The 144,179-nt window shown below is 38.0% G+C and overlaps 8 protein-coding genes and 1 long non-coding RNA gene across 21 annotated transcripts; 3 read left to right on the forward strand and 6 right to left on the reverse strand.

Annotated features, from left to right (window-relative positions):
* The first annotated feature begins 21,620 nt into the window (after window positions 1-21,620).
* LOC105055051 (triosephosphate isomerase, chloroplastic) lies at window positions 21,621-29,890 on the forward strand. The gene is made up of 9 exons (XM_010936751.4): window positions 21,621-21,874; window positions 23,214-23,240; window positions 24,453-24,522; window positions 25,121-25,244; window positions 26,270-26,354; window positions 26,506-26,638; window positions 26,857-27,030; window positions 28,366-28,448; window positions 29,571-29,890. The coding sequence occupies exons 1-9, from the start codon at window positions 21,704-21,706 to the stop codon at window positions 29,625-29,627; spliced, it is 924 nt and encodes a 307-aa protein (XP_010935053.1). The 5' UTR covers window positions 21,621-21,703; the 3' UTR covers window positions 29,628-29,890.
* Window positions 29,891-30,851: 961 nt separating this feature from the next.
* Window positions 30,852-38,017, reverse strand: LOC105055050 (uncharacterized). 3 transcript variants are annotated; one of them, XM_029267594.2, is made up of 15 exons: window positions 37,835-38,017; window positions 36,803-36,905; window positions 36,428-36,624; window positions 35,933-36,147; window positions 35,741-35,798; window positions 35,120-35,241; window positions 34,870-35,029; window positions 34,433-34,733; window positions 34,248-34,320; window positions 34,063-34,153; window positions 33,893-33,950; window positions 33,685-33,775; window positions 32,657-33,001; window positions 32,369-32,563; window positions 30,852-31,692 (listed from the first exon to the last, which is right to left on the reverse strand). In XM_029267594.2, the coding sequence occupies exons 3-15, from the start codon at window positions 36,531-36,533 to the stop codon at window positions 31,276-31,278; spliced, it is 2,232 nt and encodes a 743-aa protein (XP_029123427.1). In that variant the 5' UTR covers window positions 36,534-36,624; window positions 36,803-36,905; window positions 37,835-38,017; the 3' UTR covers window positions 30,852-31,275. The 3 variants fall into 3 exon arrangements, with proteins under 3 accessions (XP_029123427.1, XP_010935052.1, XP_029123426.1); XM_010936750.4 differs by having other exon boundaries at window positions 34,433-34,645; window positions 34,806-35,029; XM_029267593.2 differs by having other exon boundaries at window positions 36,803-36,929; window positions 37,835-38,010.
* An 11,577-nt stretch (window positions 38,018-49,594) lies between these two features.
* Window positions 49,595-55,862, reverse strand: LOC105055048 (transcription initiation factor IIB). The gene is made up of 7 exons (XM_010936746.4): window positions 55,350-55,862; window positions 52,313-52,337; window positions 50,977-51,106; window positions 50,760-50,890; window positions 50,488-50,576; window positions 49,913-49,989; window positions 49,595-49,844 (listed from the first exon to the last, which is right to left on the reverse strand). Exons 1-7 carry the CDS (start codon window positions 55,700-55,702, stop codon window positions 49,711-49,713), a joined length of 939 nt encoding a protein of 312 aa, XP_010935048.1. The 5' UTR covers window positions 55,703-55,862; the 3' UTR covers window positions 49,595-49,710.
* Window positions 55,863-57,894: 2,032 nt separating this feature from the next.
* LOC105055047 (uncharacterized) lies at window positions 57,895-65,937 on the reverse strand. The gene is made up of 6 exons (XM_010936744.4): window positions 65,536-65,937; window positions 63,671-63,870; window positions 59,895-60,035; window positions 59,733-59,813; window positions 58,298-58,422; window positions 57,895-58,212 (listed from the first exon to the last, which is right to left on the reverse strand). The coding sequence occupies exons 1-6, from the start codon at window positions 65,756-65,758 to the stop codon at window positions 58,164-58,166; spliced, it is 819 nt and encodes a 272-aa protein (XP_010935046.1). The 5' UTR covers window positions 65,759-65,937; the 3' UTR covers window positions 57,895-58,163.
* A 3,483-nt stretch (window positions 65,938-69,420) lies between these two features.
* On the forward strand, window positions 69,421-75,492 carry LOC105055046 (seipin-2). 9 transcript variants are annotated; one of them, XR_003802236.2, is made up of 4 exons: window positions 69,421-70,579; window positions 73,577-74,135; window positions 74,867-74,982; window positions 75,123-75,492. XR_003802236.2 is itself a non-coding variant. In XM_010936743.4 (2 exons), exons 1-2 carry the CDS (start codon window positions 69,536-69,538, stop codon window positions 74,030-74,032), a joined length of 1,500 nt encoding a protein of 499 aa, XP_010935045.1. In that variant the 5' UTR covers window positions 69,421-69,535; the 3' UTR covers window positions 74,033-75,492. The 9 variants fall into 9 exon arrangements, 1 of the variants encoding a protein (XP_010935045.1); XR_012135928.1 differs by having other exon boundaries at window positions 74,867-74,968; window positions 75,118-75,492; XR_002165783.2 differs by having other exon boundaries at window positions 74,867-74,968.
* An 11,420-nt stretch (window positions 75,493-86,912) lies between these two features.
* On the forward strand, window positions 86,913-90,765 carry LOC105055045 (cytokinin riboside 5'-monophosphate phosphoribohydrolase LOG1). The gene is made up of 7 exons (XM_010936742.3): window positions 86,913-87,226; window positions 87,437-87,534; window positions 87,655-87,685; window positions 87,848-87,947; window positions 89,007-89,077; window positions 89,244-89,387; window positions 90,558-90,765. Exons 1-7 carry the CDS (start codon window positions 87,083-87,085, stop codon window positions 90,648-90,650), a joined length of 681 nt encoding a protein of 226 aa, XP_010935044.1. The 5' UTR covers window positions 86,913-87,082; the 3' UTR covers window positions 90,651-90,765.
* A 56-nt stretch (window positions 90,766-90,821) lies between these two features.
* LOC140852929 (uncharacterized) lies at window positions 90,822-96,422 on the reverse strand. The gene is made up of 3 exons (XR_012135958.1): window positions 92,270-96,422; window positions 91,973-92,139; window positions 90,822-91,365 (listed from the first exon to the last, which is right to left on the reverse strand). It is a non-coding gene; the product is annotated as an uncharacterized lncRNA (long non-coding RNA).
* Window positions 96,423-99,805: 3,383 nt separating this feature from the next.
* LOC105055043 (uncharacterized) lies at window positions 99,806-103,250 on the reverse strand. Of its 2 annotated transcripts, none has more exons than XR_003802235.2 (4): window positions 103,099-103,250; window positions 101,253-102,146; window positions 100,523-100,768; window positions 99,806-100,190 (listed from the first exon to the last, which is right to left on the reverse strand). XR_003802235.2 is itself a non-coding variant. In XM_010936741.3 (4 exons), the coding sequence occupies exons 2-3, from the start codon at window positions 102,104-102,106 to the stop codon at window positions 100,594-100,596; spliced, it is 1,029 nt and encodes a 342-aa protein (XP_010935043.1). In that variant the 5' UTR covers window positions 102,107-102,146; window positions 103,099-103,250; the 3' UTR covers window positions 99,806-100,190; window positions 100,547-100,593. The 2 variants fall into 2 exon arrangements, 1 of the variants encoding a protein (XP_010935043.1); XM_010936741.3 differs by having other exon boundaries at window positions 100,547-100,768.
* Window positions 103,251-106,163: 2,913 nt separating this feature from the next.
* Window positions 106,164-116,655, reverse strand: LOC105055042 (uncharacterized). 2 transcript variants are annotated; one of them, XM_010936740.4, is made up of 7 exons: window positions 116,336-116,655; window positions 113,283-113,680; window positions 111,296-111,362; window positions 110,316-110,407; window positions 110,065-110,228; window positions 109,124-109,204; window positions 106,164-106,614 (listed from the first exon to the last, which is right to left on the reverse strand). In XM_010936740.4, exons 1-7 carry the CDS (start codon window positions 116,505-116,507, stop codon window positions 106,557-106,559), a joined length of 1,032 nt encoding a protein of 343 aa, XP_010935042.1. In that variant the 5' UTR covers window positions 116,508-116,655; the 3' UTR covers window positions 106,164-106,556. The 2 variants fall into 2 exon arrangements, with proteins under 2 accessions (XP_010935042.1, XP_010935041.1); XM_010936739.4 differs by having other exon boundaries at window positions 110,316-110,422.
* Between the last annotated feature and the right edge of the window lie 27,524 nt (window positions 116,656-144,179).

Below are 144,179 nucleotides of genomic sequence, written 5' to 3' on the forward strand. Positions count from 1 at the left end.
GATGCTGTCGGATCATCTATGGACTGAGCGATCCGCTCAACTCTCTCATCTGGATATATGGATAGGCCTGAAAAGAAAGTATTATACTCATGTGGCCAAATGGTACCCGATGATGTCATCTGGAGAATGTAGGAAGAAAAAGGCACTGCCATCTGTGGATCAAAAGGCAGTGGCATCTGTGAAATATCTAGTGATGACATCTGCGGAATATGCGGTGATGGCATATGTGGAACATATGATGACGGCGTATATTTCATATCTGGTGCATCGGCTGCTCCATATCAATGCGCACAGCTATATGGATCAACACCAATCACCACCAATATTCTGGAACTTGTTCTCTTTATCTTACGCAGTATTCAAATCCGTTCATCTTCATCAGTTGTAGATAAAGCACGACGAGCATCCAACACAAGACCCGACATAGAATTAGTCTACAAAATAAAAATAAAACAGTCAATATACTGTAAAATCTAAAACAAATTGCATAACACAAACAACATAAACTAATTTTCATAGTCTTACCAAAAGACGCACAGCAGAACTCTCGCCTTCGTATCCAGAAACTGCATACCGAGGCTGTCCAATGACTCGTACTGTAATACTAAAAAATCAAACCATGTAGTCCTCGATATATGAACGGCCTCTCAAAATAGGATCATCATGAACCATGTGATCTCGACATGCATCCCAAATATCGATGTACTCTGCATGTCTGATATGCCAGTCAATACGAGCTCTCCCTCATCGATCAATACGATGAAGTCCCTGGCTGGTATCAAACTGCTCTAGGATGCCCTGAATCTAACCAAACTGCCGCAGGACACGATCGAAAAAATGACACTCTATCACATCAAAATAAATAAGTGGCACCCTAGCAGTCCATATGTCATGTCCAACAATACACATCTGCGATAATATAGCCAATATCTCATCTGTATATGGCTCCCACAAAAACTGATAGAGTTAAAATAAAAAAAATTAGAAAGCTAAAATTTTAATAGATTATGAATATTGTAAAATAATATTTATAAAAAAATTAAATTTATCCGTCTATATGTATCAACTAATGTATCCAACTGGCACCTATAAACCCGTGCCACTCTTGTCGATAAGTGATGAACGTTGAATGCAACGTTCCATCTGTTTCACAATCTACTCATGTTAAATAAATTTTATCGAATTTAAAATAGTAAGTTTTAAGTAAAAAAAATAATATTTTTATATCTATATCCCAATGGTCCGTCTAATCTGAATGAAACATCAGGATCATGCTGCTCTGATGGCATCTCAAGCAACTGTCATCATAATAGACTGATAGTCGGCATATGCTCCCATACCCAAATCTGTAAATTTCAAAAAAATCATACATGATATACCTAATGTGAATTATAATTGAATATTAAAAATAAAGATTTTTAATTCACATACCTGTAATAATACAAGATAACCATCAATTTCGCTTTGATCAGTATGAGAACCCCGACACATAGCTCTGTACAGGCAAGCTAGTACTGCACTGCCCCAACTGAGTCTACGAGCGAAGTCTAAATCCTCTAATAATGGCAAAAACATCAATTTCATCTTATTCGATGAAGTATCGGATAACAAAATACCACCTAACAACCGTAGCACCTGACTCCTAACATACTGCCGTACCATCTCCTCTGGTGCATCATTCGCAATATAAAAATATCGATAACGATCATCCAAACACTCAATCCTAAATTATGAATAATCGAAAAATTGAGCATCAGGCTCAAACCCTAGCAATCGCAAGCACAAAGCCTGCCACTCCAAAATGGTAAGCGTGGGATCAACTCCGATAACTGGATCGCCATCAACTGGTAGTCCATTAAGGATGCTGACATCCTATAAACTGATAGTCGCCTCACTAAATGGAAGATGAAATATGTGTGTCTCTAAACGTCATCTCTCAAGCAAAGCAATAATAAGACCAACGTCCATCTGTATACGATCAATCCGATATACTCCATAAAATCTAAGATATCGTAAATAATCTAGCACTCTATGTGGAATATCCTCTGTCCTCCAGAAGTCAGCATCAGATCGTCATAGATGAAGGTGTCTGGGCTCCTGCAATAAGATATAATAATTAGATAATGTATATAATTTTTTTAAAAAAAATTAAATAGTAAGTAGGATTGGAATGCTTACGCCGCCATCTAAAATAGTCTGTGATCGATAGTGCTCCTGCAATATAAGAATACTGCTGTCTCGAAGATCAGGATGCCGCAGATCGTAAGCCATAATACGCTAATGAATCTAAAATAATGATATTATCACAAGTATATTAAAAAATAAGAAATATGATCCATTCATTTTATGAGAAATATATTTTAAACATAATATTATCACACAATACAACTTAAACACAAAATTCAGTTCATCTCTGGATATTAAACACGTATGTTGGTGCAAAAATCCACTTGCGTCGGAGAAGCTGGAGTCGAGGAAGTCGCGGTCGCCGTCGAGACCTGCAAGGAAAGTCTAAACCGGAGGTGGGGTTGCTCCGACAAGACCCTCCGACGCTCAAGTCAGTTCTCTGCCTTAACAAGAATGGAGTGTTCGAACAAAGAATTTAGCAGAGTTTTAGGTAAAAACTAGAGCTTATAGAATAACGTATCTGGGGCCCCCCCTTTTATAGGCGGAGGGGCAGTAGCCTGATAGCGATATCTGTAACCGTCTGGCAGTGGGCTGCCCAGGGTCAGACGGAGTTTGTTGCGCAGAGTAGTGGAGTGGACCCGTGGCTATCACCGGGGCATGCCACGTGGAGTCTGCCGCGGGGAGTGGAGCGACGTCCGTTTCGTGACTTGCCAGTGGATGGGAGAATCGCGCGGTATCCGTCGCAGGAAGTGGAGCAGGATCGTGGCCGTTATTGTGGCCTGCCAAGGAGTAGTGGAGCTGCATGGAATCCATCGTAGAAAGTGGAGCAAAGCTGCGACCGTTACTGCGGCCTGTCAGGGAGTGATGGAGCTGCACAGAATCCGCCGCAGGAAGTGGAGCAGGATCGTGGCCGTTATTGTGGCCCGCCAGGGGGCGCAGATCCATCGGCTGAAGTTCGGCAGCGGTCGGAGTCCAGCCCCCGTAGGGGTCCGGGCGGAGTCCTCCTTGAGGTTGGGGTCGTGGGTGGAGCCTGGCTCCCGTGGGAGTCCGGGCAGAGCCCTCTCGGAGCTGAAGTCGCGGACGGAGCCCGGCTCCCGTAAGAGTCCGGGTGGAATCCCCTGCAATCAAAATCAGATGCGAAGTCCGGCTCCCGTAGGAGTCCGGACAAGGCTTACCGGCAGCTGATGTTGAGAACGGAGCCCGGCTCCTGTAGGAGTCCGGGCGGAGTCTACTTGCGGTTGAAGTTATTGGCGGAGTCCGGCTCCCATAGGAGTCCGGACGAAGTCTGCTTGCGGTTGAAGTTGTTGGCGGAGTCCGGCTCTCGTAGGAGTCCAGACGGAGTCCGTCTGCAGCCGCTGGAGTCGAGGACGAAGCCCGGCTCCCGTAGGAGTTCGGGCGAAGTCTTCCTGCAATTAAAGTTAAAGGCGAGGTCCGGCTCCCGTAGGAGTCCGGACGGGGCTTACCAGCAGTTGATGTTGAGGACGGAGCCCGACTCCCGTGGGAGTCCGGGCGGAGTCTACTTGCGGTTGAAGTTGTTGGCGGAGTCCGGCTTCCGTAGGAGTCTGGACGAAGTCTGCTTGCGGTTGAAGTTGTTGGCGGAGTCCGGCTCCCGTAGGAGTCCGGACGGAGTCCGTCTGCAGCCGCTGGAGTCGAGGACGAAGCCCGGCTCCCGTAGGAGTTCGGGCGAAGTCTTCTTGCAATTAAAGTCAAAGGCGAAGTCCGGCTCCCATAGGAGACCGGATAAGGCTTACCGGCAGCTGATGTTGAGGACGGAGCCCGGCTCCTATAGGAGTCCGGGCGGAGTCTACTTGCGGTTGAAATTGTTGGCGGAGTCTGGCTCCCGTAGGAGTCCGTCTGCAGCCGCTGGAGTCGAGGACGAAGCCCAGCTCTCGTAGGAGTTCGGGCGAAGTCTTCCTGCAATTAAAGTCAAAGGCGAAGTCCGGCTCCCGTAGGAGACCGGACAAGGCTTACCGGCAGCTGATGTTGAGGACGGAGCCCGGCTCCTATAGGAGTCCGGGTGGAGTCTACTTGCAGTTGAAATTATTGGCGGAGTCCGGCTCCCGTAGGAGTCCGGACGAAGTCTGCTTGCGGTTGAAGTTGTTGGCGGAGTCCGGCTCCCGTAGGAGTTCGGACGAAGTCTGCTTGCGGTTGAAGTTGTTGGCGGAGTCCGACTCCCATAGGAGTTCGGACGGAGTCCGTCTGCAGCCGCTGGAGTCGAGGATGAAGCCCGGCTCCCGTAGGAGTTCGGGCGAAGTCTTCTTGCAATTAAAGTCAAAGGCGAAGTCCGGCTCCCGTAGGAGACCGGACAAGGCTTACCGACAGCTGATGTTGAGGACGGAGCTCGGCTCCTGTAGGAGTTCGGGCGGAGTCTACTTGCGGTTGAAATTGTTGGTGGAGTCCGGCTCCCGTAGGAGTCCGGACGGAGTCCGTCTGCAGCCGCTGGAGTCGAGGACGAAGCCCAGCTCCCGTAGGAGTTCGGGCGAAGTCTTCCTGCAATTAAAGTCAAAGGCGAAGTCCGACTCCCGTAGGAGACCGGACAAGGCTTACCGGCAGCTGATGTTGAGGACGGAGCCCGGCTCCTATAGGAGTCCGGGTGGAGTCTACTTGCGGTTGAAATTGTTGGCGGAGTCCGACTCCCGTAGGAGTCCGAACGAAGTCTGCTTGCGGTTGAAGTTGTTGGCGGAGTCCGGCTCCCGTAGGAGTCCGGACGAAGTCTGCTTGCGGTTGAAATTGTTGGCAGAGTCCGGCTCCCGTAGGAGTCCGGACGAAGTCTGTCTGCAGCCGCTGGAGTCGAGGATGAAGCCCGGCTCCCGTAGGAGTTCGGGCGAAGTCTTCCTGCAATTAAAGTCAAAGGCGAAGTCCGGCTCCCGTAGGAGACCGGACAAGGCTTACCGGCAGCTGATGTTGAGGACGGAGCCCGGCTCCTGTAGGAGTCCGGACGGAGTCTACTTGCGGTTGAAATTGTTGGCGGAGTCCGGCTCCCGTAGGAGTCCGGACGGAGTCCGTCTGCAGCCGCTGGAGTCGAGGACGAAGCCCGGCTCCCGTAGGAGTTCGGGCGAAGTCTTCCTGCAATTAAAGTCAAAGGCAAAGTCCAGCTCCCGTAGGAGTCCGGACGGACCTCCTGGAGCCGATTCTGCTGAGGACTTCGGCTGTGGATATTTTATACCCAACACCAGTCTCCCACTTTCGAGTTTGAATTTCGAACGAAGGAAGTACAGAGAGAGATGGGCACAGCCGAAGCCATCCCTTCGAATCCTGCGTACTGCCGCCCCCAGATATTTTGGGCATTAATTGCGCGCGTGCCGGAGTCTTTTCGAATTGGGGCGATACGAAGGGACTCTTCGAAATTCCCGCAGGTACACTGGCCCAGGTACGGCGCAATTATAGTCCTGCCAACCGTCAGCCGCTTTTAGCCGCCTGCCGGGGGGAGCGGGACACGTGTCGGATGCGGACTGGCTTGGGGGGATTCGCGATCATTATGGCGCCGGATCCCAGGGTCTATTTAAACCCGTCCTCCCACCTTTAGGTGCCCTATTCCATTCCAGAGTTTCGACCAGTGTTTGCCTTCTCTTCGAGAGTCCTATTTCAGTGGGCATCTTCTCGAGCCGTAGGTGTCTTCCAAATCGTCTCTGTCTTCGTCCCTCCGGTCCCTCAGAGCGATATAGGTTAGTTCCAGCACCTTCAACCTTCTTTCCACCGCCTAGGGACCTCTTCTTTGTCATTGTTTTTTTTTTTTGCGTCCCTCCGAGTTAGTTTCCTGTGGCCTCTCGTCCCCCTTTCTGTCCGCCTTCTTAGGGACCTTTAGAGCCCTCCTTCGAAACTACTCGAAATGTCTTCTGGCTCTTCTGCTCCCTGCAGTTCCGGGAGCTCTTCCGCCTCAAACCCCTAGGTCTCCGACTCTGTAGACGAACCTGCGTCTGGGGCTGGGCTCTGCCCGATTTTCGCGCCGAGCGCCATTCCATGTTCCCTGACCTCGGAGGAACTCCTTCTGATAAGGGTTCAGTACAGAGTTCCTCCGGAGTATGACCTGGAGCTGTCTGGCCCTTCTGACCGGGCCAGCACTCCCCCTTCCGGTCGTTTTTGTTTGTACCAGAAAGCATTCCGTGCCGGACTCCGGCTTCCACTTCCTTCCTTTGTAGTTGCCCTCTTCCGCTTCTTAGACATCTCCTTGGCTTCCGTGGCCCCGAATTCATTTAGGTTCTTGATAGGATTTCTCTCCCTCTGTCACGTAGTCGAGGTCCAACCGTCCCTCTCCTTGTTTAGGCACTTCTATACCTTCAAGTGCCATCCTTCGGTGAAGGACTGGTGGTACTTCTCCCCCCAGTTCGGCAAGAAGAGGTTGCTGAAAGGCGCCCCTTCTTCGATCCACAATTGGAAGGAGAAATACCTCTTCGTCCACTGCCCGACCCTGAGACTGGGCCTGCCCCTTTGGGGCTCTCTGAGAGATTCTGTCCGTCGGGCCCCCAGTCTGGGGGAGGATGACCTCCAGGCTGCCCGAAAGCTTTTAGCTTATTCCGCTCCTTCCCTTCCCAATCTTCTGAGGGAGCAGTTTCTTTTCAACATCGGCCTGAGTCCCCAGGATCCAGCGAGTATTCATCTTTTACCTTATCTTCTCTTTTCATGCATTTCTTCTCCTTTTTTCCTCTGTTTCTTTCTTTCTTTCCCTTTCTTCTTTTCTTCTCTCTCTCTCTTTTTCTTTTTTTTTCCGACCTTTGACTCTTGATTGATTGGTTTGCTTCTTTTTCCTCTTTCCCTTTCTCTTTTCTCTTTCTTTTCTTCTTTTTTTTTTTTTAGAAATGGACGCCAAAGCAGCGCGGATGCTTGCCAGGGGCCTTAGGGCCCACAAGAGAAAGGGTGCCGCGACCTCCGGATCGGCGAAGAGGGCCAGGGCGGAGGAGTCGAGCTTAGCTGCACCCGTCCAGGTGGCCCCGGCTATCGACATTCCCTCGGATGCCGAGCCAACGGCTCCCCGGGCCTCCTCGAGGAGTCCGCCGACTGGGGCCCCCGTTCTGGGGGTTCGCTCCACGGAGGCCCCCGCTGCGGGGAAAAGAAGGAAATCGGTGGCCCGTAGGGCGAGTAGCCGCCGAACTGCTGCGGACGAGTCCCTCTGCTCCGAAGAGGGATCGGAGAATCCCTTCAACGATAGGGACTTGATTAGGCAGCTGATCGACGGCTGCATTCTGTCCGACGTCGTTGAAAGGATCGACCGCGTCGATCCCGAGCAGCGGGCCTGGGACTCTTTGGGGTCCTTCCTTGAGGTAAGCAGATCTTCATTTACATGGCTACTCAGCCTTTGTTCTAATTCCCTAGCCACCCTTGCAGATTGGTTACCAGCTCCTCGCCTATATCGAGGTGGTGAGCCGCACGAGGAGGGACATCCTCCAGATGGAGGAACGCTATCAGGCGGAGATTGCTCGCCTCCAAGCAAAGACGGCCGAAGTAGCCGCCCTCCAGGAGGCCCTGGAAAGAGAGAAGCAAGCCCGGGAGGAGGAGAGGCAGATCTTGGAGGAATCGGCGAGGAAGACGGAGGCCGAGGTCGCCAACTTGGTCGAGCAAACTCCGGTCCTGGTCTCGGAGGCCCGAGCCCTTGCGGTAGAGAAATTCAAGGCCTCCGCGGAGATTAAGGACCTGAAGGTCCGATTCGGCCAGGAAGCATTCATTAAGGGGTTCGAGCTCTGCCAAGAGAAGGTGGCCAGAAAATTTCCAGAGCTCGACCTCAACTTCCTAGGTGAGGAGTCTGAAGATGAGGCCGGTCCCTCGTCAGCCGCCACTGCTGTCGCAGTCCCCGCGTCGGGGATGCCGAGTTCTCCACCCCCCGCCCCTGAGGTCTGAGACCTCGATCTTGTACCTTTATTGCGCCGTAATTTTTCTTTTTTGTTTGTCTTCAGAAATCATTCAATCAATAAAGTTGAATTTCTTATTGCGGACGGCTTCTCCTTCCCCCTCTCCTTCTCTCTGCTTTTTTTCCTGCAATGAGTCATGCTTTGACGCTTTTGCCTTCTGATGGCAGTGCCCTGCAGAAGTGCTCCCCCTGCCCCTGGGGGTCCCGCTGAAATCGACGATCCAGCGGCTGAAGAAGGAAGCCCTTCACCTGACAAAGAAGTTGAAGAAGACGGAAGGCGAGCTCCGCAAATCGAGAGAAGGTCACTCTGAAGCCACCGCTGAGGCCACCCACTTTTGGAGTCTCCATGTGAAGGGGATCATGGAGTATAGCCGGAGGAAGGCGAACTTCGCAAAGGAACTCGAGGAATGCAAGAAGAGCGCCAGTGACCGAATTTGGGCCCAAGCCGTCAGGATCAGCGCCCTCAAGGTGGAACTATCAGCTGCGAAGGGGAAGATCGGCCAGCTGGAAGGAAATTCATCCCGACTCTTGGCCCGGGTCGACGATGATCAGAGGTGGTCGCAGAAGATCTCCGACCTTCAGCAGCAGCTTCAAGACGTCGAGGTGAGCCACGACGTGCAACGGGCTAGCTGGCGCAGGCAGGTGGAAGAATATAAAGGGAGATTCAGGACGGGGGCCGACGAAGTCGTTCGTCTCCAGAGGCAGCTGGCTAACAGGGCACAGCTTACTTCCGTCCGAGATTCTGAAGAGCTCCAAGCCCTAAGAGGCACCGTTGAGGGGATTTCTGTCTCCCTCGGAGAAAAGACAGCTGAGCTGCAACAACTGAAGATCCAACTGGCACTCGAGCGGCGGGCCGTCGCGGACGCGGAGGCAGAATCTGAGGTCTTGAGGAAGAGGCGTCGAGAGGCGGAAGCCGAGAGCCAGCGACTTCGTCGGGTGCTCCAGGATGCGCTGCAGAAAAGGGGAGAGCTAGAAGAAGAAATTGAGAATCTGAGGCAGTCCTGGTTAAGGGACGGAGTAGATAATTCTAGGTCGGAGGGAGCAGGGCCTCCTTAGAGCTCTTTTCGTCTTTCTGTCTTTTCATGTATTTACTTCCTTTTTATCGTTTTGCCTTTCTTTCCTTGGCCTTCCGGGCTTTGTAGTGTGTATATCGGAAATGGAATGAAAAAGGCGTTTTGTGTTACCTCGTCCGCGCGTTGCACTAAATTACCGTCCGTCGAACTTTTCTTGTCGTTTGACTTGTCTGATGTAGACGTCGTTAGGGGGCGCCCGATCGTCGATGCATTAGCTCGCCTTTCTCGTCGTGCATGGCCGCAAGCCCGAGCTTGGCCATCCGAGCCCCACATTATTTCGGAGATGTCGTTGTCTTCCTAACCGGTGTCAAAAGTCTTTTTAGCAGCCGGAGGTGTTCGGTAGGAACTCTCTGTTTCAGTTGGGATGAAGTCCTTTAGGTCTTTTGGTGTGGTTCATCCTTCATCTGTTCCCGTCGTAGTTCGTCATCCTTTCTTTTTAATTTTCTTCCTCTTCTCAGAGTGAGGGCCTTCCCCCCGCTTTTCGCGGGGTTGCATAGGAGCGAGGAGGTGCCGATGAGGGGCTTTTTTCTTTCACCCGATCTTGTTGGGCGGCCGGGCTTCGCCACCATCAGCTCTTGCTGCAGAAGTCGTGGGTGGAACCCGACTCCCGTAGGAGTCCGGGTGGAGTCTTCCTTGGCGTCGTGGATGGATCCCGGCTCCCGTAGGAGTCTGGGTGGAGTCTTCCTTGGCATCGTGAACGGAGTCCGGCTCCCGTAGGAGTCCGGGCGGAGTCTTCCTTGACGTTGTGGACTGAGCCCGGCTCCCGTAGGAGTCCGGGTGGAGTCTTCCTTGGCGTCGTGAACGGAGCCCGACTCCCATAGGAGTCCGGGCCTTTCACTTTGCTCGAGCCAGGGCGAGGTTCTCCTCCCATTTTTGGCTTGGCTGTGGGGGCGCGTTAGGGCGCTGTAAGGCCTCTCCCCCCATCCGGTCTAAAAGAATCGGGTCTTTGGCTTTGCTCATGTCAGGACGAGGTTCTCCTCCTGTTCCTGACATGGCTGTGGGGGCACATCAGGGCGTTGTAAGGCCTCTCCCCCCATCCGGTCTAAAAGAACGGGGCCTTTGACTTTGCTCATGTCAGGACGAGGTTCTCCTCCTGTTCCTGACATGGCCGTGGGGGCACATTAGGGCATTGTAAGGCCTCTACCCCCATCCGGTCTAAAAGAACCAGGCCTTTGACTTTGCTCATGTCAGGACGAGGTTCTCCTCCTGTTCCTGACATGGCTGTGGGGGCACATCAGGGCGTTGTCAGGCCTCTCCCTCCATCTGGTCTAAAAGAATCGGGCCTTTGACTTTGCTCATGTCAGGACGAGGTTCTTTTCCTCCTGTTCCTGACATGGCTGTGGGGGCACATCAGGGCGTTGTAAGGCCTCTCCCCCCATCCGATTTTGAGATAGTCGGACTTTCATTTTAGGTATGCTTGGGCGGGGTTCTCCCCCGTTCCTAACAAAACTTTATTTTTGGAGGGGTCATATCCAGTCATAATAAATCCACGCCAGATGGGAAGAGTATGTCAAGTAGAAAGAAATTTAGATTCAAGGTGAAATCGTAAGTGATACATTTACAGGTTTTTCGAGTTCCACGGTCGCGGATGGTCCGCTCCTCCTTGAGGCCCTCCGGTGATGGAGTCGATGGTCCCGATGGGAGGTCGGTCTCCGAGTTGCTCCTCCCTTCTTGGCGGTTCAGACTGCGAAAGGGCCTTTAGCCGATCTCCTCTACCCTCGGGCCTGCGTCGGATGAACCTGTCGAGTCGACCTCGCCGAATGAGCTCCTCGATCTCGTCCTGAAGCTGGATGTATTCCTCTGTGTCGTGGCCGTGGTCACGGTGGTAGAGGCAGAATTTGTTGGGGTTGCGCTTCCCGGGGTGTGTGCGCATCCTCTCCGGCCTAGGGAGCTGCTCGACCTCCATCAATACCTGGGCCTTCGAGGCGTTGAGGGGGGCGTAGTTGCGGAATCTCCCTGGTGGGGAACCCCGCCGAATCCCGCGATCCAGGCTTCTCTACCTACATGCCCGGGGTGGAGTATGGGCGTGCTTATGCCCAGGAGGGGATCGAGAACGCAGCCGGGCTTCCTTTGGCCTTTTTTCAATTGCGGGCTTACTCGAGTCTCCCGCTTGCCGCTCCCTCGCCGTCTCTTCATCCTTCATTTTGAAGGTCTCTTCCACTCGGACGTATCCTTCGGCCCGGGCCAGCAAATCAGCAAAATTTCTGGGATATTTCTTCTCCAGGGAGAACAAAAGATCATTCTTCTGAAGGCCACCCTTCAGGGCGGCCATTGCGACTGATTGGTTCAAGTTCCGGACCTCCAGCGCCGCGATGTTGAAGCGGTTGATGTAGGCCCGAATGGACTCCCCTTCCCTTTGCCTGATGTTGATGAGGGACTCCGAACCCTTCCGGGGGCACCGGCTGCTGACAAAATGGGCCACAAATTGGTGGCTCATTTGATCGAAGGAAAAGATGGTACCCGGTTTCAAAGCCGAGTACCAGTTTCTCGCCGCTCCCTTCAAGGTAGACGGGAAAGCCCGGCATAAGATGGCATCAGGAGTACCGTGAAGCAGCATCATCGTCCGGAAGGCCTCCAGATGGTCAACCGGGTCCGAAGTCCCGTCGTAGCTTTCGAACTGGGGAAGCTTGAAGTTTGGCGAGATCGATTCCTGCATGATCATTTGGGAGAAGGGAGGGTCAGTACAAATATCCTCACCATAAGCGGGGGGCGCATGGCGGAGTTCTTCAATCCGCCAGTTCATCTCCTGGAGCCTCCGGTCCAGGAAATCCTCTCGACTTCGAGTCTCGAGGGTCCTCTGACAGAACGGGGGCAGGGATCTTCCAGGGGTGGAGTCATGGTCCGATTGAGGGCTCTCTACCCTCGGGTTTGTTTTCCCAGGAAGGACGGGGCGGCTGGCCCAGGTGGCCCGCCCCGCCGTCGGGTTCTGGCATTCCGGAGATGCCCTTTCCGGGTGCGCCGATGCCTGCGGCTGCTGCTGCTGCATTGCTTGCACAGCTTCGGCGAGGCCTCTGACCTGCTGTGCCAGCAAGTCAAACTGCTCCGCGCCGACTGCCGCCGCCGGAGGAGGAGGAGGTTGAGAAACAGGAGGGGAGGCCGGAGCCTGAGATCTGATCGCGGAGGCCGTGGATCGTCGCGTGGACGCCTTGCGTGGAGGCATCGAGTAGGGATCCCGCGGGGGGAAACAAGGAGTAGGTGTTGGAGAAGACGATCGGGGGCGGCTCCGTTGAACGCTCCTTTAAGAACAAGGGTACTGCGAAGACACAGCCCCTTCCTCTAGCGCCAATCCGCTACTGCCCCTCCGCCTATAAAAGGGGGGGCCCCAGATACGTTATTCTATAAGCTCTAGTTTTTACCTAAAACTCTGCTAAATTCTCCGTTCGAACACTCCATTCTTGTTGAGGCAGAGAACTGACTTGAGCGTCGGAGGGTCTTGCCGGAGCAACCCCACCTCCGGTTTAGACTTCCCTTGCAGGTCCCGGCGGCGACCGCGACTTCCTCGACTCCAGCTTCTCCGGCGCAAGCAGATTTTTGCACCAACAACGTATATTCAAATACAATCTCACAGAAATACATAAAACAATGACGAAAATATATCTTCGGAGCCTTTAATTTCTTCCACTGCTTGAAGTTGAAGTGTGTTGAAGTATTCTAGGACAGCAGCAGCGGTCATGACCCTATTCCTTACAAATGCCATAATGGTTCTTACTTCTTATTTGCCTATCATCCATCTCATTTCGTAGTCTTGTTGACTTTGGTCTATCTTTCTACTTGAATCTCAAACGATGATGATCAAGAATACATTTAAACATACGTGTATGCATCCAATAATCTTCATATGGTAATGGATTAAAGTCATCACTCCAAGCATTCATATATGTTGTAATTGTATATGCATCATCCACAAAACCACTAAAATGTACAGTAATTTTGTGACACAGCTAAAATATGAGAACATGGATATTTGTACATACTCCACTTTCTACAAGAATATTTTTTTTCAGCTAAAGTAACAGTATGAAAATTTTTTCCATCTCGTAATCTTGCGTTTGCTCTCCTCGCAAGCACTTCATATATACCTCTTTGAAGGTTGAATACTGTTACTCGGTGCTGGTTAGTTTTAACTTGATCTTCAACAATTTTAATTGCAACATGAGGAGTAAAAAGATTATTTGGATTCTTCTCTACATATCTCAAGATTTGGACATGCCTCGTATTGAAGTAGAAGACGATAAAATATCATTTGAACACAAGCTATAATTGGCACATTTCTAACTCCTCGTAAAATACTGTTAAAAATCTCTGATAAATTTGTAGTTAAGAGACCATAGCACAGGCCATCATCATGTTCCAACGTCCACTTCTTCTTTTCTATCTCGGATAACCAGCTCCAAGCCTCTTCATTCACTGTTCTGATGCTACCTATGATAAAATTGAACTTGCAAACTTGATGAGTGCTTCTTGCTTGCCATACTGCTTTTTTTAGCTGCACATTTTTAAAATGAGTGTTAAAATTACTGTAGATATGTCTTAAGCAGTATCGGTGATAGGCACGTGGTGGACTCCATCCAATAGACTCATCTGCGATGGTATTTAATATACCTGGATGCTTGTCAAAAATTAAGCATACTCCATTTCTATTTTTGACGATATGTGTTCTGAGCTGGAAAAGAAACCAACTCCAACTTGCAGTCGTCTCCTTATCCATAATTGTATATGCTAATAGAAATATCTCATTCTCTGCATTAATTCTTGTTGTAATTAACATCTTACCTTTAAACTTTCCATACAAGTGCGTGCTATCAATGCTGATTACAGGATGGCAGTGCGTAAAATCCTGGATGGATGGTTTGAAAGCTGAGAAAATATAATTTAAAACTCGAACATTGAAATTCACAGTTTGAAAAAAATTCCATAAAACAACTGTACAGGGATTTGCATGTTGAAGTGTAGCCATATAATAGGAGAATTTAGCGTTAGATGACTCCCATTCTTCATAAATATTAACCAATGCCTTCTGCTTTCTACACCATGCTTTTCTGTATGACACTATATATTGAAATTGATCATTAACGGTTGCCACAATAGCTTCAACTTTAACACCGAAATCTTTCTCAACAATATGTCGGACTAGTGTGCCAATCATCCTTCCACTGACATGTTTATGGTCTTGACTCAACCCCGTAAACAAACAAGTGTGAGGACCCTCATATTTTGTGATTTGAAAATATTCATATTTTTTTAACAATGCAGCACGAAACCTCCATTTACAACTTTGAATTAATCTGATGATGCGCATCGTACGGACCATAATTTCAAATGCGACTGAACTACATTGTATGTCCGATGCTTCATAATGTGATAAAGATCAACAACTCTCCTTATATAATCTTTACTCTCAAATATTAGACCTTTAGAAAATTCAGTTATCGAAGAGTCCCAAAACTGATAGTCAGAGTTCAATCTTCGACCAGCATTAACATAACCACCATCATCTAAATTTATATCGTTAAAAAATTATGGGGGTTCGTGCAAACGAGGTTGAGGTTCTCCCATATTAATATTAGGCTGAACATCTTCATCATCATTCTCATCTTCACTATCATCATCATTACTGCTACTGTTCTCATCCATCCAATAGTCTTCATCTCCATTTTCATCTGACTCAAAGTCAGATTATCAGAATTTATTCCACCGACTACCTAGTCATCATTCCCTATATGAGTATCGTCTCCCGCACTTACCACTACTTCTAGTAAAGGAGAAGTCATCGTAGCAGAAGACACAGGAGAAGTCATCATAGGACTCTGAATAATTAGACAACTAGGGCCGGCAGTAGTAGAATGTTGTTTTGCAAATATGGCCTCAACACTATTGGTTTGCACCATAGGAGTTACGAAAGGTGAGGAAGGCCCAACATTATTGTCCGCTTGAGTTAAAACCCGACTATAGTATCCAAAGCTCGGTACATCTTTCTTTTCAATATATAATTCTAAAAATCGACATTCTGAAAATTTTAAAAGAAATGTCAGTATTTCTTCGACATCTTTATCGTCATCAATTGAAACTAAGATATACTTACTCTGCATTAACTATCTCGACAGATTAGAAGATTTTTATTTCAATTTTATTTCATATTTTTCTTTGTCTACAGGAATACTGCTGTATAAATGGTCGGATAATTTTTTGACGTGATAATGATGAAGATACTCTAATCATCCGGTTTGCAGGGTGACTGTACTGCACACCAGTTTCGTCATTCTATATCATGCCATTATAATATAATAGTACATGAACTCGAGTATTGGCCATTTTCTCAGAGAAACTTATGACAAAATCAAAATCAAAAAATTTAGTATTACTAATTATTTTATCATTTCAAAAAATTTACATGATAATTGTATCATATCATTAATAAATAGGTACAGATAGATCCTATCCCATTCAAAAATTTCATTAATTCTATAGGTTAATTATATTAATCAAGCGATATGCAAAAGGGATCGAAAAAAATTTCGACAGTATTTTTTCTTAGTTCTCCCCACACGATTGAAAATGTGTGAGGAGAACTAAAGAAAAATACTGTCCGAAATTTTTCTCGAACCCTCCGTATATTATTCGAATAATGTAATTACTCGTAGAATTAAATATAATTTTCAAACTGTCCAAACTGGACAATCAATTGACTAATGTATATATTTTATAGTACCCGTACAAAAATATATAATCAAATATATATTTTATACGGATATCATAGAATATCCTACATTGGTCAACTAACAGATCTACGTTTTCATGAAATGCAATATATTTTAAAATTTTTAAATTAAGATCGAATCAAATTTTAAAATAAATCTAAATCTAATGAGCAAAAATAAAAAATAATGAGACAAAAATAAAAAATAAAAAGATCAAAATAGAAGGGCGCCGCGGGGCCGCACAGGCCCACCGTGGGGCCTGCCATCGGAGGGATGTTGCAGGACAGCCGTCGGGGCCCCGCCGCGGCTCGTCGTCGAGGGGCCACCACGAGGCCGCTGTCGGGGCCCACCGCGGGGCCACCGTCGGGGCCTGCCGCAGGGCCCGTCGTCGGGGCCCGTCGCTGTGGGGCCGCCGCCGAGGAGGGGCCGCTGCGGGTGGGGATGGGGCGGGGCGGCCGGCCAAGGGAAGGGAAGGGGCCCGCCACCGGCCAAGAGAAGGGGAGGGGCAGTCGCCGGCCAAGGGAAGGGGACCGCCGCCGGCCGACGATAGCTGGCCGGCTGTCGCCAGCGGGCTAAGGAACAAGAGGGAGAGAGAGAGGAAGAGAGAAGGAAGAGGGAGAGAGAGAGGAAGAGGAAAGAGAGAGGGGGCCGGCCAAGGGAAGGGGAGGGGCGGGGCGACCGTCGGCGGCCCACCGACGGACCAACCACAGGGGGGCGCGCGGGACCACCGCCGGCCGGCTATCATCGGCGGGCCAAGGAAAAAGAGGGAGAGAGAGAGGAAGAGGGAAGGAAGAGAGAGAGAGAGGAAGAGGAAAGAGAGAGGGGGCCGGCCAAGAGAATAGGAGGGGCGGGGCGGCCGCCGGTGGCCCACTGGTGGACCAATCGGGGGGGCGCGCGGTCTCGCCGTCAGTTGTCTGTCGCCGACAGGCCAAGGAAAAAGAGAGAGAGAGAGAGAGGAAGAGGGAGAGAAGAGGGAGAGAGAGAGGAAGAGGAAGGAGAGAGGAGGCCGGCCAAGGGAAGGGGAGGGGCAGGGCGGCCGTCGGTGGCCCACCGACGGACCAACCGGAGGGGCACGCGGGCCCGTCGTCGACCGTCTGTCGCCGACGGGCCAAGAAAAAAGAGGGAGAGAGAGAGAGGAAGAGGGAGAGAAGAGGAAGAGAGGGAGGAAGAGGAAAGAGAGAAGAGGGAGCTCACCACCGTCGGGAGCTCGCCGCCGTGCCGCCGGAGAGGAGAAAACATCGGAAAAGTCGTAGAAACACTGGAGAAGAGGGAGAAGAGAGTTTTTTTTTTTGGGTCTTATGGTTCAAAAACGCCAAAATGGATGGTGTTTTGTTTCAATTTTTTATTTATTTTATTTTTTTATGATATTTTTATTTTTTTTAAATTTTTTAAATTATTTTTATATGATTTTTTAATAAAAAAATTAATTTAAAATAGAGATAGTAATTTGAAATGATAATTTTTTATTTGAATTAAAGTTAATTTTTTTAATTTATAATTATAATTTTTATTTTTTTACCATTTTTCCCTTTTATTCACTTCTTTTATGGTATTTTTTTTATTTTTCAGAATTCAAATTAAAATTTTTATAATTTAAAATTATAATTTTAGTTTTCTCCCATTTTTACCCTTTTCGGCATTTTTAGGTATTTTTTCCTTTCTTTGGAATATTTCTAAAAAAATTAAATTTAAATTAATTTAGTAATTTGAAATGATGTTTTTTATTTGAATTATAATTATAATTTTTATTTTTTTAAATTCAAAATTATAATTTTTATTTTTGAATTAGAATTAGAATTTTTATTTTTTTGCAATTCAATTCTTTTCACTTTTTCCATTTTTTTATGGTGTTTTTTTATTTTTTACATGATTTTTTTTAGATATTTTAAAAATAAATAATTTGAAATGGGAAAGTAATTTGAAATGATATTTTTTATTTGAATTAAAGTTAAAATTTTTATTTTTATTAAATTTTAATTTATAATTTTTATTTTTTTCCATTTTTTCACTTTTTTTATGGCATTTTTTATTTCTTTTATTTTTTTGAATTCAAATTAAAATTTTAATTTTTTTTATAATCTAAAATTATAATTATAATTTTTTCTATTTTTATTATTTTTTTCTATTTTTTTAATATTTTTATAATTATTTTTTTCTTTTGTTTGGAATATTTTTTAAATAAATTAATTTAAAATGGAGAATGTAATTTGAAATAGTGTTTATTATTTGAATTAAAATTAAAATTTTATATTTTTAATTTAAAATTATAATTTTATTTTTTTCTTTTTTTTTCTTTTTTATGGCTCTTTTTATTTTTTTAATTTTTTAAGATTTTTTGGGATATTTTTTAAAAAATAAATTTTAAATGAAAAAAATAATTTGAAATGAATTTTTTTATTTGAATTAAAATTATAATTTTTATTTTTTAAAATTTATTCAAAATTATAATTTTTATTTTTTTCTCATTTCTTTCTCATTATTTTCTTCTTTTATGGTATTTTTTATTTTTTCAATTTTTTAAGATTTTTTTGAGATATTTTTTTAAAAAATTTAATTTTAAATGGAAAAAATAATTTGAAATGATATTTTTTATTTGAATTAAAATTAAAATTTTTATTTTTTAAAATTTAAAATTATAATTTTTTTTCTCATTTTTTTCTTCTTTTATGATGTTTTTTTAAAAAAATTAATTTGAAAAGTAGATTGTAATTTGAAATGATGATTTTTGTTTGAATTAAAATTAAAATTTTTATTTTCTTAAAATTTAGAATTATAATTTCTATTTTTTTAAATTTTTTTATGATATTTTTTATTTTTTTTACACCAATTTTTTTCAAATATTTTTTTTAAAAGATAATTTGAAATGAGGATACTAATTTGAAATGATAATTTTTATTTTAATCAAAATTATAATTTTTATTTTTTTATAAATTTAAAATTATAATTTTTATAATTTTTATTTTTTTTCTTTTTTTTGAAAAAAATTAAAATTACCAAATAAAATGGTATTTTTTTTTAAATGTCATTTGAAATGGCGTTTTAAAAAACGTCATTTCAAATGACGTTTTAAAAAACACCATTTGATTTGATGATTTTATTTTTATTTTTTTCGTCATCTACGTGAAAAATAGGAGAAAAAGGTGGGTGACGTGGCCATCATAAAACACTATTTTGAATGACGTTTTATCCTGTTTGCATCAATTTGATAAATAAGTTAGAAATTAAATTATTTTTATAAATATTTTTTTTAAAAAATTAATTAGGTAAAGCACTCCTAAAGACTGCCATGAGCTTTTGGTCAATTTTGATTCGCGAGATGGGAAATCATGAATAGGTGTAATAATATAAATATGCAAAATATTGATTCCAATAAATATTTGTTTTTTCATGATAATATATATAATGAATGAATAGAGATTTGACATTGCAATGCATAATATAGACTATAATATATAATATGTTGTTATACATTAATTTTATTGTAAGAAGATATACTGATATTATCATGCATAATAATATATATTTATATGGCACATTTATCATAGCATTGCAATATAATGTGACATACATAATTTATTGTATGTAAAAAATCCTATATTGTATTTTATTTGAACTTTACATTAGTAAGTTTTTACATTGTGATATAATATCTATTAAATAGATGCTTAATATATTAATCTGAACATAATGTTGATATGAAAATCGTTATCATATTATGATTGCTTGATAATTTGTCATTATTGTTAAACTAAACCTACATTGTAGTTTTATAGCGTACTATGATATGTTAATATGATGATACATTACCATAATTATATAACATCTTTACATGGCTAAAAAAGTATTGTATGATTATTATAAAAATATTATCAATGTACCAGCAATGGTGTATCATGTTGTATATTGCTAGTAATTTAATATTATATAATATTTATACATTAAAACTGAATATTTTTAAGAAATCATATTATATGATTACATTTATCTTGTGTGTACTTGCCTATTCCAAGTAAACTTGCTCATATGTTAGGCGGCCCTCCAAAGCTCAATACGTTTAAAAGGGGCTTGGGCTTTTTTTAGTCTGCTAGGTTGAACCAGGCCTAAAATATCGAGCCTATCTTTTTAATGGACTGGACCCGGGTTTATATCAATCTGATTTGAACCTGACTATATAAATTTTATATTAATAAATATATTATATATTATATAATTGTACTATCTTTAGCATCCTTAATAATTTCAACTATTACTTCCTATCCTTATCCCACCCATTGGATCCCTATTCCCTAATCCATCATATTTATAACCTCCTTTCATTACGATTAGAAGGACCTTAGGAAAGGAGGCTAAGGTATCTCTAAGACCGCTCTTCCCTGCCTCCTTACCATCTACTCGCATCCTTCTCGCCTCATTATCTCCTTTTCTGCATTCTATCTTCTCCTTCAACATTGCAATTGAAAAAAACAAATATTTTAAATTTTTTTTACATATATATCCTTCCAAACATTCAAATTTACATAGGTATCTTTTCAAAATTAATATTTATATATATATTTTTATAAAATATTTTTTTTATATATGTATCAATATCATCTAACACCGTTAAAAATTAACGGTTTAAAATTAAAATGACTAAAATATCATTATGAATAAAAAGAAAAAAATATTAAAAAATATATATAAATAATAATTTTATAAAGATATTCATATAAATTTGGATATTTAAAAAGATATATATGTAAAAATTTTATTTTAATAAAAATCGAGATTTGGTATAAAAATCTGAATCTTGCTATCGGGATTGGATCTGGCTGGACTCAGGCCTTAAAGTTAGGCCCGACCTGCCCAATTAGTAGCTCTAACCCCAAGCAGCTCTGGCGAGTTAACCCTCCACCATCATCTTATATGAACCCTTTTCTACCTTCCAAGGACGCTACATCTCTTTGTTTTCCAAGTGGCACCGAAAGGTGAAGCAACGTGAACCCTTGCCCAATGAAGTGATGTAGGCTCGAACGGACCGCAGATTTAAAATCTTACTCATTGTCTCATTGATCGTCGTGTCTCCCTAATGGTCGTTTTTGTGCCTTTTTTTTTTTTTTGTTACGAGGTCATTGCACGACGTAATCCCCATTTACGAATACACGCAAATGAAACCCAACTTGTAACTCGCAACATTATTCCCGTATGTAGTCGTTATGATCTCAGAAAAGCCACTAGCCTGCATGATGACTAATGGGCGCCTTTCTAGGGTTCCGTTTCATGTCTCTCAATCTTTTCCCACAATAAAAATTCAATCCGCCTGCGACGAAATTCCTCTTCCCACCAAACTTCCACGGCCGCAACTACCCGAAACAGCGAACAGCTTCTCTGCTGATCGAGGAAAACGCTGTGGGGCCCGATCGTCCAAACTCCGCATCACACCGGTTTCCAGCCACTCGCACAGGATTATTGGGTCAGCCACGTGAATGCCGCCAATCACCTTCTTCCACGTGGCATATAGAGGCCGGTCCCATGAAGAGCTGCCGCTGTTCGCTGTGCCATCCCCATCAAGCAGCGAAAATGTCCTAGCGCACCGCATTTTACACACACGGCTATGCACAGGGCCCAAACTGCTGACAGGGCGAGATACTTGGGCCAATGATTCTCTGCCACGCGGAAAAGAAACCTTTCGTCTCGCTAGAATCGGCGACTCATATCATTCCTCGTCTCGCAACTTGCCGGATTCTCCAAAATCCGTGTCCAATGAAGGCAGCCTCCGATGTGATCCGATAAATTTAGCACTTTCTCTCGTCGCTCCAAATTCCGAAAAATCTGTGTGTAGAAATAAATAGAGCGGGAGGCGAAGGAGAAAAAAGTAAAAAAGATAATATCTTTTTTTTTTTCGCTTCGCGGTGGTTGGTGTGGTCGAGAGATAGAGAAAGAGAGGGAGGGAGGGAGAGGAGGTAGAGCAAGGGACGAAGGCAATGGCGGCGGCGTCATCTCTGGTACCTCAGTTCTCGGGGCTCGCCGTTGCGCGCGAGCGTGCCCCTTCCTTGTCCTCCATTCTCTTCTTCCATGACGCTAGCTCTCAACGCCGCCCCTTCTCTACTCGAAGGGCTCCCAGAGGAGTCGTCGCCATGGCCGGAACCGGAAAGGTGTTTCCTTATCCCTTCTTATTTTGATTTTTTACCCTTTTGGTCTTCTGTTGGCATTTGTTTTGGCAAAAGTTATAATCTTTGAACCGGATCAGATTTACATCTGATTTATTTTTAATGATTTAAGTGAAACGTTTCATATGTACTGTTAGCAAATCCCTAATTTTTTAGCTTTCATGGTTGATTTAGATTGGCAGTAGTCTAAGCAGTCTTTGCAGTCTTTATCGTTTGAGTTTGTTTATTAGTTTGGGAGAACGATTATAGTGGTGGTTGTTTTAAGCAAAGACTGTAATAAGTTAATGGATCTGATAGATTCTCTACTATATCTAAGATTCTAAATTTTAGACTGTTTTGGAGGGTAGAGTATATTGGACTGTAATATAAAGACCTTTCTTTCTTATTTCGAAAGTATGTAATATCTTCATGGAGTTTGGTTCTGGATTTATGTATTTAATGAATATGTCTCTATGCGAATAGAGGAACAACTTTGGCTGTTTCAGATTTATTAAAAAAATAATGTGGATTTTAAACAACAAACCTCTGAGCAATACGTGGTCAGTATTATATTGACACTGGAATCTATTAATAAGGACTTGATCATGCTGATAGAATATCACCAAGCGTGGTGGTTTATTAATCAAAAACCATAAGGATGTGCATTGATGTTTTGTGATACTTGCGGATGGGTTCGCTTCACCAAGGTACAACCGATTTGTACCATGTCAATGGCTTTAAGTGCCAAGTATTGTCAGGTAGTAACAGTTCATATGAAATCTTTATATCGTGATAAAGCAAGACACCTGGTAACTTGATTAGATGGTTGGCCGCTATAGGAGGAGGCCAGAAGCTAGAAGATGGAGGAGTTGGGGAGATTGGGATAATTCAATTGTAACATTTGATATGAAAAAGTCATATTGTGATAAGGCAAGCCATTTTATGACTTGATTAGATGCTTGGCCACTAAATGAGGAGGCCAGAGGATTATGGAGGAGTTGGAAAGACTGGGATCCTGTAATTCCAAGGTTCTTGGAATATTGGAAATAACTTTCTTAGATGAATTCCAGAATTATACTACAATTAATGTAATTAAAAAATACTTCTTCTGATAAATAATACTAACATTAGTACTTAGTAGTATGCTTAAGTTCCTGCTTGTGGTGACATGACTGGATATATGATTGATGAAGTTTATTTCTTTTCATGTTTTCTTATATTTTAAGAGGAATTATCTAAATTTTTATTGTTTTACATCATATATGAACACAACTATTTTCACAAGAAATTTAAATCCCGATAATCTTTTTTTGTTTCTAATACTTTGCTTTTCTGGTGCTTGCAGTTTTTTGTTGGAGGAAACTGGAAATGCGTAAGTATAAATTCTTGTTATATTCTATTTCTTTTTTTTTTCCTTTCTTTTTCCTTTTATTGGGAGCCAATCGTGCCAGCAGCTAATTGATCATTAGAAATTTGATCTCATGTAAGTAGAAAAGAGGAAAGTGATTGTTTATTTAACAGAATTTGTACCACAGAAAAAGAGCTTTGACATGTGCTATCCATACCTGGCATGATGAGATCAGTTTGGCACTACTGGTGCATGCACGCATGACAAGGGCAGTAGTGATGGACTTGGGAAATTTATGTAGGAAGCTAACTCGTATTCAAAATCACATAATAGTTTTTGCTGGTAAAGAGGCATTTGTTTATGCTTTGCTCAACTTCAATTTATTGTTAGATGCAGAAATTAGTTATATCGAGAGCTCACCATCAAGGTATATGAAATCACAGTTTTTTGCAATTCTATCTCTGGGATATGTGAGGATGGGAAAGCTGAGTAAGAGGAACATGCAATGATGCAACTCTTCATATGCACACAAAAATCTCTTTGGAATGAAACTACCATCTGGAGGACATGTAAATTTGACAGCAAGATCCTCATGGAGAAAGGACCAAGTGTTCTGACTGATAATTGTCTGAGTAATTCTATTCTGACTATTTGTATGTGGCTTATGGTTCTACTCATGTTAGTTTCTATCAAGGACTGCATATATTCTTGCGATAAGCTTCTTTAAATCTTTTATTATACTTTAGACTTCAGAGTTCAGAGTTCAGAGCATTAGCCATAGCCATAAAAGTAATTCTTGTAAATTTTTCTGAACCATATATGAATAGAGTGATTTAGTAGCATGACCTAGTACATTGCTTCCTAGAGTAATATGCATAATGTATAAGAGTTGAACTTGTATGATTTATCAAATATCATGTTCTGTTTCTTATTCATTTGTTTGTAGAAAGGTATCATGGTATTTTGCTACCATTCTACCTAATCTTGAATCATGTGCTTACATATATGTGACTTCAAAGTTCTCCTCTCACTTCATGATGTTTGGAGCTATATAAATTACTCTCTATAATTCATGTTACCTTGACTTCGATAAATTTTGAAATTTGACTTTCATTTCTCCTCAGTTTTTTCCAAGATTAACTTCTTTTGAACTGGAGTTTGTGTTCATTGACAAGATATTATTTGTAAATTTACTATTTCACCTAATTTGTTTTTGTTTTTCCTTTTTCTCATTAGAATGGAATGAAGGACTCTATTAGCAAACTTGTTGCTGACCTAAATGATGCTAAAATGGAAAATGATGTTGGTAAGCTGATTTGTTTCTCTTTACTTTCTTTATGTTGCTTCAACATGCAACTACAATGGAGCAGGCCTTTTATTTAAAATAAAAGCTTTTAATCTTAGAAATCTCAGTTATCTTGGCATGTGTCTAATTGAAGATGAACCGACATATGTCAGTTTATCTCAGTTAAAATGGAAGGCTGAAGAATTTTAAATTCACTGAAATACATCTCAATATCTTGGCCGATGTATAATAACTTAAATATAAAAATGTTAATAGAGCAAGAGTGTGATTTTTAATAAGCCAATTATTGTATCAATGAATTGCTTGATACCAATACACGTTGATATCTTGGTTAAGATCTCAGAGGCTGAACGCCATGCTTGCAGTGGACTCACACCGCATTACTTGAAATGCTATTTTGATCATACATATTATGGTAGCTCTGTGATTGGTACATCTAAAATCTAATATATTGCATGCGAACTCTCCTAAAACTAATAAATTCTTAATTTGCATAAATTTATGAATGTTTACTCTAACATAACTTGTTTTTGGCGAGCATCTATTCATTTAATTCTGTAAGGTCTCCTGACTTCTTTTTTCATGTTGATAAATGCAGATGTGGCCGTAGCACCACCATTTATCTACATTGACCAGGTGAACAATTCATTGACAGATCGTATTGATATTTCTGCTCAGAATTGTTGGGTTGGAAAAGGTGGAGCATTCACAGGAGAAATAAGGTCATGGCCACTGGAAACCTGTGCTTTCTCCATATGTTTCTTTTTTCTGTGGAAACAGCATAAACTTGTTTCCATGGCTCATTCAGCATCGCTGACTTCCTATGTTTTAACTTTTTGAATCTTAGGGCTTGTTTGGCATTTTTTTGGTCCCCTTGTTTCTTTTTTTCAAAACATGATTGTCATTCCATTGATGTGCATCCCTTAAAAATATCATTATAATTCAAAGAAAAAGTAACTGTAATGCAATATAACAATATTTTTGATACATCTTAATGCTAAAATTATTTTTCTTATATTCTTTATGTCCTTGCATGCATGCAGGGATTATGCAATGCACTTGCAGCCTTACTAGCATTAATGGATAACTGATGATTATTCCTAAATATAACTGGAGCTTCGCTTCTATTTTTCAATGAATAAATAAAGATCTGCACCAAGTTCTCTCGGATGGCATTAATAAATTTCCACTATGCTTTGTCCATTTCACATACATCGGGTTTGCAACAACTGAGCATGGAAGCAATTTGGAGTATGAGACAGTCTGTACCTGTCTTGAGTGGTGATATGAGGATCAAAGCTCTGTTACCAGGAAAGTTTGGTTAAAATGTTGTGCGGATGACTTAACTGGATTTTCTTATCACATCCACCTGAAAAGTTAAATTTCCTGAGAGTTCTCAAAGACATAAATTTGTGCCTTGCTACTCATTAGCATTAAACTATCAGCAGACATAAACACACATCTTTTGATATTACCTTTACCTTGAGCTCATCTGGCCATGCATTATGATAATGGAGATTAGAATGCAAGAGGAAGCATTTCTGTGCATTATGTACTAGTTTAAGATATCTTTATCCATTGACACAGCTAATATTGACTTTCTCTAATCTGCTGGGAGCCATTTTCTTGTTTTCTTCTGATCTTTTTAACAAAATAATTTCTTGGGTCATGTAGCTATGCCATCAAGCACTTGCTAATTTTCAATATGCCATCATGCAGTTGCTAATTTTCAATTCACTATGTACAGTGCAGAGCAACTGATAGATATGGGGTGCAAGTGGGTTATTCTTGGGCATTCTGAGCGGAGACATATTATTGGTGAAGATGACCAGGTTCCACTTAGAGAATTAATACCTAAATGCTTTTGACATATCAACTAGTCGATAATCCTTGTCATGTATTTCGTGAAACAAGGTCAGGGATTTAATATTCACTTGTCTGACTTAAGTTTGTAATAGATAAAAGCACTTTTTTTACTTTCAGTTTATTGGGAAAAAGGCCGCATATGCCCTGAGCCAGAATCTTAAGGTTATTGCATGTATAGGAGAGAAGTTAGAAGAAAGAGAAGCAGGAAAAACCTTTGAGGTCTGTTTTCAGCAGATGCAGGCTTTTGCAGGTAAGTTGTTTGCTGTGCATTCAGCATTTTTATAACTATAACCATCAACACATATCTCAACTATATGTGGCCATCTTTGTGAATCCCCATTCATGAAGCATTCATATTTAGGGTTAACTATGATGTTAAGTTTTTTATGTCACAACTTTGTACATGTTGCTGCAGAAGAATAGGACTTATAATTTCTGATAGGTCTTCTCATTCATTATTTCGTTCAGATAGTATTACAAGCTGGGAAAATGTTGTAATTGCATATGAGCCTGTATGGGCTATTGGCACTGGAAAAGTGGCTACTCCTGAACAGGCTCAGGAGGTGCATGTTGCTGTTCGTGATTGGCTCAAGAAGAACATTTCAGCTGAGGTTGCATCTAGTACTCGTATTATCTATGGAGGTAATTGTCTGCAACTGTAAATTTGTCCATTGCCACAGAGTTTTCCTTATACACCTTATCTACAAATCTATTACTATGAGATGATATAATTAGGTTCCAAAATGTGTCACATTTTGTCTTAGTAACCTTGGTCAAGGAACTTTAGTCATTTTGCAGTTTTAGTGATTTGATCAGTGAGGTGGTGGTTGTTATGTGTTGGTTGTAAGAATTCAAGTTCCAGTGCTGTGGGTATGCCAGTGATGCCCCCAAAAAGGGTGTTTTTTTTTTCTTTTTTGAAAGAAAAATGGCCCAGTACTGAGCCATATTGACCCGAGCCAGATCTTTGTGCATCAGTACTCTACTACTCTGTAATACAAACATCCTGGGTTCAGTCAGTTCCTGAGCCTGGCACACGTTTTCCCACTGCAAACACCCTGTTGGCATGGCATGCAACAGTACTCAGCACTTGAATCCTTGGTTAGCAGTTTGATAAATTTTATTTGTTGGTAAGTTTGTGATTTTCTAGAGTAGAAACATAAACTCTGCACTTTCTAAGGAAAAATTGTGATTGTCCCCCCACATGTTATTTGTGCAGAAAGAGAAGTAAATGAAGAAAAACCAATGAAGTTTCTTCGGCAATATGAGTTCTTGACATACGGACACCAAAGTTTATGTAATACCTTATTAGCACTCCAATGGGATGTGATTATTCAGCTTCTTTCTTTTCTTCTCTTCTTCCTTCCTCTCTTGCACAACCACCCTCCCCCCCCAAACCCCACCCCCTCTTTTTTTTGTTTTTGTGTGCCGGGCAAAAACCCTTGTTAGTGTATCCACCTCTTAATTTTCTTCTCTTACTAACTATTCTTAATTTTCTTTCTCTCTCTTCAGTGAGGTTCATAAGAGATGTTCAGGAAGAAAATGTGACACTTGGTTCCAAGAAATGTCTTATCATTATATTCTGTTATGTGAGCATATGCAGAATGATTTCTGCTGGAGTTTAACTTGATATTCCCTAGACAATTGAGTGACAAAACTTTGCTTATGAACAATTCCTTAGTGTTGGCAACTCGTTGTGCACCTGTCTTTTCATGTCTAGCAGAAACTAATATACGAACTTATTCTCCTCATATTTGATTACTGTATATTGCATGTCAACCTATTTAATTAACTGGTGGCTATAGGTATCCTTATGGTATGATACCAGGAGGAATTTGCATGTATGCTGACCTGTAGCTTCATCTCCTAGGCTTTAGTAATCTTACTGTATGTAATGACAGTTTTGTATTCAATGTTTGGGTGCTTTCTAATTTTATTTGCTCATAAAGATATAGAGTTGATTGATGCTCTGTTTTACAGGTTCTGTGAATGGGAGCAATTGTTCAGAACTTGCCAAGCAGGAAGATATTGATGGATTTCTTGTTGGAGGTGCATCTTTAAAGGTATGCTCATCGGGCACTGCTGCGATTCACAAAGAAGATTTTAATCACTTGTTTCCTCCTTGGTTCTCTCTCCTTGAATTTTCATTGTATTTCTAAATAATGAAAAGTAAATTCCTCTATGAGGGATCCTACTTGTACCAAACCCTTACGTTCATCTAGTCGTATATAATTTGTACGCCTGTCTGTTAAGAGATGGATCTGTTTTTTCATTTCTTGCAATTGAACATGATATAAGATAATTATTTTGTAGGTCCCTGGTCTGTTTTGATGTAAACGAGCCAACATAGCTCACACCAGGACTCATTAAAAAATGCCTCAAAATGGATTTTTGATTTTGTTTCAGATACCGTTAGTATCATTGCTAACATGGAATGATCTATTAGACAAAATAATAAGCTATATAAAACAATAAGCTAATTGCTGTTCTTTTCTGTATACTGAGAAATGTTGAGTTGATGAAATCCCTTTCTTAAGATTAGTTTAATAACCTTGTTTCTTAATTGTGTATATAACGATAAAAACAAATATGGACATTATTTTAAAAAGTTTGAAGTACCTATCATATATAAGTTATGCACTAAAAGCTGTAGGATTGTTTGATTGCCTTTTCCTTAAGAAACAAATATTCTAAGTTTGATTATTATTGTGAAAAAAAACAACTGCATATCGGAGGGGCCATCTAAAAGGGCACATTCTCCCTTATCTATAGCCAAGCAAGCAACATTGTAAGCAGTAGGTAAACACAATGGGAGATTTCTCCCTCATTTCAACCTTCCGAAAATACAGTGTAAGCAGTAGGTTTGCTCTCCATTCTCATCACTTTAAATTTTAAGGGTGAGCATTGAGGTGCCAGTTGACGCAAGGATTTGTTTTTGGGTCCCGCACAAAGTTGTAAGCTCATGCCTGCACTGGCTTAAAGCTTTCTACTGGTTTTGTAGTATCATAATTGTTGCTGATTTTTATAATGTATAATGAGTGATTTTTTGATTTTTTATAATGATTTTATGCATTTATAATTTATAATGAGTGAGTTTAACTTGCAGCAAACATGTGCGCCATATTTTTTTAGTTGGTTTAACAACAAGCTGAACATAAGTATTGCTGTTTTTGTTGGCTCTGCAGGGACCAGAGTTTGCCACAATTGTCAACTCAGTGACTTCAAAGAAAGTTGCCGTTTGACCATCCATTTGAAGTTAAAGATAATCACGGATAAGGTCCTGGAGGCAGCTCCTCCATTCAAAAGGATTATAAGTCTGATCTTGGTCATGATTCCATTTTGGTAATCTGTAATCAATAAATTCGTGTTCTTTCCTTGTGTTGACCTCACCTGAATGTTATCACGAAAGCTGTACTCGTCAAGGTTGCCTTAATTTCTTCTTTGCATGTGTTAGCACTTTTGTTACTGGTATAGAGCCATAAAATGCATGAACATAGCCATCAAACTCTTGACTTGGTGCTTCATGGTTGATATTTATCTGTATTCAGTTGTCAAACCTTTGTGAAGTGCTCTCTCTCTCTCTCTGAGATGCACACAGACACACATATGCAAAAAGGAAAAAAAAAAAAGTGTTGATGCCTGGAAGAACCACTGAATTAATTCCTATAGAACTGCTGTTGGGATATTTAATTATCCCAAACAAATCAAACTGCTTGTGTTTGGCCAAAGAACCCCATTATGATGGACCATGTTTGATCTCTGCAGTGTTTCTTCGCTTCCCTACGCAGTAGGAAGCATGCATATCTATGTTATATTATGGATTTGCTTTGTATTTAGTCTTTCGTTCCTCTTATTACCAGTGAAGAAGCACTGTATTTAGTCTTTCGCTTCCCTACCTGGTGAACAACCTTTTTCCTCCTCTGGTAGGAGGGGTTTTGTCTCTGGAGTATTTTATCTGCCTACCCAATGAACAACGCCCGGCTCTCTTCAAGTCGGCACATATCAAAATGGAGCCTATCAGACCTCACCGTTCTAATTCTTTGAAAACAAACGTATAAAAATTCTCTATCATTTGGAATTAATGTAAGGCTTCAACGTTAACTTTGATAAAAACTCTTATCGTTTACCTTCGATGCACTTCAGTTCGGCTTTTTTACGTTCCAGAGAATGGAAATTTCTAAGTAGGAAGAGGCCCAAGGTTAATTCTATTCTTATTGCACATAGTAGTTTTTGGCTTTCTATGCTCTTCAGTTGAAGAGATTGGAATCATTTGATAAGTTTTCCCTGAAAGGGCCAAATGAAGTCAGCACCAAGACTAAAAAGCAGGCCCCTAAAATAGAAATAGACGAAGACCGGGCGTGCCTTCCTTTATTCAACCTCTTGCTTCACCGCTAGAGAGAAGGCAAAGGACAATGGGAGTTCAGGAAGCGCAAAAACTCCAACAACCATGGCCATTGAATACGGCATTTACTGTCAATAGCTTTGAACTTTGTTGCCATGGCATCATCACACTACATCTCAAAACTGAAGATTGTTCTTACTTACCTGTCTTATTTATCCAATAGAACCTATCACAAAGTACAGACATTCTAAATTTCAAACTAAATTACACAGCAACGACCACACTGATTCTTTTCTCTTACCTAATCTATGCTATAAAATGATACTGAAAATTCCACTATACCATGCAAAAGTGCAGCTGTGCCTCAGCTAGCAGCCAGTTCGATGCATCCGGTGTACTCAGCCATGCACCATACTCCCAAGGTGCTTAACTGAGCACTCCACAATTATCTCAAGCAGCCAGGTCTACAGAATGACCATCTCAAGGCTGGGGAAATGGTGGTGAAATATAGCAACAAGTATGATCCACAGATGAACAAATGCAAGTCTTTAGGAGCGTTGCGCATTGCAAAGCAGCTGCAACGGCGATGTAACTTCAGGAAGGAATCCACCATTATCGAGGAAACTATTGAGGTGATGCCATGTCCGAGATGATGATGACAATGAGGGATTAACATGAAGGTGTTGTTGTTGTGGGGGGTTAATTGGGTGATAGGCTCCAGTATGCGCCACTATAGCAGGGGAAGGAGAGATGGCTGCCGAAGCCGGAGGACGGGCGCGCGGCTGGCGGGACATGTCATGTAGCCTCCCATTCTGCCGCACTGGGACACCCATTGGGGGCCTATAGTGGGCCAAATAGGTGGGCCATATGGGCTGTTGATGTTGTTGTTGTGGGAGCCTTGTGCCTCCTGCATGGACCATCTGTGGCCCATAGAATGTGCTGCCCATGTACTGTGGTAGCTGCAACTGCAACCATATAAAAACAAAGCAGTTTCAACATGTCATGCTAAATTATTTAATAAGAAGCATAACAAGACAAGCAATGAGCCCCATCATATTTGCTGTGGAATCAGATGATTTGGACAGTGCACTATGCTTCCCATGCATGAAGGGTGTCATCAAATCCTTTCTAAGAATTTCTATCATCATTAGATGATATTATAATCGATCATTGCAAATGCATATGCTTCACCACCAAGGTATCCAAACACTCAAAGCAGCATCTAGAGGAAACTCTAAATTATGGATTCTATTTACTCGTACTCAGCACATGCCATGCACGTGACATGTTCAAGGTTTAGGTGCCATGATTGATGGTGGTGATTCCTTCAAGAAGTTTTATCATAAGGTATTTCCCTTTTATTTCTTTTAAAAAAAAAATCCAAGTAAGCTGATACATGCACTCATCTTTCATTATTATGTGTCATCTTACTCTATCCTTATCTTGAAAGGTGTCCTCAGAGAGGGAATTTTTAACAGGGAGAGCATATTCATGGAGGGCCTCATGGCTACAGACATCCAATTGGCCATTTGCACCTTATGTAATAGAGATGATGTTAAAATTAAGAACAGATACAACCAAAAGCAAATAAGTAGTCACCAAACTGTGATGAATTCAACAGAAAAAATGACCAGAGTGCACCTGTTGAGCAGCTGCAGCTGAGAGCTTTTCTGGATAAGGTGTCATGTGAGGAACATGAGGGAAACCAAAGGGCATGACAGAATGGTGTGAGGCCTGTGGATGCATGAAAGGATAATGAGGCTGCCCGGATAACTTGACCCGACTTCCGGGATTACTGCTTTCACCACCAGCCGACAAGGATAGAATATCACAAGTCTGATGAAAAGATGCCAGGATGATACCAAATCAGCAATAAGAAAATCAACTATAAGTAAATGAGGATAGAAAGACAATCACACTACTTATTACCTGCTTCTGTGGAGCATAGGTTTCAGATAATGTGGCAGCCTGCTGAGCTCGGAGAAGTCTTTCACTATGTAACATTTGCATTCTGGCTTCATGTACATTCCTCTCCATCAAGGAACCATTAGTTCCAGCAGAAGCCATGCAGTTCAGCCCATTTCTTAGCCCTGCTGTCTCGTTAGCCGCTGGTGCCCCCATATTTGATCCCTCCTTGGATTTTGACTGGTTAGGTGGGACAGACAGTGAACTCTTCCTCTCCATGTTCTGAGGGCGCCGGATGAGATGGGTTAAGTATACATGAGTAGCGCACCTTTTCCGTAACCACATTACATTAAGAGGCATTGCCGGACGCTGCATGGTGAACAAGGATATAAAGAAAGGTGAATTTTCTGATAAAGTCAAAAGAGAGATCTATTAAATGCAACCAAGCATCAGAAGGAACAGTGACATGGGTCATTTTAGATTAACAGTTTTCTATCCATATGAAACAATAGACAGCAACTCAAAGAGAAAAACTGATACACATGTTATGTCTGATGTCTTTAAGTTCAGAATATGACAACCGAAGTATCTAACTAGATGCTGTTATAGCTAAAAGACAATGATGCAATAACATTATAATTATGCTAACAGATAGTGACATCGATTTGTAAATCTATCTGGGGTCCATCTGTCATGCGATGGACACATGCCTTGGTATAAGGTATGCCATCTATTATGAGAAGGTGCACATCCTCAACTTCCATGTGAATGTAGCATTTGTGACTTAAGATGACTATAAAGCTAATGGCACCTTAAGAAATGCGATATGACCTGATTTTTGCATGCAAGAAAGACCTACAAAGCCAAGGGTCAAAAGAGACCTCTAACTACAAAGCACAAGAATTTGAAACATCACCATATTTCCATGAAAATAAAAAGGCTGGGGTTCACAAGAGGAGCTTCTCTCTCTCTCTCTCTCATATACATTTCTTCCCTTTGAAAGTTTTAGAGATAAAAAGAAAAAAACATGGTGCAAAAGAGGCACATATCACCTCTTCAGTAGGAAGACCATTTCCAGTTGAATTGAGTCCAACATTACTAGTAGCAGATCCGGGCCAAGCTGCAGTTTTACTTGTAGACAACCTGGGAAATTATATTTGAATTATTAGACAATGGACAATGACAGAACCTACCATTCTGAGAAAAGTGTGCACAAGGAGTTCCACATTGAGAGCAAAAAACTAAGGTTTGCGGAATTACATTGTCAGAGGCACTTGTGTACTACTAGGCAAACCAGGACACACTGAACGATCAGTTTCTGATAAAGCAAATAAATTAAACTATGGTCAGAGGAGACATGAAGCAACACACAGGCAGTTCATTGTGTTTTTTATGTATGAATTGTCTTTTTCCTGGTACAAAATTGATACCTTCCCGATGCCCAACATTTAAACCAGTGTCAGTTCTCTGCTTATTTGGCTGCAGTTCATGTTTCAGTGCAGCAGATCCAGTGTATCCAAACTGAGAAAAAGAAAAAAAACATGAATAAATCATTTCACAAGTCATAGAGAAATTTAATACAAATTATCATCAATTTCAGATAAAGAAGCATTACTGGCCAAAGCACAATATCTGGTTTTTGCATAGGAAGAGCTGGAAGGGCATCATTTTGTGTTGGTTGAAGCGATCTGCAAGTAAATCCACCAGTAAGGAAAATGAGGAAAGTAGCATCTGGAATGAAGGACTACCGGTCCAATAGCTAGGCCTAGTAAAGCATGGTATGGTATAAAATTTACCTACCCATTTCCAGAGTAATACTGAGATGAAGCTCCAGAAGATTTTAATTGATTAGCAGTGTTCATCGAAGATGTGCTCTCTGCATGCTCTATTTTAGACAAAAGAAGAGTTGCATGAACATGAGATTTATCAGCTTTGTTTGGTTCTTGCTCAATAGCTGGGCTTCCTGTGACGGTGACAGGATGCTCCAAAGCAGGTTCAGCCTTTGCAGTTTCACTAATAGATTCCTCCAAACACGAAGCAAGATTTATCACTTCATTAGCAACACATGGCTGTGAATTATTTGCATCCTCTTCTTTTGAAGCTGCTAAATCAAAAACTAAGTTCCTTGAATATAATAGAAAAAATAGAAAGAATGCTAAACATTTTTAGCAACCTAAAGAAATCTTCATCGGGGTTGTTGTGGGGGGGGTTGTGTGTGGGGTGGGGGTGAACTGAACCTTCCGAATGAGAAGCATTGGTAGCATTTATGTTTGACATATCTTCTGATGCTTTTTGGTCTTCCTTGTCCTCAACTGGCTCGAAAGTAGGCATCATATTGGCCAATGCAAACAAAGTCTCAGCAACCTCCTCCTCATCTTTGGTCATTGAGTTAGTTGACTATTTTAAGAAAAAAAATCCAAGAGTAGATAAATTGCAATACATAAACCTGGAAAGGTAATAAAATGGTGAAAAAAGTGCATGACCAACCATAGTTTGTTCGGACTTATTCACATCATTGGGCAGCTGGGTATCGTTAGAGGTACGATGGCGTTTCTTCCTTGTATCTGGCAATGGTGGAGATGCCGATTGGTTGCTGCGTTTGTTTATAGCTGAAGCAGAAAAGAACAATGAAGTATAAACATACTGATGTCCATATGTCATAAGAGGTCTCGATTGTGATCCAAGATTTTGCAAGACAAACTTAAATAACAGTCTTCAACTGCACAGTGTCTGCATGTGCCGCAAAATAGTTTGAAATACATGAAAAAAAAAAAAACATATCTCCGTAAAAACTAAGAAAGGCAGCATGCATAACCCCTAAATATCAGCATTAATAACACCACAGTTGTTACTAACAGATTTAATATCTCATTACTAGCTCTGTTTATGTCAATCCTCTCCAAAGAAGTAAAGATTCCTTTGGATTGAAACTATTGCAATAATGTCTCCCTAACCACCTTATAACTAAGCCCACCGAAGAAACATTCAGTTCATAACACCACTAAATTCGATACATGGTGGAGGGGACTGCGTTATACTTGGAATCAAATTTCTCTTAAAATGTCGACGTAATTGAATGTTGGGAAGCATCTTTCCATTTCCTTATACCTGACCGTAATTTTCTAGGCACTGATGCAGGATCCACAGCATCGCAATCCTCTGATGTCTAAAACATAAAAAACTTGTAATCATTAGCAACTAAATGTATAGATGGGCTCCTCATCTTTTGCATCAATGACAAAAAGAATATATATGCACATAAAATTGGTCAGAATGCCATCAGAAGGGGAAAATTCCAACCTTTCCATGGAGCCTAACTCTCTTCCGAGTAGTCACGTTGTTGGTGGTGGTGGTGGTAAGTGGTGGACGAAAAGGATCCCCCTCCGACCCACCACCACCCACCTTGCCTTCTGCCTCATTGTTGCGCGACCTCGAGCCCCTGACCTTCTCCTTTTTCCAACTCGATGACACATTCCCATATCTCTCCCTATCTCCACCATCACTGCCGTTATAAACTGCAAAACAAAAACAGAGCAAGCTCAACTCTAACAACTTAAATTCAAAATTCTACCAAAAAGATCCATTTTTCTTCAGGAAAAAACAGAGTACACAAAAGGACAAGGAATTCACTGTATAAAACCAAAAAGCTTTCTTGGCTTTATTTGAATGGAGAAAGGACGGGGAAAAAGAACAAAAGAACAAACTTTCCTCAGTGGAAGTATAAATTAAGGAAGGGAAGAAGGGTATTTTGGGGGTTTAAGGGAACAGAGTTAAAGATGGTAAGCAACAAAGTACCGATGGGAGAGGAGGAGTGCATTGGGTGTCGCCTTGCGGGCGAGAAACGACGACTCGCCGAGCTTCTGCCTCGCAACATCAAATCCGGAGATCTTTCCTTGTCCATATCTGATCCACCCCCACCCACATCAATCAAACGATCAGATCTTCTCTTTCTTCTCCTTCAAGTTCTAAGTCGAGGCCACGCAGAGATGAATCTGGTGATAGAGGAGGCAATAAAGGAGAGAATTTATGGCATTCTGGGATCGGTTTTAATCAATATATCTGCATTCAAATGTTTTAAAGAACACGCGAATGGGGGAGTGAAGGGGAAAGCGAAGTAAAAGGCGAGATGCCCGGTGGGGAGTAATAAGAGAGAGCACCTTTTATCTTTACCTATTTTTAGTCCAAAGGAGATGTTTTTCTATCTCTTGGAGATGGAAACCGGGATTTCTTTTTTTGGCTCAGCTGCTGAGAAGCTGGTAGCCAGCGCGATCATCTGAGATCGATTTAAGAGAGGAAACTGAGACCAGAAACAAGACAAATATCTATAAAGAGTAAGGAAAAAAAAAAAAGGGAAAGGCAAAAAAACGAGGAAAAGGGAAAGGTGGCCTCGTCCTGTGAGCCAGAGAAGAATCTGGTTCTCGTTGCCATCCATTAAAGCACAGAGAAAGAGAGAGGAAAAGAATTTTTAACCAAACATTCACGGGATCTTTCGGAATGTAAAGAAGAAAAAAAAGGAAAACAGAACAATAATCCACGAATCTCCAATCAAACTTCGATCTTTATTCTTTGGACACTGTTTAAAAAAAACAAAACATTATTCTAATCTACACCAAAAACAAGACCCTTGCCCAACCGTACACCAAGTCCAGAAAAATGAAGGAAGAAAACGATACCATTTCCAATCTCCAAACCAATAAAAGCGAAACAAACATCGATTTTTATTTCAATCTCCCCACCCACTCCTCCCAAAATTCTCACCTACCAAACTTAAAAAAAAAAAAAAAAAAAAAACCATGAAAACCCAACGTTTTCTTTTCTCTCGATCTACAGCAAAACTTGAGACGCTTTTAACAAAGAAACAGAAAACGAAACACCTCCATCCCCGAAGAAATTTCAATAAAGAAAAGAAGAAGAAACCGATGCAAAATCAACTTTTTTTTTTTTCCTTCATATCCTCAGGAAGTCTCGAAATCCATTCGACAAATAAACGGTGAAACATCTGCATCCCCACGAAAACTCATAAACAGAAGTAAAAACGATTAAAAAAAAAAAAACTTTTTTTCGTTCTGTCTGATCCTCAGGAAGTCTCGAAACTCCATGGACCAAGAAACGGTGAAACACCTCCATCCCCCAAGAAAACTCGATAAAAAGATGAAGATAACGAGAGAAAAACATAAAACAGAGAGAAAATCAGAAAAATACCCCTCGAAATCGACGCCGGCTCAGCAAACGAAGCCGCCCAGTCGATCTCCGAGTCCTCTCCTGTCTCTCTTGATGGGAGCGATCCAAAGGACGGAAAGCTCGAAGCTCCCCTCCTCGAACCCGAAACGCCTCTCTCTTCTCCCTCTCGCCTGTCTCTCTCCCCCCTCTCTCCCTGTAAGCTCTGTTTCTCTCTCTTCTCTCCGTGCACTTATAGGAGCACGACGAAAGCCTTGTCTTACGTCACGGTAGATCGACGGCTGACAATCGCCCATCCACACCCCAATCCGACCGCCGACAGCGGTATCCCACCTGTCGGCCACGTCGGACGCGCCCACTGCACTCTGAATCCACTATCCGCTCCCAAACAGCACACACAGCGTTCTCCCCTGGGTTGCCCATGCCAACTGGCATACTTTTAACAAGTGTCCACTTTTCACAAGCCACGTCATCATGAGAGCGTGGAGTGGCTGGTTGCAAGCTAGCAGATGGGTTCAGTCGATAACTATCTGGCACGTGTCCACTGGCGTCTTTTCTCGCTCTTCATTCCGGTAGTTGGTTGGTCGGTTGTGATCTAATCGTACTCTAACCTCGGCTGTTCTAAGCCGTCGGATCGGGCTAAGCGAGTCCTCGTACGGGGCGCCCCCCGCAGCGTTCCCATCCTTCCCCATGGAATGGATGACGGTCTTGGGGCCCATGGGATGTGTGAGGAAGTAACGGAAACCTAATCCCGCCTCCCATACGGACAGCTCTGATTCTCTCTTGAATGACCCCCCACTTTGTCCTGATTGAGAGGGGATTAATAAATGCATGACTATTGTGAGAGGTGCTACTGCATTTGTCTGTAAAAATTTGGTTAAGAGATTGAAAAAAAGATGAGGTGCATTGAATACCATCATGTTACACAAAATCTAAGGCACGTGCAATGCATATGGGAAGAGGGATGAATCATTCTAATTCTGATTATTTGATTTTTTTTATTATTTATATAAATAGATTGAGATATGCTTTCCATAAATTGGTGCACTTCAATTGTTCTCTCTTTCAATGATAAAAATTGGTGCAAGAGGATGCAATTGTTAATAATGACGCATGTTTCTCGAGGGATTGTTTTTGAAATTTGAATTACTCTGATGCGTTGAGGCCCACTATATATATATATATATATATATATATATATATATTGTCTTTCCTCTGTTAGATTGTATAATCGTGGAGGCAGGAAAGCTCAAACAAATAGATCAGTCAACGGAATGGGTTCGGGTCAGAATCTGAATATCCAGATTCGAACCCGATCTTAGTTACTGATACTGAATTCGGACCCAAATATCCGACGGGTCTAGCTTTGAAGTACCAAATCCGAATCCTAATGGATCCTGGATATTCGGCTCCGATTTCGAGATCCGAAACTCATATTTAAAATTTTAAAAAAAAATCTAAAAATTATACAATAACCTAGAAAAATACTTAAAAATTATATAATCATATGATCATACAAATAAAAATATAAAAATTATTCAAATTCAACAAGTAAAACTCCAATTAAAGCATCCAAAAATATAACAACATACAATTATAATAACAACATACAATTATAATAACAATATATAATTATAATATATATATATATATATATATATTATTTGGATCTCGGATCTATCGGGTCTGGGTATTAAATATCCAGACCCTATTCGTTTACATGATGGTTTATCGGATCCGGATCTGGATAAATGGGTCCAATACTAATATCAGATCCGGATCCGTCGGGTAAATACCTCCGGATCTCGGATCTGAATCCGGTCCATTGACAGCTCTACAAACAAATATAAAAAGGTGTACTAATGTCTTGTGACCCCATCCTTATAGAATTCATGTTAGGGCTATTTGTTGGATGAGCTGTTCATGAGTGGCTTCATTCAATCAAAAATCAAGTTTAAATTTAGCTAGCTCAATTTTCACATAAGTAGATATAGTTTACTCTTGTTTATCTTATTGACATCAAAATATAATAAACAAAAATATGAATTATATGATGCTAAAATTATACATATTTAATATAGTAGTTTTACTAATTATTATTAGCAAACATTATAAAAGAAGCAAGCAACTTAACTATTAGAATAAACATGGTTATTCAATGGTAATTATTCCAATAGTTAGATCCTCATCTAACGGTGTAAAACATATAAGAACTAAAAATTACTTTTAACTAGTGTATTTGTCCTTTTTATCACTTAAGAGAGAGAATTCAATCCAGAAAGTATATCTGATGAAAGATACATAGAGTATTTTCAGAGATTATTTCGAAACGCTAGGGTTATGCTTGGGCCCCATACACATACATGTGTGCTCTATTTTACTTCTTCAGGATCAGTTGCATCAGCGAAGACCAGAAAGTAGAAACTGATATATTAAAGGTTATATGGAGGGTTTGGGCCCCACTTTCAGAATTTCATGCTAGGGTTGTTTAGGGAATGAGTTGTTCTTGAGCAGTTTTTCTTAGCAACAAATTTAGCTTGATCGAGCATGTGGTAGGCATAGCTTGCTCATCTTTAGCATGCTAGAGTTCTGCTTGGGGCTCACATTTATACATGTATTTTCCTTTTACCCTTTCAAAGTCAATAATGATGGTCAATACTGGAGAATAGAGATAAATATAAGAGGTTGTTTGGAGGCCTTGGGCCCCATCTTAGACATTTTTTTATTAGGGTTGTCTAGTGAATGAGTTATTCATGGAGCTTTGTTGAGTGACAAATTAATCCAGCAACAATCCAACTTGCATAGTAAGCAAACATCTAGAATACATATTAGGCATAGCTTGCTCATCATTAGCTCATTACAACTCAAATTATAATAAGCAAAAAATAAACATGATCTTTGTATTGCATTTGGATTGTTTATAATAAAATCATATTGTTATTAAATAGTATTATTAGTGTTCAACATCCATTAAAATAAAATCTTTTAACTTCAGTGCTTAGTAAATTGTGACTCTAGCAATTGTTAGATCTTGATCTTATCTAATCACACAAAGATTTGATACTTAACTCATTCTTTCTCTTAAGAGAGTATGAATTGAATTGAGAGAGGATAGTCAATAAAAGATGGAGTATCTTCGGAGGTTGTCTTGAATCACTAGGGTTGTGCTTGAGGCCCATGCAGATACATGTTTTCTTTTCTTTTTTTTTTTTTTTTGCTATGTTTATGGTTCATAACATTAATAAGACTGAACAATAAGGACAAACAAAAGGGATTAGCAAGAGGTCCTTGACTCCACTTTCAAAATTTTATGCTAGGGTTTTTTAGCAAATGAGTTGCTCATGAACAGCTCTATTTGGTAACAAATCTAGTTGAAATCCAGCTTTCTTAATTAGTAAACTAGGAAAATAAACAATAGAAATAGCTTGCTCATCTTTAGATCCTTAAAACTCAACATTTAATAAATAGAAAACAAATATGGCACTAGGATCTTTATCGGTAAAATTATATATTTTATTGAATAATGTTAGCAAAATCTTATAAAAGAAGCATGCAACTTAGTGATTAGAATACAATTTATTGGCTTCAAAGTTTACTAAATGGTAACTCATCTACTGTTAGATCCTAGTCTAAAGACTAGGATCACACAAAAATTAGGACTTAATGCACTTTATTGTTTTTCTCTCTATGCTAAACATAAGAATAAAACAAAGAGAGTACTATAATTGATAAAATATGGGGCATCTTTAGAGATTGTTTCAAATTGCTAGATGCTTGGGGCCTGCATAGATAAAGGTGTTTTATTTTTTATTCTTTTAGATCGATGATATCAATGAAGATCAGATATGAAAGACAAATATAAAAGGGTATATTGAGGCCTTGGGCACCACCCGTGGAATTGCACACTACGGTTCTTAGTGAATAAGTTACCCATTTAGTAGCTTATTTGGTTAAAAATCTATCTAAATTCAACTTGTTCTGATATGATCAGGAAGAACGAAAGAACTCCTTCATCTTACTCAACTAGAATATCTACAATAGAAGAATAATAGATGTTATACTTAGAGAAAGTAGGATTTAGGTATCTTTTTTATTAAAGATTATCAAAACTAAGTTGCTGGACCTTTATTTAAACTAATGACCAAGTCTGTCATTGCACAATTTAGGATGGAACTCCTCTAATTGTTAAAATAAGTTATAACTTTCTAAATAGACATGATTACTAAAAAATAATCATGAAAAATTATAACACTCTTGAAGTTAGATCCCAACTCTTATATCAACTTTTTTTATAATTGCTTCGTTTAATTTTTTTTGCTTGAGAAATATCCTTGGTCAAATTATTTTTAGTAAAAAAATTATTTTAAAAATAAATTTGACCAATCCTTTTTGAGACCCAATCGTCATTATAACCCTCCAACAAGTGCATATGTCACACAATTTGCACATGGTGCACTATTATGGTAACAATTAGGAGCTTTATTTTGACTACTGACATGTTGAAAAATGATGCTAGATACAAAGATTATAGCTTTCAAAAATTTGATTTTGTGGTTGAGTTATGAATATAGCAGATCTTATTTCTGGATTAAATACAAACCTATCCATGCTGGTCAAATAGTCATCCAGTTTGATGATCCTTCCGAATTATGCTTATCTTCAACTCATTATATAATAAATAAGAAACAAATATGATAACTATATTATGTTAAAATTACTTAATTATAAATAAATATTTTAGCTAAATAATATTAGAAAATTTGTGTGAAGAGGCATGTGCTAAAATATGCTAATTTTGATAAGTATTAGATAAACACCAGCTATGTTGTAAGGTATAATATATTAGATAGTTAGAAAATAATATATACAAGATGAGTGTAGCTAAAATAAGAATGTTGAGATGGATATATCGTAATATAAGAAAAGATAGAATAAGAAATGAAGTCTTTAGCAAAGAGATAGAGGTAGCATCAATTAATAACAAATTGAGCGAAAGATAACTTTAATGATCTGGATATACATAATATAGGATTGGGCTGCACCGGTATGAAAGAATGGGTTGACATATTTAGAAGGAAAGAGAGATCGCGGTAGATTGTATAGCACTGAGGAAGCACACCTTATATCCCTATATTTTCAAAAAGTATAGCCCTAAACAAAGCAAATAGAGGAAAAGAATTCATAATACCCAACCCTAGCTAGCTTTGAAATTAAGGTTTTTCTTTTTGGTTGTTAATTTGTGAATTTACTAGATATATATAGCTATTCTAGCCATTAGATTTTAATCTAATGACTTAGATCACATACTACCTTACATTTAGCTAGTATAATTGTGTTGATTTTCTTTCATGACAGTAAAATCCCAACCAAGAGAGTCTACATGATAAAAGATGGAGTACTTTTAAAGATTATTTTAAATCGCTATGGTTATGCTTGGGCCCATACATATAAACATTTTGTTTGCTTTTTTGTAGTCAATAAAGCTAGTAAAGATTGGAAAGTAGAGAGCAAGTAAGATTGCATATCGGGGCCTCAGGACCGACCCTCAAAATGCTATGCCAATTTTGTTTGATGAATGAGTTGTTCATGAGGAACTTCCTTTGACTAGAAATCTGTCTTGAATATGGTTTGTTTGACTAGTAAACAAGCTAAACATGCATTTTAGCTTGTTAAAGCTCAAAATATGATAGATTGAAGAAAAAAAAAAAATTGCTAAATCTCTTTATGAATAAAATTCTATCATTAAAAAATATTATCAAACTTCATGTAAGTCAACCGTTAGAATGACATCTAGTAATTGCACTGGTTATCAAATAAAAACTAATTTGGCCTTAGAACTTTGAATTAATGAATCAAATTAAACAACGACTAAAACTAGCCTTCTTATGCTATTCCATTCCTTAAAGAGCCTTGAGAGTGGGAAAAAAAGGAGCCTTAAGAGTGAAAGCCAACAAGAGTATAGTTGATAAAAAATGGAGTACCAAGGGATTTTAAAAATCACCAAAGTTATGCTCAAGGTCAATGCAAACATATATATCTTTGAGCTAGAATCGGCAGAGCCCAGAGAGCGAAGCCAAATACAAGAGGTTAACTAGCGGCCTTAGGCCCCGTCTTTAAAATTTCATGCTAGGATTGTCCTATGAATAAGTTGTTCATGAATAACTTTACTTAGCTAGAAACTTAGATTAAATTCTGCCTGCACTATCACTAAACAAGCCAAATGAACTGGACACAACTTGCTCATGTTTGGCTTAAATCTCAAAATATAATAAACAAAAAAAAATAGTGTATTAAAATTATATTGATATTGTCTATAAGTAAACAAACTTATATATTTTCTGTTGAACTATGTTAATAAATTTTATTTATGAAGTTGGGTCCATCCCTGGTGGTCATACACCTCCGTTTAGCAACCAAAGGTTCTAGGCTCGAGTTTTAAATGTCCTAGCTTAGCAACTAGATGTTCTAGTTATGATTCTTGGATGCTGCATTCAAGAATTTGGATCTATTGGTAGCTATAATGCTGGTGATCCTTTCCTCTTTTGTTTATAGAAAAGTTTGCAAACATCATGACGTAACTCAACCTTCAGAATATAATTATTGTGGTCATCAGATCTTGATCTCACGGCTCTAACCATTCACCTTCTCACTAACCAAGTAAGCCTTGTGGGACAACGAGAAGCTAGGTTTGTCCTCTGAAGACAACCTCTATGGATGTGACCATGAAGGTACGAATTGGCTGCGATCAATATCACGCAGGCGCCAAGAATCGTGCTTAAGGGCGACTCCATCACCGTAATCTCATGGGTTCTAGGGAAAGGTTATTCTGCTCATCACCCTTACCATCGTAATATCATTTGTTCGGCTTTTTCCTTTGAAGGCTTCTTTGCTGCACGCATGATCTATTGCGAAGGAAACCATTGCACTGACTTCCCTGTCAATTTTGCAACTGTCTAATATGCGATCCTAACTCCGTTTCAGTCCTTTTCTCACCTTCTCTATCTTTCTCTTGCTGATTTTAGTGGTTGTGGTTTCATTACATGGATTCTAAGGTTCTCCCTCCATGTATCGAAGAAGACGCAGGAAGAAGAAGAATCTCTTGTTGATCTTAGTGGTTGTGGTTTTAGTTTATGGATTCCGAGGTTCCCCCTCCACGAAGAAGAAGAGGGATTGAGGAGGAAGAAGAAGAAAAATCATCTCCATACATACGTACGTATGTGTGTGTGTGTATATATATATATATATATTGTGTGTGTATCTACGTATGTATATATAAATTATATTTTAATATATATATTAAAATAAATTATATTTTTCATTGATGATTTTAACAAGCCCCACATGTAGAAGCATGCAACTTAGCCATTAGAGTTAAATCTAGTAGCTTCAGTGTTTGCTAATAATTGTCTTGATCTAATGCCACGGATCATACAAAGGAAAATTCGGAAAAAAAAAGCTCCTTCTATATTCTAGAAATGGAGGCATCAAATAGGTGTGCGTAAAGCAAGAATACTTAATCTCACTGTCTTACCCAGCACCACACCTTTTGCTCCATTTAATGAATGATGCATGGTATTTATCCACGAAAATATTTCCCCCCTGTCACATTTGTTGGACTCGTAATCACATTTATTTTAATTAACATATGAATTTTTTCTCCTCATCATACTTTAGCAGGGCCCTAATTGTCAAGCTTGGTTCGAGTATTAATTCTTACTTCTTTTTCCTCGAACAACCAAATGCGCTTCCTTCACGGATGCATGCATCTCCAACCCCTGGTTCCTTCCACCATGGACGTACACAGCATGGAGCCCCACCCCGTTTCATCTCTCTCTCTCTCTCCTTCTCCTTCCCCCCCTCCCCCCGGGTGTGTGAGAGCATGCACACATGGAAAACGTGAGCAGTATTATTACTCGTAGTATGATCTTTGGACTTTGGCTTTTTTTCTAAAAAAAATAAATATTTTCAAATGAGAGAAATGGGAGAAAAGACTGAAGGCATGTATTAGATCCGTGGGCAGCCTTGCGAGTATTTGAAAGGGTGGCAGCTGGAAGAGATGGCAGGTGGTTTGGTTGGCGCCGCTCGAGAGCGCGGCGTGGGCAGGAACGTCACGTCTGCCTCGTGAGGCCTGAAAGCGTCGTTCGAACTGAAATCCTCCCTCCCCTCCACCAAAAACATCACTTGATGATCTTATCCTTCTCTGTCACTGGATACGTGTCGGACTGGCTGAGTCATCATGATAGATACCTCTTCCATCAGAGAGCCTCGCCCCTCGCCACTTCACCAATCAAAGCAAGATTTCAGATTATAGTATTCCAATCTTATTAGATGTCTCCAAAAAGAACAAGGATGGCCCCAATGTCAAGTCTAGCTGATGGTCAATAACTATCACGGATTCTCCTGCCAGCACTTAATTGGCAGGATGCAGTGAAACAATTCTTGCTTGGACTCTCATATATGTATATATGTATGTATGTCAAAAATTACAATTGCTTTCAAGATAAAGAGAGGATAAATTTTAAAATATATATATTAATATAAAATTTTATATTATAATGGGTTTATCATAATTGCTTACTTTGTCGATTTGGTTGGTTCCCATTCGGATGTATAATTTTTAATTTTCATCCTTCAGTAAATTAGATTTGTTCGAGCTGGAAGGTAGAATGAGAAATTCTATATTTCTAAACATATATTATGAGATAATTTTTTGTTTTGAGTTACAAAAGATTGTCTATAGAATGACTTGGATTGATCAAAATGAATGAGATGACTACAATTGAAAATATTCAAAAGTTACAAGAATGAGAACAATTAAAGAGATTTAGCATGATGAATTACTAATTAGCTCACCTCACCTTTTCTTTGTTAGATTGACTCATGGGACAAATAGGGTAGTATGGAACAAATTCACAGCTGGATTTTGGAGAATTTGCTAAATACTAGGCTTAGCCCGGCATGATGCTTTTCGATTATTCTATGGCCGGTGGAGACAAATAAATAGTGGGACCACTGGAAGGTCACAGGATGTAGACTTCTTTTATATTCCTCTCAGTTCTAATATATGGTAATTACTAGATTCGCTTCAAGGCATAACCTCAAATTTAGTAGTATTCCCCTTGCGGCACCTCTGCATCCACGGCGACCAATTACTATTCAATCAATTGAATCCAATTCCGACTAATGGGATGCGATTGGCGGACCGTTGTGCGAATTGAGGTTTATCTCCTTAAACCACTATAAAGTTGACGAATGATTTCAACGGATGGTCTAACTTTACCAATTATGTTACACAAGTGCCTTTCCACAATTCTATACCCAATGTATTTTATCCAGCTCGTCACTTTTTTTTTTTTTTTATGGATAAGAATATGGCGAGCTAGGTATATATATTCGTATCCAGTTACCATATACTATATTTTGTTTTCAAATATTAAATTCTTTCTTATGGTCGATGAAGATGGATATTTGAATATTTTATCTGTCTCCAAACCAAATAGGATAGTTTTAATGGGAATTAAATGGGGATTGTTTTGGTGATGGGTTTAATAAAATAAAAATCATTCTGTATCGGTTTCAATTGTTCCTCGATCCGAAATCAAACTCAATACCGCATCCGAAATATAAACCAAAATCAAATATGCCTTGATATTTAGTATCCTTAATACACTTTATATTTAGTATAAAATCTAAATTACTAACTCCATAAGAATGGCCATCATATAATTTTAGCTCCATATCCTTCTCAATCTAAATCGTCGATAGCTATATTGCCGCAAACCCCAGTACAAAGAGAGGCAATTTTCTATTTTGCAATCAATTTTTTTTATGACAATTATGATTATTTTATTTCTAAAATCATTCCATTTTGATTTCGGAAGCAACAGTAGATTTTGGTTTCATTTCAATTGTTTCGCTACCTGCACCGGATTCATCCCATTGACATCCGCAATCAAAAGTTGTGATCTATATTTTAGTAGAATACTGACATCGTCTCACATTTCAATGATAAAAAAAGATGAGAGAATGTGATCCATATGATTAATACGTTGCACTAACCATCAGGCTTGACAAATTGAGAATTAAAAGCATTATTAAGATGAGTGATAACCACAAGCAAAATCTACATAAAAAGAAAAAAAAGAAAAAACATAAGCAAAAGCAACGGTATTTATTCCCCTTGTCCTATTTCTCATGGATCGATTCCAACCTAAATTCTCCACGTTAATGGCCCTACTTAAATTGGTGGCACATAGAGCATAGACACCATAATATGGAGGATCGCATGGCATGCAACACCGGCGAAGTAGGTGGTACAGAATTCTTAATGATAGATAAGTGGTACAGAATGCTTAAGGATAGAGCCAAGCTATATCAAGACGATAACCAGACGAAGGCACCAACAAAACCCATCCAAGATATTACACGATAAAAAATTCTTTATACACCATCCACGATATAAAAAATCACAACACCTCATTTTACTGAATCACATAGTAATTATTTTTCAATACGTATTTAATATCTATAGATTTATTTTTTTATTTAAAATTTTAAATGATAAAAATATTATTTTTTAAAAAAAAAATTATGACATCTTACGTTGATGTTATGACATCCTACATTAAAATTATGACTTCTTACATAAAATGACATAATTTTTTTATAAAATATTATAAAAAAAATAATATTTTTATCATTAAAAATTTCATATAAATTTTTTAATGATAAAAATATTTCGATCAAAATTCTGACATCCTACATGAAAAATCATAATTTCAAAACAAAATGTTATAATATCGACATAAAATATCATAATTTTTTTTAAAAAATATTTTGATTATTTAAATTTTTAAATAAAAAATAAAATTATAAATATTAAATATTATTAAAAATAATAACTATGCAGTCCAATCAAAAAAAGATGGTACGTTGTACGCCGAATTTACCGCAACGCAGTGATACACAAAGAATTTTGCATTATATGATATGATAAAGTTCTGATACCCTTCTCATCACATGTACACCCTTTGTGATTCTTGTGAGAGAGAGAGAGAGGTTTGTCACTGCAAAAAGAAGTCAGAGAAATGATGGGAGGTTATCATGGTAAGTAGTGAGTTGGCTGACATGATGGGGAACACAAACAATATAAGAATGGGCAAACTCCTCATTTCCCAATACTAAATTCATGAAGTATAAACTTTTCTTGTAAACGAACCTATAAAAGTTCTCTCTTTGAAATTATGAGAAGCATCAGCTGCTCCACCCCACTCACGCAAACTCGAAATGGAAGACAGGAAACAAGATGGGCAGGAAAAGCAAATAAACTATGGAATGACAAGAATGGTTGAAAAGCTTCACGATAATTTAAAAAGCCTCTTCAAAGGGATTGATAAACAATTAAAACATAAGAACAAGACTTCAAGCATACAAGCTTTTGGAGAAAAAAACAGCTTTTGCATAAGCAAATTACTAATATAATCTCAATTTTCCAGCACATTTGACCAGTAACCACTATTACCCTCACACTATGCTATGGACTGCTTTGAGTTGGCTACTCTTTAGAAAGTTGTTCTCATCTATTTTAGAAAGGACCCCTTTTTTGTGTCTGAAGTTATGATTACCCTGAGATGGGAAAGTAGATTCTTTCACATCAGACACCAGCCCTTGCTGATCAACTCCCTGATGCAGTAAAAAATGAAACACCATCTTTTGATGTAGTCCCATTTAATTTCCATCCACAAGTCCAATACCAAAAACTAGATGCGCATGGGCTCATCAAAATCACAACTAAGTACCGAATGATCGATAAATCAATCAAACCATGCATTGTTTGTTCAGCATCATCCTCAATGATCAGTCTTATATTTCCATGTTCAGTATAACAAGTTGATACCAAACTATGGGCTGCAGAGGTTCTTCAAGTCTTCCTCCTTGGCAAAGGAGGTTGGAATGAGCCTTGAAGCATAAGGATAAAGATCTTTGTAGGAATTTCTTATGGTGCCTTCTGCCACTCCAGTAGCCAAGGATATATCTGCAACAAACATTCAGGTTAGCACAAGCAACTATAATTGCAAGACAAAATAGAAAAGATCTCAGAACCTTTGAGGGGTTTCTTATCATCCGACAACTGAGTTATCATGTAAATGACAGCTGCTGCAATTGATATGGGGCTCCTCCTGCAAGGAATTGTAATATTAGAATTAGAATATGAAGCTCTTAATCTTCTAGAAGCTAAAGTTTCATAAATACGATTCATAATTAACAGTCAATGCTCTAGGAGATGCATCTTACTCTTTAGAAGTTGAATGGAGATCGATAGTGAACTGATGGACTTCAAAAGTAAATTTAATAGGTTGTATGCTTTGAGTAACTCGAGGTACATATTTTAATCACTTACACTAGATAACTATTACAGAAACACATAAAAGGCTAGCCTGGTGACTATAACTGTTCCATGTTCAAGGCCTTAAAAAAGCATGAAAAGATCTTTTCCTACAGTCGACATAGCTTACAGACAGAACATGAGTCAAAAAAAAATTGATAAAAATGATGAATACACGGGGGAGAGTACAAATTGAACAATAGAATATTCACTCTAACACTGCACATGAAAACATTAACAAGCAAAATGGCAGCTGCTTGCAATTTCTATCTAAATATTTCAAAAACGGTACCTTATATCAAGCTCTTCTGACTTCTGTACTGCTTCTTGAGCAGCCTTGACTGCTTGATTTGTCATGCCAAGATGTGAACAAAACCGTCTCTACAAATTTTAGGAAGCCAGGACATGAAGCCATATAAGGATCATCACAGATATTTATGGACACTTCTAATGTTAAGAATATCAAAATAATGATGGTAAATATGCATCTGCAAGCAAATCAAAATCTAACTTCATTCTAACAAAGCAAAATGAGAAAATTGAAATAATAGTGCTTAAACTAACCAGGAAATCTCCCGCATGAATTGTGCCCATCTCCATGGACTGACCCATCTCAACTTCAAGCTGTTTCACTATGAACTCTTTTGCACGGCCAATTTCCTTCTTTGTAGCTCCGTTGGCAACAGAACATATCTCTAGTTAAAGTAAAAGTGACGAGAAGACTTATGTACAATCAAGATGAAAAATCAAAACTGTTCAAGAAGTTAGATATAAGTTATACCTTTTACAGTGCGAGGCCTGTCCTCTTGTCGACAAGCAATGTATAGGCAAGCAGCTAAAATTGCATCTTGATTTCTTCCCCTAATGGATTTGAGATCTTCCACCTTTTTATATATCTCATTGGCCCGATCCTTCAGGAAATAAATATGAAATTGGTATTAGGAAAATAAGAATTTAGTCTAAGAAGAAGAAACTGCTCAACTAGAGCATATTTTTCAGCTTATCTATGCATAACCAATTATGAAATATCATGATACCACCAAGTATAAATATAGAAGAACCAGCCTAGTAACAGCAAGAACATCCAGATCGACCCGGAGAAATTCAATTTGGTATGACAAAAGTAACAGACGGAAAAGTATATATGAAAAACCACAGAAAATAAGTTGACAATACAAATTATTAAAAAAAAAAAATCCAATTAGTAGATCATTATATATCATACAACTGCTCAAATAAGGCAGCGAAAAAAATATAAGACATGAGAAGGTATTTCGAATATAAAGTGCAGAATAGCAAACTACACTGCTGAATTTTAATAGGTTTTATTTTTCAGATACATGCATGCACATATCAAAATTCTAAAAGAAAGGAGAAATCTTAAGCAGGTATGTAGACACTGTGCAACTCTGATTGGATCAAGTGGATTGGTCGGTGAAACTCCAGCTAGTTTTCCTAGTTCGGCTCTTTTATCTTTGCTTTCTACTTCTAGAGTAACCCTCTAATTGAATTATTTTAATAAAAATAATTTCTTTCTTTTGATTAAAAATCATTTTGTCATTCATTTGCAAGCATCCTTCATCCAATCACTTTCGCATTTGAACTAGTCAAATTTCTTCACCTTCATGCACTTACCCTAGCCTTGTGCAGTCAGATCCCAGTCCCTGTCTGCTCCGACCTGAGTCAATTTGGTAACCATGCACCCAAAAAAGTGTGCATTTATGGAGAGACCAACAATGATGAATAAAGGCATAGGGTTTTGATAGGTGAAACAAAACCAAGCAAGCACGAACACACAGAGGCAAGGAAAAGGGACAAAAGGGGGAGCCCACGGTCCTTCAAAAGGTCTATCAACATTTAGGAAGATTTGGACATGCTTCTCTAACTTAGTTTTGACTAGTTTCATTAAAAGGTGAACAGTAATGCCCTTGCAACCACTAGACCTCAATATTCTTGAAGCTTCCGGATTTTAGACTTCATTCCTTGCTTATTACAATTATCTTGGAAATCAAAAGCAATTTGCATCAGATGCAAACTTTTTCTTGAAATCACATATTCAAGAAATGAAACTTTTACATGATGAAAACTTCAAATGGATAGCCAGTCAAGTTTTATACCTTGATAGTTGCAACAAGACCCAACCTGAAAGGGGGGAAAAAACACTATATCAGCAGTAGCTTCAACAATTGCTGCACTTGCCAAAAAAAAGTAATTTGACAAAATCATAAATTAATTTACATAGAAGCAAAATTTAGTGATATACAAGACGTCAGTTTTGTGCATTGGAGTTTCGGGTAATCAAGTCAAAATTATAAAATCCCATCTTCTCACAACAAACATGTGAAATAGAAAAGTCCATAACATCAAAACTTTCTAAATGGATTCATAAGCACCTTTATGTTTCAATGCATATAATCATGTTCAAAACATGGAGTGCTTCATGCATGTTATCTTAAATAGATAAAAATAAAATGAACTAAAAATGCAAACATTATAATGAAGGTTGCAAAACATGGTGCATAATTTCTTCTGGTGAATTATTTCTTCCTGGACTATTCAGCTTCCAGAGCACCCAACTTGGTGAAACATTTAAGACAAATAGCACACACCTTCAAAGTCTTTTTTTTATGAATTTAAATTTGACTCTTTCTTCTATCACCCTAGTCTTTTTTTCTGTGATCGATATGCGAACAAAGAATATCACAACAAGCCGGTCAAAGTAATTTAGGTCAAAGTAGGTATGTACAAGAAGCAAGTGAACAAACCCACACCTTCTTTGGTGAGAGAACAAGTCTACTTTTTCAGTAGAAAGTTGTCTTTTTAAGTTGAAAGTTGTCTTACTTACGGATAAGAATAGATGAGTCCCAAGATTTAATGTACCTTACAATGCTCAATTTTCCATTGCAGCTGCACTATTATACATTGAGGGATACAAGAACATATAACAACAGGAAAAGTATTGCCTGCGTATGGGAAAGAAATGCACATCATTGTATGGGATGAAAATTTTTATCCTCACATAGACATGATTGTTACATATAAACCCCTTTACTTTCTAATCATTCATAGATCCCGCAGCTTATAAGCTGTGTTACCTGGACACTTGCTTCAACCTCAGAGAATCCAATATTGACATCTATCTGTGAGCTGGATATGCATCAAGCACTTCTACCTATTAATTCTTGCATTATGGGTTTATTCTCCAACACTGAATCATCAATAGCTCTCACACAAATCTCATGATAGTGGGATTTAGTTGTTCTCAAAGTTCATTTAATGATGGAGATCAAACATTTTGCGGAATGTCATAAAATTTTTGTGCTTGAATTAGATATGTAGATGAAATCAGGTGCATGTATTCTGAAAAGAATAGCCAAAACGATAGCATATCTTTAAAACTTAAAAATCCATAATTCACACCGGTGATCACTCTTTGAAATCTACAGATCACTGCTAACTTCACTAGCATGACACTTTTCTTCACATACTTGTGATAAATTTATAAATATAAAATAAAGAGCAACATCATCAATGTCATATGAGTCAATCATTCTCCTACATATCCATGTATCAGAGTCAGAAATCTGGATATGTGTCCAACTCTGACTCTTATTCCCATGGCTATGCAACACTATTTGTTGGGATTCTTAACATAAGGCACCTTTTTATGTTTCTCTTCCTATCCTATGAAGGCATATATAGTGCATCTAAAACAGTCATTATAAAAATTGTACTCAGATCAACCTTAAACGAGAAATGTGGCCAAAACTGGCCTGAAATTCTTTTGAACCTATGATTTGGTGAGAATCCATCTCGAAATTCTAGTTTGAACAATCTAAGTTTGGCCAGACAGAGCCTGATCCCTTCAGACTAAGTGCTTATTAGATAGATAATGCACCAAGCCATTCACCTAATAATTCCTCCGAACCCCATTGTCTGCCTGAAGCCATTCTTCCTAAAGATATTCCTGTATAAATCCTGGTCCTCTCATTAAAATCACCACCTCCCAGAACTGAAACCAATTCCATATATATATGTTAAACTTAACCTCTGAGATGAAGTTTCTTAGCTGTATGTTATGCTTGATCTCTGAGATCTTCAACACAGAGAATCCAATGCATCCTGGAAACTGGTTGCTTAAAATCATGCTAACAAGCCATCACAGTGTGTTTTTCAAGTGTCGCTAAACAGAAAAGACGCCCATGAAATCAAAAATAAACATAATTCATTTCAGAAGCATTTATTTCAACGCAACAGCAAATTTCCTTCCAGCCTTTTTCTCTCCCGTTGATGATTCTTCAATCTCTCACCTTTCAATAACTCCTCAACAACAACAGCAAAGATGCCTACTAGGGACTTCCTGCTCTTGAGGAAAACCTTAAAACTTTTCCGCCAGAAAACAGGAGATACTTTTCAAAACAAAGAGGCAACATTCGACACTTGTGTGGCAGCAAATAACTTGTAAACGATTCAAACGATAAGAAGCAAAAAGGTGTTTGTTCTAAAATTAGTGACCCAAAGAGAGTCACATCAACCCTAATATATAAGTATATCCAAGTTTTACACATCTATAAATGAGACAAGCTCAAATCCTGAAATCAGATTAATTAGTTGCATTCGTATGGGAATGGGATGGATCACAGAACACAATTTTTCAATCAATAGCTCCAACAAACAAAGTTCAGTCAAATGCTCCAAATGCTAGCAAGGGGATCCAGCACCCAATTCTCATTTTTGATCAAAATTCTAATCTCAGATGCCTGAATACTCCGAAAAGTTACTAAAAAACTCTCTGCCTCCCTCTTCATCTCCTTCTTAGAACTCAGTGATCCAATCCTAAGACAGGCAAATACATGTCATGTCAAAGGCATTTCTATATGCATGAAACTTCGTTTCAGTATTTATCAAAATTCCATCTTTCTCCATTTCGTACCATCTGCCTCTGCCAACATACCATCCGACCCAAAAATCTTTCCAGTTTTTAATGAAACCATTTTAACAAAAAATCCGATCTTTCCTCATGTCCAGAAAAATTTTGCGCGATTGGAGCAAGACCCAAGCGCCATATCCATCTGCTGTCATCAATCCACCTCAAAATTCCATTTTTCTCGCATCACATCAATCATGCAAACAGATAGAGGGCGAGAGAGGGACCTGTCGGCCATGGTGGCGATTGTGCGGAAGGCGAGGATGAGGGAGCGATCGGGGTTGGAGCTGCGGTTCTGCCAGCGGCCGAGAGAGGAGGAGAGAAAGTCGCTCTGGCCGCCGTTGGGCTTGGAGATGACGGTGGAGAGGCCGCCGTCGGCAAGGAGCGGATTGGTGGGCCCGCCGACGCGGACGGGGTCGTTGTCCCCGGACTCGTTCGCGAACGTCCTCCACTCCGACGTCTCGTCGATCGAGTGCGCCTCCAGCACCAGCCCGCACTCCGAGCACACCATGTCCCCCGCCGAGTGGTCGAAGACCGTCTCCGTGCTCCTCTTGCAGTCCGGGCAGAACGCGTCCCCCATCTCCCTCCCTCGTTCTCTTGGTCGTGGCGACGGAGAGAAGAGAAGAGAAGAGAACCGGAGGGACGGGACGCGGTCTCTCAATAAAAAGGGGATCCCTTTTTTTCCTCTCAGACGGGGTTGGTGGGAACTGGCGATACTAGCGTGGAGAAAGAGAGAGAGGAACAGGCTGTGGCTTTGATGCGCTTAAATTTTAGGATTTGAGCCTCGTTGTGATGGACGACCAGAGAGCTTTGGTTTCATCTGACCAGTATTTAGACTTGTCGGAGTGGAGACTGGATAAAATTGTGACATAGAACATATCTTGGTCCGTCTTTTTATCCATGTTATTGTATGAAGCATCAAGTTGTCCGAGTTAGGAGGAAAGGACCAAAAGCCATCGTTGCATGATGCTGAGCCTTTTTGCATGGATCACCACATGTTTCATTGTAAGTTGCAAGAGGATTGCATGACCAACTTCATGCATCTCACCCTCTTCACACTTTTACCGAGGATAATTGACCTCTCTTTAAAATATACCTAATTATGTGCAGCCTGTGCTAAATACCGGTTGTCCTTGTTACTTTTATCTTTACATCCCATGCACATGCTTGCACAAGGCATGTATGGCACAATACTCTGGATATATTAAGTTTAGAGCTCTTGAATTTAATTCGGATGCTTTAGAACTTTGAGGTTGCCCTCAAGTTTAATCCTGAAATTTTGGTCATCTTGTATATGATTTTGATTTGAACATGGATTGTCTGTTTTCTTTTTTCCAAGTTGATCCATAATCCAAGAACATAAAAATTGGACTCACTTGTAATAGACTTGATTTGAGGAGTAACCTCGTTTCTCCAAAGCGTTTGCAGACCCAGACCACCTGTTTGGAACCATATCAACCCCACGCTGGACGGCAAAATGGAGCCGTATGCAAGGAAACAAGAACAATAGATAAGACCCAGACCATACGCCACGACACCGATGGCAACTACGGCATCCCCAAATTACCCATGGAGACTTCGCAAGACAATGGTGATGCCGACTGGATCGATCCTTGCACAATAGTTGCTCCAATACTTTTTTAAGATATCATTTTTTTTTTCCCTCTAACTTTGTTGATTATGTTCGTACTAGAGTTATATGAGTGCTCCATCTCAGCGAAAAAAAAAAAAAAAAAATCCATAAAAAGATCAACAAACTTCACCTGACGTCCGCTTGACACAGATGTCCACAGAACCTGGAAATCGGAGAGCAGACACAAACCTGCTTCCCATGAAGAAACTCATAAAGCTGCAAAACTTCTCTCGAGCTTAAAACTGTGAAAGGGATCGGATACCTTTTTTCCAGGGTGTTGCAGCATGGGAAGAGGTTGTTTTATGACTTTTGAACACGCTATTTAAAGCATCTGCCGCTCTGCGCCAGAGGGAGGCAGATATCGCAACCAAGAGAAATAGTACTCCTTGATGAGGATGAACCGAGGGTTCCAACTTGGGCGTCCACAGAGGGAATGATAAGAAGACTATATCTAATGCTTTATAATATCAAAACAGAATAGATTCTCAGGAGGGAAAAGATTCGTCAATATTTCTTTAAAATCTATGCCATGCATGGCAAGATCTACTTGCACATATTCTGTCAATTTACAGCACATCTCGCAGATCAAGAGAAGATCATCACAACCAACACCAGTATAAATACAAAGACTGATGGTGCCAAGGAGCAGGGTTACTGAAGATCATGTGTGCAGTAAATTAATCAGCTCACAATATAGTAAGAGGCTGAATTTCTTTAGTATCCAGGGGACGGTACAAAATTTGGCTCATCCATAGGGATGAATAATAATTGTCTCGAAATGAAATTTCCCCCAAAAGGTACCTTCTCTTCTACAAGAAGAGAGAACACAGGTCAACAACAAACACTTTCACCAAATAATCAATTAGCCCATGATCTCAATAACATAAGTGTGATAACATAGCAGCAGTCCAGATTTTTTCTCAAAAAAAAAAAAAAAAAAAGGAAGAAGAAACAGCACTCGGCATATCCTATGAAGTTAAAACATGTCATCCAAATGATCCAAACACTGTCACACTTTAAAAAGCATAAATCATGGCACAGCATCCACAAGCTGCTATGAAAGAGATATATCCATGAGGTTTATGCTTGCAAGCATGCCAGAGAGTCATAAAGAAAGGAGCTGAAATGTTTTCCCAGGGTTAAGATAAAAGATCCACAAAAGATCTAGATTAGCTTTATCTAAAGTACAGGCAGTCAGCAAAAAACCAAAGCATTATCATTCAAGATATCTACAACTGCTTTTAAATTTCTTAGACTTCGCATGTGTTCACAACTTGACATCACCATTGACAAATTGCAAAGGCTATAGGTTTCTAAGGGATAAGGCAATAGAAAATGCACAAAATAGGATTTCACATCAAGTTACTTCGGGGTATGATAACTGAGAGGTTGCACAGAATCTTCAAATTTATACTACCCCAGAAGGAAGACGTAGCACCAATTGCCCACCAACAAGACTGTAAAAGAAAAATATGAAGTAATATAAGATTCTGAAATTAATCTATTATATTAAGGCCCTTCATGATGGAAAATTGCAGTTACCTTTTGACGTAATAATAGCAGAAGTCTGCAAGGATGAAGGTTTGAACAATTTCTGAGAAGAGAACCATGGATGGCCACATCCCATATCCCAAAGCTGTCAACAGGGCCCCACGAGTATCCAGGACCTAAAACATAACATTCAGTCACTTTAGTAAGAAATTAATCTACAAACATAATGAGGAAAACAGAAAATAAGTTGAGGATCAAGAACTGTTACAAATTCCTTTTTTCTCAAATGAATTTTTGAGCCTAATTTTGATTCAAAATCATTATTTTGCTGGATCTTTGATTGCAAGGAAAGTAAAAGCAAATCACAAGTGCCACTCCCCCACCAAAAAAAAAGAAGAAGTTTCTTTATTTCCTAATATCTTTTCCTTTTCTTAGAAGTAAAATCTGAAGTTCTGAAATATATTCAGCTGGTGCAAGAAACACATCTTACTTGGGGACAATATCAGCAAAAGCTGAAGAAAATTTGGCTAGTGCTTTATGCTTTAAAATTTAATAAGTATGTCCTTGACTAGCCACAATCACCATGCTAGCTAATTTCTTCCATATAATAATTCCATGTATGTGCAGTTTCTTAGAATTTTTATCCTAATATATACTATTGCTTATTCATCTGTTTCATTGAATATTGTGCTGGCTGTATTAGATTTTATAGTTTGCGGCAAAAATGGAAATATTTCAACCAGATTGGACTGGTTTCCGCAGTTATTCATCCATTTTTTTCTTATAGACATATCCGTCCAAAATTAATTCCAGTTTCAAGGCTTCATTGGTTTCTGCTTAAATGGATGTATGCCACACATAAAAGCCTTGGTTTTTTCAAGCTTAGAGAGCAGTTGTTGCATACAGTTGATTGATCAATCCTCCATGTAGCATTTTCAGAAGATTAAAGTAGGAATTTGGAGATTCCAAAAAAGATTTAGAAGCTTTTAGGTGTTTCATAAAGAAAAGAGGAGCATTTTTTTTGCCTCTCCAATTATTTCTTGATGAACTTCCAGATTTGAAAAACATATTTTAGTAAATTATTAAAAACATTTAAAAAGTACTAAGAAAACTTATTAATGAAGATTTAATCTCAAATGTAACACTAGATTTTTTTTGACATAAACAATACAAAAAGAAAGAGGAAATCTTATGTTTCAACATATACACAAGCAAGTACTTGTACATACTATGATGCCACGAAACTCCAGGATTAAATAACTAAGAAAGAACAAATAGTAGAAGTTATGATCTGTATGTTCTCTTTATTTTAGATAAAAAAGAAAATCAAGGATCTCTTTAATTTCTATATGAGCATTTACATTTGTTGCATAAACATGTATGTGCAAGCATATGAAAAATGTAGGACCAATTAAATATAATTAGAATACATATCTGAGTAGAATGAGATATTTCAGAAAATGATAGCTTTCATGCTGAATCAAACCTGAAGGACCCAGTGCGCGCAACTCAAGAATCTAGCAACTCCTAATGCAAATACATAGTGAGCTGTGAATGGTTCAACAATCTGCCAAACATAAATGAAGATGTTGTTAAGAAAAAGAAAACAATTCCCAAACTAAAAGGGGCTATCATTTTCCGCATTTACCTTTGTGTTTTGCATTAAACGTAACTGGGGTAACACTGAGACAGCTTCCAAATAGACGCAAAAGGCCCAGAAAAATCTGTTCACAATATTATGTGATGTTGAAGGATGAATTAAAAGGGCTAGTGCAGCACAAGGCACCACCTACATCCATATGAAGACATACAACTCAGCACAGTTACAAGCTTATAAATATGACCAAGAAATAATTGTCAGTAAATATAATAAAATAAACAATTCAGAATAACATCACGAAGGCTGAAATTATTGAAGCTTGCAGAACTTATGCAGTTCCATCATCGGTCATTTATCCAAGCATACAACATTAATCCAATGATTGGCAAACAAATTATGAAATAAACTACCTTAACCATTTTAGTGGAAATTACAAAGGAAACACCTCCCAAACTTTCAGGATTGCATTTCCCTCACAAGTGGATATAGTTTAAAGTCCAATCATATGTGCAAAAAAATGTTATACAACCAGCATCCGCAAGCACATATAACCTGAGACTTCTCTTATTTCTCACACTAGGAAGTCAACATATAGTAGTATTGATGTCAGTGATGTCAAAATCAGTAGAACTGCAAAAGGTTTTAAAAAGAACTCCCTATGAGTGAATCTGACTGGTGCCTGCTTTCTTTAAATTGAACATATGCTGCTTATGTTGCATTGCATCAGAACTTCTTGAGATAAAATTTTTCAATTCAGTATCTAGTTATGACCAAGGTCTGAAAGATGATTTGAGATGAACCATCTCTTCTCATGCATTTATGCTTTCCTAACTTTTGAACCATTGCCAAAAAGTCATCATAGGTTCACCCACATGTGCCAGCCACACGAAAAATTTTTCCACAAAGCCATTTGAATTTCATTCAGAAATCAAAAAGGGAAACATCCGCAACAAATAAAACTAGCTATCAGTGATAAATCTTATATAAACTTTTCATTACTGTAGACTGCATCAGTCAAAACTGTCTGAAGCAAAACTGGAAGAAAGGAAGATCGAAAAATGCAATTCTAAGTTGGCTGGAACATCTCTTGAACAGAAGTTAGACAATAGACCTTGAGTGCTGCAAAGAGAACTTATGTGATCAGAGAGAAAAGAAAATGACAGATACAGGCACATTTCAAGGACTCGGTGCAAGTTGATACAGGGTGAGCCAGCACCCTGCATCAATACAGGCCAAAGTGGACTAATACATGGTCAGTACAAATGAAATGTACCAGCCAATATAGGTCATACTGGAAATACGCAAATCCTTGACGGTAACAAATACAATAGGTTAAATATGTATTGACCCGGCCATCACATAATATGGCAATAGCTAAAAATTCAGTAGTTCTGCTTTTATGCTCAAAGACCCCGCTATCCACACTCTTCAAATTGATCACCTGATAACAAAAGGTAACATTCTTATTGCTTTCTTCATCCAAGTCAGCCATGTCCCAAAGCAAATGTAAACCTAAGGGAGTCCTGAACCCAATCATGAAATGCTAAAGGTCTCATGAATCCCTTAACACCCTGCTAGTCAAGCATCATAATATAATTAATTTGACCACTGCAACACAGAACATATTCCTTCCATTGTTCATTCCTACATTAAGTACTACTATAGGAGCATATTTCCACAAAGACAACAAACCAAACAAAATCTGGGTCGACAAGTCTTAAATCAAGTATTTAGCACATGCCACAGAACAAGCCACTGGTTAAGTATAAAGAATTCTCCATTAACCTCTACTTAGCATATCGTCATCACCAATAAGGGAAAGTAAGTTAGACTCACATGAGATCACGAAAAGTTCTACAATTATCCAGAAGCATAATGTTCCCTATTTTTCCATAGCTCAAAGGACTACACCCAACTTAATTTGGCTGGGTGAAAGGAGAAACCCAATAATAATGAATCTTTGGGGAATGAATATAGACCTCCATGATAAATTAGGCAAATTCCTAGGAAGATGATCTCTACATTGTTAAACAAGGCTAATCGAGGCTAATCCAAAGCAAAATAATGTCACTAAACTGGGATAATACAAAGCAAAAAAATAAGTGTAACCACCATGTCACTACATTGAGCAAGTTATCTTCACATGAAAATCAACTTTCACAGTATTAAACTTAAAAAAAAAAAAATGTTCAAGTGCAAACAGATAGAATTGTAAGTTCTTAAACTGGTCTTTTTTTAGAGTTCCCTCTTCATCTCTACTATTATTATAACCCAAAGACTGGGAAATGCATCTCCAACCCCAAATTTTTGCTCCACCTCAGAATTCAATACCACCTGTCTTGCAATAAATTTGTGTGCGCGCGCGCGCGTGTGTTAAGAGAGAGAGAGAGAGAGAGAGAGAGAGATGGGCCGCACAATTCTCTGGACCCTATCCATGCGAAGAAGAATCCATGGTTCAACTTGCTATCATTTGTTTAAAGTGCATGCAAATTAGGCATGTCCCTTGGTGAAGCCATGTAATTTGATTGAGCAATCAATAAAACACAATATTTCTTCTGTCTTGTTCTTCATAAAACTTGCTAATTAGTCTCTGAGCTTGCAGGAAGGTGTAAAGCAAACCACCACTTGATTCAAAATCTTCAGTCCACACCAAGAAAAAAAAAAAAAACCCAAAAACACACACACATATACACACATAAATTAGAAGAGAGAAGAAAAGAAAAAGAAAAAAGAACCTAAGGCTTATTCTTAATTGAAGTCAATGCTCCAATTTATGCCGGCTTGCCATTAAGAAGCATTAAAAAAAGTCATTAAAGATTTAAGTGTTGAATATGACGCCTGTCTCAAGCATTATTATAAGCTACCAGTCACCAGAGCTTTTCATAACTAGTAGGAAAGTGTTATGCATTACATGTCTTACAAAGCCACCCCAGGGGACCCATTCCTTAAAGAACATTTGCAATCACCAGACCTTAATGCACATTTTCCACAAGCATTATCCATAACATTACATTGAAAACAACAAACGAACTCTATTAACCATCTTGTAAGTGGGTTGCCACCACAAGGAACAGCACTCCTCCAAGATTCCATGTTAGAAAATAGTTCATCGGATACACATCATGTCAAGAAAAACTATGTTCGCAGGGACTAGTGACAAGAGTGATCACATCCCTAATTGCATGCACCAATAAGAACTCCTTTTTCAATTTCCACACTCCAACTTAAGCTGCTATTATCACATTTACTGAAACATTTAGAGAATATCATCACAAAGCATTACAAAATTTCAGCAAGACAAGGAGTTGTGATATTCAAGCAGAAAATGTCTCGAAGGTCTGATTGAGTTTGTAAACCTTCCTTGGCTCAACATAAAATTTCTTTTAGAGAAAAAAGCCAAAACGATTAGCTATTGCAGACAGAACAGTTGTGCAGAAATAGAAACCTTATGCTTTGTGCAGATCTGTTTGATTATGAAAGTATGTAATTTACATGTTACGATAGCAAGATCACCAAATTGGGGCAGTTGTTTGGGTTCATTAGCACTCAGCTTGCCTTCATATATACCTATGAAATATTGAACTATGCATACTTTATTTCAAATATTCTTAACACAGTTGTTGTACAATTTGCTGCAAGTTTTCACTCTACACCTTGAAATAAGTATTTGTCAAAAGTTTTATCTATCATTCACTCATTACAGAGACGTGATTAAGACAAGGCAGAAAGACTCAGTTAAAGGTTTTAGTATACGGTGGTTCAAAAAGAGAATGAATGTTAACTTCTTAATATGGGAAAGTTGGAGAAGTTGAGAGATATTTTACCACATAGTATATTGCAAAGTTGTCCTTATCCTCCATGTAACTTGACTTCAGCTTAAATCGAATCATATAAATAACCCACAGGGTAGTCACAAGCGTAGCAGAATCCAGCAGTGTGTGTATGTCATACTCCATAACAAAACTGCAGTACAGTCTAACAGCTAAAAATAAAGCTGTTAGATCCTGAGACTTGAGTGACAGTCCTGCAATTTTTAAAATTATGGATTAAGATAAATAAATTCACAGAAGTGAGAACAGTTGCAACTTGCAACATAATGAGTAATTCAATGGACAATTAAGAATACAAACAAACAAAAACTGACAAACTATCAAATTCTAAAGACTTCCCGCAAACAATGGCAATAGCATTTTGCTGTGGAACTATCTAAAAATATCTTTAGCTTTATCAAAAGCCTGATCTGAATGATAAATAACAGAACATCATTAACTGCTTGAACATGCACAAACCCAAAATATAAAGTTTCATGGTCAACTTTTTCAGGAAGAAGTGAATACCTCAATCTTACCTTCCTGTATGAACTAAAATGAAAACTCATTAGCTTATAACTTTTTCATCCAAACAAACATGCCTGGAGTTAACATGTTAATAATGGTTGATTTTCTTCAAAGTTGGACAAGAAAGGTGCATGACATCTCTTAGCCTAACTCCACAGAGCTGTTGCAATTTTGTGCTTTACCCTTAAATTACAGGCGATAAAGATGGAACAATAACATCACTAGCAGCATATATATCAGCATATCAATCATTATATCCTAAAAACTGCAAATGTTACATCAATATATGATACTTGACCTTGAATCGTAAGAGATAAAATTTTCAGAAATGTTAGTAAGTGACTAATCATAAGGTACAACTACTGACATAATGACATGATCTGCACAAAGGGGTTTATAACCTTCTTCACTTCCACCTCCATGTACTAACCCATATGCCCAAAAGTGCCAGTCCAAGGTAGCGTTCTAATGATTGCTCGAAAAAGAGTGCGTCCTTAAGTTACTTGTACTCAACAACTAAACCTAATTGATACACAACAACTGGATTGTTATGCATCACATTACATGCCACAAAACTTCCAGAAAACTCGTGATACCCACTCTAACTCTTTCCATTCATGGGACCATGAGTCATCACAACTTTCAACTGACTCTTTAGATAAAGCAAACGCTCAATTTTTCTACCATACAAGATTCATAGATATCAACAAATCTTCTCCATTATCCAATTTGGTGGACCTGAAGTGCTAATCAGCGCAGAGAATCATATCTGCTGGTCTCAAATTAATCCCCATGCCAAAATCTCAATCTAAATACCTAGCTAAATTCCTCATAAAAAGAATTGCTTGAGACTCATAGTGAAGTAAAAAATAAATGCCCCTAGTGCCACTAGCGACAGTAATACCAGTTCCTAGAAATCCACATGTTGAAATCCTGATTTATGAAAAAAAAAAAAAAGGAAAAAATCCTTTTTTATCTTCTACTTCCTCATAAAAAGAATTGCCTGAGACTCATAGTGAACTAAAAAAATAAATGCCACTAGCAGCAGTACCACCAGCTCCAAGAAATCCACATGTTGAAACCCTAATTTATCAAAAAGGGAAAAATTCCTTTTTTTTTTATCTTCTTTAGTAATCCTTGCCTCATAATTCGTCGAGAATAGGGCATCTTCAATCGACTCTGAGTATCACTACTGCGATCTTCCCATGGCTTCATCGGAACAACAAATAAAACAAATTATAGCCATAAAAATACAATCTTTGCCACCAAAATTAGAAAATAAACAACCGATTTCGCACTTAAAGATCAAATACCCTAAAACTAGAGACAGATAGAAGGGGGGGATTACGAACCGGCGCAGGTCTTCTCCTTGGTGAGCTTATAGATTAGAACTGAGATGCCGATGGCATGGACGGCCTCGGCGGCGACGAAGAGGTTGTCGTGGTCGTGGACGACGAATCTGAGGAAGACGAGTGCCGCCATGCCCGCCACGACGCTCAGGAAAGCCTTCACCTTGGGCGGCTGCCGCTTCACCCATCCCACAACGGCGTTTATCCGCCCCCTCGATGCCTTCATCTTCGCTCCTCCGGTCCGATCGATCGACAACTCCCTCCCTTTCGGTGCCTTCTCTCCCAATCCGAATAGCGGAGGACGAGAGGAGAAATAAAAGAGCCTTTTTTTTTTCTTTCCTTCTTTCTTCTTTGAAAGGGGAGACCCAATGGGGAGAAATACGTGGGCTTTCGGGGAATTCCTGGAGGTGGGTGGTATTTATAGACGGTGGGTTTTGATAACGATGATCACACCGACCGTGTCGGATGCGGAAGGTGACCAGCTTATGCTCCGTTTCTTCGGTCTTGTGATAATTAATAGTTTATTTATCTATTTATTCAGATATAAATAGGAGATGATGGAGGTTTCTCTTTTTTTTAAAAAAAAAAAAAAAGAGTCCAACTGGTTTCAGGATGTCTAATCTAATCATATATCTTACTTTTATTTTTCACGCATGTTCATAATGACAAGAATTAAGGATATTTTAATCAAAAAGTTGACAAACAATCAAAAACAGCATCATCATCTCTGATTTAGTATATACTATATAGTATAAATAAGCGTTTCAGAATCCAACCTTCAGTGTAATTTATTGGCCAAGGTTGGATATTATCTTTGGTCAGGCAGTAAAACATCAAATAAATGCTCATAAATTTTATAAGAAATATATGGTGTACTTGATCTATACTAAAGTCTTTTTATATAAGAAATTTTGAATCTGACCAATGAGAAAAGGGAATGGTCTTAAACAACAGGAATTTAGCATTATAATAACTACAAAAATAGTTTTAGATATCCTTGTATGACCGAGCTTTCAACTTAAAAATTTTGAGTCAAACCGTTTCTAAGTTTGGATTGTGGGTCACCTACTCACACTTGCATTTGCAAAAGTGGGTTGCAACCCAAGTTGTCTTGACTCACGAGACTCTCACTGTTCTCCAATACCTAAGAAAAAAAAAAGGGACGAATCTTTTGGCTCCGCTGGTGCCCCACTTTAGAAAATGTAATAAAACCTAACGAGGACTTGCAAGCAAGAGGCCACGGCCTCTTGCTTTCAGACTGGCGGCGTGTGGTCTATGATGCTAGGTGGTAATTAAGAAGACAAGAGTGAAAAAGAAAAAAAAAAAAAAGAGTGGGGGAGAGGAGGGGACAGAAGATATAATAAAAAAAAATGAGGATTTTTTTTTTCCTCCTTTGTTTTCGTATTCTCCGAAATTTCTAGGCAAATATTTCATTGTATTTCTTCTTTTATACTAAACTTTCTTATGAGTTTTTTTTTATAAGTTTTATCTCTTGATCTGGATTTGGAATGAACCACAATAAGGAATCAAGGATATGCATGTAAAAAGTAGCCAAACCATAAGCAGTGTTTATGTCTTGTTTAATAAATCGATTATATTATCATATGTAATTTTCATGTTACCCAAAATTTTTAAATGGCTTAGGGGATGATTTTTATATACTCATAAATAAGCAATTATTTCTTTTTTTTTCTTAAATAATTATGATCTAAATTTTAATAAAATAATAAAATATAAAACTTTAATGAAAAGGGCATTTATCTTTTTATTTGCTTTTATTGTAATCTAATACGAAAGTAGACCCACAAGAAAGTTTTTGTCTAGATTTGGACCCAACTTTTGTTTGGCTGCTAAGGTAGAAGTAGACGTGTGAGAAGATCTTGGTCTAAATTTTGACCCTGCTGTCCAGCAGTAAGGTCAAGTCTGGAATCAAAGTAAAATGCCAAGTTTTTAGTTTGAACATTGAACAAGTCCGGACGCGGATGGACATTGATGGGATCTTGAAATGAGAGGCGGAAAAAAAAAAAAAAGGCTTGCTATCAAAACGGTCTCCTTTGCCGGTCTAAATTCCATTCCCGGTTAAAATCTATCCGGCAATATCCCGCCAGATCCATATACGTAGATATCTGCATGGGATGGAAAGGATGAGAGGGTGTTGGAGAAGACAAAGGGAGAATGCATATAAGAATGTAACATATGTTATATACACCAAGTGAGAATAAAGTTTTAGTTGATTTAGTCAAGACTCAAAATTCTCATTGGGTCCATCTTTAGACCCATGCTAGATGGGCCAATACTTGACCTAGAAGCCTATGATCTAACCAAGGCTCGAGCCCACACCTCTAAGCAGCAGTGGTTATTATCAGGTTTAGCTTATGATCTTTGAGAGTTTTCGTAAACTTATCCTTTCATGCCGCATTCTCAATATGTCAACAACTAGTATTATTCTTAGATATGGCCATCTAGACTAATATGCAAGAATTGACATGAGTATCTCCCATTTCAATCAGCCAGTTGGAGAAAATCCTATTCCCATTCTAATTTTGAAAGAATGGGAATGCCTCAATTCCTCAAACCCAATCTCTTTCATCTCTTATAGTATTTGAATTTTTTTTTTTTATTTTAATTCTGTATGAAATATATTGGGAGATATAGTTATTAATATTATTCTCACTGCAATATCAACAACTGCTCGTACCCTAGCTGCACTAAATTCTATCCATGTTGGTAATATTGGAGGATGAAATCTTTTCTCTCTCCTGTAAATCATGGCTCTATTTTTGTCTTGTTATTGAGCAGGCTTCAGGATGATAAATTTTGAATTTGAAAAAATTATTAGATAGAATCATTCTACCATATAGAATATAGACAAACATATAAAAAGTCTTTGCCATTTTTGGTTCCCCCATTAAATGCTAGCCAAATCATTCCCCATTAAATACTGTCCATGGCTAACCATGCCGCCCATTCTTCATTTTCCATTAAATGGTAATCATGATTAACCATAGTTTAGTAGAGCCAAAAGCCACAAGCACTTTTTATTTCCTACTAAAACATAGGTAGCCATGATTAACATTTTTTTTAATTTTTATTAAATCATGGTTGGCTATGATTAGCATTTAATAGAGAGCCAAGAATGGCTAACTTCTGGCTTTTTTTCTCCACTAAATCATGATTAGCTATAGTTAGTATTTAATAGGAAATGGATTTTTTACTAAATCACGGTTATCTAAGATTAATGCTTGTTATTTTCTATTAAATCATGATTAGTCATAATTAGTATTTAATGGAGAATCAAAATGAATGATATAGTGATAGAGAGTTTCATTTTTTTTTTTACTAAATTATGATTAGTATTTAATGAAAAATTAGAAATGACCGATCTGCAATTTTTTTTTCTCTCCATTAAACTATGGTTAGCGATGGATAGCATTTGATGGAAAATGGTTAGTTAGTATTTAATCGAAGAATGAGTGGCTAAGGCATAGATATTTTAGGGGTGTTTGGTTGGGGGAAATGGGGTCGGAAATCAGAATCAGAACGGATGACTCCTATTCCAACCGTTTGGTTGAGAGGAATCTCATTCCGATTTCGATTTCGATTCCGGAATGGAATGAGAATGGATCAATCTATATAGAACTTAATCTCTATTTTCTTTTATAAATTTAATTTTTTATTTTAATTCTAATTTTGATTTTAATTTTAATTTTGATCCTAAATTAAATATTTTAAATATTTTAATTTTAATTTTAAATTATTTTTATTTTTATTTTCATTTTGATTTCCATTACATACCAAACGCTCCTTGGATCCTATCCAGTAGAATGATTTTATCCCATAATTCCTTAATTAATCCCGTTTCCGCGGATCCTAATGCCCGTGGGTCACCGGTTTATTCCACCGCGCATCTCTACGGCCCTCCTGGCCCAATGAACTGCCGACCCTTATTCCCACTTCCTTATTCCTCCTATTCTCCCTCCTTCCTTCTTCGCCTTCCCCTCCCATGGACGAGACGGAGCTCGATGACGACTCCTCCCCTGATCCTTTCTCTGACGCGATCGATTCCTTCCCTCCGGAGAAAACCCTCGGCCCAATCCCCCCACCTGAGTCCATCGCCAACCGCCCGCGAGACGTGATCCACGCCGCTTCCCCAGCCGCCCTCTGCCACCGCAGGGCACCCTCCCGGCAGATCCTTGCCACCGGATTCAAGGACTCCTCCAGCTCTGATTCCCCTTCCGGCATCAACAGCGTCAGAGAAAGCCGGACCAAGATCCTCCTCACGTTGAAAGACCAGGAGGCTTGGGAGGCGCCCGATAATTGGAGCTCTTCCCTTACTTCGGATCAAATTAGCTCAGGAAGAGACCGGAGCACGGAAATCTCTCTCCGATCGTCGGTGACGAGCAGTGCTCCTGTCAGAGAATCGCATCCGGTCGATGCTGGATCTCCACCGCAGGGGATCCTCGTCTCCGTTGCCGTATTTGCGATCAAAGCTGTGGCTTTTCAACTCAGTTTGCTGATTAGTTCCGTCACATTTCCCATTTGGTTGCTGCATTGCTCTTTCTTGCTCCTCATCAATCCTTTCGGCACCCTAAGACGAGCGAGAGTTGCGATAAAAGAGAGAGCTTTGAGGTTATGGAAGGGCTCAATGGGGAAAGTTATCCCCTTTGTGTTCGAAAGACTTGTGAGCCAGCAGGGTGTGGGGAAGTTGACGGCGAGGTTGGCTAGGGGGTGCTTCTGGTCTATCTATCTCTGTTTCATGCTGTTGGGGCTCTTGATGGGAGCATTCTTAGGTGGGAGCTTGTTAATGGACAGAGCTGTTGAGGCGCCGCTCCAGATGATGGAGGATTTGAATTTTGATTATACGAAGCCGAGTCCGGATGCTTTCGTGCTGGTAGGGTCTTGCAATGGTGGTTCAGCTTCTGGTGGAAAGGTTGGAGCTTGGGATCATGGAGGTTGGCGGTCGGTGCCGCCAAATCACAAACTGCAGCTGACAATTTCATTGACTTTGCCAGAATCAGACTACAATCGAAACCTTGGCATGTTCCAGGTATGTAACTCCGTTATCTGCCTCTTGCTCATATTTTCTCTTTCTTTGCTTCAGTGTTAATTCACTTTATTCTATGACTGGTTTTTGAACAGTGATTCTATATGCATGTTAATATATGTTTGGATAGTCTAGAGATTTGGAAGTATTATGTCTTTGATATTATTCCATCATGGATCTTGAGGAGTCTTTATATGTTTAGAAATAAAAGAGTGCAAAGGTACACTAGTGGCAGGGAAACAATTAAAGGAACCAAGGGCTGGACATGCAACATGCATGTACTATCTCTCCTTGTCCTTATTAATCACTGGGCCAAGGAATGACCAGTGTTTTCAGGCACTAAGACGCTATCAGTTTCACCCTTCTCATACTATGCTTCTCATCTATTTTGTCAAGGGACATATGCTTATATGCGCTTACATACATACATACATACATATATGTATGTATGTGTGTATGTATGTATGTATGTATGTATGTATGTGCATGTGTGTATGTATGTACGCGTGCGCATGCGTGTGTATGTGTGTATGTATGTATGTCTCTGTGTGTGTGTGTCTGTATACACACACACACACATAGTTTTTGATGTATCCGTTAATATTTTTCAAGGGTGAGACTTGGTACAAAGAGTAGCTTGCTTCATTATGACCTAGATGCCATAACTTTGAAACATGGAAATAGCCCTTTGCACAAAGGTAAGGTTGTGTATATCTAACCCTCCCTAGACCCGCAGTGGCGGGAGCCCCATGCACTTAGATGCTTTTTTTAAAAAAAAATGATTAACGAGAGATATCTTATTAAATGAGAAGATTTATCTTACCACGAGGAGAAAACTCGAGGGACCAAAAGGTCAAAGTAGAAGAGGACACAGACCTGCAGGATTTGTAGTTGATATGGAGATGCATGTAACCACTGTTTCACCTACTGGCTGCCATTAAAGAGGGAAAAAAATAATAGAGGAAGAGGCAACATAAAAGTGCCCCTCGCTCTTATTTATCATTTAATTATTGACAGATTCAATGGTACTGGCATCAATCTTTTTAGCCAATAAATGGACAACAATATTGATGGAAAAAAAAGACCAATAAGAGCTCATATAGGTGCAAATCAGTCAGATGTCCCAAAATAGAAGCTGAAGTGACATTTATTCAGCATATGAATGCGAACTTGACCTTTTGTGGCATTAAGCTTGTATCAAGGTTGTTCCCTATTACATGTTGCAGTTGTGCAAGAAGTATGTTCACAAATGCATTTTGAGCTCATTTTGGTCAAATCCAAACTAGGTGGGTTTATTTGTTCTTTGTATGAATTGGGTACCAATGCTGCCATATTGATACCCTGCTTAAGCAAAAATTGGGCTGTGTGTGGCCCCTACAAAACAATCTAGAAAGCATGAAGAAAAACGGATTTTTGAACCCCTCACGAAGACAGAAGCCAGAAAAGGTGGAGACCCATGTGCACCATTCTCACTGGCTCTTGATGGGGAATCATCAAGTAACATGGCACAGTCCTAAATGATCTGGTATCACTCTGAGGCCTTTGAGGCTCAGGGTCCTTAGTGAAATTACTCATTTCATTCCTTGCTTGCGATAAGGAACTAGAATGAGGAACCTGCACCCACTCATGCATGTACAAACACCCTAATCTTGAAGTTCACCTAACTGTTGCCTTTTTTTTCCTCTAGTGTTTTAGTCATTCTCAGACATGTAGAATTCATAGGTTTATCACTCCCAGATGGTCGTCATAGTCACTTCACCTGCTTTGATAAGAATTGTGGTTTTTGGGATCCAAAACTAATATACAAGTCTAGGTTTCAAGTTTGGCTCATGTCTTATTCAGGCTATGAGTTTATTTGGGCCCAAGCATGGGCATGTAAGAGTAGGGGGGAGATAGGGTTGGGGATTCTTAATCGTCAATAATTATAGAATGAAATAAAATTAGTTATTATTGTTAGGTTTTACGTTTGTGCTTCTTGTTGCCTACAAGATACATTATCCGTTTATGATTATCGTTTATGTAATCATATAGGTACCGACCAACCCCAAAGTTCATGGATGCTTGATGCTTCTTGCTGTTTCACTAGTTTCACGAATTGTAATGGGCTGAATTGGTAGAATAACTATGAGGATCTATGCATGTTTTTATTCCAACATTGGATATACATTGGATAGATCTTGGGTACATATATTGGACCAAGCAATCCAAATAACATCTTCCATCTAGCCTTTTTGGATAAGGTTTTAAATTGTTACAAATGGTATTAGAGTGTTTCCGATTGGACATTGCAGCACAGGTCTATTTGGGGTTGATCGTGGGCCAATCATGATGTATGTGATTGGATTTGATTGGATCTAGAGTAGACCCTTAGCTTGGCAAAGGTGCCACGGCTTGAACTAGGGGTGGTGAGGACCCATGCAGGTATATGTTTAGTTCCAAATCTACTATGTCCTAGATAGATCTTGGGTACTTATACAGGACCATGAAAACTGAATAATACCCTTTTGCTAACCTTTTTGGATGAGGTCTGAGGTTGTTACAATGACTCTTATAAGAATTAATGTACAGCAGTGACCCTCTTAAGAAGTGAAATGCAGCTTGGTTTTCATCCACTTGAACAGGTTATGTATTATGTCATCCTTTATGTTCTATTTCTAGGTTTTCTTTTTTTTTTAATAACTAAATGGAATAGTTTTCCTGGCTGGTACCGTACTGATAAGGAAAGGGAATATGATAGTATAATTAATGCTATTGCTTCCTCATATTGTGCCTTCTATGTTTGATATTGTATTCCCTTATTTTTTATTGATATTTATGTTTTATTGCTTACTGGTAGACTGACCATCAATTAGTACAAATAGCTCAGATACAGATTATCAAGGCTAGCAACTTAGTCATGGAAATATTTAAGAACATCTTGTTTTATCTCTTGTTTGTTTATGGTTGTTTCTTGTTATGCTAATTATGTTGACCCTTGATGTTTGGTTTTGCTGAGGTAAGGTCAGGGCAGAGTTTTTATCAGCAGATGGTAATGTCATGGCTAGTTCAAGCCAACCATGCATGCTACAATTCAAGAGCTCTCACATTCGCTTAACAGAGGCTTTTCTCAAAAGTGGTACTCTACTAGGAGGCTATTCTTCAGAATCGCAGTTTCTCAGATTAAAAATGACAGGTTTTACAGAAGGAACTGAACCTACTACATGCATAAGGGTCATTCTTGAACAAAGGGTGGAGTTCAGGCCTGGTGCTGGTATCCCGGAGATTTATTCTGCATCGTTAAAACTTGAGTCAGAGCTTCCCCTTTTTAAGAAGTTGATATGGAACTGGAGGAGGACGCTGTATATCTGGATCAGTATGGGGTTATTCATCATGGAGTTACTGTCTTTTCTTGTCTGTTGTAGACCAATTGTAATTCCAAGGTCAAGGTCTGTCAGTGGTTCTCAAAGCAGGATGTAGTATGCGAATTTTAAGACAACATGGTTGCAAAAGAGGAGAACAAATCTTCTGCAAGCATCATTCACCAATTTTGTGGCTGTCTGAAATAAGATAGCATCTTCAGGTGCCTTGGGGTGGCAATCATGATTTGAGCATTCATATCAGTTATGTCATGCATACTTCTGTAGTTTACCAAGGGCATAGAACTATCAGTGCTAGTTTGTTTCAAAGATGCCATTTTCAGCTATAGAACTTGAAAGTTGAGATAATTTCAACTTGTAAGTTGGTAGCTCATTTAAAAATCAAGAATGAGGGAGACCAACTGTCATATCACAACTACATCACACTATCTTGTGAGGGATTCACATTTAATGAGTGCCGATATGAGGGATGAGTAGCCTATTGGTAGAGCAGATGTGGACATGTAGCTTTTGGAGCAGGAAAGCAGGAGTTCCTAAGAGATTTTGTTTTGGTGTATAGAAGAATTAGTATGAGAGAGAAAAAAAAAAAAAAACTGCTAACCTTAAGTGATAGAGACTGAATGGTTCTTAACTTTATCATTATTTTTATTTTCATGAAGGGGGAACTGCAAGGTTTAAGGATGGGTTAACAGTTGGTCCAACATGTTGGGTAGAAAAATTTTTCAGAGTTGACTATTTTAACTTCTACCATGAAACAAATTTATTGATATGGAATAGGGGTGATAGTGCTAGGTACATGTGTTGCCTGTAGTTGACTCAAGACGAAGGAGCATGTGATTAATGTTTGTGATCTCATCCATCATGATTGTTTGGAGTAGATTTGATATTTTGTTCTTGTCTTTTTAGTTTCTGTAATTCTTTCTCTTTTGTTTAGAGATGATGACCGGGTGCCTTGGCTGATAAGGAGTGTTTTTGTGGAAGAAAAGTGAGGTGCATAACCTGACAAGCAACGTTCATGGCTGGGTGCTTATCTGTGGTATAGATGATTCAGTTATGTAAATTATTTCCAGCATTTTGCATCTGTAACTAGTTGCATGAGAATAGTTTGTGTTGATTACATTCTTTTCCAGTGTAATATCCTGTTGGCGTGATAATATTGTGATAATATTCTTTATATTCTTTTAGTGCAGACATGTCCTTACCATGTCTCATTCAACTTAAGTTGACCAAGCTTGCATGGGCAGCCTTTTACCATGAAAGTATGTACGTATATCATGCTTCTTCTGCAACTTCAGGGCAAAGGTGGATTTTCCAAGGACAGGTGAGGCTGCGTGAAACTTGGAGGCCATGCTATGTGATTAAATCAGTGCTTTTGCAAGTCAAGGGTGTCACCAAGTTACGCAGCAAAGAATTGTACCAATTTGTGATGCAATATGTACAGGTGGATTTTCTGCTCTTTCACTGTGGTTGCTTGGTGGTTTTATCTTGTTAATGGGCTTCGCATCTTGTGTTGCTCCTTTAATTATAGTGAAAATGGTCATTGCATGGATTATTCCTTTATTGTATTGCCTATAGCATAAGAAAATTGTTTTATTATTCTAATTTAATCCATGTTTCTTTACTCTGACAGATTTAATCTCAAGTGATGCATATTTCGATGTGACAATTGGTAAAATTATGGTGATTAGGTTTTGGTGAAGGATTTTGATTCTTAATGGAGAGTTGGTTATCTTAGATGGAATTGATGATTTAATAGAAATAGAGAGCATGTGGCTCACAGGATTGAGCTCTTTACTTGAGCAAAATGGGTAACAACCGTGTAATGGAACATTCTCATGTCTGGTCAAATGCATCCCGGATTGGTTGGTAGTGATACGATCGCAGCATTATGTCAAACTAGTTTTGAAAGCCACACTGTTGAATAATCTATAAGGAATGCCATCCCTAGGTTGGCACACAATTCTTGAGAGCTAAACACTCTGATCCTAAAAAAAAATCTGCCAACAAATAGGCATATCATCTAGGCATGCAATCCTTCACTCCTAGTACACATTATTTCAAGGGCAAATGTGGTTATAACTCAGATTCTAGTTGCATTTGTGAAGGATCTGTTTTTTTCTCCCTCCTATTCTTATGTTTAAGCTTTCATTTGGATGAGAAGTTGGCCAGCTGCTATGCATTAAATTCTTTAGACACATCTGATAAAATTGGACCAGTTGAAGTAATAATTTCTAAAGCGAGAAAAACAAAGACTACCCTCCATCTGCACCATTGTTGAATTATAATTTTAGGCACAATTCATCAAACAGCAAGCCAGTGTTTGGAAATTTTCATGAGAATGATGAGCAACTCATCCAGAAACTGAAATCAAAACCTCAAATTCGGAAGGCAAGTGCCAAACCAGCTCATAGGAGTGTTTGGAATCTGGGGATGCTTATTGTCATGTTCGAAGGTGAAACCAGTCTCAATAAGGTGCTCTTATTTGCTTCTGTATGTTTATTTATCATGTGTTTATCTATGTTAATTTGCTGAACAGAGACATCAGACTGCTTTTCTACCCAAGAAAAGAGACATCAGGCTGCACACAGTGATCAGTTAGAATAATCATAGAGGGAGGTCTTTTTCTTGCAGGTTCCCAGAAAAAGGTACGGTGCACAAACAGAGGTGAGAGGAGATAGTACCAGTTCCAGCTAATTAATCAGGAAGCTGTATTACCCTGTGATGAAAAGAATTAGAACTTTGCTTAACTAAAATACAGCTAAGACCAGAGGACTATTCTTGATGAACATATGCTTAGAGGTTTCTCTATAAGATTTATCAGATGAAAGAGTAGAATCGATGGATCTTGTTGAGTCGGCTTTCGTTCTAATGCTAGTAAATTTGCTAAACGAGTAACTTTATCAGAGGATTTGCATCCTCTTTCTTGGACTTCTTGATGTAAAAATGATCCTACTGCCTAACATAACAGACCAGTTTGGATCTGTTAGATTGGCTTACACATACTATATTAGCAGGCATAACTTTTCTATTGATCAAACTTAGGCACGTCGATAATAGTTGAAAGGCATTGTTTGTGATTTATGGCTCTAGTCACAGGTAGACCTATCTTCTACCATAAGAAATACTTTGTGCATTGCAGGCGGTGTAGCTCTGCACACACCACCTGTGATAATTGGCTCCCGTACGGGATCGATGAAAAAAGAAAATTAGATCACTAAAGAGACAATCCAATTGCAGAGATGCTTTGGAAGAAGCTTAAGTCATCGGTCACGAGAAAATCAAACCCTAGCTATCTTCTTAATCAAATTAGATCACTGAAGAGACAATCGAGTCTAACAACGATGTACATTAAATTGTCAGAAAGGACAATAGAGTAGCTAATTGCCCGGCAAAAATTTAGTGCACGAGTACAATGATATCAGGCATGTGTAGGTAGTTTTTTGATAGATGTTTTGCCAAATGTAAAGTATCATGAAGGCTGGTTGTTCGTGGATTATAGCCGAGATTATGGATGTTGATCATGTACAACTACATCTACTTTTCCTGCCCATGTTGAAAGCAGGCATGTCCTACACAACCAGACACTCCTGCTTGAAAATGCTACACTAAATCCTCTTTTCATTGTGTGACAACAGTCTGCAACAGGATTGCTTCTTAACATTCATGTTAGGAAGTCCAATAAAGTGGAAAGATCTTTGGAAGAATCCCCATTAAAATGGCCTTGAAAATACTTAGCAACGTCACTTTGTTTTAACTTATTTAATAATCAATTATCTTAAATTTATGTTAGTAAAAATTTCAAAAATTATTGAATAAAACTTCGAGATCTTTCGTTGCTGTGGCAAGTTGATTTTTTGGAGAGTGAGTAGAGAGAAGCAGTTCTTTGACACAAAAACATAGTTGTAATTCTTGTAATGCTAGTAATAAGTCCATGGCATTTGCTGAATAAGGTCCAAAGTTAACATCAGCACTTCAAAGAAATAATTGTGCCATTTACTCTTTCTAATCTGTGGCCTATAATCACTCTGTCACTACCGGACCAGATACGAGGAGTCCACATTCTAGGTCTCGACTACGGGCTCATCTTGGCCATTTTCGAGTCATCTCCAATTAATATAATTAAGCCTTAGTTTGAGCTCTATTATATCTGCAGGTTCTCGATGCTACCAAATATTCTTTGCCCCATGTTTCCACTTCCACTGCTTTCCACAGTCACTTATGTTTTGAAATCTTGGACATTTCTCCGAGGTTTGAATCTCGGACGCTATCCATGAACAATCGGGTGGTTTGGAGAGTGCCCATCAATCCATAGAAAGAAGTCTGCATATAAAGAAGAAAACAAAACCTCGTCAGATCAGATCCGACTAGGACCTTCCATGCTTAATTAAGTCAGGAAGGACTTTGGAATAATGATAAGAAATAAAAAAAAATCCATCAATCTCCATAGATCTGCAAGAAAACAGTATACACTAGAGACTAGCTAGTACGAAGTCCGAGCATGTATCTCTCTCATCCAACTATGTATGTCCTTTAACAAATAATATTAATGGGCCTTAAGCTTAAAAATGATCTTCCAAACTAGCAAGAAGGTTCCTTGTTCCTTCACTCTCTCACTTCGTCCATGCACGTAGTCCTTTACTACCTTCTCTTTATCCTTAATTGCAGGCTTCTGGATTTTGGTACACTGAAAACCTTCCTTCACTGTCTCGTCTCACTTTGTCCATGCACGTAGTCATTTACTACCTTCTTTTTATCCTTAGAGGCTTCTGGATTTTGGTACACTGAAAACCTTTTACTCCTCGCCATTACCATTGTGCTGACATATCAGCCCCAACAACAGAATGAAGCCGTACGAATACAGTATACCAACCACCAAGCTTCCAAATGATGGGTACCGTCGCCAAGCGAGCTATGGACTACGATATAAAGGATATGTAGTTCTCAAGCAACTGTTTGAGATGGGTCCACCAGCCATACATATCCAGCTCAACTCCGTGGGCATGACTCAGCAGTGGAAGATACAAAACGTGCCAACCTAAAGAGGGAAGAGTAAAGAGGTAAGGTGGTCCAAGATGGTGAAACAACAGGAGAATGGCATGGTGTCAGAGAGGAAATAATATTTAAGCTCACCGCAGCCGGGTAAGAGAATAAATGCTTTGTGGAGTTAATGGATGATTATGGGTCCTACGGTATGGCTTCATGGCCATGGGTTTCTTTCCCTCGCTCTCTTATGTGTAGCTATCATCTTAACTATGTTGTACGCATGACATTAGTCCTCATGCAGACTGTGTCGGTGCTTCAAATTAAGTATGCACCTACCAACGGGTAGGAGTCGTAGAATGACAGCTCTAGTGATCGACAAAGACAAAGAAGAGGGAGGAGGGAGTTCATGTTAGTGGGACCAGCTAGTCCATCAAGAAACATATATGGCGACAAATTCTAGTAGAATTAATTGCTCAACTCTTGACTAAAACTTTCAACTCTTGAGCAAGTTGAATCTTTCAACTCATCTTGACTAAAACTTTCTAAGATTTAGCTATGATTTTTACCGCCGATCTTAGTGAATATTGATAAACTTTCACCATTGGATGAAGTAATAAGGAAGTAGTTGATATCGCTACAGCCTGAACAGTATGTAACTATAGGCCAAAGGAATTAAAAGGATTCATATACATTACCATTCCCAAATGCTGTTGGATAAAACCTAATTAGTTGAGTTGAGAAGGATCATATCCTTGCAAAATAAAAAGTCATGAGGATATATAAACTTGTCGAGCAATGATTCGCCGGGCTCGGTAATCGAACTTAGGGTTTGGTCAGCTGATTTACCGAGGGGATCAGCAGATGCCATCCCGGTAGGGTTCGGTGGACGTAATGAGATGGGATAAGATGAGATGCGAGAGATGCCGCGTGGGGACGGGAAGAAGGTCCACAGCCTTGACATCAATTGGTGGGGTTCCTTAGGTTCTGTCAACCTCCTACATACGGAACCGTACGTAGTAGCATTTAAAGCCTTAAGGCTCGGAGAGTCCCAAGGATTATCGTGCAAGAACCTCGGCTAGGGAATTTCACACTAACGTATTCCAGCCAAGGAGCACAAACAGTGCCATAGATTCCTTGATGGCCAATGCAGTGACGTTATCTTGACAGGGGGGCTAGCAGAATATACAAAGTTGGTTGGTGCGTATCTTAATTCATGCCTAGTGAACTCTGACAATAGTCTAGTGGTTTCGTCGGCCCCTCTAAATTAATTAGGAGGGTTTCAATTTGAAGCATTTTATTAAGTTCTTAGATGTTTGGATAATTCTTTCAGATGAATCTCTTTTATCTTTTTTAAAATAAGAAAGATTAATTACTTTTCTGATCGCTGACCTACAATATGTAACAAAATGAACATCAATCCATTTCAATTTTATAACAAAATAGATACTGATCTATAACATGTAACAAGATGGTCATCGATCAATTTCAATTTTATAATAAAATGATCACTCTGTTATATTCTTAATCTAATGAAGAGAATTAGTCAGAATGATCATTTTGTTATAAAATTGAAATTGATCGATGATCATTTTATTACATGTTATAGGTCAGTGGTCATTTTGTTATAAAATTAAAATTGATCGATGACCGTTTTATTATACGTTGTAGGTCAGTGATCATTTTATTATAATTTTTTATAGATCAGCGACCAAAAAAGTAATTAACCTCAAAAATGTGAGTAGGCTTATCCATCATCTTTGTGTGATTTTTCTTATTGAGGGAAATCCTCGTGTATTTTTTAACAATTAACTCCAAAAAAGCCTAAAAAAACCAAGAAACAGACGAAGCATAGACTAATATAAATCTAGAAATGAATGAAACAACATGCTTTTCTCTTTCGAAAAAAAAAAAGAATGATTTTTGATGGTCAAATTAACTTAGAAAAAGATGTTTAGTCATACACTAAGCTACTCTAGCAAAGTAGGACTTTTAACGTCTATGAAAAAATTGTATAGTTCATGATCACATCACGATATGGATTGGTGCCATGAACAGAATTAAGTGGCCCCAGGAAAGCTTCATGGAGGCCACAGAATCCCATTCTGTTTTCTTGTGACACCCATTCATCATAAGTTTATCTCCCAGTTGCCAACTGAACCAGTTCCATGAAATAAACTATTGCTTGTGAGATTTTTCTTCCATAGATTGGAATAGCCTCCAAGAGGAGATAGAGTGGAGACAAAAGTTTAAAGAGATTGGAGAAGCCATCACTTGTACTGGATCCCTATACCTCTCATATAAGAAGAGAAATGCCAACTGGCTGAGATAAGGCTGGTTGGCAAAACCACTGCTTTTATATCTTAGTGTTTTGGCAATATTAAATATAGCCTTTTTGGGTGGAGTAAATATTTTGCATCTTTTGAAATAGTGCAACCAATAGTTTTGTTGATCTTCTAACAGTCCCTATGTCTTCTTTGACCTCCTTCTCACTCTGTTTCTGTTCACATGGGAGATCTCCCATAGATGTGATAGCCACACACAGGATCCATTGAAAGCTAGCAATCTCTCTTTCCACCAATTTCCAAGTAAGACACATCAGTGGATAAGCTCCAAGATTGTAATGTTGACTCCAGTGACACAAACATGTTCTTGTGTGGATAGTTTATTTGTGTAGAACCATTCTGCTTGCGTTTGAGAAGTGGAATTTGTTGCAACATGTCTATAATTGTAGAAATATGTTCAGAAATTGATCTGTTTTTCATAATCATTGGTTATGAAATTTAAGAACCCGATCGACCAAGACATGTCATAGCCATTGGTTCTAAGAAGTATACTCATTCAAATGGATTGCCTTCATTGGTTTCCTAATATAGTTTTTTAATGATTAATTTTATGTAAAGGTTTATGCTGTTGTTTTTTTTTTTCCTGCTCTATGTCTTTAAAGTTCCATCACCAAGCCATTCAGCAGTCCTACCAGGTACATGACTCTGGCTTATCAACAAAGTCCAACACTTTTTTGTGTTCCATTATAATTTATGACCTCTTTTATTCGAGAGCAATGCTATGGTTATTTAGAAAAAGCACTCGAAAAAGTCACTCAGCTGTCTTGCACCAATCACCTTGCTTTGTGCTTCATTACATGGTAATTCACACCAGCTGATTGATTCTTTGAGTTACATATCTAAACTACCAACTCCTTTTGTTTTACCTCTAGCTATTTATATATGGATTAAGAAAAAAAATCATATGCAAGTAAAAACTGAATGCAAGTTTACCATGTATCTTAGGTCAATTAATCTTTACTAATGCAAGTTTACCATGTATCTTAGATCAATTAATCTTTACTATAGAGAAATGGAAATACCTACAAGCCAGTGTTTTAGTGATATCAAGATGTAGCCTTCAAGCCGTACCATGCAGATTTTAAGATGTATGCATGCTATTATATCTTAAGCAGTGTCATTAAAATACGTCAAAGAAAATATTTCTAAAGCTTAGAGTCCATCTAGATTGGTTTGGTATGAAAATTAGATATGAAATTGACAATGGATCTAAACTTAACTTAAACTAAAATAATAAATATATAAATATAAATGATGTTAATTAATAGTAATGATGAGAAAAGTAATAATAATTTTGTTGGTAGAACTAGAAAGCACACAGTTAGCACCAATTCCAATTTTTAAATTGTCACATTTTCACCTCAATAAGAGTCTCTTCATATATAGTTTTTAACTAAATTCTTAATTTTTGTAAAGGGGATTTTCTTGTAGGGGCAGGTGGGTTGCTCACTTTAAAAGATGACCTTAATGGCTGTGAAGTTTTCTCAAAAGAGAACTTTTTGCTTTCCTTCACCCACCACTCCTTTGTAGGCGTTGCACGTGTGGGGACATGCACGTGCGCATGGGTAGATCTAAGTCTAACTAAAAGTACGTCTCCCCATCGGTGTGGCAAAGAAATTTAATATAAGCTATAGGCTTACAATTTATACTATGTACGAAATTTAGTTGAAGTTGATATATTAATTATTTTTTTCAAGTAATTAACGAATGACGAATCCTTTTTTTTTAGTGGTATAATCATGCATAATTTGATAAATCTTAGTGAGGTGGAATTAATCGAGTAGCCAGGCAGCACAAAATGTTCATTCATTGATTATAGATTTGTGTAAAGTTTCTGAAGCATGTTGTAGCACTAGAGGGCATATATGTAGTGGTTGATGGGGGAGGGATGCATCCACTCAGAAATATATCAACCTTTATATATTTCAAAGGGATTGAAGCATGATGTCTTTTGGTTCATGGAGTGCTTGATATTCCAATTTGGTTATTTAAATATTGAGTAATATTGCTTAATTTTAAAAAAAAAAAATGGCAATGCATGTCACTAGATAACCCCTGATCGACTGACCAATGAGAGGCCAGAGAACCAATCAAATGCCCATAAACTGTTTTTTTTCTATGAAGACTTGTGAAAGTAATTCTTTATAAATTGGATGGGTAAACATGCATCAGCACAAATTGCTCAGTGAAAAAGGAAGATTTACAATTTTTAACACTAGATTTGTTTTCTGCCTTGGAATCTAAGAGACATGGTTCCCTCGTGACTTTATTTATTATACCCTATGTCAGAGTGCATTCTGACATATTCCATGGCATGTCCTGCACCTTTCTTTCTTCCATAGACCATATTCTATGAGACTAGAGAGCAAGATGGAGCTTAACACATGAATAAAAATTCTAAAACTAAGAGTATACGATACATCATCCTACTAGATTGAAGTGGGGACCTAATCACTTTTCCAAGTTTTTTGTAACCCCTATATATGACCAAGAGATAAGAGTGTAACTGGGATATGCTAGCCAATTCTATGTTGAGCACCAATATGAATTGCCAATCGTGTGGGATGTGATACAAGTGGACTTTGAGCACTGCATTCATTTGATCATGTCCCTAAGTTGTTGGTAGATACATGAGGAAGTGATCATTTCTCAAACATGAATCTTAAAGCCCACATTTTGTCCAATCAACCAATATATAGAATAAAGCCTAAGAAATAACTTGCTTGAAATGCCGTGCTGATGAAAGGCATGCCATTTCAGTTTTCCTATCAAATCTAGGAGATAAACAAGTTTGGTTAAATTAGGGTTCAAAAAATCCAAATTCAATCCATATTTGAATTAGATCAAATATTTGAATCCAAGCACAATCTATTTTCACTTGGTGGAGTTAAAGATTTATTTGTTGATCAAATCAGATCTTTCAAGTCGGATCTGGTCAAGAATAACTCAAACATAAATTTCAGAAACCTGGCATAAGTTGGCTAGGCCTAGTTGATTGTGTTCTCAACATATTATGTGAGAGAGTTACAACTAAACAACATGTTGGTAAAATATTAATGGGGCCTTTTCCAGTGGTCTCACCCCCTCTACTCAAATATTCAGATCTAGGTAATTATGGTATAGGTAAGCTTCTCTCCCAACTCTCTGTGTGTCTGTCTCTCTCAACAAAAATATATAAATCACATCAACAATCATTTTGCATAAATCTAATGGTTAACTGTATAAATCATCATCAATGAACAATAGCAGGTTGATGGTTGATCAAACACAATCATCACTAAATGCCAATTATATTTTGTATTCAAAATAACATAATGGTCTATTAATCTAGGTCATTGAGGATTTTTATTAGGTGACAGAACCTTTTTTTTTTTAATTCAAGCCGAAGCTTGATAACTTCAATTTGGATCAGATTGGGTCATTTTCAAGTCAAAAATGTGTCTAATTAATCCACCTGAAGCTGTAATAAAGATTGTGTACTCCACTAAGTTCTTATTTAATGTTTTTTATTTTTTTAATGGAAAGTAGTCCTCAAAATATTTTCATTTGATGTTCTATGTACTGAGACAAGATTTAATCTAGGGAGCTCCATTAGTTCCAAGTCAAATGAGACAAGGTTCATTAGTTATAAGTCATGATTCAAAGTGTCTAGAGAAATCATTATAAAATCAGCACCCAACCAAATAGAGAGAAAGTGATAGGTTTGGAAGTATGACTTAATGTTTGACTAGCTAGGGATAATCAAACTCCAAATGGAAACATTTTTGAGTGCATGAGAACAACAATTGGCAAAGAATGGAGTCTTTAGGAACCAATGCCAAAAATTGTGTTCCACAATTTGAGGTTCAAGTTTTACATTTGCATAATAAGTTTGGTGAGTGGGGGCACTCTTGATTATTTTCCGGATTCTCTCATCCATCTTCTGGCATATTCTCTTCAGGGTCTCCTTGAAATAAAATAAATGATATGTACCAAAGCTGCCTATCAAATTAACCCTATTGGAGGTGAGCTCTAATAAAGGCTATAATGAGGAGCAACAATGGTTGCCATATAGCTTTTTCATCTAATTGATGCATGACTATCAAGAGAGTCAATAAGCTAATTGGAGCATGACCAATAATACCCTAGTTGCTGGTGGAGGTGGATATCCTCATTTTCCTTGATTGATTTTTCCATCACATTTCTTCTAAAAAAAAATCCATCACATCAAATGTTTTATTATAGTGGAAAGGATGGAGCAATTCAATTATCCTTTCATCTTAAAAAAGTGTGGTTATCCATGAATTAGGAGTTGTCCTAGCCCGGTGACAGCCTCACTTCCTAGCAACCAAAGTTTAATCCAAGATTCCAGTCTTGGCTAGTGCATTACCATTTGTTTGGACATGGATATTGTAACCCGGGTAGGCCTTTCTCACTTCCTCTTTTTCTTTCAAAACAATTTAGAGTGCGAGGAGTCTATCACCATGATTGTCTTTATAAAAGAAACTAAAATGTCAAGAGATCTTTTTGTTGAGATCTTTTTGTTGAATACTTGGTTTTAGGACACAATCTATAAATTGAGATATACTTTTGTTCTTGATTTTGTTGCAAGAAGATTTTTTAAGAATAAGCATGAGAAATGATTTTTCTAATCAAAACTCATGCATTCATCTAGTTTTATAAATCATAATACTTGTATTAAACATGTATTGAAATTAAATAAAATGAGTGCAAGAAGAGTGGTCACAAGCTAGAATTCCATCTAAAAGGATTAGTCGGAAGATATTATTTGGACTTCTTGGTCTTGTATAAATATCCAAAATTTTTTCGACAAATAATTGATATGGGATGAATTTTTACATGCTCTCTCTATTTAAGATTTGATATCCTCACTAACCTAAAGATCCCAATCCATTCAAATTCAATCATAGATATCTCAAATTCAATTTATATCTGTATCGTATATATGAGCCATGGACTAAATACATTCTGATATCATTTGTCATAATTTAGAATCATATATAATAAAATTAACCAAAAAATAAATAAATAATATAAAATTAAATACAAGTCTGTAAAAATCATATGAGAGTAATTAAAAAACAGATTTTGACAAGACACTACCGAGTACCCCAAATTTTGTGAGCCCACTGAGTTTTTTTTTTATAATAAAAATTGGCTTGCTTAATTATGGGCTTTTCTCGTGTTTTAGCTAGCTACAGATGGGTAGGCACCCCCTAAAAAGTTCATGTGTTGAAAGAGTTCGCACCGGAAAAATGATGCTTCTATCATATTACTTTAAAAGAAAAAAAAAATTGAACTCCAAAATTATTACGATACTGGCGAGAAAAGTGACATTCAGCTAAGTTTAAGTAAGAAATATAAGAATCTAAACTCCAAAATATAATTTTCAAAAAAATTATGCTTCAGTATAAGAATCTAAACACAAATCCCTCCTTCGAGGTTAGGTAGCATCTGGTAGGGAGCAATCCTTGGTTGTGGATTCCCTTGCATACGGCCTGTGCAGAAGTTTAAGTTCAAGCTATCCATAGGCCTGCAATAAGAGGGTAATAGTGGTAAAAACAAAAAGCCACCGTACGGATGGCAGGTCAATTTCCCCTTAGAACAAAAAATAAAAATAAAACCTATTTCTCGAGGCTGTTCAATGGATTTATATAAAGCCCTCTTCTCCTTGCCAAACTTCCCCCCGGCCTCCTCGCATTGCAGACTTAGAGGAGAACAGGAAACTTCTCTCTTGCCCCACTTGTTAGATAGAGAGAGTTGTCAGAATCCATAGTTCACAGCCTTGTTCCTCTAGTTTAGAAACAGGATAAGAGATCATAGAGATGGAAGCCGAGGGAGAAGCTAAGGTGGCGATAAGCACAAAGAGATCAATCTCGCGGTTCAGACGTGTGTGTGTGTTCTGTGGGAGTAGCCCTGGGAAAAAGGCCAGCTACCAGCTCGCAGCCATTCAGCTTGGCAATGAATTGGTTATCACCTCTCTCTCTCTCTCTCTCTTCTTTCAAATAGATATTCTTTTCCATGGTTGAAGGGATGGAGGTGGGTTTTTTTAAGGCAAAGCCTGCATAAAAGTTGGAGACTGGCTTTATTTACTTAGTCTGTGTGAATTGCTATCTTGTTTGCTGATAAATCTTTTTTTTCCCCTTTTTTCCTTCTTATTTTATCATAAATGGTTTCAGGTAGAGAGGAACATAGATTTGGTCTATGGTGGAGGGAGTGTTGGTCTCATGGGTTTTGTCTCACAAGCCGCCCATAACGGTGGCTGCCATGTCTTGGGGTCTGTCTTCTCTCTCTCTCTCTCCCTCCATAATACGCATATATGTATGCATATATTATAAAATAAAATTTTTGAACATTATCTCTGACAAACTTGTGGGTTTCTGATGTTATAATGCAGGGTAATTCCTAGGACCCTAATGCCAAGAGAGGTATGGTAAACATTCTTCTCTCTCTTATTGTTATCTCTTGTTTTTTTTTTTTTTAAAAAAAAAAAAACAAAGTTTGGTCACCACCTATAGTGACCTTAATTATCCCCATGGATAGAGCTTGATAACTGAAGGATTCTGGTGGAAAAAAAAAAAAAAAATCAGATAACAGGAGAGACAGTAGGAGAGGTGAGAGCTGTCTCGGGCATGCACCAAAGGAAGGCCGAGATGGCACGGCAAGCTGATGCTTTCATCGCGCTCCCTGGTATGCATACCAAGCCCTCCCATATGCTTCCTAGTTTGCCATCATAATAATTGGTTATGCGGTACTCCACCTCGTGCTTTTGAGGATGTTAGATCTCAAGATCACCAAGTTCACTCCAAGAAAAAGTGCCTTCAATGATGAGTTCCATCAACTCATCTTACCTTTTCAATGATCTCCTTGTGGCCTGCTCCTTTATTGGGGTTCATTGGTACAGTAGTTGTGCCATCCTTCTCACAGTTTGGGATTCCTAAATTAAAAAGGAGCATGCTTGGGTAATCAAGGTTGCTCAACTAGTGCAAGTACACCCTTGTTGCTTGTACTATAGATGTATTCCATTTTTGTACTGCTATGAATACCAAAATCGATACATCAACTATTTGACTCATGACTCAGACAAGAAAAAGTTGATCATTTGCCTGATCATCAGTTTCCACTTCATTATCCATGAGTTCTTGCCACTGACATGGTGTTTGAGTGGTATAAAGATTCCCTTGCGAGTTGCATCAGCCCCTGAGGTCATACCAACTAATCTCCTCTTGCCACGTCAAAAGGAGCTGCATGGCATTAGTGGGGCCAAAAAAAAAAAAAACCATTCTTTGCTTGGCCCTTATCAAGGTCATCTCAACTTGGCTCATTAAACAAAAGCATAAATTGCAATGGTACTAATTAATGACTAAATGACTAGGACATGTAACAAAAGGGAAGGTGTACATTGTGTCCTTTTTTTTTTTTTTGGGTAAGAGAAGATGTATATTGTTTGATGTTACATATTAGCATATGAGACCATGGCTTAGCAGTTGCACTTCATTTTGTGAAGATTTTAGGTTCAAAGGCGACTCATGGGTCTTTCATCCACATAATTTTAATATTTATTTTTTTGAGATGATATGTGGTGCCCCCACCTTATTTATGCTCAAAATAAGGACATGACTTGATTATCAAAGAAATGACAAATGTATTGCTTCTGTTGCACTCTGAGTAGTAAAAATTCAAGGCAACTCCCTGCATTCTTATGGCATTCATGTTAACAAGATATTTTTGTGTGGATTGGGACCACAGGTGGCTACGGAACCTTAGAAGAACTCCTTGAGGTGATCACTTGGGCTCAGCTGGGTATCCATGACAAGCCGGTATACCCTTCCTTTCCTTTGCATGTAGTAATCACCATGGTTAAACCTTTTATTTGTTTTAATAATTATGTCCACCTCATTCACATAAAATATAGCTATAGCATCAATGTAATAGAGATATAAGACCGTTTTCACTCCTTGATCTAAAATTTATAATTTGTATCAGGTGGGTTTGTTGAATGTTGATGGGTACTACAACACCCTACTATCTTTCATCGACAAGGCCGTCGATGAGGGATTCATCGCACCCGCTGCTCGTCATATTATCATCTCTGCACAAACTGCCAATGAACTATTATCCAAACTCGAGGTGCGATTGAAGCCATGCTCTCTCTATCTCTCTTTGATAATTGCCTGCAACAACTAGTTACTAATTTATTGATTCCTAACATAATATTGATCTATGGTTAATTTTCATAAAAGAAAAGAACAAATTTGCAAACTACAAATCAATTCTCCAATGTAGTTTGAACTTTGTGATTTTTTAGCAACTCATGGGATAAAGAGTATTATGATCAAGTAATCATCCACTAAACCGTGAAGCTGAATGCGGCTTTATTAACAATCGTATAGCCAAAGATAGAAAAGAATTTGATTATCTAAATTTTTTTAGGAGCCATATGGAGGGGATGCCATCTCCAAGGTTGGAATTCTGAACTTCTCCAATGTGGAGAACAATAACAATCAGCTAAGCTAAAGCTGCTGATCAATAAATATGTATTAATTGAACATTTCATGCATATAGTGACTAACAAATGAAAGAACAGAGCCAGCATAAATTTTCTCCTCTTCTCTAGAAGGAGCCTGAGTGACAACTTTTTAATGCAGCACCGTAGGGGCTGTCCTATTGATGACCAATAGAAAAGCCATACCTGCATTTTTATGTGAAATTTCTACACCATCAAAGCATTTCTTTAAAGGCAAAAGAAAAAAAAGGTGATGTAGCTTTGCAAATGAAACACCGACACAAAGAAGTGTACCTAGCAGACATCCATTTTGTGGGGGCTCTGTCTGAATAAATCATGTGACAATCTTAGAAGTTGTGTCATTGTGTGGACCTCACACGACCAAGAACATACACAATAAATCATAGATAATAAATATAAATCATAGACCAAGGACATAACACATAAATGGTTCCTATTTTCATCAATGAAACACAGTAAATAGTCTCCTAACGATCAAATACTCAGGTAACGACTCTGAGGCACTGACAAAAGAGTGTCTTATTCCCGTTATATTCCCATAATATTGAGCTCCCTATCCTTTCCAAGATCAGGATTAGGAACACTGACAAGGTGTTCTTGCATATTGAATTATTGTATGTGGCATTGTTGGACAAGTTTATAAATCGTTGCGCATCGTCAGACTTATGATCAGAAGATTTAAGGGAGTAATTAGAAATTTAGATTAGTATCACTTGTCACTCATTTTTTGTATCCTTTTCCTTTTGATTGATAGAGATAAATTTTGCTTTCAGGAATATGTACCCAGGCATGAGGGGGTTGCGCCCAAGCTCAAGTGGGAAATGGAGCAATTAGGCCACTCTCGCAAGCCAGACATTGCCCGCTAACCATCTTGTATACATAACACCATCTATGATGTAATCTTTGTTCAATATTTTTTCTCCTCTAGTATAACCACTAAGACACTTATTAGCAAGCTATCTGGCTTTTTTTTTGCAGTAATGACTAATGTAGTATTACATCATCCTTTGTCTGGAAATTTTTTTCCCCTCATAGAAAATGTGCAAGAGATTAATGGAGGAGGATATGTTAGGTCATGCATCAGTGGCTCTGAGGTTACAAATATGGGACAGTGATATCTATATATAGGAAAACTGTGTGGATTAATCTTTCATTTAGGTCTCATTGAAATCAAGTATAACCCCTCTCCCTAACAAATAACCGCACCACTATGATTTTTTTGATCTATATAATTTTTAATTCTAAGATTAAACTCACGAACATGTCTAAGTTAAGACTCTGGGAGTGAGTTACTCGACTCATATGCTTCACATTCTCATGACTACCGTCTCGAATAAATTAAGCTGTTTGGCTATGCAGGAAGAGAAGATAGGAGCACTCTCCCAAAATTGAGCATGTATTCATCAAACAATATTAACAATAAAAAGAAATCGTTGACCACTTCGAGGGATCACACCCATCCATCTACCTCTTACATGCATTACGCATGCCCAAACTTATTGTTTGAAGAATGAAAACAAAGCTCCTTTGAACACATCTTCCATCATCTTACAATGCACAAATCCCAACTTCATAACCAACCTGACCCAAACATTTTGGCGTAGATGATCAGTTAATCTGCAAGAGAAATGCCTCCCTAGGAATGGGGGTTACCAGACTCATAGCTTTTAAGCCATCTAATGCAGTCCAAAACCTACACATGAACCCCATTTTGGGTGTGCTTGCTAAGCTAGCAAAGGATAGTTATGCAGTCCCTTTCCACCCATATATATATTAGTCTACCACAACCTTAGCCAAGAAAAGATGAACACCCTAGATGAGGTAATGAAACCATAATGACTAGTGAACCAGTGAATTGCCATTCGATAACTTTCAATTACCATGGATCTTGTGTAATAGAGTTTTTATATATGACATCGGCCATGCTTTGACAGCTTAACATTAGAACCAATACCCTACATCTTATACCCACTTCAATGCAATTACCTTCCCTTTCAAGATAAACATTGGAATTGTCCTATTTCCCAAATAATGATGTCCAAACATTGTCTATCATTGGTGTAGGACCAATGCAGAAGAGGGTAAGGACCACTTGGGGGTGGCACTCGTGAACATCTTTTGGCACAGACCTTATCCATTCCAATACAATGTATTATCAGAATTAAATGGAAGGAGGGAGACAACTTACCCTTGGATAAAAGAAAGACTTCCATCTGATGCTTGTTTATAGCAATCTTCCAAGTGCCTCCACTGATCATTAGAAGGGGAGAAAAATTTCAGATATCCTCCTATATGTATTGCATCTCCTTAACATTCCATGACAGTGGCCTGTCACAATCTCAACATCTCGCTACTCTTATTGTGGCAAAAAAAAAAAAAAGAAAGCTACTTTAGACCCTCAGAAAACTGCCACATACCAACTTGAGAACTACCCCCTTAGTACACACCAAAACGAACATAAAGAAACTCCGAATTCTTGTAGTACCTGTTTGTCCATGCCAACCACATGCAAGCAAAGATTGATCTTCTTTGTGTGCATATAGGGCTCCTCATTTGCATCGGCATTGGACGACCTGTCAAAAACACACAAGTGGCATCAGGTCCAAGACCTCTACATTGCTGAATCGTGTCGTAGATGGGTTAGATGAGAAAATGTTGGACATCTTTCTTCTTGAGTGGTCCTCTGGACCCTAATAATCCTCGGCAACATGATGCACTTGCTTGTTCTTTGAAAGACCAAATGCGCATCCAATTACCAACACTTTTTGTTCCATCTTCTCCTTATTCTGCACTCCAAGATCAGGGACTATTTTGTTGCACTTCATAATTGCAACCAGTGGTGCCACATCTCCTCCATCCAATAAGCATTCTGAGTTGTAGAAGCAAATTACCATTTGCCTCAAAAGGCTAAGATTCAAGAATATCTCAACCAAGCAAACTGATTTGGTTGTTATTAAGAAAGCACTTAGAATACTTGAACACCACCCATTAGCATTGTTACAACACATGACCTCACCAAAAATGCTAACTAGAAGATGTTATTTGGTTCTTTGGCCCTGTATAAGTATCTAAGATCTATCCACTTCATAGTTAATGTGAGACGAAAGAGATGCCTGCATTAGTCCTCACAGGAATGAAGGAGCCAACATGGAGGAAAAGCAAAGGCTTTATAGGAATGTTCAGATAAGGAAATCATAAAAACAAGCTGGATGTATAATATAAAGATAATTATGGCTATGGTAAATTGATCTTTTTCTAATCCAAACTTTTTCCAATCCAACCAAGGAATAAGAACTATGATGTGGAGTTCAATTAATCCAATAAGATCTCTGGGGATGTCTCAACACTCCACTGGTTTTTTATGAAAGCTTTGAGTGTCCTCAAACAGTGACTGGTCAACAAGAAGAAGCAGGCAAAACATGACCCAGAGAACCAGTCCACGATAACCAATCTTATGATGAGTCCTTTTTCTGTAGAGATGCATCTATATTCAATAGATATACATGAACATCCCACACTTCTGCAAATAAACACAAAGCTGAGGGGAATTAAATAAACATAAACTCAGATTCCATTTATAAACTGTCACATCCTATGAAATTGTTCTCATGATGAATGTCTGGAGAAAAAACTCAAGGACAAGGACCTCAGGGGCCACCCATTGGTTTTTGCAAGCTCAGTACTGGAGTTCAGTCAACCATATCCAGACATGAGGTCAGATTAACGGAGGGAAAGCAACCAGGAGATGTAACATAACACATCATTCAAAAGGATAAAACGACGGGCAAGAAGAGTTGATTGACTAGTTGGCTGCTTGGCACATGATATGTTTTTTGTCAGAAGAAAGGATTGACATAGATTGTTCAACAATCAATTTCCAGGAGCAACAACAAAGTGAATAATGCAATTTTTTAAAGCATAAGCCAATGAAAGGAAAGAACCATGCCACACTTAGATAAAGGACCATTGATTACAGGTTTTTTTCATCCCCATCTGCTTTTGGGGTGCAAGGAACATAAAATCGAGTTCCAATAGGAGGATCCTACAGCCCTATTGTCTAGAAATAAGGGTTTAAAGAAATAAGCTTAAAATACTAGACTACAAAATAAGAAAAACAATAATAACTCCAGATGTTATATTACTAATTTCCCAATAATTTTAACTGGATTGAATTTTTCAAATATACTAGTTTATGACCCTATGCCATGCATGGGATGTAATTTTTTCGTGAAGAGATTTTATTTTATTGATTTATTAATATCTATTCTATATACATCTCAAAAATAATTAAAATAATGAAAAATATATTTTATGCATAGTGTAGGTTATAAATAGAGGCTGTGCATCTCAATTTATCATGAGCCAATAAATAGATGCGTGAATTTGGATGAACCGTCAACTGAGGTGCTCAACAAGGAGAGGGAGGAGCGGTGGAGCGTGGGGGAGAAGGGATGATCCATAGGCCAAGGAACTGAGAGGCCGCGGCAATCATGATAACACAAAATAATTAAAATAATAAAAAAACTGTAGTTTGTGCATTGCGTGGATGATAAGTCATCAGACAAACCTTGTGAAGATTGACGACCCTGATTCCGTGAAATTCCTTCATAAATCCATCATTTCTTACTATTTTTATCTTTAACTATTTTTAAACCTTTTTATTTCTCCTCCATCTTTTTCGATTCTCTCCTCACACACCCATCAAAGTCATTATGATTGGAACAAATATCTGTGTAGTTTCATAAAAGCCAGCAAAATACTAATATACTGATCATCTATGTATTTTATTTTATTTATCTATTCTATTATATAGAATAATTTTGTTTTATTCATCTATTCTATATGTATTTCAAAAATAATTATCATAATAAAAAACTATATTTTATGTATAGTGTGGAGATCAATGACTCTGATTCCATGAAGCCCCTAAACACATCATTTTCTACTATTTTTATCTTTAATTATTTTTAAACATTTCTATCTCTCCTTTCGCTTCTCCTTCAATCCTCTCCTTACACATCCTCTAACTCTCCCAATAGCAGAGCTGACAATATTGCTCGTCGGCCACCACTACCAGTAGCATCTTCGAGCTCGAGATGAAATAAAAATATAATAATGTAGTGATAGGCAATGGCCTTATGAGATACCGATCATAAATCGGTTGGTGAGCGTGCCTCCAACTGATGCCTCGCAAGATATTTAAACTTTAGAAATGGAGAAAATTTTTTTATTTTTCTGATATTGAAATTTTGGAGATCTAAACTTTAAAAATTTTTTCTTTTAAAAAAATTAGAAATCTAAACTTTCAAAATCTTTTTTCTTATTTTTCTTTTTCTCTTTTCTCTTTTTCTTTTTTTCTTTCTTTTTCTTTCTTCCTTCTTCTTCGTAATAATTCATCATTATTATCCTCTTTTTTAGAATAATCAAGGATCTCATGAAATCTTTTTTTTTCTTTTTTTCTCTTTTCTCTTTTTCTTTTTTAAAAAATCTTTTTTCCTTTTTTTTCTTTTCACTTTTCCCTTTTTCTTTTTTTCTTTCTTTTTCTTTCTTCCTTCTTCTTTACGGGTACCCACTTCCCCTCCTCATCACGCCGCCAGCCCCAACAGCCACCACAACGATCGTTGCGGCCGCGATCATCATTGTCCTGATCGAAGCTGCGGCCGAACCTGCCCCTGCCTCCTTTCTTTCTTCCTTCTTCACGGGTACCCACTTCTCCTCGTCGCACCGCCCACCCTGACGGCCACCGCAACAATCACTGCGGCCGCGGGTGCCGCTACCCTGATTGAAGCTGCGGCCGAACCCGCCCCTATCTCCACCTCTCTCCGCCATGAATGAGGATGTCCACGCCCTTGCTTCTCTCTCCTAGGTCCGAACCCGAGCCGCCTCCATTGTCACCACCAACCTCCGCCTCAAGTCCTTCGAACTTTGGTACCTCCCTCCCAGCCGCCCCCCTCGGCTTCCTCCCTCTACCGCTCACACCGCCACAACTCGCACAAAAATCTGTATGCTCGAGAAAAACCCCAATCAGAACCTCAGAAACCCCTCCAATTTCTGTAGGTGCGACGATGGTAAGGAAGGAGGTGATGTAGCATGAGAGCTCCCAGTCCTCCCACTTCCACGACTCCCCTAGCAGTGATGGCGTCCGATTGAAGAGGCATCCATTCGGCCGCTTCTATGTCTCCTAGCTCATCCACGCCTTTGCCATTCTCTCCTAGGTCTGAACCCGCGCCTCCTCCATCATTGCCACCAACCTCCACCTCAAGTCCTCTGAAATCCAGCACCTCCCTCCCAGCCGCCCCCCTGCGCTTCCTCTCTCTACTGCTCACACCGCCATAACTCGCACAAAAACTTGCTCGAGAAAAATCCCAACCGGAACCTAAGAAACCCCTCCAATCTTTATGGGCTCTCGATGCGATTTTCCTTTCCCGTGAGAATTGCGACGTGTCCGTTAGTGCAGGATGGGGGTGGCGGAAGAGGAGCGCTCATAAGATCTCTCTGCTGAATGCCCTCTAAATCGTTGATCTTTTTTCTTCCAACAACATGTGGCGACCTTTTCTCCTTTTCTGAGGACACGAGGCGGATGGAGGCCTCTCCACTGAGAGGCCTCCTTTTTAATATATATATATATATATATATATATATATATATATATATATGATGTAAGATTTGGTCCGGCATGAATATAGTACCATAAAGCAAAAAATCAAAAGCTTTTGAACATTAATGGCCTGAAAATCACCAGACAGCCTTTAAGCATTAACCCTGAAGACAAAGGAAGCCGCATGATGGCTCTGACAGAACTCTATGCCTTAAAATAGGCCATCACTTCATATATGATCACGAGAAGCCACTTAAATTGATCTTCATCCATGTAGTAGTTGGTGAAATTAATCCACAAATAAGTTTCTTCAACAACTTATTCTTACATAATGCATTTAATTGCTAAGCAAACAATTCCTCATTCATTAGCTTCTTCGTAAGCTTATTCATTTGCTAAATTTAATATGATTAGCATCAGACTAAAGAAGCAAATGCAAATATTCAAATACATGGTCTGGTGTCAGAGGTAATGCTGCAAAAATTCATCATAATACCATGCACCTAATAGATGATTGCTAATTGAACAACTTAAGCCAACGAAATTCTCACACGGTCCTCACATTTAAGAAAGAAAACAAAGTTCTAGATGTAATTTAAACTGTAAATCTATCATCATGAAAAGTTATTAGGATAAATAAAAACAAAGCTTTAGAATAGGAAAAATAAACATATTCTTATAATTTTTCATCACTATCTAATGGATCAAAATTCTCAATAATCGTAAACTTTGGATTTTCAAACTCTTAACATCCTTCTGATCTCTAGTTTTGAATTACCCATGAATACAAGAAGACGCAGGATATAACTTGGGCATTTTCATATGACATTCCATTTACTGACACCAAATACCCCATCAACCATGCATGGTCATGTTACATAACCGATTTATTACCTCATTTCTGAGTCAAGCTCATATTACACTCCTTTTAGACTGAAACGTGTTATATTCAGAATATTCAAGTTCCCAACATCATGAATTATATAATGTTTTTGGTCTATATTTCAATTGTTAGTAACTAATACTATATCAATGATCGTATAAAAGCTAAACACATGAATGAATAATAAACTAAAACATCAAAGATTTAGTAAGACTATAAAGGAAACAGTCATTGCAGAAAAATAATTTCCTTCTATTATAAAACAAACCGAGATATATTGCGAATAAATTTGCTTTGTATGTCATTTAGCTAGTGAATATTATAACTATAAATGGCCTGCAACCACAGTAAAGATACTTAGGCCTTTGTTCACTTAATTTGATTATCCTTGAAGATAGGTATCATGATTGTGCCAAGAATAAGCAGATACTATGCATAGGATATCCGATACATATCTAGTAGTCAAGAATAATTATGCATCTTTAGTGAAAAAAAAATAATTATGCATAATAGAATAAAGCATCTTAATGCTTGTGGAAGGATAAAAATACTAATAGACCATATACCAATACTATGACACTTCCGGGTACAATCAGGAATACAATATTAACAGGTAAGGTCAAGATTATAACTAAAGCATGTATAATTGAAACCTAAAATGATTAGCCTATAAGGATTGATACACAAGCATGTTTATTATGTTCATATTATTCCACAACCCAGTGGGAAAGGAGGAGGATGGGGGAACATAAGCCCAATGGTAAAGAGTAGCATGATGAGAACAATAGCATAAAGCGCAATGCAACATTTTAAACATCTTGAAGCATGTTCACTAATATTTGCTTTCAATGAACCATTTAGCACAAACTTTTTATGGCGCTTCTCTTGTCTTAGCCATGACCTCCCCTTTAGTCTTGATTTATATAAATTCCAAGAAAGAAATGGGGTGGCAGCAGCGGCGGCACATAATACTAATAATAATATCACATCACTTACCAAGTATGTTGAAACTAGTTTTAACAAGATTGCTTACATACACTCACATAGGAAAAGTGTGAACCATTCATGATATGATCATTCCATATCAAACATTATCTCGAGGTTGCCTGCCTCTTGCACTAGAATGCAGTACCAAACACATTGCAAAAGAATAAACAATGATTGAACCACCGAAAGGATACTTACATGCAAGAAAAAAGGGAAAACAACCACAGCCTAAAACACAGAAATCTAACTGACCAAAATAATAAGAACATAAAAATGTATAAAAATGAAGCATTGCCAAAAAGCCCAAAACTAAAACCAGCATTCACCAAACTGACCCAAACCAAGTAGTTCAGCCTGTACTGAACCAAACCAACACCAAATTGGGACGGTTTGGTTTAGAAACCTCCCCTCACTTTGATGGCTCAAGAGCTTCCGAGAGGGCTCTTGCCCTCTCACTCACTCGCTCCATCTTGCCCCCTTCTTCGATGCTGCAACGCCAACCGAAACCGTCGCCCTTTAAGTCCCTCTTCTTCTACCTCTCCCTCTATAAAACACCTCTCTCCCCCCTCCCTCCTCTCTCTTCCTCCCTCTCCTTCTCCCTCTCCCCTCTCTTCATAAGACCCTCTCTCTCCCCCCCTCCCTATCCCTCCCTTGTCCTCTCTCTTCCTCCCTCTCCCTCCCTATGGTTGGGCATGCCCCAACTTGGTATGATACATCCCCTTACCATATTGAACCGGTCACCAACTGCTAAGAGGTTCGATCAGTTTGGTGAACCTTGACTAAATTACTACAAAACTAACTGAAACCTCAAAAAGCAAGATGGCAATACATGATACTAAGTTGTTTCATCTTTTCTTTTGAATGGTTAGCCTTCTAGAATTGCCAATGGGCTAAAAAGGCCTGGAGGCTATGGCATGTGGCAATCTGGATGCAAGCTCAGATTTTCCCCTAGGCTCCATATGTGCTGAAGCTTCAAATAGTGCCAGCTAGGACCAGCAGACGAGGCTAGCCAGGCACATGTTCAAGCCTAGCCTGACAAACACCTATGCTAGAGCCAAGTTCAGACCCAAGTTTCATGTTGCACTTGGCTCAAGCAAAAGCTTCCAACCCTACGCTAAAACTAGCTTGGCCTATTGACACCTTCCATCCCTCCCTTGAAAATCTTAAGCCCACCCACCCTAGGTGAAGGCAAGACTGATCTATGGTCCATTGGCACTCTACCAAGAGACTTTACCAACTGGCCAGTTATATGATGGAAATGCCCAGCAGAATAAAACCATGTTTGGTCCGGTTATATGCAGATTCCTAATCACTGTATAACTCTGAGAATAGGTGTCATGAACAAGGCAAGTAAAATTGAAAAGGTAAAAATAATATAGCAGGAAAATTACAGAAACAGCACAAGTAGGCATTCTTTTTTAAGTATGTTTAGAGATACCATAATGAATCCTTGCTGGTTCTGTCCATATAAAACCAGTAAAAATTGGATAGATGACCAGTAAATGAGCAGTTGGGTTTCATACAAAGCATAGTTTGAAAGAAAAACCACACAATTTACAGGACACATTTTATTGAAAACTTTCACACAAAGGTTCCAGTGTTCTCATACTATCCTTGGCACACAGGCTATCAACATGGAACACCAATAAAAATTGATCTAACTAACAGAAGATAAAGATTTCCCTTTTTTGCTTTGTCTTATTAAGTATAAGACAGATATGTCACATAACCCAAGAGCAAACAAAAGACTACACAATTGAGATAGGCTGTTTTCTTCAACAAATGACAGCAGGTTTTATGTTATTCCAAAGGTTTAGAAGTTTAGGAACTACTCGGTGGCCATCCGAGATTCAATTGAAAAGGAAAGGCAAGCCATAAATACAAGCATGTCCATGTATCCTCGAAAATGATTGTCTCGCTTCTCCACCTCTCGTGAACCTAAGTCATTAAACAACTGATGATTAGGTATGAACTTTTTCACTTGAGTCAAAAAGGTTTACAAACCATACCTTCCTATAAGCATAACTGAACACCTAGCACATAAATGAAGGATCACAGCAGGAATATACTTCTATATGACAAGATTTCAACTGTGTGAATGAATTAAAGGGTACTAATTTTGATAAGAAACAACTAATCTGCCATGCAGACCTACTACTACTTTGAGTTTCAATAATTCTTGTTTCATGTATTAGATGCAGGTTCACTAACCCTTATGTAGAACTTGCTAGTACTGGAAGAATCTTACTTGCAAAGGAAAAAGCCAATACCCAATGAAATCCAAGGAGCTTTACCATTATAAGGCAATCTTTGGTTTGAAAAATGGAAGGTAAATGATGAACTAAATGTTAGAATTATTCAATGCCATGAACTTGCACTGTTCATTCATGGCCAGCAATTGTGCCTCCTTCTTGTCCAACAGAGCTCTCAGACTAACATTCTCCTCCATGAGCTTCTGAACTTCAGCCTCTTTCTGCATCTTCTCATTCTCCAGATGAGTGGTCTTGACAAGTAGCCTGTTCCATGCAACAATTTGAATTTGTTATCAAATTATCCTATGCATACAAACTTCCAGATAATTTTTTTAAAAAAATATATATGGACAAATGTACTTAATATATGCTTTTTTGACATTTATTTATTGCCTATAGATGATTAGGTGCTCAGTAACACACACAACTAGGAAAACAACAGTTCTGCAAATTTATGTAATTGTAACGTTGGTTTTGCATAATAACTCAGATGGCAAGGACAGATATCCATGCATTATAAGGTAGATCCATTCTAGGATCTTGCATTCAAAAGTTTTAAGTTCATGGATGATGCAGATAAGTTAAAAATTTTGGTTGTGGAGCAAATTTTTGTAAGTAACCAAAATGGATCAAATTTAGATTCTTATGTTGGGTTCTGTTATGCTGAATTCCAGCTAAAATTTAACTCTTATTTCTTTAAATGTTTAAAACAGTAACTCTGGGTCAAGTAACATACAACAAAAGCTACCTGTCAAAAAGTTTCTCAATTGTCTGAAATTGCTTCTCTGATGAAAGAAGGGTTTCTCTGACACTGATGAGGCTGCTAACATAGGATCTCAGTGATTCAAAATCCTGCTTCAAACGACAAAGCTCCTGTTCATTTTCTGCAGATCGTTGTCGTTGTCTAGATGTTTCTTGCACCATATCTTCAACCTTCTGCCGCATTTCAATCAAAACATTATTTGTACCCACTGCAAACTTCTCCATCTCTCCAACTTTTGCTGACAAGCTCTCAATTTGGAGTGTTTCCTTTTTAATTTCTTCCAAACCAAACTTCACTTTTTCTTTTTCTCTAGCAGCTTCAGTTTCTGCCATTATAACCCTCTTAACAAGAGATTCCATAACATCTGTTACAACATGAACTGACTTCAATACATAGCCAATATATGCTCTGTCATTAGCATCAACAGATCCAAGGTCAATGCTACCTGCCAAATGCATCTCCTCATCTGAACTTTCAAAAGAAGAAAGATCAATATCCTTAGACCAACCAGACAATGGTATGCCATGCTTGTCAATAAACCCTACCCCCTCTTGATGTTTAATCCCACATGAAGTATAGGCTAAATGAGGAACAGCCATAACTTTCGCCTTTGATTTCAGGTAGGTCAGCAATGTTGTGGTAGCGTTGACTCTGTGCCAAAGAAATTCTAACTCTTTGTTCCCTTCATCCTCAGAACATTGGATGTTAGCCTTAACCTCCAAAATTTTTTCTTGTAAAGTTTCAACTTGAGATTGATGCCATTCCAACTCCTGCTTCCAAGTGATGTTTGTCTCATTGAGCTGACTCAACAACTCACTATCTGCAATTTCATTCTCCATAACCTCTTTCTATAGCGTGGCACAGCAAGACCCGTACAGTCTGAACAAGAGATAATGATAAATTAAGATAATAAAATAATCAAAGAGAGAAGGGAATGGCTGAATTAATTAACCTTTACCCATGTCCATTTGATAAACGATCTTTCCTGACTTCAACAGAGAAAAAAATGCACAGAAACCAAGTACCAGTCACACATACAGCATAGAAATTCTAGTCATGCAGACAAGGCAGCCTAATGGGCAGGTCAAAAGCTTTATTTAGCATGTAAAAGAAAGAAGAAAGACTCAAGTCAAGAAGTTTGTATCTAATCATCAGTTGCTTTATGAATTAGGTTCCTTAGACAATTTGAAGAATATGAATAATGTCGATAATTCCTGCTACAATTCAAGTGAAAATAGTTGAATTACATCAAAGTTTCAAAATGGCACAAGCTTCACCCCTATTGATCATGTAGCAATTTAGATACACATTCTAAACCTAATGTCAATGTACATGTTTGTACGTAGAACAGAAGTGAGATCCATGGGCAGCACCTAAGCATGTATTTGAATGGAAAGGAAAAGGCTTTTGTACCAGCTCATCGAAAAACAATATAAGACCTTCCACTCAACACTCTTACTTCCATAAAATAATTTCTCATTGACACATAACTGTACAAGAAAACCATACAGCCAAAGAGAATATGAATCAGAATTGCCAAATGAAAACAAAAACTCCCAATATAATCAATTAAGAACGATGAAAGATGACAATTTGAGAACTCCTGAACATCGAATGAAAACATATAAACCCTAATCACTCCAGAATAGCTCCGCATTACCCCGTTCCAAAATCTAAAGAGCTATAAACCATTTCGTTACAGAGAACCCTTGAATTCATAAAACTCTAGCCCTAGTTTTGCGACGACTTCCAACATTGTACAAGAAAACGATCGATTGGAAGGAGAAAAAAAAAAAATCAAACCGAGGCCTAAATATTCGCAAATTGGTACCTTCGGATTGCGGGAAGACGGAGGCGTCGGTCTGCTGTCGCCCACTCCCTTCCCCTTCTCTTTTATTCTATTCCTTGGTTTGGTGGGCTGCGTGGGGGATGAGACGGATGTGATGGCTTTGTCCCCAGTAACGAACCAAACATGGCATCAGAATATTAAATAAAATATTTTTTTATAAAATAATATATCATTTTAATTGTTGATTATTTAAAGATATACAAATAAAGAATTTTTAAAATATATTATTTAAATATTAATTATTTTAAAAGTATTTGCATAGAGAGAAGAAGACTTATTAACCGAAATATATTAAAAAATTATTACTCAGCTGCCGTGCAGCTTTCTTCGTCCTCCTGTTTCAATTAAGACTGCGGTATTACATGCGTAGAACTAAATTTAGAAACTCCATGAATATTATAAATATTATTGAAGGATTTAATTGAACTAAAATATTTCTAATCAAATAAAAATTTTTGATTGCGCTAAAATGAGAAAAACGCGCTGGTCTTCGTCATCCTTGCCGTCGCCACTTCGCTCATAACTTGGACCACAGGTGTGGTCGGGAGTGTCGTAAAGTGGGTGAAATGACACCACGTCGGCTCTGATATTATAATTTTAATATAGCATAAAAATTTTTATGCACTACGGACGATGTAAAAAAATCTGATATAAAATATATTATTTTATATAATTGATTCATGTAATCATCGATTTTCGATATATATTTAATATTTTTAATTTTATTTTTTAATTTAAAAATTTTGAATGACGAAAATATTTTTATTTTTTAAAAAAATTATGATATTCTATATCCATATTATAACATTCTATACGTAAGAAGTCATAATTTTGACGTAAGATATCATAATATACCACAAGATGTCATAATTTTTTTTAAAGAGCGGGAGTATTTTCGTCATTCAAAATTTTCAAACAAAAAAGCGAAACTGCAGACATTAAATGCCCATTGAAAAGTAGTTGGACAAAAATATTCCTTCTATATTATGACATCCTCGATCATATTATGATATCCTGGGTATTATAACATCTTGAATGCAGAAAGTCATAATTTGATGCATGATGTCATAATATGCCACAGGATGTCATAATTTTCTGCATCATATTATGACATCCTGCATGTAGAAAGTCATAATATGCCATAGGATATTATAATTTTTTTAAAAAATAGAGATATTTTTATTATGCAAAATTTTTAAACAAAAAAGCAGAACTGCAAACATTAAATGTCCGTTAAAAAATGATAGCTATATAGATCAATCATGTAAAATGATGCACTCTACGTTAGATTTTCTGCATCGCTAATAGTGCACAAAGAATTTCTCTTAACTTATTCATAACTTGATCTCATCAATGACTGAATGAGTGGCTTTATATAATGCTGGGTAACATAAAAATCTCAAAACAAAGCAATAAAAAAATAAAAATAAATAAAAATTAAAATTACATGAGCATATTTGCCATCTTCTTTTATTTTTTATTTTAATTTATAAAAATCAAAATCAAAAATAGGGTTGATATTATTTTTATTTTTATTTTAAAAATTATTTTTATTATTTTTGAAACTATAAAAGAAAAATTTTACTTTCATTATTTTTAAAATTAAAAAATCCTTATTTTTTTTGACTATCACTAAAATCATTTCTACTATCGTCACCGGTGTCATTATAGTCACCTCTATCTATCATCCACCGATGCTACCACTATCATCATAATCAATTTTATTATTAAAGTTGCCACTATCATCACCTATCATCTCTATAACCACCACCATCATCTCCATCACTGTAATTATAATTACCGTTATAGACATCTCTATCACTACCATTAGATATACCATTGTCACTATTATCGTTGCAACCAACGTCACTAGAACCACAACACTACTATCCTACTCCCTCCACCATACTATCACTACTATTATAATATCTACCATATCACCACTATTATTATTGCAATCACCACATCATTAATACTCCCACCATCAATACTATCTCTATCATTACTATTATAACTATTGTCTTATCCATCTTTACCACTATCTTAGCCACCATCATCATATCTATATTTTTAAAATAATTAATTATATCCAAAATACTTATATTTAAAAACTTACAAATAAAATAAAAATAAATATCTATTTTATTTTTTAAAAATAAGAAAAAGAAGGTGATATCAAATGATATCTAATTTGCAATTTTTCTTTTTATCCATTTAAGGCTGCTTGAAAGTGGTTGTAGTATATTTTTCTGTTATTGAAGTAATTTTTCTTACATAAAATATTAGACCTATATATATATATATATATATATATATATATATATATATATATATATATATATATTGGGTAACACCTATAATTCTTTTTTAACAACTTCTACCTCAACATAAGTTACAAAAGCACCGCATGGCTAAGTCACATGAGGAATTGCATAATTTGGATTTCATTAAATACTTCCTCCATGCCTTGCTACAACTAGAATTGTCTATCGATGCACTTCTCATATTATTACAATGGACAGACAATATAAGTCTATTTGCGATTAAAGTTTAATTGAGCTGAGTTAATATTTGAGTCTCAGGTATACCCTACTGAGCAAAACCAATCTTTTTTATTCCATTTAGCAACTCTTGCTATAACACGAAAAGGTTATATGAAAACAGGCAAAACCTACCTTTCTTACGTACCTTCAAATTTAGTGGAGAAGAAGGAGAACAACATGCTACGTGAGCTTCCCTCCTCTCTTATTTTCTCTTTCTTCTCCCATGTTCTTGCTATTTTTAGAGTTTTTTATTTTTCTATTCTCTAGAAGCATAAGAAGATGTAGAACCTAAACCTAAACCTAAACCTTCTCCCACATAACATAGAGCTTATCCAAGTCTTGTCCCAAATTTCTTTTGTTTTCTCCTTCAATAGATCCAGGTGGAAATTCCATTTTTTAAGGGAACCGGGGTCTAGCCTACAGTGAGTACCTCTTTAGATCATGCTATACATCAAAAAGCATGCAGATAAAGCTGGAATAGCAATTGGCCTAGGGCTTACCAGATGTACTTTGTAAAACTAACAGATATGCAGCATAATTCTCATAAACCCAGCCATGATACATCTTTCAGTTAAGAACTCGTATCCTTTTAGCACATATTTCTTGAAATCAGCTAGGAGAAGCTGCATGATTTTGTACCTTAAGGAAAAACTAAGCACATTGGTTTGCAACCAAAATAAGCACATTGGTTGATCTTTATTCAGCATTAGAAAAAACCCACTTCTCATCCGATGGTTTTCTTCCTATCAAGTAGGTGTCAAGACCAACCATCAATAGGTTCTAAGACCAATTAGCAAACTTGCCAGTGAACAACAGGAAGGAAGCTTTGCTCTGCTGCAGAAAAAAGAGAGGAAATTTCCGGCACCATTGATTGGTAACCATCTGAAGTGCGCGTTTTCAATCTATACTACCAACACCTCCAGAGTGTACAGCAACTTCTTTCAGAGTTTTACATCTGCATGAGGAAAGTATTTAGCATCACCAATCCACCACTCGAATAATTGGCCTCAGAATATTGGACTAGCACAATGAAATCAAAGGGCAATGGAAAGCAAGCAGGATCAATTATCAGTTAATATCTACTTGATAATAACAGGGTGGTAACCGATGGTGAATAAGGCAATTGAAGACTGAAAAGATGTCTCAAAAATTTAGAAACTAATGAACTAACATGCAATGATTGCTTCATTTTGGATGCTATATAAACAAAAAACAGAAACAAGAATACTTATGAATTATGAGGTTGAAAATTCATGCCCAAAGAGCTCTCTGAAAATTATCTAACCAAAAAAAAAAACCCTCTAATTAAACTTCATGGCATGAACACTAAATCGCAGATGTACTGCTTTTCGGTGGATGTGTCATTGTATTTTCTGTTGCATATTTGATGCTAAACTAGATATTTCACATCATACATGCTATTGCCCGGCACATGCAATGCACATGATTGATAAGACTGCACATACATGAACTATCTATATTTTAATTAGGATTCTGGGAAGGATGATAAGTGTGAAATCGTTGCATGCAAAATAGAGGATGACAAAATAGGTTAAAAGATAGAAGTAATGAATATCCAGCAAATGAGCTGAACAGGCCATACATATGGACAAATTACACAATTATCATCAGCGAAGTGTGATGATTGCTGAAGCAATGGCTCTAAAGGCTCGTATATTGTAAAAGTTTGAAAGATTATTTTATTTATTTATTTATTTTTATGGCAGAAACAATAAGATTACAGACGGTTTATTATGTTCACATTCTCCCCTTTACCCATGGATCAAGAACCATCTAAAATACTTGAATGGAAAACTTATTCAGTGGAAAAGAAAAATGTTTCTTATAAATATCCAAGGTCATGAAAACCACTTTCTGTATTGCCAAATGAATGGGTTAACTGGAACACCATCATATGTACTACACCTTTTCTCTTTTTTCATTTTTGTGGGGCCATGGGATGGGGGGGGAGGGGACTCATATGTACTTAATCTTGAGAGCAACCAAATGTCTCTACCCATATTGAAGGATTAAATTTCCACCCTGAAAGAATCCATAATTTCGTAATAGTCTACCAAAGATGGGACAAGCATGATAAAAGAACACTTTAAGAAGCCAAAGAAAATTTCATTAGAAAAGCAAGAAGCCAAGAAGATAGGAGGAGGAAGACTGTCAAAAAGACAAGGGCAAAGTCCTGTCCTGAAAAACAAAGTATTGTACACCCTCATAACCCAGCTAAGACAGACTGCACAAAGTTAATAACACTCTTTTCCAAAATAAACGATGTGGATATTAGTTTTAAGAAACAGATACAACACCCAGGCTGGCAGTGCATGATCCAGACCAAAAGATAAACAAATTCGCTGCTAATGCATACTGCTTTTATGTAGTCAAACTCCCAAGGATTCTCCTCTTTCCAGACTACCCACTGAACATGTATAATAATAACATTTTCTTCATTCATAACCATCCTTATTTCGAAAAACAATGATTCCTTCATTGTCTTATACTCTTTCCATCCAAATTGTAAGAACTGTGGTTCCTTCTAAGTGGGCCCATAAACTACAGATGTGATCCTTATATGGAAATGATGGTTCCTTCACTATGTTGATTGCACTAGAAACTGACCCTCTAACTGGCACAATATGTGATCCCTGCAGCAGAGACATATACAACAATAGAAAGAGAGGCTGGAGGAAGAAAATACTAAATTTCAGTGGTTGTGAATATTTGATGCTCTGTAATTTAATTTGCCCTAGTCTGAAGTTCATATTGATTCGAGGTCAGTTACTGGAAATCTAAAACAGCATAATGCATTGCAAAGATTGATTATAAACCATGGACCATAGTTTGTTATTCCCAAAAATTTAACTTGTTCTAACTCTGAGGATCCAATCATCTTGTCAGTGAGATACAGTGCAACATACTGTTCTTCATCAAGAACAGACATGTAAATTAGTTGATTGTCAACTTTTCATTTATTTTTTACTAAAAATATTTTACTAAAATCTGTATTTAGTTAATAGTTCATTATTATCATGTGAAACTGGTTTTTTCTACACTTTCAGGGAATTTTATTTAGTTGTTTAATTTTAAAGAGAATATGAAAACATAGACTTTACTGTGAGATCATGTGCAAGCTTGGAAAAGGATTAGCTGACAGATAGTCACATATCAAATACAAATTCAAGAGCCACTGTATATAGATAGCTTAAGAGTTTATGATCAAATTGAAGAATAGCAAAGACTTATAACTTTATAACTAATATTTAACTGCAACACAGATCAGTTCATTAAGCTAACTCATCCATCACTACGGATACAATATATTGTTGTTTGGCTGCAAAACCATTTGCTAAAGTAAACTGGATCACTAGATGTTGTTCATAAATGAACAAAATGTTCGCACATTTAAACCATGCCTTTCTACAATCTTATAGCGCATTTGCAAAACAAAATAATACCTGTTGCAAAAAGAATGAGATGAAAAATTGTGATTATCACACTTACTGCACATCCAGTCCCCTTCACGCCATTGTTTTGCCCTGATAAGAAGTACCAAGTTAATAATAGGACAAGAAGATTAAAATAGAGCAAGAATCCATTAGGATGCTTAGCCTTAACTATTAACCAGTTCCATTTGCAGTAACTAGGACTCTGATAAATTAGGAAGAGAATAACAGGCTCATACTGCACAACCAACACATGTGAAGTAGTACATGTAAGCACTGTTTCTTATCAACTTCAGCATCTCACTTAGTCATGCATCACTTAACACAGCACTAGAAGCTTATAGTTATCAACTATGCCTGTAAAATGGGCTTAAAGTGAAGTAATAAATCTGGTGTTCATAGACTGAGGACTAAAACCTTCAAATGATGCAAACATGAAGAACAATATAATGTACATACTTCAAGAAGTTTCCCAAAATGGCCAGTATATTCCCAATAAAATTAACCAACTTCAGAATATAAGACACTACTAAGCTTCTAGTGGCCACAGTTATGCATATCCATCCAGAATGCAATTTCATGATATCTTGATGTCAAAATTATGTGATCAATTGCAAATCAATGAATAAGATGGCTGAAAAAACATAACTATAAAGTGAAAGAAATGTTAATTTATATGAAAATGCAGATAGCACTGGCATTTCCAAATAACTGTGTCAAAATAATGAAATAATTATTAGAAGAATTTTGTGAAAAAAAACTGGGAAAGAGAAATCAAAAGCCTAATTGTTCCCAAAATCCCTCTGGACTAAAGTGGAAGTTATATCTACCAAACGCATCATATCAGTTAATTCTTCCTTGCAAACCAGTAGATAATCAAGGAGGATTGCAAAACAGATTAACAGAAAACAGAATATCAACATATGTGGCAGCAGAAAGGAAGTCATTGTCACCCTTTTCCTAGAAGTGTAGGCACTGCTCTCTGTGCAGACTCTGCATTTACTTCCATTGATGGTGCCAGCAAACTGGAATATTTAGCATACATTTCGAGTGTTTGATCATAACTGGATACTACTGGTTCCTTGAAACCCTGATATGAGTGCTGCTGCTCACTTGTCTTGCATTTCCAAAAACAAATAATAAAGCTGTAAACTTTCATCCAAGATACAACAGCAATGACTAGCTTGTTAAATAATAAGCTTACCAGACAATGACTATCTATGTCTCCTGCATTCAGCCTTCTATCATCCCAGTCAGTAACAAGCTCCTCTGACCCCAATCGTTTTGTTCTCAAAGCTGGATAAACAGTTCCTATTATATCACCATAGTATAACACGTGCTTAAAAGAATCAGAGTCCTTGCAGATGATGGCAATTTTAAGGATGACATTCATCACATAGACCAGAATCAACCCATACGAAGCCGTTTACATAAATCCGTAATTTTTACACGTAATCTCAACATTACCATGGGGAACAATAATCCATATCAAACAACATTATATATTATTAGCCGAGCATCATAGTCTGCTCTGATGAAGAGAATCAGCAAATATATTTTTCTCCATGAGATTATACATCTGTGTGCATGTCTCTACCTATATAGTACAATGCATCATAACTGGTTCATGTATCTGTCTTGCATCTGGTGTTACTAGACTAATAAGCATATGAAAATGAATAAAGAATAGCTGCACAGGAAACAACCATAAAGGTGATAGCAACAGCAGCGTAAAAGTTTTAGAAGCAAAATGCTCCCATTGACTGAGCAAATAAATCAACAGTGATATAGAAACCATTAGTGTCGCACACACAAGCAATGAAATAGGGCAGCAAAGTAGAGAAATCTTCAGGTTTGCACTTGCTTTTTGGAAGGCTCCCCTTTTTTTTTTTTGGAGTGTGCGCATGCAGACCCCCCATCTTTCCCAATCTAAGTTAGAGGTGATACTAAAAATGCGGCAGGAGAGAAATGAGAGGGATGACAAAAAATTGTGAAAAAGAATGGTCTTAATGGCATCCATCATGTTTCTCCAGCCAATCAGATTGTATGCCTCTGAAGAGATGTTATACATAACAATATGATAAAAGAATCATCAAAGAGAAACAGCCTGCCACCTCACAATGAGATGAACATCATTTAATTTCAAAATTAGTGAAAAGGAATTTGCACTACTTGGAAATGCACCTGAAACTGCTGAACCCAGCGCTGAAGAAGTAACACCAGACAATACAGGTGCATTGCATTTCTTACACTGCAGAAGAAAGAAGAAATCAAGATCACATTTATAATTTGTAGAAGATAGAAAGCTTAAAGCATTAAAGAAATAGTAGAGCATCCTCAATGCCGAATACTGAAACCAAAGTTTAAAGCTCTTTTTTTGGTAAATTTAAAAGCCTCATTTTATTCATAAACATTTAATGAAAAAAAGTGTGTTTGAGGCTTCACAATTATCCATAAACACATACAAGCATATCTACCTATATGCATGCACACGCGTTATGTATATGGATACAATTCCTACATCCTTGGAAAACCACCAATAGTAAGTACATGGAGTCCCATTGAAATTGGCAAGCGTACAATATTAGGTTGAAAGTGTTAAGCTAATGATCTTATTTTCACTTTTGGTCATATGGAACAAAGATCTATGTTTTTTTTCAAATAAGGGAGATTCTCAATAATCTCATTGGTAGCTAGGGAGTTCAATATCTTTGCTCCCTCTTTTGGTGAAAGGGGTTGGGGTGGAGGGGTTAATATAGAGACAATTAAATAATTACATCACTGCACATTAGCCAGTTTACATTATTATTCTAACCATCACAACGTTTTCCTTTCCATGGAATAGGATTCCTCAAAGCTAGATGTCTCTTAACCAACAACCAAGTAGATCCATCTTCTCATCCATGCATATGAGTAAACTATGTGTAACATCTTCCTCTGCTAAGAATCAATGTCCTCAAACAGGAGAGTACAGATAATCAACAATCTTTCCATTATGGATAATATCAAATTTTAGTCACATTTCCATGTTTATATTAGGATAATTCTAGTAGGTTTTCTTACTGTCGAGTCCTATTTCGAGTATGATTCTGCATCAGGTTTAATATCTGAAATAGGGTTAGGGTATCATGTCCTATAAATATGCACATAATATAATATAAGGGTCAGCCTTTGAGATATTAATAAAATTCTTTTCGATAGAATTTCTTTCACCAAATGAAGAATTCTTTAATCCAGTTTTCTTCTATTTGCATTTGATCTTCGAAGCAAAACCTCGTCAATCAAATTGCCCCTTCTTCTTTTTCTCACTGCATCAGGATGGGTCATCATGCACACACATGTATGCATGAATATGCTCGCTGGTATATGTATATGTTTTACAAACGATGAATTGTTCCATAAATTTGAGTAAATTTTCATGTCATTTTAATAGAAAAGGAGGGAAAATAAAAAATAAAAATTTAGTTATATTTAATAATGCATATAATCAAGTGGCAAAGTAGGAGAACATCCATAGATTAACATTTCCATCAAGTGCAATTGCATTCAAGTATAAGACCAACGAGAAATGTCTACTAGTTTCACTTTAGCTAGGAATTCCATGCATGCCTGTTTGATTCATACAATCAAAATAATGTACATTACTCTGTGGCTACCAACTTCCAGAAACTGCAAATACAAAGTGCTAATAGATTGCATGGTGCGGCATCTCAAACAAACCATTATGCCTATGTGAATGTGGAGCAAATCTTAAACTAACCCCCACAAGGTTTGGAGCCTGGAACCTGAATCATCATTACTTACATGGTCTATTAAGGAATGAATTTATTTCTCAAAAGTAGCGATATGAATAAATGACTGATGGGCATTTGTAAAGAGAGCCATTTTCATGCTTTAATAGGACAAAAATTATCAGAGACCTCAACAAAACCAATCAGATGAATTCACTAAATCCCCCTATGAATTACAACAACCCAATAATTGACTCATGGAAATATTTCAATCATCTCCTCCAAAATAATGAAAAGGATACTTGTATAGCACTTCGACCATTATTAATTCTTAAAAAAAAAAAAAGCAGACTATGTATCTGAGGCCATACAAGATTGTGCAACTTAGAATACTGGCAAGCCATTGATATAAATATGTCAACTGAATGGAAAAAGGTTACCTGTGTACGGGATGAGTAGTTATGAAAACCACAGTCACATATCCAATCACCATCTCGCCATCCCTTAGGAACCACAGGAAGCTGCTTTCTGTTGCTTGCATATGAATATTCACTTCCACTACTGTCATTTAAGGACCAGCTGGGAGCAGACTGAAGCCCATATCCATCAGGACCACCATATGACCAATCAGAACTTGGTGGAAATGAATGAATAGCAGAATTGCTTGTAATCCCAAAATTCATCTTCGATCCATGTAGTCCCTGAACCCCAGCAAAACATTGTGCATAAGTTGAAAGAGATACTCCAGGCATTGCAATTGCTGGCAATGCCCCTTCCTCCTTTGACTGGCTGCACTTCTTACACTTCTCTCTGGATGCATAATTGTTGTTACTGCAACCTATTGAATCCATTTTGCATACAAGCCCAAACCCGGACTCAACCAAAGGTGCAGCCAGCACGAAAAGAGCATCTAATAAACATAGTAGCAACGAACCATGCCAGACAAAAGCACATAGATAACAAACGGACACACACTAGGCATCAAAAAATTTATAGAAAATTCCTTATCTCAACTTGAAGTAAAATAGACTTGCAAGCAAGCATCCAGGTTGGAGTATTTTTGGGTGGATCCATTACTCGACTTGCCGATAGACTTGTCAAAAACAAAATTTGCAACCAAACTTAGAATAGATCGTCATATTTCCATCAAGAACAATCGCAGATGTAAAAAGAACATACAAACCAAAAAAAAAAAAAGAAGAAGAAGAACATCCACGACATGTAGTAAAATCAAACTCCAGTTTTCCATATTGGCAAACTTGAAATAATTAGTAATCAGTTTCCAAAAAATCAATTCTAAGAAAATTCTCCATAATGGATCACAAAATAACAGCCATGTCACTCACTGCTCCTTCAATCAGAAATCAGGTGGCTATGACCAACACATGCAATATTAACCATGAATTTTGTACCATGTAATAGTTACATCCTTTTGTGAGTGGGACCATATGACTTGAAACTATTTCCAACAGTCCAGTGGTGTTAGAACAACCTTTATAAAATAAAACAAGATTAGTTCCTTTAGAAGCAACGATCACATTTGAAGAAACAGAATTATCTTGAATGCCATTGCTACACACAGAGCCCTTTCTATTGTGCAACCATTAACATCTTGAGAGTTATATATTTCAGATGAACAGCAAGGGGGCAATCAGAAAGACTTTTGTTGTCTGGAAAAACTGATATGTTAGATTTATTCAATACCAAAGTACAAGAATATTTGATCCAAAACAGAGGTTTTAAGATGTGTGAATGACAATGACTCTGCATCATTAGACCAGATTTGTCTTCAACCCCTCAAAGTTAACCTGTTTTTGCCACATAGAACTGAGAAAAGTAAGATAAACAGTAACAGTCATCAATTTTTAATTTATTCAAACAATAAGTTGCACAACGTTAGTGGCCTTCCCATTTGTAAATCGATTAACCAAGAGAAACAACATTCAGACATTCTTAGATTTCTTCCACTCATATAGTAACTTAAAGAATCATTTGCTGTAAATAAAAACGAATCCTAAAAGATCGGAGGAATATGAGAGTTGGTCTGTTTGAAAGAAAAATAACTAAAGTCAGCAAAATACTAACAACTGCATATAAATCATGTGCTAGAGTGGTTAACCATTGTTAGATTGTGAAGTTCAACTTAGAGTCTTGAAAAAATGGTTCATTGACAGCAGCAATAAACTATGCTAAATCCCAATAGGGTGTCTGTCAGTGTATCTACACTATGATATAATTCGATTTTTTTTTTTTTAGTCCTGCTTCACTTGGCATCCGACTTTGCCCTTTTCATTTTAATATAAATCTAGAGACCAAAAGTCTCTTCACACATCCCACCACTCTCCCACCTCTACATTAGTCTTTAAGTAGGACACATTGCTTCATTTAGTTCTTAATCTACAGGGAAGAAACAAGAAGGTGCACCTCCCAAAAGTTGGGGTGTATGTATTGCAAGGATTAAAGTTCCAGCCATGCCACCAGGCATGTACCATGACAGGCATAGTGACACGGAGGATTGTTGCATGCAAACACCAGCATGAAATAACAAATACTAAGCCACCATCAAATAAATACAGCACCAACAAGGGATGTTTAAAGCTTTGTTATAATGAGTTACATGAATAACAGGAAACATTTTTAATCAAATGAGGAATCACAACCATCCATGCTTCCTTTCATGTGCACCACACATGCACAGCACCGGAAATATATATCAGTAGCTCCTCGAGGCAGTAAATTTATTTCCATTCCGATATATCGTGGTTGCCGATATTCAAATAACCCGCTATGCAACTCCACACTATTACTCCAACTACTTTAACCTCCAACATATTGCCTAAAAATCAGATTTTCAATCCCTCTAAAGCCGCTATTCCTCCTTTCATAAATCAGTAAAACAAGTTCCAAGAAGAAAAAACAAGTGGAGAGGGAACAAAAAAAGCGCAGGCAACATAACCATCAATCTCCATAGAAGATTGAAAGAAGTTATTGGTACCATGAGATCGGTTAGGACACCTCTAGATCCATTAGCGTGGCTATGGAGGAGAATCCAACATCTCTCTATGAGTAGCAACTGGTTTAATAGAATTGATAGGACACATATATTAATCCCCTTCACAAAAGTAGTAGTTTCCCAGCAAGATAAAATTAATCTCCCACATAAATGTACTCTCCATCATCTTTTCCAACTCAATATATATTAAAAACAGCTCATCCTCACCCATTTCTCATTCTCTATCCTAATTTGGGAGGTAAATGATTCTTGTGAACTCCTCAACTAACCACTCATTTTTCACATCTTACAATAATGTAGGTCATTTACCAATCAAAAAGAAATAGTAAACTCCATTAAAAAGCAAGAAGCACTTCCATCCTACTTACTAAACAAAAAAAAAAAAGCATTCTTCGAATCCAAACTAACTGGGAAAGAGCGACAGAGTAAACAAGAGAAAGATCGGGACAGGAATCGAGAGGAAGAGGGAGGTGATCGAACCGGTGCAGATCCAGTCACCGACGCGGGGGAGCCACTTGGAGTCGGGAGGGGTCATGGTGTCCACCAAAAGGCGCGGCTGCTTGCAGCGGTTGCACAGGGAACGGAAGGCGTAGTTGCGGTTCCGGCACCCCCCGCACTCCCAGTCTCCTTCCCGTCCGCCTCCTCCCCCCATCCCCACCGCCGCACCGACGGCGGAGGCCCGCTCGCTTTTACTTGTCCAATAGTGGAGAAGCGGCGGGGATGGATGGCAGGGACTGGGGAGGGAGGGGGCTCGCACTCGCACCACCGCAATCCCAATGACTCGTTTGGTTGACGTGGGAGTGGAGGGGGGGAAGAGGCACTTTCGGAGGAGTGCAGTGGCGCCTTCTGATTGAAAAAAAATAAAAAATAAAAAAAAAATAATATATATATATATATATATATATATATATATATATATATATATATATATATATATATATATATATATATATTCATAAAAATTATTTTTTTTATTTTATAAAAAATAAAAATTTATGGAGAAAAAAAAAGGATAAGTTTTGATATTTTTCATGAGATAGGAAGTAATATTATTTAAAAAAAAAATACTTCTTTAGATCCATGATTATGATTTTAAAAATATCAATAAATGATTAGAATAAAATACTGAATAGTGATATAATATTATATTAATATTATCTTAATATTTATATGAATATAATATTAATATTATAATATTTATTATATTTTAATATTATTTTAATGTTTATATTAATATAATATTTTTATTAATATTAATATAAAATTTATATTAATATAATATTATATTTAATATTATATTTATATCAATATTAATAAATTTATTATATTAATATATATTAGTATTATATTAATACAATAAATTATTATAGTCTAATATTATATTATAATATATTAATATTATATTAATATTAATATTAATATAATATGAATATTTAGATAAAATTTATGAGGAAAAAAAGATATTTTACTGAAATAATGTTATTTTTATAAAAAATTATCAAAATAGTGCCATTTTAAAAGTATTTGCGAGAATACTATCCAAAATAAAATCGCTCTATTATAAGACGACTTTATATGTTGACTCGTCACTGTGTAGGGTATATATTGGCCAAATAATAAGTCGCTCTATTATAGGACGAGACTATGAGTCATCCTATCATAAGGCGCTTCTATGAGTCGCTTTATCATAGGGCCACTCTATAAGTCGTCTCATCATAGGGCGACTGTGAAATGCCCACTTGCCCCACTCGTGCCACAAGCCAACGCAGAAAGGCTTTTTTTTTTTGCTGCCAATTGTCATATCTTCTATTTCTTAATAACACACAGTCATGAAAAACATCCAAATTATACTTTATGGTTATCATTTTTGACTTTTTATTATTGGCAACTTGTACATATTGTTGATATGCTACTTATGTTTCGAATAATATTTTTGAGCCGGTGTGATTGTTTCGTGGATGCCAGTCTTTGCTATTGAAATTTTTTTATTGCTTAAATACAAGACTGGCTCTAAGAAATAGTTTTCTAATATAGGGGGGGTGCATCCACAACTGTTGCTGTTGTACATGATGGTTATGTTCTTCAAAAGGTATTCCACTACTGCCTATGACAAAGTAGCTCAAAATACTTGTCATGATAGTAAAATTCTAACATGTGCATTCAGATTTAAAAAAATTCGTAACATGTGCATTCAAAATAGTTGATCATTACAAAGTTTGTTAGCAAAAAAAATATACAAGTATACAACTATCGAGAGGTATATATATCAAGATATTGGGGCCTCCTTCGCATTTACCTCTTATAAATGCATGTCACCTCTACCTACTATCGTGTGGCTCAAACACGATATCGACTGATGGGAAGGGACATGCTGGTGTGTTCGGCCTATTAATATATGCCTGACGTCTATCTCGAAAAACGCTCAATCTATCCCTGCATCTGGCCCTCCCATGCGTACAATCGATGTGCTGCTTATCAAGTCAGTACGATGTGTCTCCCGACTCACTCATCCTTTGTGATATAAATGCATCATCTACGAGAAAGTTGAAGTTCGAGATGTCAAAATATGAGGTGTACTAGGCATATGATGAGGTACTTGGGTCATCCATCGATGATGTAGTGTGAAGTCGTCTATCCTCAGAGATGACTCGTATAGTATCGATAAGACCATCCATAACATCGGTAAGTGCTCGGTCCTTACACCCAACAGTGACCGAATAAAAGCCACTTCTTGCCCAATTGTATAACGACGTGATCCTCTGAAACTGTCAGTATAAAAAGAAACATACATATTATTCATAACAACATAACAAAGTGGGGCAAAAGCAAAATGTATTTACCACAACATCCATCACGTTGTTCGAAAGATGAAACCTCATCTCAGACCGCTCAGTCATCAATGACGAGATGAATCGTCTAATGATGCTCCTATACTACACCAGATATGGATCATAATAATCCATCGTGGGGAGCATTGGTGGGCCATCCACAATCAAATCCTCCCGCCACTCGCATGTATCAATATGCTCCCAATGCTCTCTACCCTAATTATGGCGATACCGTCCTCATGGATCTAAACTATGGAGGTCATCATGAGTGTCGCATGGTGGAGGGACGTCCTGATGCATGCTAAACTGTCGCATCATGTTCTCCGAATAATAGATCTTTACGATGTCGAAGCAAATGAGAAATGCATGTATCTTCCATATATGCTGATCTGATTGACATACCTCGAACAATATGGCTAATATCTCCTATGTGTAAGGCACCCATACCATCTGATCGTCGCACTGTTGGTCAAGCTGATCCCTATAATATATAACTATGTACGGCACTGAATTGTCAGTACCAATCCATTGAGTCATCCACCTATCCAAAACAAAGTTAATATATTATTGTGCTAAAATGTGTAGTCATTTATCATATAAAATCAGTGACACTAATTACATATCTGCATCCCAATGGATTAGTCTGATCGTACTGTATGTCGGGCCCTCAAAACCATCATCATCCTCATCTAACGGGTCATGTCCTACTACATTATTTCTCACCGTCAGCTGGTGGGCTCCAACCTTGGGGAGTATTCTATCTGGCCGTCCGACATATAAATGCTCCCACATCCAAATCTGCAGCAACACCAATAGCCAGCTATCTCACGTACATTTAATTTAGTAGCCCTGCAGAGCTCGCGATATAAGAAGACTAAGGTAGCGCTGCTCCAACTCAACTGCCCACATGTATGGACATCACGTAGCAGGGGTAAGTACAACTACTACACATGGGAACCAGACTTATTGATGAATAGATGACCACCGGTAAGGCAAAAAATAAATGCTCGAGCATGCCTCTGCATGATCTCATCATTCGCATCATCCAGTAAGTGATGGAATGTATTGCGAAGCCAGTAAAATCTCAGCGAAGATCCTGACAACATCGACTTTGGTGGTCTAATCTTGAATAACTCCTCACATAGATCCGACCAGATGATTCCCGCAATACCGATGATGGCAAGCCCGTGCACCCGTAATCCAAGAAGAACAGCAACGTCCTGCAACATGATCGTCGCCTTGCCGACGAGCAGGTGGAATGTGTGAGTCTCCTGACGCCATCTCTCCACCATGGTTGTGATGAGGGTCTAATCCAGCTGTATATTACATACTCTAAATACTCCATAAAAATCAGCCATATGAAGATACTGCCGGATCTTCTCATGTGGCTATCAGGCGTGCATAGCGGTCGAGCCTCTGTGTCTACAGCATAAGGGCCCCATGTCCTCCCCAGAATATATAAGATTATTGCGGTGTCGAGTCTGGAGATACAACATGGTAGGATCTGTCGGTCCCAATGAACATCGAAGTCTGAACCTACCATATCTAAGGCACAAAATAAAAAGACTATCTTACTATCAAAAAATATCAAAGATGATAAACAACATAAATGATATATAGGATAATTTAAAAAATAGTTATATGACATAATTACATAACCAAAATATTTTAAAAGGAATACAAATGATACATAAAGTCAGTCTACATAATATGAACAAATACATAAATCAACGTCGTTGAGGGCATCTGCACTGGTTGTGCCCTATCTCCTTGGACAATCCACATCGTACAATATTTTGATGCTCTATTATGTCCATATCATTTCAGATCCTCTTTGATTATGGATGCCCTTTGTCTTCTTATAGATGGATGCCGTATGAATCTAGGTGCAGTCCACTCAGGCCAATAACGTGGATTTTTTGAGGGATGAAAGGTAGGTGCATATAATTGCTCATAATGTGCAATAGTATAATAGTCATCAACGAATTACTTTCAATCCAAGTTCTCACTAGCACATACAGCAAACAAATGGAAGCATGGGTAATTCAGTAACTGTTACTTCCTACATGTGCATGTGCGTGCCCTTAAGTCCACTATATGTGTATAATCAAGTTTATCGGAGCTATGATACTTTCATCTCAACTGAATCTCATACAAACCTGGTTGGTTATTATACTTAACCACATAATTCTCTCTAGATTTCAGCTGGTGCCCATTTAACTTTCGTTTAATCTTATCTGTGAATATCCTGCCAGACTTCCTTCTCCATGCTGCTATTACACATCTGATACTAAACCACTTCGACAAGCGTTCGAAGAAAAGATGAACAAGAGTGGTAATGAACAATGAGCGAGCCTCCTTCAATATCTTATTGAAGCTTTCAGATAGATTAGTATCCATTATTCCATACCTACACCCACTCGTATCATGTACCAGCGATCATTTACTCAGATTATCAAGTGGATATGATTTCAGATATTAAAAGCAATTGGGTTATGTTTTCTCAATATGCTGTATACTTCGATCAAACTTTCAGGACTGATTTTGTTTTGTAGTTTGATGGAAATAAGTCAAAAATACAGCATCAATAAATCGACCATTTAGGTTTAGGGCTGGAATTGGGTTTGGGCCGGCCTGAGGCCCATTGGGCTAGCTTGACTTCAGGCCAGGCTTCGAACCATGATCGAAATAGTTCAGGCCAAGCTTGGGCATATTTATAGGATCCATTTGTCTTTCGGATAGGGCTCAGGTATACCTTTGGCTCGGCACGGACTCAGCCCCTATTGGAATTTGTATGTAGGGGCATGCATGTGTGTTTCAAAATTTTATTTTCTAAATACCGTAGTAAAATAGAAGATTAAAATACTTTTAATCTATATCATGCATGCATAAAAATATAAATCATAATGATCTACCTCATATGCTGAAATTGTACATATGCTGAAATTTAACGTGTGATCAAATCACATACCTGTTTTATAATTTTTTTCTTCAAATCTAGATCTGAAAGAGAAAAGATTCTCTCTTAGTTATACAAGTGTCCGACCTCTATGAGTATATATTCAAGATCAGCCTGGAACAGCCATCTTCAAATTAAATTTTTTTCTCTAAGAAAATTCAGCATATTGAATCTGAACGAAGTCTGGATCGTGATCAACTCTTGATCTCTTTCTTTGATCTTCTTCTTCTCTTCTTCTCTTGCCTTTCTCCTTTGCTCTATGCTACTACCAACACTAGGAACCAGCACACAAGAGGGGATGCCAAGGCCCTTGTGGGCATGAAGAGAGGGGACGCCCAAGGTGGGGCGTGTGGGACACCTAAGGGAGAAGAGAAGGGGAGAGAAGAGAGGGCATGGGAGTCTCTCTAAAAGGCATGGGGCTGCTGGTTTGGATGCTCTAGGGACCTTAAGGGAGGTTCCTTTAAATAGGCAAAAGAATTGAATCCTATTCAATCTCATAATATAAATCCTACTTGCATTAGGTTTACTAATAACTTAAGTTATTCAATTTTTTTTAGAAATCCTTTTAGGCACCAACTCTTGAAGCCCTTGCACCCACATAAACACATACTCTTTTGCACTCAAGGGATGCCCCATATAAGATTAAAAAGTTCTCTAATCATGGGACACATCCAACTTGATCAAATAAAGATGGCGCCCAAAAATAACTATTAAAAAAATTAATTAAAATTTTACACCCTTAATTTATTTGATCCAAAATCTTAGACACCCAATAATTAGAGTCTAATAAATCTAATTCATTTAGGTTATTAGCAAGTAACTAAATTTGAATTATCTTATCAAATAAGAAATTCAAACATAAAAAAAATTAGATCCAACCATATACTAGCAAGATTACCTTGAATCTAATCGAGCTTCTCTAAACCCAATTGACACTTCATAAGCTCAATTACTTATTTCAGACTTAATCTCTTTGTTGTGTGACCCCGTAGATTCAATTCTATCTGGTAGTGAGATATATAATGATCTCTATCAAAATATCGTTGAAACTCTTTTTAATAGATCGAAATAATTTCACTCTAACTCATCGAAGATTGTCGATCCAGAATAATCCTAGTGAGCTCTCACAATCCACTAGTGATATCTAGCAGTATGTAGTGACAACCTAGTAGAATCAAAAATAAATCTCAAAGTATAGTTAATGTGTGATTTAGTCTCTTTATCGTGAGTCTCGAGTAAATGACAGGTCATGGATAAATCATCAAACCTCAACATCAATCATATGATAGATTCAATCAGCTCAAATCCAATTGTGATTTTTATAAAAGCTTTTTTTCATCAATCACACTACTGTGGCCACAGCTTCTCGGATTTAGCCTCTTAAATCTTATAGGACTACTCTTCTCTATCAAGATAGATAGATCCCATCTTGATGCGCATCCTACTCCTATAGTGGACCAACTGTCATCAACATCCACTACAAGGGCTCATTGAGATCCATATTTATGTGTCAATCAAACTCCAGCAGCCTCACTGCGAGCAGTAGTACCATCTCAAATCAAAAGATTATTCACACAACTACAGTATCGAGACAATCACTGACGATTGAATATAAATCCAAGTGATCTCTCGTATGGTCACGCTCAGTACTAGTTGTTCTCTAACAACTATCCGCACTTGTCGCTCAGTATCTCTACACTGTAGATCAGAGACTTATCTATCCTGAAGGAAGCAATCTGTGTGTCGGTCTATCCGGATCGATCACCATCTTCATGATGATTCTATGACCGAAAGTATTTAGAAATTAAATGCATATATCTAATTCTTAACACTTTGAGAATATATATCGAAAGTTAATTTCATGGACGATTCAAAGACACATCACACTTGAATAAAAAATAAACTTATCCTTTTATTAATCAAATTAATGTATTAAGTATAAAATTATATCCTAGATTTATTACAATGTGTTAGCCATATTGATTTCTAGGACATACATCTAATAATCTCCCACTTGGACTAAAGCCAATTGGCCACTAAACTAAGTCCCATCTTCTCAAGGTGGACTTCTATTTTTGACTGGCTCAGTTGCTTTGTCAGTGGGTCTGCCACGTTATCCGCAGAGTTTACTTTTCGTACCTCGATATGTTTCTTTTCGAGGTAGTCGCATATGATATGATACCGTCGCTCGATATGCTTTGATTTCTGATGAGACCTCGACTCCTTAGCAACTATTATGGCTCCATTGTTGTCGCAGTAAAGTGGTATGGCATTCGATGTCATAACCGTAAGTTTCACGATGAACTTCTTAAACCAGAAGCCTTCCTTTGCAGCATCCAAAGTAGTGACATACTCAGCCTCAGTAGTTGAATCTGCTATAATGGGTTGCTTGAAACTCTTTCAGCTGACTGCATCATCATTGCAAATGAACATATATCCTGATATAAACTTTCTATCATTAGGATCAGACATGAAGTTTGAGTCAGTATATCCCTTAACTCACAACTCAGAATTTCCTCCAAAGATCAAGAACAAATCCTTAGTCCTTCTCAAGTACTTAAGGATGTTCTTCACAGCTATCCAGTGCTCTTCGTCTGGATTCGACTGATACCTGCTAGTGATACTCACAGCAAGAGCTATATCAGGTCGAGTACACAGTATGGCATACATGAGGCTCGCTATGGCTGAGATATAAGGAATCCTACTCATGTGTTGAACTTCTTCAGATGTGGGCGGACACATCGTCTTGGAAAAATTAATACTATGCCTAAAAGGTAAAAATTCTCATTTAGAGTTTTTTATACTAAACCTCTTCAGCATCTTCTCTATGTATAGCTTTTGTGACAGGCCTAGCATCCATTTAGGTCTATCCCTATAGATCTTTATTTCGAGAATATAAGATGCTTTTCCTAAATTTTTTATGGAGAATTTCTTGGATAACCATCTTTTGACCATGGTCAATGTGGGAATATCATTCCCAATGAGGAGAATATTATCCACGTACAGTACGAAAAATGTTATTGCACTCTCACTGATCTTTTTGTATACACATGGTTCTTCTTCATTTTTGATGAAATCAAACGATTTGATTGCCTTATCAAAATGGTGATTCCAATTTCGAAAAGCTTGCTTTAATTCGTATATGGACCTTTGAGCTTGCAAACTCTGTGATCACCATCACCAGATATGAAATCCAAAGGCTACTCTATATAGATATCTTCTTCAAGATATCCATTCAGAAAAGTAGTTTTCACATCCATCTACTAGATTTCATAATCATAGTAAACTGCAACAGCAAGTAAAGTACAGATGGATTTCAGCATGACTGCGGACGAGAAGATTTTTTGATAGTCAATGCCTTCGTACTGACTATAACCTTTTGCTACAAGCCTAACTTTATAGGTCTCTACCTTATCATCAGTACCTATTTTTCTTTTGTTGATCTATTTACACCTAATGGGTATGATACCCTCAGATGGATCCACTAAGGTCCATACTTGATTCGAGTGCATCGAGTCAATTTCTGATTTCATCGCATCTAACCATTTTTCGAAATCGATATCAGATATCGTCTCATCAAAGATATTAGGATCATCACCATGACCCCTATCTCCCATAAGAAATATTTTCTTTACTTCCTTTATAAGTATACCCATGTACCTTTTAGGAGGTCAGGAGATTCTGCTAGATCTACGAGGTGGTAGAGGAACGTCAACTATTGGCTCATGAATAATGGGTTCTTGAGGATCTATAACTCTTTACTCTTTAGAGACCTTCTCTTCGAGCTCAACTAACCTCTCACTGCCACCATCCTAGATAAACTATTTTTCTAGGAATATGACGTTTTGACTCACAATCACATTATGATCTTATGAAAAGTAGTAGTATCCGATGAATTCTTTTGGATATCCTATAAAACGAGTTATAATAGATCTATTCTCTAACTTATCAGCCATCTGTCTCTTGACATAGGCGGGACATCATCAAGTCTTAAGATAATCTAGACTCGGCTTCTTACTGTACCATATCTCATACGGTGTGGTAGGAATGGACTTTGATAGAACCCTATTCAACAGGTGAATGACGGTTAATAAGACATGTCTCCAAAGATATAATGGTAGATCAGTAAAGCTCATCATAGATTTAACCATATCTAATAGGGTCCTATTCTTCCTTTCGGATATTCTGTTGAGCTGAGGTGTCCCGAGAGGAGTTCATTGAGAGACTATGCCATTGTCCTTAAGATATTTCAAAAATTTTTAACTAAGATATTCTCCTCCTCGATAAGATCGAAGGATCTTAATGGATTTACCAGTTTGTTTCTCTACTTCACTTTTGAATTCTTTGAACTTTTTAAAGGCTTCAAACTTGTATTTCATCAGATACACATACCCATACTTAGACAGATCATCGATAAAGATAATGAAGTAGCTATAACCACCCATAATCTACACATCAAATGGCCCACACACATCGGTGTGTATCAAGGCAAGTAACTCAGTGGCCCTTTCCCCATGTCCTACAAAGGATAACTTGGCCATTTTTTCTCGAAGGTAAGATTTGCAAGCTAGATATGACTATGGGTTAAGAGAAACAAGGATCCCATCTTTTTCTAGTTTGTTTATCTTATCCTCTCCAGTATGGCCTAGTCTATGATGCCACAAGTACTTCTAGTTAATTTTATCTTTGGATCTCTTTTGACCTATGGCACTCACTATTTGCTCGTTCAAGTTTATATTTGCATCAACATGCAAGTGATATGAAATGTCAATTAAAAAATCTCATGTAATCAATTTATTTTATAAATAAATAGAAAAAAAAATTATTGAAACTATTTTCAAAATCTTCCTGTGCTAGCACAGACATGATAATCAAATTTTGATTAGCTACAAGAACATAATAACAGTTTTTTAAATCTAATCTAATGCCAGACGATAATCGAAGAGGATAAGTGTCAACGAATTTTACAGTAACTTTTGCTCCATTGCCAATCCGAAGGATCATGTCACCTTTTCTCAACCTCTTATTTTTTATTAGATCCTGTATTGAGGTATATATATGAGCACTCGAGCCAGAGTTTAATATCCAATTAAAAGTAGAAGAAATCGTAAGGTTAGATTCAATCATGAGCATACCTTCTGAAGGTTTATCATCTTTTTTGATCTCTAGGCTGTTCAGGTAGAGTGGACAGTTCCTTCTCCAATGTCCTTCAGCATCACAGTGAAAATATTTTTCCTTTACTTCGATCTTCTTTGGAACGTCCTTCTTTGGCTTGCTCTTTTTCTTTTACTTCTTAGCGGATTTAGTCTTCTTCTTTTTAATAGATTTTTTTTGGAAGAAGTCCGCTCCACAGCGAGAACAGTACCCCTTAAACTCTTTAATGTTCCTTTCGTAGTGACCAACATATTGACCAGTTCGGGTATAGTGCAATCAAGTTTGTTTATATAAAAATTTATAATAAATTGACTATATGAACTTGTAAAGGATTGAAGAATCAAATCTATCTGTAATTTCTTTTGCATTTCAAGCCCGACCTTTCCAAGCTCTTCAATGTCCTTGATCACTGTCATTCAGTGCTCATGGACTGCTTGTCCTTTGCGCATCTTCAAGTTGAAGAGTCTCTTGGATACTTCGAAGCACGCAGTATGACTTTGCTTATCATGCAACTCTTACAGGTAAGTTATCATAGCCCTGGCAATAGACATATGCTCATGTTGGCTTTGCAACTCGTTTGACATAGATGTCAGCACATAGCATTGATCCGACTGTCTTCATCTGTCCACTTTTCAAAAGCAGTTATTTACTCGACAGTAGGATGATTTGGTAACACTATGAATTTCTGATCGAGTATATGACTTAATTTTTCTGAGGTCAGGATAATCCTGAGATTTCTGAGCCAGTCTTTATAATTAATTTCGATCAAACAATTGGTTTCAAGGATGCAGGCTAGAGGATTTGAGGCTGACATTATTTAACTACGAGAGTAGAGATTCAAGTTAGACTTTTATACTTTAATATTATATTTACTTCTAGAAACTTTAAGATGTAAACAATGACTCCCACTAATTTTTTCAGATCCCTTCACTTTTTGGATAGGAAACAAAAATCCTAACGTGACAAAAGATTCTTAGTGGGTACTGCGGTTCCACCAATGCCATGCACCTCACCTAACAGTTATTGATAACATGCACACCGATGCGTAGGCAACTCTTTATCCAGATACTTCTCTAAGCATATTGCAGCGATTTGATCTCTAAGTCATGTGGGCTCACCTAACAGTTATTGACCATACTCCTTAGTTAAGCCCGACCCACCGTTCACAAGCAAGTGCAAGGCCATCATTAGATCCCTCACCTAACAGTTATTGTGTCCAACCCCATCCTTATCCTAGAGCAATTTTTTGCTAATAGAGTGGTTGCGTGTTCCTGATGCAACTGAATCACTGTGACCAGTCGAGAACAATCAATATCGGTAGCACGTCCGCACATCTACAATGATAGAAAATCTATGGACTTAATATTTATGGAGAGGTTTAGGTTTAGGTCTCATCTAATCAGTCATCTTATGATCGATCTAATTGGCATGGACTAAACCAAAAATATCAAGCAACCTAATTGAAGACTCAATCTTCTAAATTGGCCAGATAAGTAGAGATCAGTGGGGGTCCCCCCGTTGCTTTCTTTAGACACTAATAAATTGATCAGATCAGCTAATAAAACTAATTAAATAATCATATCTCAATTACTTATCTTAAATACCAATAGGTCAATTGGTCCAAATAGGTTAACTCAAGCGAATCAGGTTTAAACCATCGAGCCAAATTAGATTTTTAGGTTAATCGATTCTACATATGGGACTCAATCAATTTGATCAACAATAATTGCATCATCATATAACTTAATTGATCTAACCTACATTAACACTTGACTCAGTTTGATCAATTACTTAATCGAATTAGACCCATATAATTCAAATAAAAAATCCTAGATGCAATCCTATTATATGACCTAATTTTTAATTTTTTTCATAATCAAAATCCTCATGCACAAACTCAAATTTTAGATTCTAAAATTAAATTTCAGATCTAAATTTTTTGCATATAAAGTAAGTTTTAAATCATAAAAATAATTTTTAGATTTAACATACAAATATATATCTCATATATACATGTAAAATTCAGATCTAAATGAAATTTAAATCAATACATGATATCATATATCTCATATACTAATCATGAATCATATTGAAAGTAATTTTATGATCTAAATATGTAATCACATATCTCATATATGAATCATGAATCAGATCATATAAAATTTTAGATTTATGTATGCATCTACATATCATATGAACATGAACTAGAAATCGTTCTAGATCAAAATTCAGATCTATGCATGCTTTAATATGTCAATTATATATTCTAAAATTAAATTTAAAATAAAATTTTAGATTTAAAAATTTATCTATACATCACATGTATCAAGAAAAAATCAGATTTTGAAACTCTTTACAAAACATATATATCAAGTTCATGCATATGAAATCTGTGACTCTAATACCATTATTGAAATTCGTATGTAGGGGCATGTATGTGTGTTTCAAAATTTTATTTTTTAAACACCACAGTAGAGTAGAAGATTAAAATACTTTTAATCTATATCATGCATGCATAAAAATATAAACCATAAGGATCTACTTTATATACTGAAATTATACATATACTAAAATTTAACGTGTGATCAAATCATATACATGTTTCGCAATTTTTATTTTCAAATATGGATCTAGAAAAGAAGAGATTCTCTCTTAGCCGCATAAGTATCCGACCTCTATGAGTATCCACTTAGGATCAGCCTGGAATAGCCATCTTCAAGTTAAATTTTTTTTTCTAAGAAAATTCAGCCTGCTGAATCTGAACGAAGCCTGGATCGCGATCAACTCTTGATCTCTTTTCTTGATCTTCTCCTTTTTTTTCTTCTCTTGCCTTTCTTCCTTGCTTTATACTGCTACCAACACCAGGAACTAGCACACAAGAGGGGACGCCAAGGCCCTTGTGGGCGTGAAGAGATGGGACGCCCAAGGTGGGGCGTGTGGGATACCCAAGGGAGAAGAGAGGGTATGGGGATCTCTTTAAAAGATATGGGGCTGCTAGTTTGGATGCTCTAAGAATCTTAGGAGAGGTCTCTTTAAATAGGTAAAAGAATTAAATTTTATTCAATCTCATAATACAAGTCCTACTTGCATTAGGTTTCCTAAAAACTTAAGTTATTCAACTTCCTTTAGGAATCCTTTTAGGCACCAACTCTTGGAGCTCTTGCACCTACACAAACACATACTCTTTTGCACCCAAAGGATGCCTCATATAAGATCAAAAAGCCTTCTAATCATGAGACACACCCAACTTGATAAATCAAGGTGACGCCCAAAAATAACTATCAAAAAAATTAATTAGGGACTTGCACCCTTAATTTATTTGATCCAAAATCTTAGACACCCAACAATTGGAGTCCAATGAATCTAATTCATTTAGGTTATTAGGAGATAATTAAGTTTGTATTATCTTATCAAATAAAAAATCTAAACATAAAGAAAAAATTAGGTCCAACCATATACTAGCAAGATTACCTTGAATCCAATCGAAATTCTCTAAACCCAATTGATACTTTATAAGCTCAGTTGCTTATTCCAAGCCTAATTCTTTTGTTGTGTGACCCCATAGGTTCAGTTCTATTTGGTAGTGAGATATACAATAATCTTTATCAAAGTATTATGAAAACTCTTTTCAATGAGTTGTAACAATTTCACTCTAACTCATCAAGGATTGTCGATCTAGAACAATCCTAGTGAGCTCTCACAATTCATCAGTGACACCTAGCAATATGTAGTGGCAACCTAATAGAATCGAAAATGAACCTCAAGGTGTAGTTAACGTATGATTCAGTCCCTCTATCATGAATCCTGATTAGATGATAGATTATGGATAAATCGTCAAATCTCAACATCAGTCATATGATAGATTCGATCAGCTCAAGTTCAATTATGATTTCTATGAAAACTCCTTTTCATTAATTATACTACAATGGCCATAGATTCTCGGACTTAGCCTCTCAAATCTCATAGGACTATTTCTCTCTATCAAGATCGATAGATTTCATCTTGATGCATATCCTACTCCTATTGTGGACCAACTATCATCAACATCTACTACAAGAGTTCATTGAGACTCATATTGATGTGTCAATCAAATTCTAGCAGTCTCACTGTGAGCAGTACCATCTTAGATAAAAAAACTATTCACATAACTACAGCATCGAGACAATCACTGATGATTGAATAAGAATCTAAATGATCTCTCGTATGATCACACTCAGTACTAGTTATTCTCTAACAACTAGCCACACTCGTCGCTCAATATTTCTACACTGTAGATGAGAGACTCATCTATCCCAAAAAAAGTGATCTGTGCATCGGTCTATCCGGATCGATCACCATCCTCATGATGATTCTATGATCAGAAGTATTTAAGAATTAAATACATATCTTTAATTCTCAATACTTTGAGAATATATATCGAAAGTTAATTCTATAGATGATTCAAAGACACATCACACTTGAATGAAAAGTAAACTTATCCTTTTATTGATCAAATCAATGTATTAAGTATAAAATTATGTCTTAGATTTATTACAATGTGTCAGTCATATTGGCTTCTAGGACATACTTCTAACATCCCAAACCCAAAGTCCAGCCCGATAACCTATGGTGGATAACATGCCATGTTATCCATTACGGTAATGTATCCACAGTGAATAACATGCCACGTTATCTCCTATATTTCACCAGTTCCCAATTGACACAGAGGGCACGACGGACCGGGGGGTGGTGGTGGGTGTAGCGCGGAGAAGCTGTTGGCACCGGGGGGAGGGAAATGAGGGCAGAGGGAGGTGGAAAAAGCTACAGGCACCGAGGGGAGGGGGACTGAGTGCTGCGATGGATGGGAAGGCTGGGGGCAGATCGAGGTGGAGTTCACAAAGTGCGAGTGCTACGGGCTAATGGAGGAGTGCACGTAAGCGTACATTGTTGAAAATTGTATCCTAAAGTCAATCATCAGTCTGTTGATGGTTGAACTTATTATTATAATTATATATAAATTATTAAATTAATAAATATTATTTAATTTTTTCATCACTATGTACATCTTATTTTGAACTCCTGTTATGTGATGAAGTTCTTAGGACTATTTGATTTGATATAGGAGGATATATCATTTAGTCCTTAAACCTTAAGTTCACGACCAAATGTATACTTTTATTAGGATGATAGCTATATCAAGTATAGATCGTTGTGTGCCATGTACATTGGTTGTTCTCTTAACCAAAGAGTGTGGAGACACTGACATGGCATGCAAGTGAGATGTAGGAGTACATCTCATTGAACGTAATCAACTGCTGAGCACTCTACCATCAAAAGTAGCTCATGAAGGATATGGGTATAAGTGTCCCTCCGACCGGAGATCTGAAGCGAAAATTTAGTGCAGGGGCAAAATGGTAATTTTAAAATTTTTTCAAAATTATTATTTTACAGTGGAATTATTAATTAATCTCATTAATTAATACTAATTAACCCTACACTAGGATCTAAATATGATACAACAGCATGCATTTAAATTTGAAATTCAAATTTGAATCAGTAAACGTTTTACAGTACTGTGTTCAGAATACATCACTTTTTGCGGGTAGTCGATCACCACAATCTGATCACCGTCAGAGGGCTCTGATCATCACATCGCAGCCACCCAACTATCTGACCTCTGCGGATCATCCACACGAAGCTCCCGTCTGATCAGCTCCTCACGAATGCTAGTTCGTGATTTCACCCTTTTGATGGCAGATGTTGATCGAACTCCTTCGATCGATGTGTGCCGACTTCTTGGACACTCCAGATTGTCTGCATAGTTACTTGAGAGGCTGATGGATCTCTCTCTGAAATTTGATGGACTCACGACACTCGCGGCACACCAATCTCACTTCCCGAACCCTAGGTAGAAACCCTAGGGTACACACCAAAAACCCTGCGCCCAATTTTTTCTCTTTTCTTTCTTTTTCTCTCGGAAGGTTTTGGACCTTCACCTTGCGCAGAAGCCTTCCTCACACCCCAAAGTTTCTCTCCTAATTTTTCTACACACGTCCCACCTTTCTCCTCTTTTTAAAACAATGTCGAACGTGTCTTATCCGCGTGAGAGGATAAAGACAAGAGGTTACACATTTGAATTCAAATCAAATTTAAATTCAAATGAAAACCAACTTATCCCTATCCTTTTGGGCGTGAGAAGAGAAGGAGCGTGGCTCTTTGTGCGTGAAAAAGTTTCATGAGAAACCTTTTCTCGTGTAAGTAATGTGGCACACAAAATGGATAAGGATGAAAGGGCAAGTGATAAGTTATCCATTCAAATTCAAACATGCTTTGAATTTGAATGGCTAACTAATTAATTTATCCATCCATATGGTGCACAAATGAGGACGTGGGGAAGGGTTTTACGTGAGAAAAATTTCACGAGAAGTTTCTTCTCGTGAATTCAAATGGGTGCAAGGAAGTTGGGTGACGCAGAAAATTTAAAACAAGGTGGTTTGATTCAAATTGAGCCAACCTAGTTTAAAATAGGTTGAGCACAATTAGACCAAATTAAATCCAACATAATTAGGCTTAATTAGGCTTAATAAAATCCTAATCAAATCAGGAATTAACTAAACCTAACCCCTGATCAAATCAGGGACTAAACCACCTTAGCGATTAGGTCAACATTTAACCTAATCGGGTCAATCCAAACTGAATCCAATTCAATTGGACTTGATCCAAAAATAATTACTCAATCAAATTGAGTTAATTAGTGATTAAATCACTAATTAAACCTCTCATAAATATTGAGTCCAAATCCGATGGGCAATCAGGCATCAGAGACCATCGATATGAAACCCTGATCAAAGAGTTCAAATTTCAAATTCAAAATTCGAAATTCAAAATTTTGACCCCGGTACCCAAAATGTGTGGAACTCATGATTAGAGAATCCTAATTCTCAATCATAGAGTTTCAGATAGATAAGACTCATAATCAGCCATCAGATCAGAAAGGAACCTCTAATGTGTGTGACCCCGCAGGTTCGAACCTAAGCCGGTAGCACAGGAACCAATTTCTGTACTAATCGAAGTGACCATCTAGCAATGGTACCCGACGATCGGATAGGTCGAATAATCACAATCACAACATTCAGAACCTACGTGAATATGGTTACCGTATAATTCATCCCTTTTGACCCCTGTGTTTAGGATGACTCAGGGTTAAACTGTCAACCCTGATGATATCATCCGAATCGTGCTCAACTCAATTAGTCCTGTGACTCCTCACTAGGACTACCCTGGCCAAGATTTTGCTAAATTGAAACACGACTGTACACAGCTCCTAAACTGGAGTGGTCAATCCCATCTTGACACACGCACCGACAAGTCAAGTACTTGACTACACCCAGCAACCTTCCGTCACTGAATTAGAAATTCAGGTAGTCCAGTGCCTAAGTGCAGTGAGTTGCTTGCAAGTCACCGTGGCGGTCTCAGGTCGGAGGGACATTTATACCCATATCCCATCGGAGCAAATCTTGACAGCAGAAATAGCTCCGGAGTTGGTCACGTTCAGTGCAGATGTACCATTACATCTCACCTGTATGCCATACCAGTGTCTCCACACTCTTTGGTTATGAGGACAATAAACCCATATGGCACACAACGACCTATGCTCGATAAATATTGTCGTCCTTGGTAACAACGTATCATTTGGTCGCGAACATGTTTAAGGACTAAACGACAAATCCTCCTTTGTCGAGTCTAAATAGTCCTAAGGACTTCACCACAACACAGGAGTTCATTAGAAGATGAAATATTTGTGATAAAAAAATACCAAAATAATTTTTATTTATTTATAATTCATGTACTAATACAAAAGGAGCACAACCGTCAACAGGCTGACGATTGGCTTTGGGATACTATTCCCAACAATCTTCCACTTGGCCAAAAGCCTATCGGTGCAGTATCTAATACCCATCTTCGACTTGTAGTCGTTGAACTCCTTCACCGCAATGGCTTTAGTGAATGGGTCGGCCAGGTTCTCCTTTCCGTCGATCTTCTGAAGGTCGACGTCACCTCGATCCATGATCTCCCGGATGAGATGGTAGCGGCGCAGAATATGCTTCGTCCGCTGGTGTGCTTTTGGTTCCTTCGCCTGAGCAATGGCTCCAGAGCTGTCGCAGTAGAGCAGAACTGGACCAACAAGGGAGGGTGCTACTCCGAGCTCGGTGATGAATTTCTTCAGCCACACCGCTTCTTTGGCAGCATCTGATGCAGCAATATACTCCGCCTCGCATACTGAATCAGCCACAGTGTGCTGCTTGGAACTCTTCCAGCAGACAGCCCCACCATTAAGGGTAAAAATAAATCCTGACACACTCTTGCTATCATCGCGATCAGACTGAAAACTAGAGTCTGTAAACCCTATAAGTCTCAAGTCCGATTCACCATATATAAGCCACTGGTCCTTAGTATTTCTCAAATACTTCAGGATGGTTTTAACAACCTTCCAGTGATTCTCTCCTGGATCAGATTGGTATCTACTCACTACCCCTAGTGAGTATGCCACATCTGATCGTGTACATGTCATGGCGTACATGATAGATCCCACTGCCGAAGCATATGGGATCCTACCCATACGCTCTCTCTCTTGAGATGTTGTCGGACAATCCCTCTTCGAGAGAGAAATTCCATGGCCTATCGGTAGATAGCCTTTCTTGGAATTTTCCATGCTGAACCTTTTCAGCATAGTATCAATGTACGTGGACTGGAATAAGCCAAGCAACTTTTTGGATCTATCCCTATAGATCCTCATCCCTAGGATGTAGGAAGCTTCTCCCAGATCCTTCATGGAGAACTGTGACGATAGCCAAATCTTTATTCCCTGTAATGCAGGGACATCATTCCCGATTAAGAGAATGTCATCCACATACAATACAAGAAATACTACTGCTGGACCATTAGCCCACTTATAAATGCAGGGTTCTTCTCCGTTCTTAACGAAGCCATACGTTTTGATCGTCCTATCAAAACGTATGTTCCAACTCCGAGATGCCTGCTTAAGTCCATAAATGGACCTCTGTAGCTTGCACACCTTAGACTCATCTGTGGATGTGAACCCTTCAGGTTGTATCATATACACCTCTTCATCCAGCTCTCCGTTTAGGAAAGCTGTCTTCACATCCATCTGCCAGATTTCATAGTCCAGATGGGCAGCTATCGCAAGCATAATCTGAATGGATTTGAGCATTGCCATAGGAGAAAACGTCTCGTCATAGTCTATACCATAACGTTGACGATATCCCTTGGCAACCAGACGGGCTTTATAGGTCTCCACCTTTCCGTCTGCGCCCCTCTTCCTTTTGAAGACCCACTTACACCCTATGGGTTTTACTCCTTCGGGTGGGTCAACCAATGTCCACACATCGTTGACCTTCATGGACTCCATTTCGGATTTCATGGCCTCTAGCCATTTCTCAGAGTCAGGTCTCTGCATTGCATCCATGTAGGTGATCGGATCCTCATCGTTTTCATCAAGTTCGATAGGATCACCATCCCGGACCAAGAAACCATAATATCTGTCCGGTTGATGTGGTACTCTACCAGACCGCCTTAAGGGTGCATAATCAATGGGCTCTGGATCTGATCTAATCAAATCCGGTTCAGGTTCAGTAACATGTGTCGGTTTTTCCACCTGTCGAACTTCGTCAAGTTCGACTTTAGAGGCAACAGTTCCTTCACTAAGGAACTCCTTTTCTAAAAAGATTACCTTAAGGCTGACAAACACCTTTTGCTCATCAGCAAGGTAGAAATAATACCCTTTGGTCTCTTTTGGGTACCCTATAAAATTACACTTGTCAGACCTAGGTCCAAGCTTGTCTGTAATTAAACGTTTAACATAAGCCGGACACCCCCAAACCCTAAGGTGTGAGAGTACTGGCTTACGTCCTATCCATATCTCATATGGCGTTTTGGCTACAGACTTACTCGGAACTCTATTTAGAAGGTAACAAACCGATTCGAGCGCATATCCCCAGAGGGAGATCGGCAGACCAGCAAACTCCATCATGGATCGAACCATGTCTAACAGGGTCCGATTCCTCCTTTCAGACACACCATTATGCTGTGATGTTCCAGGAGGAGTCCACTGAGAGAGAATCCCATTCTCCCCTAGATACGTCAGAAACTCATTGGAAAGGTATTCACCTCCTCGATCAGATCGAAGAGTTTTAATACACTTCTCAGTTTGTTTTTCTACCTCATTTCGGAATAGTTTGAACATTTCAAATGATTCCGACTTATGCTTCATTAAATAGACATACCCATACCTAGATAGGTCGTCTGTGAAGGTTATGAAGTAGAAAAATCCACCTCTTGCACTTGAGCTCATGGGTCCACATACATCAGAATGTACCAGACCTAAGAGTTCACTGGCTCGCTCACCTTTTCCAGTAAAAGGTGACTTGGTCATCTTTCCAAGAAGACAGGACTCACAGGTTGGAAGTGATTCACAATCACTAACTTCAAAAATTCCTTCTTGAGCCAACCTGTTTATCCTGTTCTTATTGATATGACCTAGCCTACAGTGCCAAAGGTAGACTTCTGACACATTATCTATTCTAGAGCGTTTACCGAATTTTTGAACCACATTAACAGGCTGTGATAGTAAGTAAATTCTATTATTTAATTGTCCAATAAATATTGTAACACCATTCAAAATGATATTGCAAATATTTTTTTTTATTAAAAAATCATAATCGTACATGGCCAAAAGGCCTACAGAAATAATATTTAATAAAAAACTTGGACAATAATGACATTCACTCAGAATTACATTACGAGAATTGATTACAAGACTCATGATTCCTAAAGCTAGAACTGGAACTTTGCTTCCATCTCCAACATTCAGGAACCTCTCGCCTTCATCAAATCTCCTACTGACCTGCAGACCCTGCATCGAATTACAAATATGATAAGGGCTTCCGGTATCCAATACCCAGGCAGTAGTATCACAAATCAAAAAGTTGCAAGGAGTTATCATATAATTACCTTGCTTCTTCTTTGGCCTGTTCGGGTCCAGGGAGGCAATGTATTGAGGACAGTTCCTCTTCCAATGCCCGTGCTTCTTGCAAAAGAAGCACTCCGCCTGGCTCTGGTCATGCTTGCGCTTCTTGGTCTGACCCCGTGCTACTGTCCCAGCATGAGATTGCACCTTCTTATTTTTCTTCTTCTTGTTCTTCTTACCCTTCCCAAAGGGTTGACGACGAGAAGAAGACCCTCCCACTACATTCACCGACTCCTTATGGAGTTGGTGATCCTTCTCAAAGTTCTGCAGCAACCCCAACAATCCGTGGTAGTTTACTGCAGGCTTTATCATTCGAAAATGAGTAAGAAATGGGAGGAAGGACTTGGGCAAGGAATTAAGGATCGCATCCTTACCGAGCTGCTCGTGCAGAGGAAAGCCCAATTTGCTTAGGCGCTCAATCATCTCGATCATGTACAGTACATGATCAGTGACTGAGGCCCCATCCCTCATCCGAGCATTGAAAATAGCACAACTAGTTTTGTGCCTTTCAACGTCGTCAGACGTGCCAAAGGAGTCGTTCAACATTTGAAGCATCTCCTGTGGCTGGGCATTCTCAAACCTTCGGCTGAACTCGTCATTCATTGCTGCCAGCATAATACATCGAACGGTGGTGCGGTCATTGAGCCACTTCAAGTAAGTGTCTCGGATCGCCTTACTAGCGTTCGGAGCTGGCTCCTCAGGTGCTGGATCCGTTACTACATAAAGGATCCGCTCATGCTCAAGGACGATTTTCAATTTTCGATACCAGCTATCGAAATTGGGTCTCATGAGCTTGTCATTATCTAATAATGACCGGAGCGACAGGGTAGTGGCCATAGCTGCTTAAAGGAAAACGAGACCTCTATTAGTACATAAATTAATACTAAAGACTTGGACTTTAGTCTAAAATTTTTTCCAATATTTTTACGAACTGGTAGCCTCATCCTCCAATTCGAGGAATTACTTTAATTCCTTAATGGGTACTAGAATCCACACAGACTACACACGAGCCCAACTTTGGTTGGTCAACCCATGTGCATCTATGGGTAGGTTCTTAACCAGTTGTTTCTCTAAACAACTTCTAGTAATTGATTTTGCCCCAGAACCTAATCAGTAGGCTTTGACCTCCACTGAAAAGATCTGGTTAGGTCCAACCATTAACATGACTTAATTTAGTAAATCGGACCAATAAATGATCAGGCCCGACTTTGGCCGGCCAACCTAACCACCATCAGAAAGACTCAATCAAATTATCATATTATGAATAATAATTTCATTAGCCAATGAGCACCAGGCCTTTGGGCCTCCAATGATCATTGAACTAATGGACTCATTATCATTCACTTAATGGGAGGCTATGACTTAGTTATCATTATAACTTAATCATTTTAGGGACCTAATAATTTTGAGGATTTTATTAAAGAATAGTAGAGAAGAAATCATCCAGCCAATTTCAATCCTCCCACTGACTTCACCAAGTCAGATTAAAAAGGATTTAATTAAAGCTGGCATTAGGAGCACCTAAATCAGTCTTACTGATTTACCTAATGACATGGGTGAGCTCTAATCACCAAGTGATCTAATCAAAATCTAACTTACCAGATTGGCCAGGTAAGTGAGATCAGTGGTGGGGATTTGCCATTAACTCGTCAATGATCGAATCAATGCGAGTAGCTCTCGCTTAAGAACCACTGGTCAAAACTGCCGAACTTACCTTAGACACCAACCGGTTCATTAGTTTTAATTTTGATCAACTTAGTAAATAGAGCTCCACCGCGTAGCCATGAATTAAGTCCATCTTGGTCTAGTTAAAGACATGGACCCATTCAACTACAACTATTGAAGTTGAGTCTAGAGTATCCTGACCTAATCTAATTCAATTTTTGATTAGATTTGACCAATTACTCCAATTAGTCCATTTTTTTAAACTAACCTTAGGTCTAACCCAATTATGGACCTAATTCATCTAACCCATTGACCCAAAAGTTTATGCAATTGTCTTGGGTCTTAATTCACAATTCTAGACCTACTAGACAATACTTAATTTTTTTAATTAAGTACTTGGGCTGATGGGTCAGGGTTTGGCATTTTGAAAATAATTTTCAAATTTGAAAGATTTTATTTTCTATTCACCAAATGTGTTAACTCATTTCACAAACGGGTCAGCACATTTCATAAACAGCAATTCTATTGCTCATTTCATAACAGAAAATAACTCAAAATAAATCATAAATTTTCTTTTAGATCTAATCTAACAAATTCATGATAAATTTCTTAATTAAGTCCTTTCGCTGCTTCATCGGCATGGGATATAATTGCATCGGCACCCCTACCGCCATAGGAGACCCCATCGAATGGGAAGAGAGGGCCTTTAAACCCTACTTTTCTCCTATGACCGGACGGCCATGGCAACCAACCCAATTAGATTACTTGCTACTTGGATTATGTATATCTAAATATACAAATTTCAAAATTTAAATTTTGAATTTCAAATTTTAAATTTCAAATTTGAAATTTTAAATTTCAAATTTGAGATTTCAACCAAATTTCAAATTTCAAATTTTCAATCTTTGAATTTTAAATTTTGAATTTTGAATTTCAAATTTCAAATTTCGAATTTCAAATTTCGAATTTCAAATTTCAAATTTGAGATTTCAACCAAATTTCAAATTTTAAATTTTAAATTTTGAATTTCAAATTTCGAATTTCGAATTTCAAATTTCAAATTTGAGATTTCAACCAAATTTCAAATTTCAAATTTTGAATTTGAAATTTGAGACTTCTAACAAATTTCAAATTTCAAATCTTTTTGAATTTTAAATTTTGAATTTTGAATTTTAAATTTAAACTTATAGATTACACCTTAATCTACGCATGCATATGTATATCATATTCTAGAACCTGGCTCTGATACCAATTGAAGCGAAAATTTAGTGCAGGGGCAAAATGATAATTTTAAAACTTTTTCAAAATTACTATTTTACAACGAAATTATTAATTAATCTCATTAATTAATACTAATTAACCCTACACTAGGATCTAAATATGATACAACAGCATGCATTTAAATTTGAAATTCAAATTTGAATCAGTAAACGTTTTACAGTACTGTGTTCAGAACACATCACCTCTTGCGGGTAGTCGATCACCGCAATCTGATCACCATCGGAGGGTTCTGATCGTCACATCATAGCCACCCAACTATCTGGCCTCTGTGGATCGTCCACACGAAGCTCCCGTCTGATCAGCTCCTCACGAATGCTAGTTCGTGATTTCACCCTTTTGATGGCAGATGTTGATCGAACTCCTTCGATCGATGTGTGCTGACTTCTCGGATGCTCTGAATTATCTGCACAGTTACTTGAGAGGCTGATGGATCTCTCTCTAAAATTTGGTGGACTCACGACACTCGTGGCACACCAATCTCACTTCCCGAACCCTAGGTAGAAACCCTAGGGTACACACCAAAAACCCTGCGTCCAATTTTCTCTCTTTTTTTTCTTTTTCTCTCGGAAGGTTTTGGACCTTCACCTTGCGCAGAAGCCTTCCTCACACCCCAAAGTTTCTCTCCTAATTTTTCTACGCACGTCCCACCTTTCTCCTCTTTTTAAAACAACGTCGAACGTGTCTTATCCGCGTGAGAGGATAAAGACAAGAGGTTACACATTTGAATTCAAATCAAATTTGAATTCAAACGAAAACCAACTTATCCCTATCCTTTTGGGCGTGAGAAGAGAAGGGGCGTGGCTCTTTGTGCGTGAAAAAGTTTCACGAGAAACCTTTTCTCGTGTAAGTAATGTGGCGCACAAAATGGATAAGGATGAAAGGGCAAGTGATAAGTTATCCATTCAAATTCAAACATGCTTTGAATTTGAATGGCTAACTAATTAATTTATCCATCCATATGGCACACAAATGAAGACGTGGGGAAGGGTTTTATGTGAGAAAAATTTCATGAGAAGTTTCTTCTCGTGAATTCAAATGGGTGCAAGGAAGTTGGGTGACGCAGGAAATTTAAAACAAGGTGGTTTGATTCAAATTGAGCCAACCTAGTTTAAAATAGGTTGAGCACAATTAGACCAAATTAAACCCAACATAATTAGGCTTAATTAGGCTTAATAAAATTCTAATCAAATCAGGAATTAACTAAACCTAACCCCTGATCAAATCAGGGACTAAACCACCTTAGCGATTAGGTTAACATTTAACCTAATCGGGTCAATCCAAACTGAATCCAATTCAATTGGACTTGATCCAAAAATAATTACTCAATCAAATTGAGTTAATTAGTGATTAAATCACTAATTAAACCTCTCATAAATGTTGAGTCCAAATCCGATGGGCAATCAGACATCAGAGACCATCGATATGAAACCCTGATCAAAGAGTTCAAATTTCAAATTCAAAATTCGAAATTCAAAATTTTGACCCCGGTACCCAAAATGTGTGGAACTCATGATTAGAGAATCCTAATTCTTAATCATAGAGTTCCAGATAGATAAGACTCATAATCAGCCATCAGATCAGAAAGGAACCTCTAATGTGTGTGACCCCGCAGGTTCGAATCTAAGCCGGTAGCACAGGAACCAATATCTGTACTAATCGAAGTGACCATCTAGCAATAGTACCCAACGATTGGATAGGTCGAATAATCGTAATCGCAACATTCAGAACCTACGTGAATATGGTTACCGTATAATTCATCCCTTTTGACCCCTGTGTTTAGGATGACTCAGGGTTAAACTGTCAACCCTGATGATATCATCCGAATCGTGCTCAACTCAATTAGTCCTGTGACTCCTCACTAGGACTACCCTGGCCAAGGTTTTGCTAAATTGAAACACGACTGTACACAGCTCCTAAACTGGAGTGGTCAATCCCATTTTGACACACGCACCGACAAGTCAAGTACTTGACTACACCCAGCAACCTTCCGTCACTGAATTAGAAATTCAGGTAGTCCAGTGCCTAAGTGCAGTGAGTTGCTTGCAAGTCACCGTGGCAGTCTCAGGTCGGAGGGACATTTATACCCATATCCCATCGGAGCAAATCTTGACAGCAGAAATAGCTCCGGAGTTGGTCACGTTCAGTGCAGATGTACCATTACATCTCACCTGTATGCCATACCAGTGTCTCCACACTCTTTGGTTATGAGGACAACCAACCCATATGGCACACAACGACCTATGCTCGATAAATATTGTCGTCCTTGGTAACAACGTATCATTTGGTCGTGAACATGTTTAAGGACTAAACGACAAATCCTTCTTTGTCGAGTCTAAATAGTCCTAAGGACTTCACCACAACACAGGAGTTCATTAGAAGATGAAACATTTGTGATGAAAAAATACCAAAATAACTTTTATTTATTTATAATTCATGTACTAATACAAAAGGAGCACAACCGTCAACAGGCTGACGATTGGCTTTGGGACACTATTCCCAACAAGATCACCACGAGTAAATCACTATGCTTTGGTGCCAGACTATTTAAATTTTTAATTCAGTGATGAAAGATTTTTGGACACAATAAAATACTTGAGAAGTCGATGTGTGAGTCGAGATGGAATTGACCCCTCCGAATAAATAGGATTTAATGCATCATTGTGTTTCAATTCAGTAAAACCTTGATCGAGGTAATCCATATGATGGATTTTAAAAATTAAAATATAATGTGGATAACTATATCAGGATTGATAGTTAAATCCTAAGTCACTTTGAGCATTTAGGTCAAAGGAATGAATTATATGATAACCATATATCAATAGATTCTTGAATGATGCTTCACAATCTTTCGATCTATCCAGACGTCGGGTATCATTGCTAGATGGTCACTTTGATTGGTAAAGAAAGATTGTCCCTATACTAACGACTTAGGATCGAACCTATGAGGTCATACTTAAAAAAAATTTCTGACTGATCATATGGCTGATCGACGATTAAGAATCGTTCTAGGATAAAATAGTCAATTTGATTGATGATTAACCCTGTGCAAAAGTTGGAATAAATCAATTTGCTAATTATTAGTGAATTATAGGAGGATTGATTAGTAATTAGATTACTAATTAATTTAATTTTATTGAGTATTGAGGTTTAAATCAAATCTAATTGAATTAGATTCAATTTGGTTTGATCCAAATTGGTTATGAAATGATCTAATCGCTAAGGATGTTCGATTTCTGATTTGATCAGAACTTAAGCTCGATTAATTTTTTATTTGATTATAATTTAATCAAGACTATTTATTATCTAATTAGATTATATTTAATAATCTAATTAGGTCTAATCTAATTTGGTTGGGTTAAGAATCTAATTGGATGAGAAAATAATTTGAATTCAAATCCTTTGTGCCTCTTT

The sequence above is a fragment of the Elaeis guineensis genome, chromosome 12, assembly GCF_000442705.2.
Source record: "Elaeis guineensis isolate ETL-2024a chromosome 12, EG11, whole genome shotgun sequence".
In the NCBI taxonomy this organism is placed as follows: Eukaryota; Viridiplantae; Streptophyta; class Magnoliopsida; order Arecales; family Arecaceae; genus Elaeis; species Elaeis guineensis.

What these genes read in the sequence shown, in the direction of transcription:
- LOC105055050 (XM_029267594.2), bottom strand. Translation starts at nt 36,533, where the DNA reads ATGGACAAGGAAAGATCTCCGGATTTGATGTTGCGAGGCAGAAGCTCG. An exon ending in GAGTTAGGCTCCATGGAAAG is followed by an intron (nt 35,799 to 35,932) that starts GTTGGAATTTTC and finishes TTTATGTTTTAG; the next exon opens with ACATCAGAGGATTGCGATGC. An exon ending in ATGGTCTTCCTACTGAAGAG is followed by an intron (nt 33,002 to 33,684) that starts GTGATATGTGCC and finishes TTCACCATGCAG; the next exon opens with CGTCCGGCAATGCCTCTTAA.
- LOC105055045 (XM_010936742.3), top strand. Translation starts at nt 87,083, where the DNA reads ATGGAAGCCGAGGGAGAAGCTAAGGTGGCGATAAGCACAAAGAGATCA. An exon ending in TTCAGCTTGGCAATGAATTG is followed by an intron (nt 87,227 to 87,436) that starts GTTATCACCTCT and finishes AAATGGTTTCAG; the next exon opens with GTAGAGAGGAACATAGATTT. An exon ending in AACTATTATCCAAACTCGAG is followed by an intron (nt 89,388 to 90,557) that starts GTGCGATTGAAG and finishes TTTTGCTTTCAG; the next exon opens with GAATATGTACCCAGGCATGA.
- LOC105055042 (XM_010936739.4), bottom strand. Translation starts at nt 116,507, where the DNA reads ATGGGGGGAGGAGGCGGACGGGAAGGAGACTGGGAGTGCGGGGGGTGC. An exon ending in ACTACTCATCCCGTACACAG is followed by an intron (nt 111,363 to 113,282) that starts GTAACCTTTTTC and finishes TTTCTTCTGCAG; the next exon opens with TGTAAGAAATGCAATGCACC. An exon ending in GCTGGGTTCAGCAGTTTCAG is followed by an intron (nt 110,423 to 111,295) that starts GTGCATTTCCAA and finishes GTGATATAATAG; the next exon opens with GAACTGTTTATCCAGCTTTG.
- LOC105055043 (XM_010936741.3), bottom strand. Translation starts at nt 102,106, where the DNA reads ATGGAGAATGAAATTGCAGATAGTGAGTTGTTGAGTCAGCTCAATGAG. An exon ending in ATTGAGAAACTTTTTGACAG is followed by an intron (nt 100,769 to 101,252) that starts GTAGCTTTTGTT and finishes TGCATGGAACAG; the next exon opens with GCTACTTGTCAAGACCACTC.
- LOC105055046 (XM_010936743.4), top strand. Translation starts at nt 69,536, where the DNA reads ATGGACGAGACGGAGCTCGATGACGACTCCTCCCCTGATCCTTTCTCT. An exon ending in GAAACCTTGGCATGTTCCAG is followed by an intron (nt 70,580 to 73,576) that starts GTATGTAACTCC and finishes TGCTGAGGTAAG; the next exon opens with GTCAGGGCAGAGTTTTTATC.
- LOC105055047 (XM_010936744.4), bottom strand. Translation starts at nt 65,758, where the DNA reads ATGAAGGCATCGAGGGGGCGGATAAACGCCGTTGTGGGATGGGTGAAG. An exon ending in GTTTAATGCAAAACACAAAG is followed by an intron (nt 59,814 to 59,894) that starts GTAAATGCGGAA and finishes TATGTTTGGCAG; the next exon opens with ATTGTTGAACCATTCACAGC. An exon ending in GCGCGCACTGGGTCCTTCAG is followed by an intron (nt 58,423 to 59,732) that starts GTTTGATTCAGC and finishes GTTATGTTTTAG; the next exon opens with GTCCTGGATACTCGTGGGGC.
- LOC105055048 (XM_010936746.4), bottom strand. Translation starts at nt 55,702, where the DNA reads ATGGGGGACGCGTTCTGCCCGGACTGCAAGAGGAGCACGGAGACGGTC. An exon ending in GTCTTGTTGCAACTATCAAG is followed by an intron (nt 51,107 to 52,312) that starts GTATAAAACTTG and finishes TATTTCCTGAAG; the next exon opens with GATCGGGCCAATGAGATATA. An exon ending in TCAGAAGAGCTTGATATAAG is followed by an intron (nt 49,990 to 50,487) that starts GTACCGTTTTTG and finishes AATTCCTTGCAG; the next exon opens with GAGGAGCCCCATATCAATTG.
- LOC105055051 (XM_010936751.4), top strand. Translation starts at nt 21,704, where the DNA reads ATGGCGGCGGCGTCATCTCTGGTACCTCAGTTCTCGGGGCTCGCCGTT. An exon ending in TTGGAGGAAACTGGAAATGC is followed by an intron (nt 23,241 to 24,452) that starts GTAAGTATAAAT and finishes TTTTCTCATTAG; the next exon opens with AATGGAATGAAGGACTCTAT. An exon ending in TACTCGTATTATCTATGGAG is followed by an intron (nt 27,031 to 28,365) that starts GTAATTGTCTGC and finishes TCTGTTTTACAG; the next exon opens with GTTCTGTGAATGGGAGCAAT.